General features: G+C 46.1%; 1 protein-coding gene and 3 long non-coding RNA genes across 11 annotated transcripts; 1 reads left to right on the top strand and 3 right to left on the bottom strand.

The window, feature by feature from the left end:
- Positions 1 to 10,200: 10,200 nt before the first annotated feature.
- LOC306637797 lies at positions 10,201 to 20,662 on the bottom strand. Its single transcript, XR_013757267.1, has 3 exons — positions 18,982 to 20,662; positions 16,787 to 17,031; positions 10,201 to 15,522 (listed from the first exon to the last, which is right to left on the bottom strand). It is a non-coding gene; the product is annotated as an uncharacterized lncRNA (long non-coding RNA).
- Positions 20,663 to 24,096: 3,434 nt separating this feature from the next.
- On the bottom strand, positions 24,097 to 33,685 carry LOC306637796. Of its 2 annotated transcripts, none has more exons than XR_013757265.1 (3): positions 33,111 to 33,685; positions 28,713 to 32,736; positions 24,097 to 27,752 (listed from the first exon to the last, which is right to left on the bottom strand). It is a non-coding gene; the product is annotated as an uncharacterized lncRNA (long non-coding RNA). The 2 variants fall into 2 exon arrangements; XR_013757266.1 differs by having other exon boundaries at positions 24,097 to 29,364; positions 32,565 to 32,736.
- A 45,035-nt stretch (positions 33,686 to 78,720) lies between these two features.
- On the bottom strand, positions 78,721 to 143,932 carry LOC306670545. 7 transcript variants are annotated; one of them, XR_013766446.1, is made up of 4 exons: positions 82,048 to 82,327; positions 79,659 to 81,941; positions 79,470 to 79,535; positions 78,721 to 79,029 (listed from the first exon to the last, which is right to left on the bottom strand). It is a non-coding gene; the product is annotated as an uncharacterized lncRNA (long non-coding RNA). The 7 variants fall into 7 exon arrangements; XR_013766442.1 differs by lacking the exon at positions 78,721 to 79,029 and adding exons at positions 83,530 to 83,710; positions 84,789 to 84,926 and having other exon boundaries at positions 79,052 to 81,941; positions 82,048 to 82,167; XR_013766447.1 differs by having other exon boundaries at positions 78,722 to 79,029; positions 79,470 to 81,941.
- Positions 84,388 to 86,979, top strand: HES1 (hes family bHLH transcription factor 1). Its single transcript, XM_079155215.1, has 4 exons — positions 84,388 to 84,772; positions 84,933 to 85,028; positions 85,291 to 85,378; positions 86,065 to 86,979. Exons 1-4 carry the CDS (start codon positions 84,665 to 84,667, stop codon positions 86,616 to 86,618), a joined length of 846 nt encoding a protein of 281 aa, XP_079011341.1. The 5' UTR covers positions 84,388 to 84,664; the 3' UTR covers positions 86,619 to 86,979.
- Positions 143,933 to 144,179: the final 247 nt, after the last annotated feature.

The following is a 144,179-nucleotide window of genomic DNA, read 5'->3' as shown; positions in this document are numbered from 1 at the left end:
AACTCTGGCTGCTTGACTTCATGCAATGCCCCTCCTCCTCCAAGCCCGCATTTTCCCCTTTCAATGCAGGGGAGGGGAGAGCAGTTCTTAGGATCTGCCAGTTCTAAAATCTTCTGGAAAAAAATAATGACATTTTAAACTCTTTAGTGAGTTTCTGCAGGCAGCCTTACTCGATGAAATTGGGTGGGTTTTTTTGGCCTATTCACTTCGGGGACAGTCTCTGTCCCCCTTTCAATTCTTTTTCTCCTTTTTATTTATTCATTTTTTTTCAGAAAACAAATCCCATGGATTAGTGAGTCAAAGATCCAATGAATGATGTTCTCCTTGCATAGGATCATCACTTAAGATATTTCTTCTTTACATTCTTTCTGGCTCGAGGGTTTTGAACATAGGTCAAACCTGTATCAGGCTGCTGCTAGGCCATTTTGAACCCTCCCCTGCTGGCACTTTCCAAGCTGTGGGGAACTTGGCAGAGAAGGGTCAGTGGGTGCCTCTGCTGCTTTCCCAGGAACCTTGCATTCGACCTGACTTTCCATAAGAAATTTGCCAAAACTCACAAAACTAGGTGGCCTTCCCAGAGCGCAGGAATATTGAGAGCAGGCCGGATTGAGTCGTGAGGCTGAGCTCATCTGGGGAGCCAGGGAAAGTGCCTGGGCCTCACTCTGCAGTGGCTCCCAGGACGACCAAACACATTGCCACATATTCCAGGGCCTCAGTCTCTTCATCTGTAAATCAGAAGAAATAATAAATTGATCAACGATCCCTTCCAACCTCGCCATTCTCCAACTAACCCAAACTCTAGGCCTTGCCGATTCTCCCTCCCCTCCAGTCTGCTCCTACTCATACGCCCTGAGCCACGGAGAGTGGAATTCAGTCTGTGCTGTTTCACTGACCTCAAAGACAACAAAATGTCCTTGCAAGGGGTTCTGGTACCTCCAAAGCCAGGTGGAGTCTTGCAGCTGGGTGGTTTTTAAGACTTCTGTTCCTCCTTGGGCCCAGAAAGTTGATTTGGTCAATGTTCAAGCTCAAAAACTGAAAGTTTACCTGAACACCCTGGGAGTCTTAACCTCCAGGAACCACCTCCTCTTAGTCTCCAACAGACATCTCCTGGAGAGGGGGCGGGTACAGGGTGAAAACAGGTCACACCCCAGTCCTGTGACATTCTCAGCATCCCAGCAGCAAAGCCAACCGGTCCTGCCAGTGTCCTGGAGTCAAAACAAAGCTCCTTTTCCATGTGCTTTTTCTCCCTTGGTGGCTTAGACTCTAAGTCATCAGGAAGCATGGTCTAGTGCCCCATGCTCCAGACAGACAGCCTGACCTCTGTCCTGGCACCCCAGTCTGGCCTGAGCCAGACACCACACCCCCAGGACTGTTTTCCCATCTGCAAAATAACTCATGTCTGTCACTGAAGAACACAGTCCCCTCTCTCTTCTGGTGACAGTTGGACTTCTACCTAGCCCATCTGCAGAATGAAGTCCTCACAGAGAGTAAGGAAAGAGTCAGTGGTATTTTAGGGGTGGAATGGGGTGAGTATTTAGGGGACATCTTTTCTACTCTCCTGGCCCCAGAGGTCAAGGGTCTGTGCGCTGAGCTCCCTTTTGTAGGAGAGAAATCAGACCTGCAGATAAACAGAGGCCCATTGTGGATAACCCTTGGGTTTCTTTGGTCCAGTAACACCTTCAGAGTTGCCTCCTTCAGCATCTTCCTTCCCTTCCCCACCCGCAGAGAAGGGGCTGTTCCCTCTGCCCGACCCCTGGCCACTGGCTGCCCTGTTTTGCCTGCTGGGACTGCAAACTCACTTAACTAGTTTCAGAACCTGACTTCCCCATGCATCCATCTGCTGCTTAGGTGTTCTCTTCCTACACCTGCCCTTTATGTTCTTTCTATGAAACCTTGACCCAACCACAATGGGAAAACCTTGCAACAAAGTTTTGAGGATCACAATAGGCAGACTGTGGAACCAACCTAGATGTCCTTCAATTGATGAATGGATAAAGAAACTGTGGTATATATATGCAATGAAATATTACTCAGCTATAAAGAATAATAAAATTATTGCATTTTCAGGCAAATGGATGAAATTGGAGAATATCATGCTAAGTGAGATAAGCTAATCTCAAAAAACCAAAGGACGGATGATCTCGCTGATAAGCGGATGATGACACATAATGGGGGGTGGGAGGGGGGCAAGAATGGAGGAAGGAGGGACTGTATAGAGGGAAAGGAGGGGAGGGAGGGGTTGGGGGAAGGAAAAAATAACCGAATGAATCAAACATCATTACCCTATGTAAATGTATGATTACCCAAATGGTATGCTGTTACTCCATGTACAAACAGAAACAACATGAATCCCATTTGTTTACAATAAAAATAAATAAATAAATAAATAAAGTTTTGAGGAGCTCAGGAGCCGAAGGTGATGCCTTGAGGCTGCAGGAGAATAAGCCCTCCAGTGACCTTCTGTCAAGCCTCTGGGAAGGATTTTCATGGGCTCCTCCAACCTTCTCCTCACACCCTGGCCAAATACACCTCAACAGCCACCTGAAGTCTCTCTGGCTCACACGCTCTCAGATAAGAAAACTTCTCGTGTGCCCATCATCACAGATACCAGGTGTGAGGCCTCATTCTTAGGAGAAGGAAAGAACAGTAGGTGCCAGGTGGGCAGAGAAGTCCAAGTGTTTAAGGAGGCAGACATCCTTGCTCCTACCTACGGACACACCCCTGTGGCTCCGGGATAAGATCTACCCTGCCTGCACCTCAGAAGCCAGGCTGCTCCCAGGCAGATTCAGTGGGAATCTCCAGGAGTGGGATCCAGGCATACAATAATTTCAAGAGTGGAACAATGTGCCATTTTGCAGTTTGGGAAACTGAGGACAAAATGGGAAGTGATTTGTCCAAAGTTAATTTGACATTTGGGACATAGCTCCCAGAAGAACGTGGGTCTCCTAACTTAAGATTCTTTCCTCTTCCCATCATGATTTTCCTCCTGGTCGCTAGCTCTAGAAGAGAGGATCTTCATTTCAGTGCACATTAGAATGATCCGGGGAACTTTCAAAATAAACAATGGCAGTCTTTGGCCTGAAATTCTGCTTTCAATGTTCTAGAGTACAGGTTGGGCTTATGTATTTTTAAAAATTCCTTGAGTGGTTCTGATGTGTAACCATGAGTGAGAGAAGTTCCATTTTATGGAAAACTCCTTCAGAAAAAGAAATAGAGAAGAAAAACAGAGAAAAATAATACTGTGGAGATCAAAGAAAGGACAATTTCTTCTGTAGGAGGAATCTTGGGAGTTGTGGAAATAAGTCATGCTTGAGCTGGATCTTGAAGGAAAAACAGGATTTCAATACTCGAGCACTGCAGACAGGGTTTTCTGGAGAAGGACATGTGAAGAGAGATAGGGGAATTGTTGGGAACTGGAGAAAACAGGTAAATTGGGACTAGAGAGTGGGCAGCCTTACATGCTTCAGTGCCACAGTAGGAGGGTATTGGGAACCACCATGGACTCGCCCACAGGGCTTTTCAAACAGGCTCCGGGGCCTCACTCAGAGTCTCCTTTTCAGTGGATCTAGGGTGGGATTCAGAAATTTGCTTTTCTATTAAGTTCCTGAGTGATAATGTTTCTGGTCTTCAGAAGACACTTTTAAGAACCATGGGGTTAAGTAAAGGTAAATCCCAGAAAGTGGGACCATGGATTACTTGGAGACCATGTTAAACAATGAAAGAGACAGAGCCTCTTGTAAGACAGGAACACTGATTCAGTGTGACAGGAAACAACAGAAGTGGGGACTTGAGGAGCAGCCCGGAAGCTAATGTAAGGGGCTCCCACTAGAAATTTGAACCCATGGACCTGGTCTCACATTCCTGGTAAGGGCCTGACCTCTGAATCAGGCCTAGAGTATTCCAGAATGAATACTTGGCCCTGCTTCCCAAAAGTCACTGTGTGTGACCTAAGACTCCCTCCTGGGGGTGGGGACTGCAGATGGGACAAGGCCCTGCCAGTGTGATCTTTACCCCATGCAGTGCTTTGGGCCTGCCAGTCAGCTGACCGAGCAGGGGGAGGGCAAAGAGCTTGGTTTTCTGATCCACTCAGCGTGGCAAAGGCATCCAGCATCACCACATCAACAGCTTGCGCTGAGCCCTAGGCTTTCGGGGCCTTCACGTTTCTAGAACGTTCCCTGAAGCAGGGGCTCTGGATCCTGGCTGCCCACTGGCATCATCTAGGGAGCTTCAGAGAGCCTCGTCAGGGTGGGGACGTAGCTCAGTGGAAGATCACTTGACCAGCATCAGTGAGACCCTGGGTTCCACCCCAGTACTCTCAATACAATAAAATTTCATAAAAAAATAAAAGAACTTGTCCCAGGCTACATCGTGCCAATTAAAATAGAACCTCTGGGTGGGACCCAGGCATCAAGGTCCCCAAGGGATTCCAAAGTGCAACCCAGGCTGATTTGCTAAGGTTTGTATACCTAGCCCTCAAATAGCATGTTATGAAAATGACATTTCCTCCCCAAGAAAGTAGTTTGAATGTGTTTCACCCCACCCCACCCGTCCTCCCACACAGTGATCGGGTCAAGGGACAGGCCTGGCCTTTCTGACCCCACGGACTGCTGCGCAGTGAGGCGGGGCTGTTTCCCCAGCTGTCGGGTGTGGAGTTGGATGCCAGGGCCTGCAGGGTGGGAGGGGGAGGCTCGCATGCCCCAAAATCCAGGCAGGACTTCATTCCAGAAGGCTGGACCAAAAGGGAGCAGAGGGGGTGGATGGGATGGGGTGGGGCTGGGGGTATGTGGCACAGCTCTGAGCCAAAACCAAGAGGGAAGTTTTAAGAACCCCAGAAACCCTGTGGGAGGAACAAGGGGTAAGGGTGGTGGGAGGTATCTGCATGAATTTTGGCAACATCAGGCAACTCCCCAGAGCGGCTCTCCAGGCATCCAGTAAGGGGAGAAGCCAGGAGAGGACAGAGAGCAACAGGCCTCATTTCCCAGTCCCCCTCCCATACTCAGGAGCCCCAGAGATGAAACAGAAGCTGTGGGAGCTCACCGGTGGGGGGAACTGCTCCAGGGAGATCTTGAGATCTGGGGGCGGGGGGCGGGGAGCTGAGACCTCTACAATTTGGCGAGTCATATTTGGGGAAAAGAATGCAGAATGGCACCCGCGATGTGAGGTGCAGGGCCTGGAAGGAGCTCAGGCAAGCGGGGTGCCCCGACTTGATCCTGCTCTGGCGACCTACTCATGGTTTATGATAAGAGAGCTCCTCCGTGTCTCATTTCTAAATCTTGTCTCATTGTCCACTGTGGAGGCTTGTGTGGTCCAGCAGGTACTGTTTTCTTTGGGACGCCCTGTCGGACCTGGAGAGCCAATCATCCATGTTGCTTCCTGGGAAACGAAAGAGTTAAGGGGCATGTGTCCGAGGTCAGTCACCCAACTTGTCAGCACAGTGCTCAAGCAAGGTCCTCAGTGCCAGCCCTGCACCATTCCCACGCTCACAGTTCGCAGTAAGGCCCACTGTGTGTGTCAGGAGTAGAACAGGCGCAGCAGCCTCTACAGTGACTCAGATGTGGCCTAGCTCTGAAAATAACAAGATCTGTGCCCTCAAGGAGCTCCAACTCCAGCAAGGAGGCCGGCACTTGGGCAGGTAAGAGGCGTGTGTGGCACCTGTGAAGGCAGGACAGAGGGAGGCAGACACCTGCCTGGCCTGTTAGGGCAGGCCTTCCATATGCAGCAGTGACCAAAGGGAGCCCAGGAGACTGCCTACATTCACCAGATGGGAGAGAGGCTCCTGCAGAGGAAACAGCCACAAGGTTTATTAAGTACCTATTCTATGCCAGGCCTTGGTCTAAGCCTTAAATATATGAAGTCACTGAGGCTGCAAAACAGCCCCACCCAATGGATCCTACTATTATTCCCATTTTGCAGATAAGGCAACTGAGACACAGTCAGGTTAAGGAGATGTTCTCAATCGCAGAACTATTTAAGTGGTGAGTCTTGAGTTTTCAACCCAGATAGTGTGGCTCCAGAGCCCACCCGGGTACAAAGGTATGAGAGGACAGCTTGAGGCTTTTTGGAAATTGCAAGAAATTCAGTGTCTCAGCCACAGAAAGCATAAGGTAGGACCCCAAGGAAGGAGGCTGTGGAGGCCAAAGGGGCAGGATGGATCCTAAAGGGCCTAGAAGAACAGGTCAAGGAGTTCAGTTTTTCGTGTGACCCACGAAAAACACGGCTCTTTTTGAATCAAAAGCATGGTGTGATTAGATCCAGAATTTAGAAGGGTGACAGTGGGTAGAAGTGATTATCAGAGGGCAATTGGCAGTCATCAAATGGCATAAGGGGACTTCTAAAGATGCAATTGCAGAGTCCTGGGGCATCCACTAAGGTGAAAGGACCAGCGAGAAGTTCTTCTGGCTCCCAAGACCAGCTTTCCAGCCCGCGGGAGGGTGGAGAGATCAGCCTGATGCCACAGACAGTGCCCTGGACTTGGAGCCGGCAGTCCTGAGCTCAGTGGCCACATCCCCACTGACCACCTCTGTGAACTAAATCCCTTCATCTCTATGTCACAGTGTCTTCATCTGGACTAGAGGCATGATAAATCTTGCTCTACCTGACTCAATTTTTATGAAATTCATGTAATATAATGCACGTGGGAAAGGCCCACAAGGATTATTGATGATACACTGTAACCTTCAAAATATTTACACAGTTAGCTAGTGAGATAGCCTGCAAACCAGGGGCTTTGCTTCCTTGGGCTCAAGTGCCATTGTCTTGGCAAACATATCACAGCGCTGCATGTCCCTTCTTCCCACCTCCACAGGATCCAGCAAAGCTTTCCTCTTCCTCAAAGCACAGTTCAAATGCCATGCAGGCATTCCAGCCCCCCAGTTGGAGAAGGAGAGCTACTTCCGGTCTACTCTCACCTCTTCTAACTTTGCTTTAACCTCAGCTGCAACCCCACCCCCTCTGTGTGTTGCCAAAAGACTGGGGCCTTTCTTCTTCCTCTTTGCATCTTCTGGCATGCTTAGCCTATGCACCAGCACAAAGGACACCCTCAATGCATTTTTACCAAAAGATTAAAAGAGCGAGTGAGTGAACAGACTGTGGTTCCACAGAGATGCCTGGACAGACAGCAGTTCTGCACCAGGGAAGAGGACAGGAAGGGATCTGTGTGCCCGCATGGGATGGTCAGAGGCATGAAAGGCTTCTAGCAACTTTCCAGATCCAATTCTTTCCCAAAGACAAACATAGAAATGATAATAGAAAGAATAACTGTATTCACCAACAGTTACGAAGTCCTTATTTGACAATAATTTGCAAAGTGTTTTACTGAATTGCCTCCATTAAGCCTCACAGCAAATTTTTTAGAAGATAACATTTTCATCCAGCAGGTAGCACAGTGCATAGGATAGAGATAGTCCTTACTAAGTTTTTAAAAAGTAATTTAGAGGAGGAAACTGGGTACAGGAAGGTTAAGTGACTTGTCAAAGGTCACAATGTCAAGAGCTGGTAGAGTTGAGATTCAAATCTCCCTGGAGCTGAATTGCATTGCTTTTCATCAAAGAAAGTTGTCAGTCTGCAGAAGGTGTGAGGGAGTGGCAGGCTCAGTGAAGTGCAGGTTGCACCCTGAAAATCCACAACAGACCCAGGGTCCATGGCTATGCACTGCCAGCCTTCCCTGCCAGAGAGTCCAGGACAAGGCACAGCCCCTCAGAGTAAGGGGCTGGCTACAGTGTCCAAGACTGGTAGAGTCTGGCACAAGCAGTGATGGGGTTTTATTTGCTGGGGGTATTCCAGACATTTCATTAGCAGTTTTTCTTCCAGAAGAATTTGGAAAATCAACTACATTACAGATGCCCAGCTGACCACCTCCTGTTGTTCAGAACCAAAGGGTGGCATGGACATGGAGTGCTTTAGGATGGGTCCTCCTTTGCCCTGACTCAGCTGGTTGATAGAAGGGACACAAGACAGAGAGGGTGTGAACATGCACCTTGGTCTGGGAGGAGAGAGGCTTGTCTGAGCTCAGTCTCTTCCCCATTCTGCTCCACTGCACCTCCTGACATTTGATAAATGCTTCCTGTGGAAACGTTTATCCAGGAGGAGATTCATCATCTCCCCCTTCCTACCAGGAGGGTGGGAAGAGGAGAGGTGCTGGTTCCTGGTATCCCAGGAGGTGTGAGACAGAGGCAGACGCAGAAGAGGTTGTCACAGAATTCAGGTACACAGCCAGAAGGTCACAGTTTCAGTAGCATGCCTATTTGTCACTTTTATCTCCAACTTTTCCCCCATTTCTTTTAAATTAAGTTGCCACTGTCCTTGTTTTATCCAGGAAGTTGTAAAGGAACCCGTGGGAGCTGGCCCCTTTTCATTTTTCCTTCTTTACAGGACAAAGAAATTGGGTACTGATGTGACAGGCATATCCAGCACCTTCACAATGGATCTGAAATCTTGGGATCAGGGTGGCCTCAGGTCAACGGTCAGTGTCTCCTGGTTCCAGCCTCAGTGTGTGCCATCTGCTCTGGAGAGGTGGCCAGATGTGTTGGTGAGAGTGTGCCATCATGCTTCAGAGCTGCCAGTCCCGTCCTGTGTCCACACTGACTCACTCTGTGACCTTGAACAGGACTGCTCTGCACCTGGACGACCTCATGTTGGAACAGAGTCAAAGGCACTGCCTACAACACAGGTTCCAGGAAGGGCCAACTAAGGGACTGTGTGTGCAAATGCTTTCATATAGGGAAATAACACAATTGTTGGCCTTACTTTAGCCCAGAAGCCTGTTCAAATTCCCCATCCATAAAGTTGGGACAACAACCTCTGTGTCTCACTCTCCTGAGTGTCAGGAAGACAGCAGAGGCAATATTTGCAAAGCCATCTGAGATCCTGGGTCAATTTTCCATTTCACCAACATCTAAACATTCAGAAAATGAAACATACCCCAAAACTTGTTTCAGCTCTAAACTGCCTACCTCACCGACAGTAACACCCTGAGGCAAAGCAACAAAGACTAAATTAAATTCTCATTCCCTAAAAGTTATTGATACATATTTCTAACTTGGCATGAAGATCTCTTTAAGTAATTCAATTCTCAATAGTAGTTCCAAGAAGTACAACTCACAAAACACATGCATAGAGAAGAAGCAACCCAGAAGCTTATTTTAAAAATCCAGATTCTTGGGATGTACTGGATTAGAAAAGCTGGGAGATTGGGCCCAGGGAATTGCATTTTAGCAAGTTCTTTAGAGGACTCTTCTGCACACCGCAGTTTGAGAATCACCAATCTGGAAGGCCACAATGTGCTACAGAAGAGTCCCAGAACCTGTTCTCTGTTTGTCCATGGTCAGTCAGTTCTTGGAATGCCCACTGTAATCCTTCCCCCTTCACACACACCAAAAAGAGGAGACTCAAGTTCACAGAAATCTACTGGAGCTCAAATCCTGTGATCCCAGCTTCTAAGGCCCACACCATTGCTCTCATTCTGGAAAAGGCAGATGGGAGAGGCTGGGTCAGCCCTCCAGGCAGCCCCTCTACACTTGAGTCTAGAGCAAGGAAGCACAGCTGGTGCACGATATTAAAGTAAAAAAAACAGGGTGTCTGGGTCCTGAGGGAGGTAAGTGGAGTTCAGGTGATATTGAAGTCCAGGGCTCCAGGCTGCACACAGGAGCAACATTAGAGGGAAACAGAGGGAACCCCTAAGCAGGTCATTACAGATTCTGGGAACAGAAGTCTTCAGCCAATGACTTAGCTATTTCCATTAATCAATATGTAGTTTCCTCTGAGTTTCTGAAGACAATTTTAGAGCCATCTGAGGAGACTGACACTTCTCAGGTGTTGACAGATCCAAGGTCAGTTGACAGGACCCCAGGACTACCGTGTGGTATTATGTTGTGGAGATGTTATTCTTTCCCAGGAGGCTGACCTCCCCTAGTCATCAAGACACCTGAACCTTGCCACCTTCCATAGTGATTGTTCAGCATAGCCCTTAGTCATCCTCCAGGAACATGGTGAGCATCAGTAAAGGAGTAACTTTCTAATTCCATCATGTCGCTTGATGGTGGTTGAAAGACAGGATATGAGTAAGATCCTGACAAATGATCAGCTATCATCTTCCTTTCTCAGGTGACCAAACCAAGGCTCAGAGAGATTGGGAACATTTCCTAAGTCATGCAGATATAAAGTGCATGAGTGGAACCCCAGATCTGCTGGTTCAAAGTTCCTTCCTCTGCAACTTGGGCTTGAGTCTCAACACCTTGGCTTCTGAGATACATCTGAAAGGGGTTTTTCCTAGGCACTTGGAATTCTATAGAGCTTCCTGTTTTCTAGTTAAAAACAGTGTCCTTATTTAATATTTTGAGATAAGCATTATGGTGCCAAGTCATCTGGATTTTCCCAGTTTCTGTACTGAAAGTCCTGACTCCTGGAAACTTCTCAGTCTCAGGCCAGCTGAGACTGTGGTCAGCTAGGCTGTGAGTCTCCAGCTGCAGAGAAATCCAGGCCTCCTGACTCCCCGTCCAGACTCTGACTCACTCACCTTCCTCCTCTTCCTTCTCAGGAATTCAGACACTTCAGAGTCACTGTGACACTGGGAAGTCAGTCCCTACTCAGCTAAGCATACTGGTGCCCTTCTGATCACAATGGACATAGTAGCCACAGAAGAGGAAGTCTACAGAAAGCCAACATTCTAAAAACCAACCTTTTTTTTTTTTCCAATGATGCCATGTAATTTATAATGAAAACAAGTATTAGGAATTGAACTTGGAAGCAGCAAATTCTGGAATTGGAAATAGTCTTTCAGGCCATCTAGTTTAATGTCCCCAAAAAGGAGAGCTTATTTTGCTGTTGTTGTTCTTTTTAGATATATATGACAGTAGAGTGTATTTTGAGATAAAATATATACATGGAATATAATTTCCCATTCTTGTGGTTGTACACGATGTGGAGTTTCACTGGTCGTGTATTCACATATGAACATAGGAAAGTGATGTCCAATTCATTCTACTGTCTTTTCATGAAGAACTTATTCTGACAACATCCCTGACCAGTGTTTGGTTTTCACCTGGTGAGTGACGAGAGCTTCATTGCTTCTCAAGGCAGGCTGTTCCTTATGTTGCACAAAGGCAGTTTCAATCCATTGTTCTAAATTCTAAATGTTGGGAAACAGTAGTGGGTTGGTCATTTTCAGATACTTGTGTGTCCTTAATAAGCATTTGTTCTTTAAACCACAACTTTTTCTTTCAAGTTGTTCTTCATGTAATGATGAGTTCCATTGCCATCTTCATTACCTTCCCCTGAAAACACTACACTTTGTCAATATTCCCCTTAAAATTAGACCGTGCTATAGTTTGGATGTTGACTGTCCCCCAAATGCCCAGGTGTTAAAGGCTGAGTCCCCTGTGTGGTGCTATTGGGAGGGGCTGGAACCTTTAGAGGGTCTAGTGGGAGGTCTTTAGGTCATTGGGGGCATGTCCTCAAAGGGCCCCTGCCCATTCTTCTTTCTCCTTTTTGCTTTCTGATCACAAGGTAACTGTTTTTCCTCTGCCATGTGCTCTCACCATAATGTATTGCCTCACCACAGGCCCAAAAGTGATGGGATCAATCTCTCATGGCCTGCAACTTCCAAAACTATAAGTCGAAATAAGTCTTTTCTCTTCAAAAGTTGATTATCTCAGATTCTTTTAATAGTGAGAACACTAACACAGCATCTAGAATGAAGTACTATCTTACATGTGGTGAACACTGGTTTTATTTTATTTTTTCCATTGAGAATTTTGCCCTCAGAAAGAATTAGATTAGGAAATGCTTATGAACAAAATCTAATACTTATGTTTTCTCTTCCTAAAAACAGCTTTATTGAGAAAAAATTCACATATCAAAAAATCCATACTTTTTAAATGCATAATTTAACTTTTTTGTGTGTTTTCAAGTCCTGTGACATCACCATTTATATTTTAGAATATTATTTCTCATTGCAAAAGGAAGTCTTGTAGCCCTTAGCAGTGAAATTCCATTCCCCAATTACCCTCTGGAAGCTACCAGGTTACTTTCTATCTCTTGGATCAGCCTATGCTAGACATTTCATATGGATTATATAATTAAAGTTCTTTAAGCAATAATAGTAGATTTATCAGTACCTATTTCCAACTGACCATATGCAAATATTTGCTTTATTGAATGCTGGTGCTGAAAAGGAAAAAATCATTTCTGACATGGACACCATACTCTACAGTATATTAAGAAAAATATATGTGTGTGTGCATTCATTATTACAGCAGCAACCTGGATTAAATTCTGGTTCTGCCACTTGATAGCTATATGACCTTGGAAAAGATATCTAATATCTCTGCATCTCTACTTCCTCATCTGTAAAATAGGAATAATAATCAAGTCTACACCTTTGAAGAGTTTCTTCCTTGGGATGAAGCTGTAGCTTCCACCATGCTAACTGGCTTGAAAATGGACTTCTTGCTGGTTACTACTCACTCTGCTCCCTTTTCTTCCTGATAAAGCACCTGCACTTAGCTTTATATCAGGGTCTGCTTCTATCAAGCCCAAACTAAGACATCCTCATTCTGCCTGTGAGGTTGATTGAGGCTGTACCCATTCGACTAATGAGAAATTAAGGCTCAGAATAAATATCTTGTAAGTACATGATAAACTCAGGTCTGAACCCTCATCCCTCTGACTATGAAGCCAGGCCAGTCATATTGACATACTGAGTGAATGACACTCATGTGTCTGGCTCTGAGGACACTACCCACTCCTGTTCTCACCCCCACCCTACTCAGGAACTGGGAACTTTCCCCAAACCAGAGCTAAAATAAAAATAAAGCAGGCCAATGGCTTGGTCTCATGCAATTCTTATTGACTTCTATACATTTTAAAATGACTGAGTCCCAGGTCTCCATGTGAAATAAGAACAGGAATGACAGGAAGGGGGTGGGGCACAGTGGACATGTAGAAATGCTGTACCAAACCAAGATATAGGAAGATGCCCGTTGTGGTATGTGGAGCTACTGAGAAAATGTCATCTGTACACTGTTCATCCAGATCCATGGAAAATAACTTTTGCAGCCATAGTGGCAACTTGTGGCAATTTTTTCAAAATCAAGGCCTAAGGTAGCATGCAGCTGTTGCATTGGGGCGAGTGTGAGTGTATAGCTGGATGTGGAACTCTACTGACAACTAGGCTGCAGCTGGGAAGCCTGAAAGCTTTGCTAAGGCTCAAGGACCTGTCAGTGAACCCAGGTGAAGGTTTGACTCAGTTAAGAGGTAACTTGATCAAAATTTTGAGCAAAATGAGATTATGGACAGGAACAGATGGTTAGGGCAAATCCCACCAAATCAGCTTAAATATATCAAAAGCAGACTGCAAAGTTTCTTCCATTTATGTCTAGTGTTCTAGTTATCTATTGCTGCATAACAAACTACCCCCACATTTTGTGGATTAAAATCACCACCATTGTATTATGGTTTATGATTCTGTGGGTCAGGATTCAGGCTAGGCTTGCTGAGAGATTCTGTTTCACCTGGTACCAACTGAGGTTACTCAGAGGTATTCAGCTGGCATGTGGCTGGTCCAAAGGGTCTGAGATGCCCTTGCTCACATGTCAGGTGCATTGCTTGACATGCCTAGAAGACTAGGCTCAGTGGACACTGAAGTCACTGGAAATCAAAACAAGTCCACACCAGGTCCTGGTGAAGATATCCTTTCCAAGGAGCTCACAGTCACCCCCCCAGCTTTTGCTACACTGCTTGTGACTCTGCTGCCAGTGATACCTGCATGGCACGGTGTGGCTTGCTCACAGCTCTGCACACAACACTGGCAGTCATGATGAAAGCGACTGAATGAAGCGTCTCACCTGTATGGGGACACTGGGGCCTCGGAACTGAGAAAAAGGGAGAAGGCCAGCATGGAAGTGTGGGTCTGGTTGAGTTGAGCAATATGCAAACCCAGCAGGGATCAGGAGGCTGCAAGATGGTGCCTGGTGCCCCTCACACGGCACAGGAGATCTACAGCTGAGGTCATGCTTGAAGGAGCATCTCCCAAGACCAGGCCACTCTGTGGCCTCAGTGCAGATGGTACTGTCCAGTCACAGAGAAGAGGAGGATGGCACCATCCCACAGATGTCCTCAGAGTCAACGGAGTAAACTTATCAACTCAGTCGAGTGTGCCTTTCACGTCCCGCTCCTGCCCTTCCTTTCTGTTTGCTGTTGTTGTTTTGTCATTTACTGTTTTACAGACATACAAACACACTGCGGTGGAAGGGGCTGGGAGTGAAAGGAAGGACAAGAAAGGGACCTCTGGCCTTAAGTATGGCACAGCCTAATGACTAGGAGTGGTCTGACCCTACAAAAAGTCACTCGGATACAATCTCTTTATTCAGAATCAGTTTGATATGGTCCTAAATGAACTAATCATTTTCCTCTAAACTGCATTGAATTTATAAATAGAGAGATGGATGAAATAAATATTTATGGAGAACTTATTAAGTGGCCAACGTGTCCTCAGAACTTTCATATATACTAATCATCAGTCATTATAAAACTCAAGGGATAGGGGTATTCAGCCTTTTTATTTTACCATGGAAGAAACAGAAGGAGCTTGTGAAGGCCCAGGTTTGTCCACCTGCCGGCCCTTGGCCTACTGCTGCTCAGCCTCAGGGAATCTGCATTCACCACTCCAGAGTGATTGTGGGAAACCCAGGGAGCAATGCTGCTCCCTCACCTCCTTGTCAGTCAGCAAACAGGACCCATTCACTCTTCATCCTCAGCATTCTTCCATCACTCAGCCTGCGGCAGGCTCCTCAGCTTCCATCCTTCATCTTTTGTCACCAGAACTATTGTGCCAGCTTCCTGCCCAGTCCTCTGCTTTACCCTCTCCAGTTCAGCCTCCACCCTGTGACAGAGACAACTGAAATGCTCACCACCCACAGCCCACAGAACATACCACCCATCCTCAAGCCTGGTGCCCAAGGCTTCCCATGACCTCCTGATGGACACTTCCCATAGCATGTTCCATCATCCCAATACCATTTTGCAAAGCAGAGTCTGCAAAGCTCTGCACATTGTTTTGGGAAAGGAGAGGCTTTCTATTGAATAATTGTGAAATATCCTGTCTTTGTTTCAGTGGTAATTAAAAGAAAAATGCCTAAATATATAAAACACCCTCTTTCTGTTCAATCCTCCTGTTCAGTCTGTCTTATTTATACTTGCATTTATAATCTCTGATGTTAAATTCACAGTTCAAGTCACAGTTATTAACTTTTAATGCAGAGCTTCTCACACTAGGTGCAAGGAAGGCTGCTCACTTGTGCATCCTCAAGTTCTTCTGGACATTCCAGCTGCACTAGACATCCTAACATGTGGGTCAGATCACAAATTCCATTTTAGCCATACCCCTGCTTCATCGCCTTTACTCATGTTGCTCCTCTGGTTTAGAATGTTCTTCTGAGTCATTGGTGGACTGCAGTTCCAGCTTCTCAGGAAGCTAAGGCAGGAAGATCTTGAGTTCAAGGTCAACTTTAGCAACATATCAAAACTCTGTCTCAAAAATAAATAAATAAATCCTAGAATATCATTCCACATTCTCCACATTCAGCTTCCACCCACCATACCCAGGTTTCTTTGTGCACATCACTAAGATAGCTCTGCCATAGAGATCCAGGTGTAAAGCTTCTCCAAACTGGAACAGGCATTGTAGGTCATCTAGTCAATCATACTTACCTCACAGAAAACATTAGGCACAAAGAAATCAGATCTGGAGCCCAGGACCCTGTCCATTTTATATGGCACTCTCTTCACATCTTGCAACTCAATGAACAATTTCCTTAAAGTTTTATTACCCATTTTGCATTGGGTGCCTGAAATGTCTGCATACAGAGTAAATCCTTAGCTTTCCTATAACTATGTCTGACACTGCCATAAAACCACAGTAATTACCTGACATGTTCATATGTCTCAAGTATTATAAAAATATCCCACAGGACCTGAATGCAGAAAGCATTTTGCATTTCTGCATTGGACAACAGAAGCTGCTCTGATTAATGCTTGTCAGACTCAAAAGAAGCTCAAAATTATATGCTTATTTATGGAACTTATCACACTCTTCAAAAAACAAATTTTAAATGTTTCTGCAAACCACTGTAGTATATATTGTCAATGTATCAGTTAACTCGGTACTCTGAACTTAGTAGATGCTCAATAATTGTAAGCCGAATGAATGGATTTCCGTAGACTAGGAACTGTTCACCTGAGTTTCAGTCTAATTCTTTTACTAATGGGCTAGGAGGGGCTGGGAAAATTCCTTCTCACTAAGCCTCAGTCTGCTTGTCTGTAACATTAGGCATTTGAGCCAACACAACCTTATTTGTTTTTTCCACAAATCCCTTGCAGTTCTAAAATTCTACTATTTCATGAAAACATTAAATCTATTACTATTATTGGTATCAAAGGAAAAGTAAGATAGAATGAGCATTTTTGTTCTAGATTCATCTTTATTTTGATAGATAATACCAATACCTTCAAGAGGAAAAGGCTCAAACTAGCAGTAGCTCTGAATCATAAACCTGGAATACTTATGTCACAATGCAAGCAAAAATAAGATTCATCAAACTTGCATTTCATACAAAGCAATCTTGTTGTTAAGAGTTTTTGAAGAATTGATGGGATTGTGGAGTTTGTTTCACAACCATATGCAAGTGTTGCTCTCTGATGATTATGGAGACCTTATTACTGATTCTTCATTAATACTAAAAATACTAGCATGCAAGCCTTCCAGACAACTTAGTAAGCACAAGCTACTTACTTTCAGTGAATGTTGTCCATCAAGAATATTTTGTACTTCTCTTCACCAATGTGAAACCACCAGTAAATCACATATGACAGTCAATGAAATGATTCCCATGATGATACAAACAGTATAGTGCTCACTCTAGGGTAGCCAGGAAGGGATACCCATCCAGTGTCTTCCATGATTGACACCATCATACCAGATCCACAAGGAATGCTCCCACCGACTCCCAGGTGTTGATCCAGGCAGGGTAAGTGATGCTGATGGTGGTGAAAAGACATTGGGAGATGGTGGTGAATTTGTCCATCTCCCTGCCTCTCTCCCCGCACCCTGCCAGCCCCGGGCAGGACTCCTGTCCCAAGGGCAGCCACGAGCACTGGTGTGCACATGCTACCACCATGCAGCCCCTCCACCTCCATGCACTGCTCTAGAATTAGTATTTATTAACTATTCTTATTGTATGATCCATTTCTTATTTTATGCATCATTGTAGGTGCTTCCGGATTCATTGTGTGCATTTATTTATCATAACTAATTTTAAGGGAAATAGTAGTATATTCTTTTTCTACATTTGGGGTGACTGAATTTTAACCTGATAAAGATTTTAACCCCCAGTCTTAATAGAATTACTACTGTTTTCAGATATTGGGAAATGCGAAGTGCAAAATTGTGATTGGTAAGACAAAGGATCAATGAGATGAACTCCTAAACAACCCTAGCTTTAGGCTTGGAGACAATTTCTAGGCTAAGGGCACAGTTTTGTAGCTTCACGAAGTTAAAGAGACAGAGAACAGAGAATAGAAAAGATGAAGTAACAAAAAGGTGAGGATCACAATTCCAGAATGGAAGAAAATACACAGAAAAAGTATCCATAACTCTGCTGAAATATCCTATCGAGTCTGGGAAGTTGGAGGGCAAGTGAAACTCCACAAGACCAGGCCAAAATAATACCATAATAATGGCAAGAGTTGTGAGCTGAATAATCCAGAGCTCTCACAAGGTGAGGAAATGATTATGCATCAACCAGAAAACATGAAGAGTCCTTGTTGATATCTTGAGCACTCCATGGAGAGCCCAGAGAAGTCACATGTGAATAAAGAAGCTGAACTATTCTTGCTGAACTATTCCTAGGTCCTTTATAGCAAAATTTAAAGATAGAATTCAAAGACATCAAACTGATCCCTGTATGACCTAACTTCCTGCCAAAACAATGCCTAATGTTCTTTAAGAGAAGACAGCACAGTACAAATCTTAGCAATATAATAGCACAATGACTATTATCTAATAAAAAATTACTAGGCATATAAATAAACAGAAAAGTGTTGGCCTATAACAAAAAGAAAAAGCACTCAATAGAAACAGACCCATAAATGACAGAGATGATACGAATATTTAACTGCACAAAATTCGTCAGGAATGAATCCACATTCAAACCCAGGGCTTCTGGCATTTTTCACACAGTCCTCTTCTCATTGTCTGTGCTCATTCATCTCTGCATTTGTGACAATGTGAAGGGTTTTGCCATGGACAATCCTAGTGTAAATCTTCTAGGCTTCTAGACTGCACTTTAGTTGGAATATCTGCAGAGCTATCCACTGATCTGAAAACTATGAAGTTCAGTAATTGATCGGGGATCAGCATTAGCCATTGTCATGAACACAATTCAACACTGCTATCTCTCCTCCTCTCCCACATTGCACTTACCTTACCCATGGCCACTCCAATGTTGTCTCTGACCAGAAAGTCTCTTACCTCAGGGGCTATGGCTTAAGGAGCAGAGGAATAGTGAGAGCATACCCCAGAAAACCAGGTCTCCACTTCGGCCCTGATTCGGCAAAACGTAAGCATGGTGTACGGAGGAATGCAGAAAGCATCAGCAGATCATGTTGGCCTGCAGAAAGGTGCAAGCCCCAGCCCCATTGCTGGGGTATATTCACGTGTGTGCTGCTTGCCAGTGTCTGTGAATGGTTCAGAGAACATAGATACAGGGTCACCTCCCAGGCTGGGGGTGCAGTTTTCCTCCCTGCAATTTACTACACAAGTTGTTACCAAAGCAAATATCAAAGCCCTGCAATTTGCTAATTATAGGCAGGATTCTGGGCTTGTGGGCCCAATTAACCACTTGTTCCTCATTTTCTGTGTGTGACCCGCCGACTGCACCCACAATTACCCACTTGTCTTTTAACTGCCCTGTGAGCTGGCTGACTCACCTCCAATTCACTCCCACTATCACCTCCAGATGGCCTTTGGTGTCTCTTTGCTTTCCAGGTTCCCCCCACTCATCTGTGATCACTTTCTGCATCACAGGCATCTGTTCTTCCTGGGCTGGGGCTCCTGTGAGATTTCTCGGTCTTGCTCTTTGCCTAGTGTGGAGCCTGCAAAGCAGGAAGCAGCTCCTGTTGCTCTGGGCATCTTGCCTAGCTCCCACAAGGATGCCCAGGAGGCTGTGGCCACATTCAGCCTCTGCTCCCAGACAGTCTCCACAGAAGGAATAGGAAAATTACAGCTTCTCTGGGGCAGGCCCACTGCCAGAGCTCCTGCCCACACTCTCTACCAATGCCTCCCAGCTCCCTACTCAGTCCAGCCAGGGCTAGATCCAGGGAGACTCGCCACTCCTCAGAGAGAAGGGCCCAGTAGCTGCCAGGACTAGATCTCCAGGGAGACACAAACTGGAGAAGGATAAAAAGCCCATAACCTTCATTAGGCAGACTCCCTGGCAAGCAGAGGAGGTCAGCAAACTTTGATGGGTTATCATGTCAATGGTTCCTACCCTTTTTTGTGTGATAGTTACCCTGGAAATCCGTGCAAACGCTGGAATCTCTCCAGAAAGAAATTCTCATATGCTTTCATCCATATGTTTATTGAATCAGACAATAAATATTTGTGGAGCACCAGTGTGCCTGGCACTGTCGTACAAGCTAAGGAAATATCAGTTCCCCAAATCAACAGAAATTCCTACTCTGGGGGAGCTTACATTGTAGCAGGCAGAAATAGGCAACAAATAACAAATAAGGAAAATATACAATTTGCTAGAAAATACCTGCTATGGAAAAATAAATATTAGACCAAGGCAAGGAAGAGAGTAGTGGCAATTAGGGTTATATTTATTTTATAAGTACCTTATGCCTGGAATCCACTGGGAGAAGTGAAGTGTGAGAAAAGAATTGAAGAATATGAGAAGTTTCACCCTGTGCATGTCTGGCGAAAGAGGGTGGCAGTCAGGGGAACAGCCTGGGGCCATGTCTGCTATGTGTTCCAGGAAAAGTGAGAAGAGCAGTGTGAGCGAAGGAGGGAGAAGGCCATCTCCTGGGAGATGCGGTCAGAGAGGCGAAGAGTAGGCTAGCATCACGTAGGGTCCTGTTGGTCCTCAGGACTTGAATTTTACTCTGAGTGGAAACAGAAGCCATTTGAGCAAAGGGCCACATGATCTGACCAAGACTTTCAAATGTCCACAGGGAGCAAATGGTCCAGTGTGGCCACAGAGACCACAAGAGGCTGAGTGGAGAGGAGTTCCTGAGAGGATTCGTGTGGGTGAGGAGGAGGCGCACAAACTCAGCAGGCTTCCAGTCCCCTGAGTCCCATCCACAGATGCAGGGAAATGACAGGCAAGTGGGGACCCTGAGGAGGGCAAAGGGAGGGACCGTATTGCAAAGTTTCATTTCTTTCTAAAAATACATAGGAAGACATCCACAGCAAATATGAGAAATGTTAACAACTGGCAATCATAGTGGCGGGAATGTGGGTGTCTATTATAATGTTTTCTGTACCTTTGAAATATAATTCATAATTGGAAAAAAGAACTGCTGTCCTCCAGGTTTATCAGAAAGCCTCCAGCCTGCATCGTCATTGTGGTGAGGGGAGTCAGAGCCCACCAGCCATCCTGCTGGTGATGCTTCCTGTGACATCACTGTGCTGGGGCTTGGGGTGGGAATACTTCCTTTCTCCAACTTACTTTCTACCACCACCACCCCTTCCAGCAGCACAGAGGCAGGGGTGGGAGAGCTGAAGGACAAAAAGCAAAAGACCACACTGTACCAAACAGAGCTGAGAGGGTGTGACTTGGGGAGGTCTCCCAGCCAAGGCCACCTTGAAGCAGTACCTAGAAAACCATAAGATGGGGATTTGCAGGGAGGAGGAAAAGTTACTCCAGTAGAGGCTGCTGCAGAGTAGAGGCACACGGGCTGGCTAGGGCTCAAGTGCCTCCTCTACGCTGGCCCACCTTAAAGAGATTTCTTTGTCCCAGCAACTGAATCAGGCCAGACCAGATCAGAGATCTTTTCCAAGTTCCATGGTGGGACAGCCTGGTTCTGGTAACCTGCACATAAGAGTGACTCTGAGGCCCCAGGGATAAAGGTCACTAGGGCTTATAGAGTCTCTTTGCTGAGCTGGGTGGGGATCTCTTCTGAAGCAGGAGACCAAGGAGGCTCCCCAGCCAGCTCTGTGTCAGCCACCTCGGGGCCTGCGCTCCAGACAGTGAATTCCTCACAATCTCCAGACCTGTCTCTGAGCCCCAGGCAAGGTCTCCTGTTGCCACATTTGGCAGAAACTTGTGCCATGTCACAGTTCTGATTAGGTGCCAAGAGCCCTATTTCCCAGGCCACAGTTTTTAACAAGCCCATGCTTCCTAATTACTAGTTTTCTCCTAATTAAATAAAAAAGGGAAGGGGAGTCACCAGCGATTACTCCACCTTATAATACCACCTCCCATTTACAAGCGTCTCTCTTTAGAGGGGCTCAAAGTGCTGTATGTATTATCACATATTTTCCCCTCATAACATCCTAGAGATTCCTAGAGGTGGTTATTATCATACCAGTTCACAGCTGGGAAAGGGATGTTGGATGAGGTTAAGTGAAGTGTCCAAGTGCCCTCACTGGCTAGGGTCAGTATTTTGAAGCTCTTCTAAGAAGCTGCCTTCTGTTTGGAAATAAAGTCATCCCCTGAGAGATAAACCAGGCTAAAGCAACCCATGAAGCACTGTGATTTACTACAAACTTTACAGTAGTAATTAACACTATTTAGTCCTCACAACAATCCTATAAAACAGATAGTATTGCCTCAATCTTACACATCTGGACAAAGAGATTCAGAGAGGCAGAGTTATTTACCTAGAGGTGCAGCTTCATAATAGCAGTAAAAGCAGAAGCTAGTATTCATCAAGTGCTTACCATGCACCAGACATTTTACACTTATTAACTCATTTTAAACACTTAGGACAACCTTTAAAGTAGTTATTAGTATTATCACCATTTTGCTGATGCCAAGACCAAAACACAGAAAAGCTAAGTAACTTGCTCAAGATTGTAGAGCCAGATAAGAACCCACAAAGGGTCCCATCACATCAGTTTACTGAAGGAATACTCTATTCTGCGGGTTCACCTGGGAGCACCCAGGAAAAGTCAGGCTGACTCAGGTATAGACCCAGGACTGTCCTGTACTCTGATCCCTCTCCCTGAAGGAAAGTAGGATTCCCTTTCTGCACTCTGCTGCATACAATGTGCCAGAGAGGTGGGGAGGGGCTCTTCCTGCATGACTGGAGATAGGTGTGCTGGGTATAAAAGCTGCAATGAACAGTGTCCTGGGAACTGTGAGCAGAGAGGCAACAAAATCCAAGAGTAAGAATTAACCAAGAGAGACATTCAGACAGACGGAGGGAACCTGCCTTGGTGTGTATATAGGAAAGGAGGCACATCTAGCCTGCAAACCACCATGCCTTCCCCCAAATCACCCTCTACCCACTCAGTCCATGTTGCACACCTCCCTACCACAGAGGGAGCACAACTTCTGATCCTGGGCAGGCCAGCCCACTTTGTCCCTCAGTAAGCGGTTTGCCAGGCAGGCTCAGGCTTCAGAGTGTCAGCATGGGGCCATCCAAGCACCCAACATTTTCCCAGGGCCTCAAAAGTTAGACCCAGCCCCTGACTGGACCCTCAGGTGAAGCATGGCTGGGTTGTCAGGTGGCAGCTCCCCCTCATATCCCTCTCCTCTTTTCAGATAAATACCCAGTAGTAACTGGCTAACTAGAGTCTTTATCTCCTGTCACCTGCCTGTCTTATCCATTCCCAATAGGTTAAGTTACTAGATGGCCCTTTCTGAGAACAGCAAGAGGAGAATTAACAAACTGCTGACCTGTCCCAGAGAAAATTTCCAGCTCTTTCTGACTAAAGCAGAGCACCTATCTTGCCATGTCCGACTTCCAAACTTTCCAGGGCTCCTTTCTCAACCTCGTGGAGATAGGAGAGGAAGTCTTCAGGACAACTTTCATCTAATGGGCACAGGGCTCTGGAGCTAGATTGCACAAATCTAGAACCCAGCTCTACCTACCATTTACCAGCTGTGCCGCCCATGTGGTTGTTAAGCCTCTCTGTGCCAGTTTTGGTGCCTATACTCTGAGGAGAATAAAAATTCATAGAATTGTTGTGAGGATTCAATGAGTTAATAAGTGCTGAGAACTGTGCTTAGCACAGAGGAAGCACTCAATAAATGTTATCTAGTAGTATGTGACCTCTGAACTAACCACCTCCTCAAGAATGCATTATTCTAGGTCAAGTTCAGCTTTGCACCCCAGTACTTCAGGTAGGTAAAGGCTGCGCAGTCTGCGAAAACTTTTATCAGTGTTGGGGCCAGTGATTGCGTATTGGGAAGATTTTGTTTTGTAAGGGTCTAAATAAATAATCTCATAACAGCTGCAGGAAAAAGAAAAAAAAGTGGCGAGGCAGGGGGCCGGGGATAAAGAAAAAAGAAATCTAAAAATTAGAGATGCCCAGAGAGCCAAAGATGAGCCAAGCTCACTGCCTCACTTCCCTGGACATCCCTCTGTTCTGGTCCTCGGGCCCAATCCCAATCCCCACCCTGGTACCAATGCGCTTTCACCGTGGATTGACGCTCAGCCCTTCAGGGCTGTCAGACCAGGGCAGAAGCGCTGCTGCGCGTTCCCAGGGCCCCTCTGGCACACGGCCTGTCTCCCCACCGGCAGCCTTTAAATGCCGGAGGACTTGCCAAAGATGGGGGTTTTGCCTGGAGCTCAGGTTTCTCCGCCCGAGGCTGAGTCGGTGGCGCAGCTGCTCCGAGGTCACGCCCGAGACACGTCCGCACAAGCCCGGGATTGGGGGGCGGGGCGGGGGGGGGGCATCTTCCGCAGGGACATGCGGGGTCTCGGTTCCAGGCTTCATTTTACAAACATCCAACCTCCAACCCGGGAGGTGGCCTTCCTCCCGGCTATGACCTGATTTTTTGCGAGACAAAAAAGAGCATAGAAAGAAAAAAGAGAATAGAGAAACCCGAAATTTAAAGAAAAGCTTCTTGAAAAATGCTAATTGAGAGCTTTTGTTATTGTTTTGGAATTCAGTCTGTACTGGATCCAGATTTCTTTTTCAATGGACGAAAACCTAAATTTACCACAGGAAACCTGGAGCTACTTAACCTTGAGAAATTAGTCTTCGTTCTCTATTAAGTAAAATATTTGGGTCTGATTGTGTATACCCCTCTACAAATGATAAAAATAGAGGCACTGAACAGTTTAGCCACCTGTGCATTCCTTGGGTTGCATATTTTCAGTGGTAAACAAGAAAACACAGATTGGAAACACATTCATTCCTGAGTAAGGTGTGCTCCAGTTGGGGTTTATTTGTGTTTCCAATCGGCAGAAACCAAAAACAACTTTTGCAGGATTACCATATTTCATGCCTTTAGGTTCCAAGACATCATTTTATCCCCTCTGCAGCTATTTTTACATAAAGCCCAAGATTTTTTTTTTCTAAATGCAGTTAATAATCATAATTGTCATGTAATATTCTAAGTGTACACCATGGCATGTTGTTCCTATTACCCTCTTACCTGTGATAATATCAGGACGTATTTATTATTAATTCCTATTTTACAGATGGGAAGAGGCTCAGAGAGAATAAGCAGAGGTAATAAGTGGCACCTTGTTTGTTTGTGGCCCTCGGGTCCAAGAGCTGCAGAGCTGGCTCTTCCACCACCAGAAACCATTTCCAGTGTTCTAAATAATTGAACGGCTAGGAGTATAGTGATGCCTCCCTCTCTCTCTCTCTCTCTGCTCAGGACTAAACCCAGGTATTCACATATGCTGTGGTCTTTTCTCTTAATTTTCAAGGTAGCTTTGCAAAGATACAAATTTCGAGAACATGTGCTTCCTTTCTCTTGCTCTATAAGCCCTAAATGAGCTCTGAGCCTCAGTTTCCCTTCTCTGAAAGGAGACATTATAGTTAAGGTCCTATCTAGCTCCGACACCTAGAGATGTATCCTAAATTATAAACTTAGACGCTTCAGCCTGTTATTGCATGGTATGTCACCACTTCCTGCTTCCCTGGTTCTGTTTATCTGACTCTCTGGTTCTCATTACTGGCTCATCACATCAGACTCTCCTGAAAAAAACTTTGAAAAATACAGATTCTCAGGCCTTATCCCCTGAGAGTCTACTTGACTTGGTCTCCAGTGGGACCCAGGCATCAGTCTTCTTCTGAAGTTCCCTAGGTGAATGTGTAGCCAGGGTGTACACACTGATCTAACCCAGTAAAAGACTCCAATGTCATCCAAGCCAGTTGTGCCTTTATACATGTAGTTGCCATAACTGGAATTCTTTTTTATAAAATCCAATAACATTAGTGCTACCAGAGTTCATCTCAAAACAGATGTGAACATAATTTTATTTCATTGCATGTTTTCCTTAAATAACTTAAGGCTTCTCACCAAAGTTTCAACGTGCTGCATGTGAGGAAGCGTGTGTGTGTGTGTGTGTGTGCTGAGATGATGAAAATAATGCTGAAGATGATTCTTCCCTCAGAGGCAGAGACAGATAAGTACTATAATAATCAGAAGGTTCAAGATCAATCTGAACTGATAACTGATTGGTCAGGTGGAAGAAATCACTCAAGATATTGATTTAACTCAAGGAACCCTGTATTTTGGAAGTTGCCTGTGTGAGACCAAACCTAAGAGACTGGCCTAAGCCAGAGGAGGTAGAAAGATGGCTAAAAGGTCAGCCTGAGCTCTTTGAATTCCCAAAGGTCCCAGGCTGTTTTGTGTACTGTTAGTCCCTCATTTTTTGCATCTGTAAAAGGGAGGCAAGCTTTCCAAAGCAGTGCACCTCAGTGACACCCTGGGAAAGTCCAAACACTCCTTCAAATCAAAAAGGTGTACTTTTTCTTTAAGGGAGGAACTGCCAGCTTCTTGATATTTAGAAGAAATCTAGAGTTTGTTCTCAGGTAACTCTTTATAATATTTTTAGATTGTTAATTAAACTTAAGTTTCTCTCTTACTATTATGTGTGACCCTTCAAGACCCATCATCCCACCACCACATTGCACACGCATGCACACACACACACACACCCATATACACATCCCTGAAGTCTTTGATCAAATGTGTTATGGCTTGAATATGGCTTGTGCCCCTGCCCCATCTTGTGCAAGGATTTAACTCCCAAAGTCACGTGTTCATGGTACTAAGAGGGTAGAAACCTAGACTATGGTGTTTAGACTATGGTTCCTTTGGAAAGTAATTAGGTCTAGATAAGGTCACTAGGGTGGAGGTCCATGATTAAATCCTGGAGGTTTTATAAGAGGAAGAGAGACCAGAAACACAGATGTGGACACCTGCCCCCCCACACTCCCATCTCTTACCACGTGGTGCCATCATCACACTGGAGACTGGCAACAAGCAGATCATCACCAGAAGTGAGCTGATGCCAGCACCATGCCCTTACAGCTTCAAAATGGTGAGCTAAATAAGCCTCTTTTTTTTAATAAAGTGAATTTGCCTCAGGTATTTCATTGCAGTAATGAAACACCAATACAATCTGCATATACATTGATAGGTAGAGATAGAAACAAGTATGTAGTTCCACTTAACCTCCGATGACCCAGTTACTGTGGATGAAACACTACTTTATTTTGGTTGCTACTGACATCAGAACAGTGATTTCTCCAAACCTCTTTGGTAGGACTGACATTTAAACAGGGATCTCAAGCATTTCTGTGGACCTTTGGCCTTTACCTGTTACTTGTAAACAGTCTCAATCACTCAAAACACATACAAGATTCTACTTAATGTAAAAATGCTTGCAGTTGCTCTACATGTTAAACTGTTCTTTCCCCTTGGCAATAAAAGGATTAACATTTCTGTTCAGGGAATGGTTTTGATCCTGCCTTCTAGTCACAGTATTTACATTCCACTGTAGTTCATCTGGATTAGTTAATATTCACATGAATGAAAATACAGCCCGAGATCATATTCTTAAATAAATTATCATCCAAAGAATGAGGGAGGGCCTGATCCTAATAAAGTAAAGATGAAAATCCCAGAAAGATGCAGAAATAGTCTCTAATGCAAGTTTCCATGATAAACTCTGGGTCAAAAAAAAAAAAATCTTTTTGGGTGAATGAAATGAACTCGGTGGGAACACACTGATTAAAGCTTGTTTAAATGAAGAAACTGGAGGCAAACATCTTGTCCATCCAAATACATTACCGTGCATAAATCAAAGATGGGTTTGTGCTTTAAAAAATGTAAATTAATCAGTCTAGATAAGAGAAAGAGACTTTGAAGCAACAGGGAAGTTGTCACTTCTTGTGTGACGTACAGAGATCAGAAATGGGAATCAGATTAGAAACACTGACCTTGGGAAACACTGACCTTGGAAAAAGAAGTTAATAGTATAGTTTCCAGAGCAGGAAATTATATTTTTTTCTCTTTTTCTTATCAACAATAATATGTAGTCTGAGTCTGGCCAGAAGTAACCTAATGAAAATGTGTTTCATTTCTGTCTAATCCAATAAGCCTTTATTGAGCACTTACTATGAACCAAGCAGGCACAGGACTAAGTATGAAAGTACAAGCTGTGTAAGACTCAGTCACCTTCCTCAGGAAACCCCCATCAGGTGGCATTGCTTATGGGGGTCCAGTTGAGTTTTCATACAACCAATTTTGCAGCTGACAGATCCAATGGCTCATAGCTGAAGGCTTGAACAGAGGGGCCAGAAAGTTAGGGATAGATAACTTGGACACAACACATCCTTGAACTATATAAAGTTCTTCTGACAGTGTTGGGAATCAACCTGATACGATCATCAGTTCGAATCCACATGAGATCCCTCAGAACCAACCGGGGCAAAGAACTCGAAGAAGGTGCTGTGGTGGTTGTAGAAATCAAGCAAACAGTGTCCCTGGATCTCCAGAGTTTTTAGATAAAAAGAAAAATGAGTGACTTTAAGGGTCCATATTGCATAGGGCAAGTGAAAACTGCTCCTTAATGGGTTTTTCCCAAGAGAAACTACAGAAAGAAGTTTCTGAAATGCTTTGGAAGAATAATGTGCAGTAGCCCAAACACAGAATGACAAATGGCTTTGTCAACCACGTAGTAAGTGGCCTCCCTCACACCTGGGGCTGGTTCAGAAGGAGGTATTAACTGATGATGCTCTCTGTCTTTGGCACAGATATTTAACCCTTTGCAGAGAAGTTTTACACGTTATCACTTTTAACTTAGACTTTTCAGGGAAAGCAAAGCACTTGGTTCATTTGAACTTGATACAGAGATGAAGTGGCACACTGTGGCTCACATTTGTGGTCCCAGCTACTCAGGAGACAGGTAGAAGGACCACCTGAGGCCAGCCTTGATAACATGGTGAGACCCTGTTATGGTTTGAATGTGAGGTGTCCCCCAAAAGCTCACATGTGAGACAATACAGGAAGGTTCAGAGGAGAAGTGACTGGGTTGTGAGAGTCTTAACCCAGTCAGTGATTTAATCCCCTGGTAGGGATTAACTGAGTGGTAACTGAAGTGGTAGGGTGTGACTGGAGAAGGTGGAATTGGGGTATGGCTTTGGGGTATATATTTTGTATCTGGAGAGTGGAGACTCTCTCTGCTTCCTGATCACCGTGACGTGAGCTGCTTCCCTCTCCCGCCATGATGTTCAGCCTCACCTCGAGCCCTGAGGAATGGAGTCGGCCTTCTGTGCACTAAGACCTCTGAGACCGTGAGCCCTAGAATAAACCTTTCCTCCTCTGCAATTGTGCTGGTTGGGTCATTTAATCACAGCAGCTAAAAAGCTGACTAATACAGACATCATCTTAAAAAAAAAAAAAAACAAAACAAAAAACAGAAAGGCTGTTAAAAGTCTCACTAACCACTAGGCAATAGCTGGAGCACTGAGCGTCCCTGAAAGTCATGCTACTTTATTGCTTGCTTCTTCTCATTCCAGGGTCCATGTCCATGCCTTCAGCTATTCTGTCAAGTCTTCCCCAGCCACCGTGATCTGCAGGGCTGTTCCCGTGTCCCACTCACTTCTCACAGTCCCCTGGGCTGTCTCCCTGGATCTCACCTGCCAGCCAGGCAGGTTTGGGGTTCTTCTCTGGCTGGATCATAGTTACAGGCGCGGCCTTCCCAATTAGCCTGGAGACACTGACCCTAGACACCACAGCTCCTCTCCCTCTGAGTCCCCCATTGCTCCTTGCATGGCCTGGCAGCAGAAGCCTTAGACTCAGACAGAAAGACCTGGCAACTATGCTCAACGTGGCTGCTGTCCATCTACTGGCATTGGAAAGTTAACTTCTGTCTGGGCTTTAGTGCTTCCATCTGCAAAGTAAAGAGAATGGGTTACATACTCTGTGAGGCTCAGCCTTAATTCTCTGTGATTATGTTTTCTAGCAAATACCAGATCATTCCTTCCTCTCTATTTCTCTATATATACACACACCAGGAAACATACACATCAAACACAGCCTCAAACACACAATCTTCAAGTTACTGCTGTTAAGCCTCTCCAGGTAAATGCTTCTCAGACTGGCATTTGACCCTAACAATTTCAACGTGAAAGTAATTCTGAATACAAAACTAAGCACCCACATGTCCAATTCTTTACAGTGTATGGAAGTTTTCTATCCAGTCCCCCATAATTCTACCTCAACCTATTATGGCTGGACCCGTTTTACAGCAGCAGGTTCAATGCAGCCACCCAGCTATGAAGTAAATTGTCTCCCTTCACAGAAGCCAGTGGCCCCTCCTTGAGGTGCCTGCCACAAGCCAGCTGCAGAGCTGCAAGTGGGAGGCAGGAGAGAGAGCTTACAATGAGAGAAGAGCTGCGGGAAGAGGCAGGGAGAGGACAAGGGGGAAGCTACGTGCCTGATGCTGGTGGAAAGTCCCCTAGCTCACAGCCCTGACATCTCCTGGGCCCTAGAATTCATGGATAATTCTTCTGACCTTCCACCACTGCCCCACCTTGTCCCCTGCTAAGGCTTCCCTAAAAAGAATGTCCATTGCAATCTCTCTCCAGCTGTTTAATCTTTTTAAATGTCTCTCACTTGTCTGTAGCATGTGCTCCAACCAAAAAATAGACCCTGGGCATTCAGGATGAGAAGGCCTATTAAATGGCAAAGCCTGCCTCATGCCAGGGGTGTGGGCAGCCCCCAGATAGTTACGATGACCAGATGTCCTGGATTTGCTGGGATGGTCCCAATTTAAAACATTCTAGTCTCCTGTCCCCATAAGTGCCTTCACACTTGTCAGACCATGTGTCCCTATTTGAAGTTTGGAAAATATAGTTACCACATGGATAGCCAATACCAAATGTCAAGCTGGACTAGTGTCAGCGCCCTGGGGTGGAAAGAGCACCTATACTGAAGCCCAATGGATCTTGAGTCAACCAGCTCTGCCACTTACTGTCTGTGTGACTTTGGGCAGTTTTTATTCTTTCTGAGCCTTGGTTTCAAGAAAATGACTAGTTTTCCTATAAATTGGTCCCATAGATTTTGACTTATGAGAAAAATTACTCACAGATGCTGAATATCTTCCAGTCATTCTGTGTGTAGTGTTCCCTTGTTTGGGAACATTTCAAACAGATCTGAAGTATCACTATGGAAAGCATTAACTTAAAGGTGTAGTTCAGGTGTCATCTTCAATGGCCTTGAGAACAGCAACCAAAATACTCAAACAGATATAAAATGCCCCTCTTTATTCCTACCCATACATTTTGAATCCTCTCAGTTCCTCAAGACCCAATTCTGACCCACTCCCCACTGCTCCCTGTCAGCTTCATGTGCTCAGCCAGGTCAGGGGTCTCATCTGGATCACTGCTGGAGGCTCCAGGTGACTTTTGCCTCTGCTCTCACTTCTTGCAACTCACTGGTCACAGTCCAGCCCATGGGGCAGTGGAAGGGGTGTTCACTGTTGAGCCAGACAAGTGCCATATCTGACTCTGGTGGCCCACTAACCTATAGTGTTACTTTGCCCAGCTTCAGCTTCAGTATCCTCATCTAGAAACAAGAATCCGGTTTCCTACATCTGGTGCCATGGGAAGCAGTTTCAAAGCCTTATTGTTACCACGCCATTTAAAAACATGTTCTTCTCTATTCCCCAGCCTTCTTTAGCTATTTTCAGACACATCAATCGCAAGCACAGCATTCAGAGTTCTCTGTAATCTGGTGCACCCCAAGCTTCTCAAACTTACTTCCCACGCGGCACATGCTCTTGAGTGAGGAGCCCGTGCCTGGCTCCTTGCTGCTGGCTTGCTCTGCATCTGGGCTGTGCTCATCCTGCTCTCCTCCCAGGCAGACCCACCACATGCCACTGAGCACTTGCTCCTCAAAGCCTTCCTAGACTGAGTCATACTCTTTCCCAACTGCCGTGGACTGAATTATGTCCCCCAAGATCTATAGTCTAACTGCCAAGTTGGCTGTATCTGGAGATGGAGCCTTTGCAGAGATAATTAAGGTTAAATAAGGTCCTAAGGGTGGGACCCTAATCTGATAGGGCTGGTGTCTTTATAAGAGGAGATGTGAGACAGCTTGCTGCCATGTGAGCAGAGAGAAAGCGGCTGCCTAGGAGAAAAAGTCCTCACCAGGCACCAAATTGCCTGGCACCTTGATCTCAGGCTTTCTTACCTCCAGAACTGTGAGATAATGAATATATGTTTAAGCCACCAGTGTATGGTATTTTAGCATGTATATATATCTATATCTATATGGAGAATATATATATCCAAATATATATATATATATACACACATACATATATACACATATACATATATACATATTTGCATGTGTTAATTAATGACATGTATATATCACCAGTTTTGTTGTTGTGAGAACATCAAAATAAGGTAGTTATGACATAACAAAGTGATATAATCTTATGGGACCACTGCCATACATGGTCCATTGTTAACCCAGATACCATCATTTGGCTCATGACTGGATGTATATGTGTATGTACACACACATGTATATACTTATATAGATACACATGTGTATGTACTATGTAGACATATATAGACACACATATAAACAAACATGCAAAATCCTGCTATGTGACAACCATGATACAAATTACTTTAGATCCAATATTTATCTGTTTATCTCAGAAAACCAGGGCTTAGAGATTAAATTACTTGCCCAAGGTCACGCATCTGGTAATGAGATCCCCAGTCAGTGATAAATCACATTGACAGTATTCATTCATTGGTACCTTCAGCCAACAGAGCAGCATATGTAAGCAGAGCCCCCATTTATGGTTGGTGGAAGATACCGAACAGAGGCTAAGAGTCTCTGCCTGTCAGAAATTGCAGAAGGAAGGGAGGACAGGTAGATGGTGAGGTAGGTGAATACCATAAGCGGGAGCAGGAATCAAGTGCTTCAGACTCCAGGAGAGGCTGCAGCTGCATACAGACTGAGCCCGCCTGAGAAGGCTTCCACAGAAGAGGTGACCGCCAGTCCCCAGGAAGAGCAGGAGCAAGGTGTGGAAATGGAAGGGCTGGAGTGCAAGGTGATTTCACTAACCAGGACTCAAAGTTTCTAAGGCCAATGAAACAGGCTTAGGACCTTGGGCAGCATGGGGCTGACTTTAGAGGAAGCTTCTGGAGTTCCAGGACACAGGGTTGGCCCACATCCCCATCCACTCCACCAGGCAGGGGACTCATCTGGGGGCACTAGACTGTAGAGAAGGCACCACCTAGAAGAGGAAAGGAGAGTTGTGCTGTGACAGAGGCACTCTGAGATTGGAGTCCAACAGTGCTCAGTTGCCACCCAGCAGGATGACCTTGAGTACATCTCTGCATGGCTGGGCTTAGAGCACATGTGATTCCCAGCACCCCAGCCACTGGGCTGCAGTAGTGGAGTCGTGACCCCACGCGGATGCGGCTGGTCTCTTGCTTCGTTCCCAAGGAAGCTGTTTCTGGTCTGGGAGCAGATGGCAGAGTGGAGCCTCCCGCCCAGGGCTGCCAGATCTGTGGGCCTGACCGCAGGTGCTGTAATCAGACAGCCCCAACGTGCAGGGCCTTGTCTCCGGCCAGTCCACCCACAGTCCCTTCGCCCAGCTCTTCCTGCCTGGCCCTCTCTTAAGGTCAGCGCTCAGAAGTGCTCAGCACAAGGACCTCTCTGGATCACCATCATCCAATGCAACGAAGGATACGAGGGCAGGAACAGGGCGTGCTGGGCTGCCCCTTCCCGGCCCTGCCTCCGCGGGTGGCGCCTGGCCGCAGCCAGGCCGCGGGTCGCGGGGCCAAGCTGGCCCGGGCGTGTGGGCGGGAGCCGTGCGGCGGGCGGCGGCGAGCGCTCGGAAGTGCCCCCGGGCGGCCTCCGCGGCAGGCGGCTCCTGTTTCCCGGCTCCCGCCCGGGCGGGCGCGAGGCAGCTGCTGGGAGGTGAGCGGAGCAGCGTTTTCCCACAGTCTGGGGCGGTGACACATGGCGCTCACACATTCCACAGCCGGCGGCCGCGCCAGGCCTGGCCGCGAGTCAAGGCAGCGCCGGGAGCGGCCGCCGAGCAGGTTCCGACTTTGGCCCCAGCCGCGGCCGCTTCCCGCCTTCCACGCCCGGCGTGGGCGGAGGCGGGACGCCGAGCGCAGCCTGCTTAACCCTCGCGATCCAGACCCGCTGCGGATCTGGTTTCCAACGCCAGCGTGGCTCGCCTAAGTGCTTAATAAATGAATGAACGAACAAGTGAATGAATAGTAAATAAACGAGGGGAAGAGTGCATGCACGCTAAAGGAAGCCCGGCAAGCACACACTACGTACCTATGCGACAACTGGTCTGAGCAGGTTCTTGCCATTTGCAAAGCTCCTGAGTCCCGTTCTCAGTGCTTTCTTGAAAGAACACCGAACAGTGTGTGTGTGTGGTGGTGGTGGGGGGGGGGGGCAGTTTGCTGGCACTCCCATACACCACTGAAAACTTGACACAGGGAGAAGCTACTTGAGAGAGGTGGCGCCACTCTCGCTTCTAGATTAAGACCGAACTGCCAGAGATGTGGAGTGGTGACTCTCGTCATCGTCCCCTTCCTCACGCCCAACCGAAGCACTCGCTTCTGAGTGTGGCCCATCTCTGCCCCGTCCCCTTTCCACAAACCTCTGTGTGTTGATGGAATGTAGAAATCTTGATGGCAGCCAATCTGGCAACAATTTGACAGATACAAAAGAAGATAACTGGAAAGCTGCACATAAAAATGGTCCCTGTGATTTGGGAGAGGGGATTGTTTCTATGGGATGGCTGAGCACTCCCCTATTCAGCTTCCCTTGGGCTTCTGGGTAAACTAGCACAACTGAGCTGTTACTGCATCTAACTGCATCTAGAGCTGCATAACCACCCAGGGTATAGACCACACTGAACCAAGTTTTCAATCACTTTATATCCCTCAGAGCAAGGGCTCCACCAACAACCTGGCAGAGGAGCTGCCCAGACTCCAGGAGAGGAAAGGTCTTACGCACATTGCCCTCAATTACCACAGCAGTCCAGTGAGGTGGGTAGTATTAGTGCTCCTGGTTTATACCTAAAGGGACTGAGACTTGAAGCAGTGAAATCACTTACCTAAGGTCACAGAGCTATAAACATACTTGACCCCGGGTTCATCTAACCACCAGCCAGTGCTGTGTCAACTCCGTCTCAAAGTTTAGATGCAGTTCAGATTACATTCCATGAACACACCCTCTCCTCTCACCTCCCTGCAGCATGCATGTGCGCACCTACACACAGACCTGCCCAACCTTTACCCTTTCCAAGCAGAGTGGCACTTACACCCTCAGTGGCTCTGACTTTGGTAGGAACTGGTAGAATTTTTCAAACTCACTTTCGGTTGATGAAATAAATGACCTCATTCTCTCAATTATTCCAGGAAAATCGAAAGACCAAGATGTCAACTTTGGAGATTCATGATCAACAGGCTACATTCAAACTAATTCACTCTATCAGTTAACATTTACTGTGAATCTGCTTTAGACCAGACACCTGGCAGTGTCCTGATGAAGATGACAGAGGGGACCAGGAGCAGAAGAAGAGTAAAGCAAATATCCACAGTCCCCAGAAGAACCACAGTCCTCATTTGGGGCTTCCAATCAAGCAGATGGAGGGACCAATAAAGAGACAATTATAGCGTGATAAGAGAGGTATGAGTTAAGTGGGGGCACAGAGCAGAGAATGCTACTAGTCAAAGTCCAGAAAGAGTTCCCTGGATTTTAGTTTGGGCCTTTGTCTTAATGCATTTTATGTTGCCATAACAGAATACCACAGACTGGGTAATTTATAATGAATGTATATGTATTGGTTCATGGTCCTGGAGGCTGGGAAGGTCAAAATCTAGAAGCCAATATCTGGTGAGGGCTATGTCAACCTTCTTGCTATGTCAACCTGTGGTAGAAGTGTAAAGAGAGAGACAGACAGACAGACCGACAATAAGAGAGGACCAAACTCCCTCTTTTATTTCCAACTCACTCCCAAGCTAAAATATTAATCTATTCACTCTGCCCTATGGTCTAATTATCTTCACTAGGCCCACTTCCCAACACTGGTGCATTAGGGAGACACATTTGAACCATAGCAACCTTGAAGAATGAGTTTCTCTCCACAGAGAGGCAATGGGAAGGCCACTCAGTCAGAAGAAACAGGATGTGATACCTTAGATAGGACACAGAAAATATAAACCATAAACAAAAGATTTGCAATTGTTTGTGATCAAAACTAAACATGTCTGATCACAGAAAATAAACAGGCAAACTGCAGACCTGGAGAGAAGATTCACAAAACCTTTATCTGACAAAGGACTTATGTTCAGAGCATATAAAGAACCCTGTCACTCAATAACAAAAAGATAATTCAATTTTTTACATGACCAAAGAAAACACTTTATAAAAGAAGATATACCAATGACTGACCACAATAAGTACATGTGAAGGTATGCAACATCATCAGTTACCAGAGAATTGCAAATTAGAACTGAGAGACACTCATTAGAATGGCTGAAGTTAAAAACTGAGGACACTAGATATTAGAGATGAAGTGGAGCCACTGGAACTCTTGTATATCACTAATAGGAATGTCAAATGGTGCAACCACTTCAAAACACTCAACAGCTACCTACACAGTGGGCAAGTTTTTAAGAATGGGTTGTCTGGGAGAAAACCAAGCCTGATTTGTTGGTTTCCCTGCTGTAAATATTCCCTCCATGGTCAATTACAAGGTGACAACATGACCTCACTAAAAGCAGAGTTGGAAAAAGATGAGCACAATCAGCTCTTGCTATCTGATTCCAGTCTACCTGGGCACACCCTGCATCTACCCCATAGCCTAGCACCCCTCCTCTTAGGTACTTGGCTAAGACATGTGAAAACACATGTCCATGAAAGGCTTTACTCATTATACCACAAACCTGAAATGAACAAATAAGCTGTGCTAGGGCCATACAGTGGAGCACCATGGAATACTACTCTTGATGAAAACGATTGATCTACCGAGCCTTCCAACAGGACTATTTGAGAGTGTGTCAAATCTCAAAAAGATCAAGCTGTGTGAAAGGCAGCAAACCGGGGAAGAGAATCCTGTATTATTGCATTTATATGACGTTCTAGAATAATCAGAACTAACCAATGGTGACAAAAACGAGATCATGACTGCTGTGGGGGCACTTTCTGAAGTGATAGAACTACCTGAGCCTTAATATGCATTGGTCATAATGAAAGTGATACGATATTATTTCATATTTCATTATTTATAAATAGATCATGCCTCTAAAGGAAAAAAGCCGATGCAGCTAGAAAACCTGGTTTCACTTCACTAGAACACTCCAGGTACCTCAGAAGCTGAGCACCACAGACCAGAGTGGAGGTTACACAACAGCTGGCCAGGCACATGAGCCTCAGGGAGTAAACAAGGTTTCTCTTATTTTCTTTTAGCAAAACCAACAAAGCATTATTTGCTTTGCCTCCCACTGAGGTTACTCTGTCCACCAGCCACAAGACAGAGCTCATCCCTTCCTGGCTGGGTCTTGGAAGGTGCTGAGGTCAGCCTGGCCTGCTCTTCCTGCAGCCCAGCTGATCCTTCTTTCAGCCCACTGTTCCCTCCCCTATGTTTGAGGAATCCGTTTATAAAACTTGCAAAGTGATTCTGTTCTCTCCACTCCCTTATATTTTCCTCCAACTGTCCCTTCTCAGCCTGCCATCCCTCTTCTACTTTAAAACCCTTACAGAAATACATGCTAATTAGTCAACAGCTCAAGGCAGTCGGAGATCCCTGCCTCCAAGTGTTCTAATCACCACTGAAACACAAAAATTGTCCAGTAACTTATCAAAGTTACGCAGTGTGTTGAGATCAAGTTACTCGAATTCTCTGAACCTCAATTTTCTCACAAAATAGGAAAAAATCATTCCCAGGTGTCTATTTTAGGAATAAATGATAACCTGTGAAAGCATCTGCAGATGGGAAGATTCAGGGTTTAGGGCTGGTTTCTTTTTTCATATTCATCTTTACGAGTTCTAACTATACATATTTCAATGATACCCATTCTAAAGAGTTTGGGCAACTCTCCCAAGTCACATGGAATTGAGGGGCAAAGACCAGATGCTAGCCAAGGCCTCTGCTCCTCTTCTCAGTGCTTGGTCCACATGGAAGTTCCTGGAGGAAAAGCCATAGCCCAGGCCACAGCAGTGGTCTCCACCCACCATGCTACTGTCTCTGCGATCCTAGAAAAGTAGCCTACAAGGACAAGGTACAGGAAGATGGACAGGCTGCTGTTCCACACAAGAACAATAAACCTCCTTTCACACCCGCTACCTCTAACCCCTTAATTAGTCTCCCATGTATTTAAAGTCTCCTTGACTTTTCAAAGTTTTATAAAGATACTTGTAGAACTCTCGGAGACCAAAGGTAAGGATGTTGAAAAACTTCCCAGAATACACAGGGCTTCCTTTTGCTTTTCCGTGTTTTATTCACTGTGTTTTCCTATAACAAAAAGTGCTAGTCAGGGCCTCGGTACCCCCAGCCCTCCCACCTTGTGGCTTCCTTCATTCTCCTTCACACTCTCTCCTGTCAAGATGGCTAGTCCAAGGTCCTCCAAGACATGGTGGTGATTCTCCTTAATTGCCTTACTCCTAGAGTCACATGTGTCTTCCGTCTTCTCTTTTTATCTGACCTTTTTCTTTTTTGTTGTTGTTTGTTTGTTTTTGATACTGAGGATTGAACCCAGGGACACTTAACCACTGAGCTACATTCCCAGCCCTTTTTTATATTTTATTTTGAGACAGGGTCCGGCTGAGTTGCCTAAGGCCTCACTAAGTTGCTGAGGCTGACTTTGAACTGTGACTTCTCCTGCCTCAGCCTCCCGAGCAACTGGGATCACAGGCATGTGCCACCACACCCAGCTTATCTGACCTTCTTCAAGGACTTCTCAAAGTTCCCCCAGCAAACACAATACTTTCCTATCCCTGTGCTTTGCTCATGCTATCTCCACCACATTCCCTTCCTCTTCACAGAGTACCTATCCTTCGAGACTTAGATCAAAGGCCAGTTCCTCCACGAAACTGCCCCTGATGTCCCCAAATGCAAGTGCTCTCTCTCTTCCTTCCTTTGAGCCCTGTGGTACTTCTCTCAACCTCCTTGTTGTGGCATCCATTCCTCTCTCCCTTCCACAGACTGAGAGCTTCCCGAGTGCATGGATGGATCGGTGGGTAGATGGGTGGATGGATGAATGGATGGACTCATGCATTCAATGTGTACACAGGCATGGGATGTGTAAGAATCATTGAGTAGAGAGATAGATATCAAGCAGGCAACATTTCCTACAGCTAGAAGATATTCTCATACCTGGGTTTCTTCATTATGTTAATACATGTACTTATTCAATATTTATTCAACAGCTTCTACATCTGACTACATCTGCAATCTATTTCTGGTCTAGGGGACAGGCATTTAGTTATATTTTATTCAAGCTGAATCCCAAGTCCTATTTAGTTAGTATTTATGAATAACAAAGTGCCAAATACATTTTCATTTGTCCCCAACCTAAAAGCAAAAGAGTTTTTGCTAGCACTCAAAACTAGACATCAACATATTTCTTGTTTCTGCTCTTTGGACCCCAGCTGAGTGGGAATCAACCACTCTCTTTTCAGATGAAGAAATCTAGGTCTGAAGAGGAAAAGTGTCTTGCTCAAAATCAGAGGTACAGTACAACTATATCTCTGGGTCTCAACTCTCAAAGCCTGGCCCTATCCTTTAAACCTTCAGATTTAAAGCCAAAGGACTGGCTTATCCACTTCTGGTATGTTTCAAACCTTGTTGAAAAACAGGGAGGCTTGGGAAGAAAACCCAAGACTTCCCTGGAAAGAGGTAAGACTTCTGGATTTTAGATCCTTTTTATGCTTAACACCATTAGATTTGAGATCTTAACTTTTCAATGTCTTATTTGCACAATGGAAAGAAAAATGTTATGCCCCTGACTCCTTCCCAGGGGCTCTGGAAGATTCCAAAGTGTGTCTGCCCAGTAAACACATTTGGAAAATGTGATTTGAAAAAAGAATCAGAGAGCTTCATGCTGATGACTCTGAATTTCCTTCTTAGCAGGACTTAGTGCGTCCTCCAGGACTTGATAACACTCTGAAAACTCCCCCAGTACCACATGAAGAACTGACCATTCTCTGCTCCCACAAGGTAACCACTTATTGAATAACAAAATACTCAGGCGAACCTGTGTACAACTGATTTCTCTGACACCCGGCCTCTGGTTTCTCGACCCCAAAGTACAGCTTAACCACACTTGCCAAGAATTCCTAAAACTCTGATCTGAAGTTTCCAGAAACACCTTTGATTCTATTCTGGGATTATATCTTCTTGATGACTATAGTTCAAAACCTAGCTCTCTTCTTTAAAATAACACCACTATCTGCCTCAAAATTGCATAAATAACAAAGGACACAACTTATCTATGCTTCAGAACTACAGCCATGACTATTCAGGGGCATTAATTTTTTTTTTTTTAATTGTAATTTCCCCTGGAAAATCCAACCATAATAGAAAGAAAGGGAGAGAGCATTCAGGAAACAGGGGCATGGCCGGATGGGGGAGCATTCTGTAAGAACTTGACCTCCTCCCCCAGCACCCAAGCAGCAATTATAACTGGTCAGCCAACCCGAAACTTGTCCTGCTTTTATAAATTTCCAATCAATACCCAAAATGGCAGAAGTTTCTATTCAAATTTAAAAAAAAAAAAAAAAAGTGAGAGGAAGAAAGGAAGAAATCCGAACAGCGGACAAAACCCAGGCGGCCACAGCTCCCACTCCAGCTTGTGCAGCAGCGACAATGGTGAGAAATCAATGCCCAAAACCACAAGGCAGCTTTCAGACACCTCTTGACCCTGTCACTTCCTGGGTAATTAAGAGGCACTACAGTTCCGTGTCACTGTCAGGGGCTGAATGTATATCGATAGATAGATATATATGTTCTTAAAAGATTCTTTTTCTACAGCCTTGGTCAGAATCCTGCCAAAGAAAAGGGGGAGAAGAAAGGCATTCTGTCCAGAGTGCAGTGAAAGGAAACATGAAAGGAGAAACCTAAATTTTTCAGCACAGTCTGCTCCTGACATGGGAAAATGGCGCAGACAAGAATAGATGGCTTGTTCGCCTTGCTTTTTTTCTTCCTTCCCTTGACAGATTATCTCTGTGAATGTGTTGTAGGCAGCGGGACACCCCTCCCTCTCTGTGCTCTTCTTCAGATACTCTAAAAGCAAGAATGCAAACCCTGAGGTCTAATGACAGGCTATGTCCCTGCTTCGCTTCATGAGACTCCAGAGGGGGCTGCTTTCCTTCTTTGAGCCTCAGTTTCTCCAGGTGAGAGAAATTGGCCCAATCCCTCTTTAGAGCCTTCTCCAAGTCTGGCATTCACTGAGGCCATGAGAAATGGCTTCTGTCTTCTAGCCTTGCCAAGGAAACAGGAACACAAAATACTGGGAGGGAAGAAGTAGGCATCTCCACTCAGGCCTGTCAAATACCAGTTTCCAAGGTCACTCAAACCAGTAAAGAGTCCTGAGGAAAGGACACTGGGAAAAAGTCATGTGAACCCACTGAAGAAGGGAGAACACTGAAGGCATTTTGTGGACTCTGACTCAAGAGGGTCTTTTGGTGAGTCTATGTCCTTTCCCAGTGGTACTTGTCTGTGGGGCCCCTCTCAGAGAGTGACCAGTCTGCTTTGTGAACTGATGCAAGCTGCCTATCCATTATGGACTGTGAACTTCCTGACTCACGGCCTGTACTGACTATCTGTGCATCCCTCCTAGCACTAAGCACAGGCCAGCACACAAGAGGAGCTCAGAATATTGATCAAAGCAACATCCCAATTTAATGATTCAGCAGGAGGAAGGACATGTGTTCTGATTGGATGCCTCAGCAAATCGCTGCAACATGCAACAGATTTTTATTTCATGAAACCTGGTCACTTCTAGGTAACTAGTTTCATACCTGGAGGATAAGAGCCTGGTTCTATCACTTCTTTAGGACCATGAGCAGTAGCACAGTGTCTGGGTACACAGATCAGTAAAGTATGGGGGAAGGCATGGATGTATGACGTCACCTATTGTGAGCTTCCTCTTGGATCTGCCAACTCTGGCACTTGGGTATGTGTATATAGTGAGCGCCCCTGGAATACCTGTCAGTGTGGCCCACTGATACCCTGAAATGAGGGACATGTTCTTCATGGCATTGTAAGGGTGTCATATACACACAGGCCCTGTAAGTTGCAAGGCCTATCACACCAAAGATGTCCTCCTCCACTTTGGGAACATCAAAGGGATAAGCAGAGTAGTAAATGTGAAAGGGATTGCACTTACCTAGGGGGAAAGCACAACAAAAATTCACAATCATCACAATATGTTTGTAACTCAGCTGAGGCTTCTCCCTATGTTCTTTCCCACTTCTTGGATCCTGGCTGTATTTTATAGCCTCCTGGCTGATCTTAAGAAGCCAGCTCCTTTACACCTGTCTTCCTTCCCATCCTCACTTGAGGGCAAGGCACAAGGTCAGTGTGACCCACCCTGAGTAAGGACAGGCCCTCCCTAGGGACCACAGGCCATTAGTACTTGGGCCTCTAAGAAACTTCTGGTTGGTTTAAAGCCCTTTTGGTTTATTCTCACAGTGACTTGAGGGACAAAAGAGACAAGTATTACCAGTGCTAGGGTAGTTCAGTGGCTAGTGAGCACCTGAAATGTAGCTAGCGTGACTATAAAACTGAATTTTTTATTTTATTGCATTCTAATTCATTTAAGCAAATTTAATTAGCAGCACATGTCTGATAGCGACCATGCTGGGCAGCAGCTCGGCTCTAGATTCTCCCCATAGTCCAAATTTGACAAAATCTGAAGTATTTCAGAACTTTATGAATCCTTGAAAAATCTGAATAAGACAATAAGCAAACTAGCTAAAAGAAGGAACTGACTTCTTAGCTCTCACCTGGTGATCACCGGGTACTATATTTTCAAAATCCACTAAGGCCTGCCCTCAGTTTGTGGCAGAGCCCTCCCTAAAGCATCCAGCAACATGCCCTCCAGCGTGCCTTCTCTCCCTCCAGTGGCACCTGGCGTGTCCTACCTCAGGTAATTCCTATTCCAGCACAGATGGCATACAGCTGTCCATGGGTGTAGCAGCAACTCTGCTGTGCTGTGAGCAAACAGGGACAGGGATTAGACTCACCCATCACTGAATACATCTCCAATTTCCACCCAGTGCCTGTCAGGGGTTGTTCTGAGCAGAATTCCCAATACTGAACCCCAAGGTTGTTATGATTTCAAGGTAAGCCTCTTCTATCACTGTAGTGTTTATGTTCCTCTCTCACGTTGAACCTAATCCTCAGAGTGATGGCATTTGCAGAGGGGGTGGGGGTAGTAATTAGGTTTAGATGCGGTCATCCGGGTGGAGCCTCTGTGATGGCATTCATGCCCTCACAAGAAGAGGATGCAACCAGAGTCCTCTCTCTGCCGTCTCAGGACATAATAAGGAGTCAACTAGGAAGAGTCCTAGCGAGACACCACGCACTGGCTACCACCTTGATCTCGGACTTCCTAGCCTCCAAAACTTTGAGAAATAAATGTTTGATATTTAAGCCAGCCAGTCTGTGATATTTTGTTAAAGCATCCTGAGCTAAGACAGGGTCTTTGGGGGAGCAGTATTTAACATCAGCTTTTTGACATGACTCATTAAAGAAAAAAGCAAACCAAGAAAGACATTTTACCAAGTACCTCCATGGTGACTACAGAGTCAAGAAAGAACCAGACCTTGTTCTGGGGAGGACCCCGGACAGCAGGAATTATGATCCCAGATATGATTTGAGCAATGCAGATGGAGTCCTTGGAAACTACAGGAAAGAGAAATAAGTCACTGCTAAAATTAGGAGGGAGGACAGGAGGATACCTCTTCCTGATATAAGTGGGGCATCTGAGCCAGGTCTAAAGGATCAGATGGATGTGCATGTGCATAAAGGAGCAAAGGGCCAGGCTGAGGAGCAGAAAGTAGCGAGAGGGACAGGAGGCATCTACAGACTAGAGATTAGTCCAGCCTTTTATGCAGCTGTGCTATAGAGTGAGGCTGAAAACCAGTTCAGCTCAGGCTGAAGCACTGATGTTAAAGGTTCCCCAGCCCCCATGGCTCCCTGGAGCTCAAGTTTAAAACTGTAAGGAACTAGAATATTTCCTATTTCTATCTTCTACCCCCCACCCCCACCGCTGTAATGGATCTTCCAGTCTCAAGTCCCACCCCTTTCACAAGAAGTGAGGGTGGACAGCTGGACAACCAGTGTGGCCTCCCAAGAGTCCGTGGGAAGGGGCTGGGCTGTCTGCTCCCCTCTCTCTTCCGCCCACTGTGAAATCCACATCAGCTGGAGATGCCCAAGAGATCTGTTTCCATCTGTTCTGGGCTGGCTGGTGAGAAAGCCTCAGGATCTGAGAGGCCAGCCTGGGGGTGAGGTCAGGAAGGAGCCCACTGCAAAGGCATGTTGAGCCAACCCCGGGAACAGCTGCCCAGGAGGGGCCAGGAGGCTCCCGGCTTCCCAGCAGCTCTCCAATCACCCATGCTGTCGCTGGGTTGCTAATGATGTAATTAAGTTCATCAGAAAAACATCTGTTCTGGATGATAGGACCGCTGGCCATGCTCTGCTGGAGGCTCACCAGAGGCAGGGGACTTAGGTCACTAAACGACCAGGAGACTTGATGTCCCCAAGAGCCTCAAAACTACCCCTTTGGACATTATGGACCATCTCAAACTGGACCAGCAAGTATCCTCTGCACCCTCTGTCAGGATCCAAGGATGGAAGCTCATTCTAGGGTGTGAAGCTCTCTCCAAGCCCCAGGGATCACTGCCACCAGCGGCTCCTCGGGAGTCCCTGTCAGTCCTACAAGGCTGGGCAGAGCTGCACTCCAGAGCAAGTGCTACATGGAAGGCTACTATGTTGAGGCACGGTGTCTCAGCAGCTTCCTCCAAAGGCCAGGCTGGAGACAAGGGTTCACATACAGGTGTGTTTGGGGGATCATCCCAAGGAGCAGGAGTGAGCTGCAGGTGGAGAGTGAAAACCGAAAGAGGGAGAGACAATACGAGGAGGCATTGCTGAGGCAGCTGCCACAGGAGAAGCCAGCACTCAATTCCATGGAAACTTGGACAAAACTGAGAAACACATCCCAGAACTGCCCACCGTGTAGGTCAAAGAGGGAATCATTTTCCCACAGGTTCCTATCCTCTGTTGGTCAAGGGTCACTCCATGGGTGATAGCTCTGGGCAGTTCTAGAATGCATAGTGGCAAGTGTCATTGCAGTATGGACAGAAAGCCCCAGAACAGGAAGTGAGAGATATGTGTGTGGGCTGAGGGCAAGGCGCTGCAGGGCGCCACTCCAGCTCTGCAAGCCTCAGAGGCAGGGCTCGGCTGAGTAGGAAGGAGGCTGAACGGGACTTTTCCAGAAAGCTTCGAGTGTTGTCTTTGCTTCTACCTGTCTCTCCCTGGAGTCCAGGGCACAGGCCCGACCTGCTGGAGTCTGCGCTTGTTTCCTGGAGCAACTGTAACAAATGACCACAAACCTAGGGCCTTAAAACAACACTAATATATTATCTTCCAGTACTGAGATCGGAATCCAAAACAGGCCTCACTGAGCTAAAATCAAGGTGTCAGCCAGGTCGCATCTCATTCTGGAGGCTCCCGGAGAGAATCTATTTTCCTGCTTTTTTCCAGCCTGTAGGAGCCACCTGCATTTCTTGGTGTGTGGCCCCTTTCTCTATCTTCAAAGCCAGGCATGGCAGGGCTAAGTCTTTCTCTCGTGGGTCGCTCTGACTGACTCTCCTTTCTGCCTTTTCTATTACAAGGTCCCTTGTGGTTACACAGGGACAATCCACACTCAATTTCCCTGCTCAAGGCCAGCTGATCAGCAAGCTTAATTCCAGCTGCAACCTTAATTTCCCTTTGCCCATAACATAATACATTCACAGGTCCTAGGAATCACAAGGTGGATGCTTTGAGTGCCATTGTTCTGCCTTCTCCAAAAGCAAGGCCTCAGTATTTATATGATGATTTGATGATTTGAGGCTGACTTTCTACAGTGTCCTTGGAGCTGTGAGGGACAATCTGCCTGTCCCTGAACATTTCTTCCCTGGATCCTACAGCCTCCGGGCATAGCAATCTGCTCTGTGGAGGATAACGAAGGCTAGTAGAGCCCCAAGTCAGCCTGAGCATCACGGAAAGAGCCTGAACTTCACAGATTCGTGCATTAAGCTACAATTCCAGCTCACTAACTAGCTGGTGGAGAGGCCTGGAGCAGGTTACTCAACCTTTCCTAGCCTCCATGTCCCCATCTGGGTAGCAAGGCTGGTGCCTCAGGAGCAGTCAGGATTAGAAATCACTTTTTTGACCTTTAAAAAGTACATGTTGAAGAACTCCCTGTGACTGGCACTTTTCTAAACCCTGGGAATACAACAAGTGATAAGGTCAAGGCCCTACCCTCATCAAGCTTACATTCTATTTGAGTATAATGTGTTATCTTTAGTGCCTGGAACACAGTAGTTGCTCAATAAATTAAATACATCATTAGAGCTTTCAAGCTTGCACTTCTTTAGGAAATAATACTGCTTGTAAAGTATTTATAAAGTGCAACACATATATGTAATTATATATTATCTCATTTGGTCCTCACAATAATAATTTAAACATAGGACAGTTAGCAGTCTTATAACCATAGTGAAACCCTATACCCAATCCAAGCACCCCCAGTCATTCAGAACATGTCACCTCCTGTCCTATTTCTGTCTTGTCATTAGGTAGGACAAAGGGTTAGGGATAGGAAACATAAATAAATTAATTAATTAATTAACTATAAAAATGACTTTTCTCTAGAGCTACAGATGTAGTGAAATATTTTAAGTTGTATTATCATCTGATAGACATGTTTTGTTTTAGAGGGATGAGCGTTTACACTTCTCTTTTTGCATTTATCCCAGGCTGTCTTCCATTAGAGCGCATGTTTTCTTGTCTCTCTCTCCCACAAAGCTTTGAACTCGTCACCTAGCGATAGTAGATCTGACTCAGGAGGCCCACAGAGCCAGACCCCCAAGTGCGGTACTTTGCAATCATCTAGTGGTTCTCAGGAAGCCCTTGCCAACTCTGCCTGCTTCATGCACCCCCACAGTCCCTTGATGGAGGAGAATCCTAAGAGATTGCTCACCTGAAGCCTCAAATGACTATTCCATGCAAGACAATTTCTCTTGAAGTCTCTGTTGTTCCATTCAGGTTAGCAGGGATGAGCTTCCTCCTGCTGGCCCTGGTGCCCAACTGCCCTAGTGCCCTCTGCCTATAGAGCAATCCTGAGGATGCCCGTAAGCTGGCGTCTGGGTATTCCTTGTGACCTCATCTCCATCTCCTACAATGTTTGAGTGCCATGAGGGGCCAGATGAGATGGCTGGTGCTGTGGGCAGTTGTCCTTTTCCATCCCCATCATCTGGCACATGCCTCTGCTGCCCTTTCCCACACTGTGTTTGCTAGGCTACCAGGGCTTCCTCCTCTGGCTCGTCAGGTCTCCTAGGCTCAACAGGCAGGATGCCATAATTCTCAAGAATAAAGCAAACATTTTAGGATTTGACAAGCTCAGCATTTGCATGTCTGTTTTCAGAGAAAGACTCATCTTGGGGGATTAAGCCTTTTTCCCCTTTCCTCCCATCTAGCCCAAAGTATGAAAACATTTTTGACATAGTTGGCTGAATAAAAGCTTTCTAAAGAGAAAAATACCACCCATGCCCTGTAATTTCAGTATCTTGATGTAAATACACACCAAAGGGGAAGGGGAAGGGGTGGAGAACAGAAAAGAAAAATCTCTAGTCAAACAGATTGTTGATCTTCAAGTGGGCGATTCATTAGCTTTCGTCTCTAGTCTCAGGAAATGCACATGTTGGTTCCGTTACTCGGAAAGGCTTATCGCTGCACTAAGGAGCAGGGTTGTGCCCCTCAAGGCCAAGAGGTGGGGGACAGGAAATAGGGGAAGGGACAGAAGCCCAGGAGCCAGAGCTCGGAGGCACTGGCAGGGGAGGGAGAGACAGGGTTTGTTCTTTGGGGCACTTTACATTAAGATCTTGGCTTATCCAGATATTAAAAAATTCTGAATGTGCAGAACAATTTCACCTCAATTTTGGAAAGTCTTGCTTCCCAGAGATCTGCCTCCCTGGGGAGGTCCTCTTTTGCCAGTTCTGAGCACATAAAGTGAATCTATAGGGGATTTCAGAGAAGGTCAAGGAGTGGGGCTTGTCCTAAATTACTAAAGCTTTTCTCTTGAGAGATGATTTCCACAAAGACCAACTCTGTCCTCACTGGCGGTAGAAATGATGAAGTGGCAGGACCCTCTGGATGGGGTGAACTTTGAAGCCATTGTTCCATAGAAGACAGAGCTGTATCCAAGAAAGTGACAGAGGATTGAGGGCCAAGTCCCAGATCAGCAGATGGAGCAAAAGGCAATGCTCATTTTCAAGGCGATGTGGCCTTGCCCAGGGTACAACCATCAGACATCTATGTTGGACCAAGTCCTGCATTACATGGTGATTCCCTTCAACCTCAGGAGACAAGGGAAGCCCACAAAGCCCTGGAAAGGGAATATGATGGGAACAACGGAGCTTTACAGAACCCCCTTTAAGTTAGCTGACTGTGGAAGGGCCCAGAAGGTGGCTCAACCCAGTCATCAGAGACAGAGCCCAGCACATATGGCTAGGAACAAATGTCCTAACACACACAGGATGTTCAGAGATTGCTTGTGGCCTGAGCCCTGAATGACACATCCGTGTTAGTTGGGAGAAAATTTCAAAATGAAGCCAAAGGGTTGAAACCAGTGGGGAAGAGCCCCTTCCCAGAGGAGCGGGGACAGCAGGGAGGATTCAACCTGGGCCTGGCCAAAGTGGAGGGAGACGCATGGCAGGACCCAGTACCCAGACCAAAGGAGCCTAGAAAGGACTGCCGAACCAGGGGCAGGGGAGGCCTAAACATGGGGTTTGTTGCAACTCGTGCCAGTCAATGACAGTCCAGGCATGCGCCAAGGCCATCGCAAAGATCTGTTGCCCAACACAAACTGGAGAGCAGAAGACTGGACCAGGGCAGAAAGAAAGAAAGGCATACCAGAGAAACCAGAGAACTTGCTTTATATATGTGTGTGTGTGTGTGTGTGTGTGTGTGTGTGTGTATTCATTTGTTCTTTTTAGGTATACCTGACAGTAGAGTGTATTTTGACATATTGTACATACATGGAGTTTAACTTATTCTAATTGGGATCCCATTCTTGCAGTGGTACATAATGTAGAGTTTCACTGGTGGTGAATTCATATATGAACAGAGGATGGTCATGTCCAATTCATTTGACTGTGTTTCCTATTCCCATCTCCTTCCCTTCCCTTCATTCTGCTATATCTAATCCAATGAACTTCTGTTCATTCCTCCCACCCCTGCTCCTTATTCTGTGTTACTATTCATGTATCAGAAAGAACATTTGGCCTTTGTTTTTTGGGGATTGGTTTATTTTACTTAGCATAAAAGTCTCCAGTTCCATCCATTTGCCAGCAAATGCCATAATTTCATTCTTCTTTATGGCTGAATAATATTCCTTTGTGTGTGTATACCACATTTTCTTTATTCATTCATCTGTTGAAGGGCACCTAGTTTGGTTTCATAGCTTAGCTCTTGTGAATTGAGCTGCTATCAACATTGATGTGGCTGTGTCACTGTAGTGTGCTTATTTTAAGTCCTTTGAGTAAAAACCAAGGAGTGGGATAACTGGGTCAAATGATGGTTCCATTCCAAGTTTTCTGAGGAACCTCCCCACTGCTTTCCAGAGTGGTTGCACCAATTTGCAGTCCCACCAGCAATGGATGCGTGTAACTTTTTCTCCACATCCTCGCCAAATTTTTACTTGAATTCTTGATAATTGCCATTCTGACTGGAGTGAGATGGACTCTTGGTTTAGTTTTGATTTGTATTAGAGAACTTGATTTAAATGAGACACATTCCTTCCAGCCCCCATTAATCCCAGAATCTACAATGAGTTGTCTGAAATAAGAGAATCAAAGAAACCAGACAAGCGAGTGCTGGAAAATTCTTGAAGAAGTCCTGGATCTATAGTTCTTGTCTTAAACTTCTCCTTTAAATGGTTCTGACTGCCTTTAAGCCTTCTCCCAGGAAAAGGTTAATTTCAAAAACCCCTTGGGTACAAAGCAGAATCTATCATACAAAATTTATGTAGCCCTCTCTCCTTGTATTTCTCCCTGAGCATTTAGCTTTCCCTCTGCATGCCTGAAGTTAAGGTCCGAGAGGAAGTTTGCAATCAGCTGTGAGCGACAATTCCCAGGTAGTCCAGCCCTAGGAGACAGTGCCTATTAGTATCTAAGGGAGGACATCTGGTCTCAGTTTTGACCCCTAAAGAGAGAGCACAAGGACACAAAGTCATTCAAGTGGAGGACAAAAGGGGTGGAAGAGTGCCCCACACCTGGCACTGGTGCCTTGCTTCCACCCCCAACCCTAACTCAACCACCCAGCTCTGCTCTGAGCTGAACTGATTAGTCATTCATAAGGCTGAAGTCATTAATTCAGGAAGGAAGCCACGCTAGCTGCCTCCTCTTCTTGCTGGGAGTTTGCTGCGGTTGCAAAACAGATGAGTAATCAGACATTCCGGGAGCCCTTGTTAAGCTATTGCCAAGAAAGGTATCTTGCAGCTCATTTGCTGGTGGGGAAGCCACGCTACAGGCCCTGAATCACGCTGGATCCAGAGGAGAGCAAGGCCAAACTTGCCAGAGTTCATATTGCATCATGCGACAGAAGAGGCTTGCCGGGTCACCTAGCCTGCCTCCCCACCCACAGCTCAGCCAGGGTGACCCTCTGTGAGGCACTTGGCTGCATCTGGGGATTGGAAAAGTCAAGGGACTGGAGACAGATATTCTGCAAGGAACACGGGATACTAGATATAGCCCAAAGTCCCTGTTTGACAGATGGTAAAACTGAGGCCCAGGAAGAGCAAATCAAACAGCTAATTAATACAGACCTAGGGTAGAACATTCATCTCTCAAAGTTCTATCCCCAGCAGTTTCTGCTGCACTCGCATATGTTAACAGATAAAATTAAGGCTCAGCTTTTAAGGTAACCCATGAATCGACAAAGGATGAAAGCTGCCAATGTTCATTTGTAGGCAGGTACTGCTAAAAATGGTGGTTTAATAAAATGAAGCACTAGTTCACTATTTAAACATTCACCACTTTGTATGTTCTGATATGGAGCTGTCTCCATGATATACTTTTAAGAGCAAGAAACCAAGGTATGAAGACAGTATGTATTGTTTGCTACCCTTGAGAGCAAAGGACATACACACACTTCCACAGTGCATAATATCTAGTGTTTGGAATGGTTTGGAGGGCCATGGTTATTATTAGTGATTAGTGACACTAATTGTTATCAGCGTATACGTTCTCTGACCAGATCCCCTACCTAACCAACTTCTCTTGGAAGAGAATGATTTGATTCATGCTCCTGAGCCTGACCAGTCCTGAACCCCCTCCTCTTCACCTGTGGGGCTGCCTTGGTCACCTCAGTGTCCCAGTCTCCAGGTGCTCAGGAGCCTTCCTGTGGAAAAGCTCAAGGAATGGGGTATCCCAATACACACTTGCCTTAAGTAACAGAGACCATACAGTGAGGAGATGGCTCCATGTCTTCAACAGCTGGCAGTCTCTGTGAGTCGTCTAGTCACACGTAATATCCTGCGAGGGCTCTTGCCTGGAGCTGAAGGCCACCACCTCCTGTTCACTCACCAGCCTCTCCACAGGGAGGCCAGAGAACAGCAATCTCAGGAAAGTCACCCTTGAAGTGACTGCACGGGTCAAATTGCTTTCCAGCTCCCACCCCAGGACTCAGGAGGAGGAGCCATCGGAGCAATAGCTGGGGCACCTAACTAGCCACTGGGTGAGAACAGTACCCAGGGTAGGACACAGGCTGCAGAAATACCTGAAGGAAAGAAGCACCTCTCCAAAAATTCCTTCATGGAGTTCCCTGGACGAGTTACTTCAGGAACTCATACTGTCGACTCTCCACCTCCCTGGGGGCTCACATAGCATTCTACCATCCCACATGAGGAAACTGAGGTGCAGAGACAGGGGACTCATATATGTTCAGGTTTAAAGCCACAGTCTCTCCATCTGTGTCCATGTAAAATCAGCACCCAGTACATAGGAGGGTTTCAGTCAATGTCAGTTGACTAAGTAGAAGAAACACCCACATTGGTGTTAGCAAAGATGGAGACGCTCCTTTGTTTAGAATACAAATACTTGCTGTCTGGTATGGAAGAAAAAAATCAGGGCAGTGCTATGGAGACACTAGGACTTGATCAGGAAACAGACCCACTAGTTTAGGGCAATCAATCACGTACTATTTATGGATGGCTGATTATGCATGAAGATCTGAACTCTTATCTCCGCTCTGATTTTTTGAGGCTTCTCCCCCAACCCCTGGCTCTATCATTACTGCCCAAGTCCCCCCACCACTGCACCTGTTTCTCTATCCACCCCAGGATCTTCTGGGCTTGCCCCTCACAGTAACCATAGAGAGCTGTATGAGGACAATCGTTCCTTTTTGAGGTCCTTCCCTCTTTCATGGATGTGCTCATGAATTCATCAAGCATTCCCTGAACATGCATGTGCCAGACACTTTTCTAGTATCAATTCACATATAATCATTGAAAATGACACAGAATTTGATACAACTTTCAAAAAGAACCAGAGAGAAAAAGTTATTTTAAAAAATCCCAAATTAAGATAATTTCTAAGCAACAAGGATAAGCACCAAGAAGCATGCATTTTTATTAAGCTATTATTATAGCTATTATTATTTATTAATTATTTTCCTGTCTTCAATTTTCCCTCAGTCACCAGAATGGAATCGATAAATGGCAACATTTTCCTGTCTGGCGTTTTCTAAACCACATTACAAAGGCGTGGAGTTTTAATTTCACATGCATTAGCTGGGTTCTCTCTCTCTCTCTCTCTCTCTCTCTCCCTCACTCACTCCCTCTCTCTCTCTTTCTCTCTCCTCAAAGCAGATAAATGAGGTTCTAAACTTAGGATAACAAGGCTTAACAGAGAGGCGCTTTTTAAAAAGTGAACCATTTCTCAGTTCTCCTTTGCTAATCTCTCTTGGTAACATTAATTATGAGTTTGTGCAGCGTGCCCCCAAGGCAAACTCAGCTTTCCCAGGACAATTAAAGTTACTTAATTATTAAAAACTGTGCGCTGCTGCCCCGGAGAGAAAGAGGCAGCCAGGCCCGGCTCCCACAGCCCCCCGCAGAAGCGACCGGACACTGTGGGAACTGGGCTCTTTTCCCTGGCCGTTGTAATTCTTTCACTATAATCTATGAAAATCCCTCCGCGGCTCCCCCACCCCAGCATGAATGATTTAGGAACTGCTGGCTGCTGAGCCCAGCCTCCTGCCGGCTCCTCTCCACCTCCCTGGGGTTGACTCCAGCTTCTCCAGGCCAGGGTGGAGGAGGCCCTGGGCCCTGGAGGCCAAGGGCGATGATGGGGCTCTGTCTGGGCCCTGGTGCGGGAACGAGGGTCCTGGAAAACACTGGGCCTCTGTCTGATGGAGTTCCTGCTGACCCACTCTTCATCAGACCGGATGCCTCAGACCACGTAGAAGTGTCATCACCCACCCTAAAGTGGGTAGAGGGGAAAGGGGCTGCCCTGGCCCGGCTCTGTTTGCAGCAGATATCACCCAGAGCAGATAAGAATTTCTAACAGCCCTTATTCTCAGTGACTGCATCAGCGAAGAAACTGGAGGTGGCCCTGATTCTGCCATGACTCCTATTGGCCCTGGGCCAGTCACTTTATCCTTTATTCTGATTTTTGGTTTCATAGAAGGAGGTATCTTTACAATCTCAAGGGGCCTCCAATCCCAATACTTCACTTAGTCTAACCCTTCTCTCAAAAGAAAAACTCAAATTTCCCCTTTGATTTCCTACATTCATTCATTCACTCAGCAAGCACTCCCAGTCGGGCATTGTTCCGGGGGTGGGCAGAACAGAGGAATCCAGCCCTCCTGGAGGTGACTTTCTCTGATCCTGGACATCTTGCACACAGGAGGAAACAAGGCTAAGGAGGATCCTGGGATCTTCCAGCATGTCACTGTGAGACAAGAGGAGACCCAGAACCCCTGACTCAGCCTAGGCGGCACCTTCCTATTCCTTTGCTTCCCACTCTTGCTCTAGGTACCTCCCACCCTCCCCTCTGCCCCGGGCTCTAAGTCTCTGGGGAAGCATGCTCCAATGGAAATATGCTGGCCGCACATGCAGGCCACATACATAATTTAGAATTTTCTAGTAGCTACATTTTGCAAAAGTAAAAAGAAGCCAGTAGAATTTATTTCCATGATATATTTTATTTAACCAATATAGTCAAAATATCATTGTTTTCATTTATAATAATATAAAAATCAGTAATAAGATGATTTACATCTGTAAATGAACTCTTCAAAATCCAGTTTGCATTTTACCTTTGCATTTCAATTTGAACAGCCATATTTCACATTTCATATTTCATATTCCAGTGAAGAGCACTTGTGCCCCATGGACAGTGTGGCACTAGGATTCCTAGTGTCTCTCTGTGACACTCCTCAATACTCTTCACTGCCCATGGGAACAAATGGTTCCCCACGTATATATCCCATGGCAGAGAGAGGCTGGTCTGGCTCCTTAGAAGTGTAGGGCATTTTCCTTAATACACTGACTCTATGGAATACTATGCAGACAAGAGCAAAACCAGACCGAGGGCATTCTTTACGGACTCATATAGAAAGGAGGTCTATCAGTAGATGAACAAGGCAAGATACAACAGCATATATGGAATTCTGTGCTTGCATGTATGCCTGAACTGTCTATGAAGGGATTCCTTAGAAATTAAGAACATCAGTAGGGGCACCTGGATGGGTGGAGGGTGGGGGTGGAAGGGGAGATTTCATTGTATAGGTGTTTATGCTTTTTCAATTTTGAATATGTGGATACATTAGGTATTCAAAAACTAAAATAAAAACTTCTCAGTTATTGGGCACACTTTGGCCACGAGGCCCGCCCCGCCCTTTGCTGCTGCACCCACTTGCCCCACGCCCATGGCTTTGCATGCACGAGGAGCAAATGCAGGTCAGATCTGTGGTGTTGCTGCTGTTCCACAATAGCAAGAGGGAAGCTTGGCAGAAGCCCAGGGCAGGAAGACATGATACCGAGTGACTCTAAAGGGCTCTTTTGTTTCCAGAAAGGCAGTAGCTTCCACTCAGCATCCCTGCCCCCTCTCAGAGCCTGCTGTCTTTGGGATGCCTGTGCCACCTGCCACAAGAGCATCATTTCTTCCCCGGAAGAGCCTGAGTTCGAGGTTGGGAGAAGAAAGGGGTGGCTGGGAAGGGGCATCCTCCTCGGTTCCCAAAGGGTGACATTCATTCCCAGGATTTCATTTCCAGAGGCTTGACACCACCCACCAGCTGCCTTCCAAATCCTGGCATCTCCAGGCTGGCTGCCACACAGAGCAATAGAACTAAGAAAATGGGACATGAGCTTGTATGCACGTGTATCCACCTATGTGCATCTGTGGCCCACACTGTCATTCATTCACTCATTCGTTACTCTTTCCACAAATGTCCCTTGAACACATACTGTATTCCAGTTGCTGTGCTTTGCCTTTGGGATTCATCCAGGAATAAGACAGATGAGGTCCTGTCTACATGTAACTTACAGTCCAGCAGGAGAAACACATTACATTAAAAACAATTCACTTAGACCTGTCAGAATAAGTGGAAGGATAAATATATGAAATCAGAGCATGTGAACCGGGAAGCCAGGGAAGGCTGCATAGGAACACTGGAATTTAAGGCAACCCTAAAATACATATATGGCCAGGCGCAGTGTCACACGCCTGTAATCCCAGCAACTCAGGGGGCTGAGGCAGGAAGACTCCAAGTTTGAGGTCAGCCTCAGCAACTAGTGAGGCCCTAAGCAACTTAGTGAGACCCTGTCTCAAATAATAATAATAATAAGGGCTGAGAATGTAGCTCAGTGGTAAAGTGCCCTTTGGTTCAATTCCAACAACCAAAAAAATAACAGTGACCAGATCCAGGATCCCCCCATCCCCAAACACACACACCACTGAGGAACTGAACCCAGGGGCACCATGCCACTGAGTTATGCCACCGGCCCTTTTTTAAAAATAAAAATAAAACACATAAATGATAATATGTGACGAATGGTACTTCCATGGACAAGTACCCCACAGACTCAGCTGTTAGCTTGCCTTGTGTCCTTGAATAAACCACACACCCTCTAAACATTTTATTCAGAAATATATTTAAAATATTTGAAATTGCAAACCATTGCAAAAATAAAAATAGCACAAGGAACACCTATGTGCTTTAGCCAAACGAGCCACTATTGATAGCATTTCCCCCCCTTGCCTCATCGGCTGTGCGCACTCTCTCTCTTCCTCTCTCTACATGCTGGTTCAAGGACCCCACAGGTACCCAAATCCTTGTATATGCTGGGGATGTGGTTCCATGGTAGAGCACTAGCCTAGCATGTGGAAAACCCTGGGTTTGATTCCCAGTACCAGAAAATAAAATCATGTCAGGAGATATAAAATGGCATAGTAGCTGCCAAGTGCGGTGGCATGTGCCCGTAGTCTCTGCTGCTGAGAAGGCTGAAATGGGAGGATGGCTTGAGACCAGGAGCTCAAGACCACCCTGGGCAACATAACAATATCCTATTTCAAAAGATAGAAAGAAAGAGGGGGGGGGGGAGAGAGAGAGAAAGGAAGGAAGAGAGAAAAGAAGGAAGAAAGGAAGAAAGAATTGTATAGTATTTGTATATAACTTGTACATACCCTCCATATAGTTTAAACCATCTCTAGGTTACCTAATAAATGTGAATGTTACATAAACAGTTTTTACACTGTCTTCTTTAGGGAGAAATGACAGGAAAAATATCTGTACATGTTCTATACAAATGCATTTCTTGATTTTTTTTTTAATCCACAGTTAAAACCCTGGATGCAGAACACACAAATATGGAGGGCAGACTATGTGTATACACACAGACACGACACATTATACGTATGTGCACACTTGCAGACAATTTTTGTCTGAACAATTTGAGGACACATTCCACGTATCATGGTCTTTTTACCACCAGAAACTCAGAACCACAGGCCTTCTGAGCTCAATGTGCTCTGTGTGTGCAGGAGAAGTTCCACCGTGTGCCCTCTGCCTGCCTGGTAAGTACAACAAACCCATGAGATGTTATAAGAGCTAAGTTCACACCTGGAGCAAAGCTACCACTATCTTTTTATGAAGCTTTTCTTGAAATTCAGAAATGAAAATGAAAGTGTTTTCCTGGAGAGATACCCTGGCTATCTCCAAAAGACAGCCTGGCCTGTGGTTTGTAGTGCGCGCGCGCGTGTGTGTGTGTGTGTGTGTGAAAGAGACAACCCATCCCCCATGGCAACGTGTGCTCTTATGTTGGGGGAGGGGTGGCCTGTGCTTCCCTGCAGCTCTTCCTCTGTCAGGCACAGGAATCTGCAGCCCTGGGAACCATGTTTCCAGCTCATGGGCTACGCGGACCTTGGTCGCCCACCCAGGAAAAGGCTCTTTCCCCTGGATGAAATGGAACAGAGTCAGTGCAGAAACCCACTCCTGGCTGGGTGTGGGGTTTGGGGACACCTGCACCCGGGGAGCTGGCAAGCACTCACAAAGTGCAATAAACCAGGGCTAGTGCTCGCAGCAGGTTTTGAGAGCTGTTCCCTTAATGAGAACGATAAATTCACAGGAGAAAGGGTGGTTGCCAAGCACAAGCCACTGAGGCACTCTGGGGCTTGGCCCCAGGGGATCTGCGGCCAGGTCAGCACTTCTAAGCTCAGAGCCTGGGAATGTGCCTATTTAAAAGCTTCCCAGGTGACCATCCTCAGGTCTAGCAACCACTGGCCTTGGTGCCCCCAATGAGACCACTCCCAGCACCGAGATCCTTTGATGGTAAAGAAGGGAAGGGGGGTATACAGGTAGAACAACACACAGGGTGACGCTCACCTCTGGAGCCCCAGAAGGCACTTACAACAGTTCTCCAAGAAGAAACTTCAGGCCTTTTGCCAGCAGCTTGAGAATTTGGAAGGGCGACATGTACAGGCGGGGCCTCAGCTTGTGTGCGAGGTGGCTCCCTGCTCCTCTGAGTCCTCAGTTTATCCAAACCCTCCCTGAGCTGGCATAGTCTGTCCCCACTAACCTCAAGTTCTCACTGAGTGGGGGAAGAGAAGCAGCGAAGCGCCAACTTCTGCTCAAGCTCCTCTGCCGGAAACTGGCTGCTGGTGGGGCGGCTCACTGGAGCACAGCTGTGGGCCAGGCCAGGTGCAGGCGGCTGGGTGAGCCCAGAGGGGCCAGCTGCCCCAGCCCGCAGGGCCTGGAGCCCACTGAGCAGAGGCCTTGCTAGCCCTGCGCCCCTAGCTCTGCAGCAGGCTTGCCTGCCCTGGCTGCCTGCAGGCGTCCTGCAAGCTCCCTGGGGCTGGCTTATTTTCTTTGACTCCAGTTACCTGCACCCCTCGAGAGGGTCACTCTGCCTCACACTGGAGGTTTCTTCTTGAGTTTCTAGGCAAACACTGGGACCCTGGGGCCCTGCAACTTTATCCCTCCCATGCTTGTGCTGTGAGACCCCCAGGGAGCCCAAGCTGTGCCTCCCTCTTCCCCTTCCCCAGCACTCAGCACCAGGCCCGCCTGAGGGCAGCGGGGTGGGGCAGGAGTGACAAGGAAAGAAAAGGAAAAGGGGAGGAGGAAGGAGGGACCAAGCAGGGAGGAAGGCTACACAAAATCTGCGACCAAATTCAGTTCCTAATTGACCCACTGCATCAGATTTCTCCCCAGAGTCTACTCCAGAACACTCCTCTGATTGCCGGTCCCTTCCCTGAAGAGCTGTACTGAGGGCAACACATCAGTGAGAAATGGCTGCTTGTTGCTTGGAGTCACTGAGACTTGGGGCTGTTTGTTACCAGGGCATTCCCTAGCCTATCCTAACTAAAACGAGACATAACGTATGCAGGGCCCTTAGCATTGCTCTGACACATAGTAAGTCATTGATAAATTTGCCATGATTGAAAAAAGGTGCAAAAGTTTGAACAAATGCCCAGCGAATGAACTCATAAATACTCCCAACTGGAGCTAAGAAAAGTTTGTGACAACTATCCTGACTCCTTTATGGTGAATCAAAATATCTTATGCAGATGCACGGGTGGCAGATTACACCTGATAGAGATGTTTTCTTGCCTCCCTATCCAAGGATGCAATGCCACCTGTGCAAACCCCACGCATCTCCCCAGACACCACCTGGAGCCCTAACTGAGGGTTGATGGTAGTTGGCCCTCTTGGTTCAGATGTGTTTGTCCTAGGAGATCTCATCTAGGGAAAAGTTCCCAGCACAGTGACCTTGCAAATACCTGGAGCCTCCATGCCACCCACAGGGCACAATCTGCCAGGGAGACGGGCCTGAGGAGAGGGAGTCCATGCAACTTGCTCCAACTCTTCTCCAGTCCTGGACACTGAGGTGCCCTTGTAGGAGGCTGCTTAGCACAGCCAGGACTGGCCCAGTGGAAGATAGACAGATCTCAGCCCAAAATGGAGCCAAGTTGACCCCAGCAACCCCTCCATAGTGCACAGGGTTGTAGCTCACCACGTATTCTCATATCCGAGGTCTGCTATGGTCCAGGCAGCAACTTGAAGTCATCCGGTTTGAAATCATTGTGCCCTCACTTTACAGAGAAGGAAACTGAGGCTCAGTGTAGGTTGGTAGAGTTTTCAAGGCATTTTGTAGCATCTAGAGGAGGCAGAGCTAGTCACTGAGATCAGCAGCTGGTCCGCTGCAGAAAACCTGAGAGCACTTTTTGATGGTCACATCATTTTTTTTTTTTTCTTTTTAACTTTGAGACAAGGTCTCACTGAGTTGCTTCAGGCTTCCCTAAGTTGCTGAGGCTGGCTTTGAACCTGTGATCCTCCTGCCTTAGCCTCCCAAGTCACTGGGATTACAGATGTGCACTACCCCAACTGGCTCTACATCATTTTAAGATAGCCTCCCACTGATCCCAACTGCTCAATGAAGCAGACTCACAGGGTGTGCACCCAAAATCTTCAAAGACTGCTCCCCACAGTTATATTAAAAAAAAAAAAAAAAAAAAAAAAACTCAAAAAAGAAAGGTGGGACATGCCAGCCCAGAAACCAACACAGAACCCAGAAATGGGGGAGAAGGAAAACTTTTTTTTTTTTTTTTTTTTACCGTGAACTTCTGCCCCACTAGAAAAGGAGTTACTTGCCCCAGTACTCAGAAGCAATGTACTGGCTGTAACTGGAGTCATTACTGAGGGGACTCCAGGCTGTCACTGGGACTAGCAAGGGCCAAGTCCAAAAAGCAAGGCAAAACAGCAAAGAGAGAAGACGTCAGACCAGGTGGTGGGAGGAGTGGCCAGGACAGGTCCAGGAAACCTGAGGGCTGAAACTCCCTATTCTGTGGCATTCGCATGGGTCTGAGTACGGGCGTGGTGGCCACAGACCCTGCAGGGTGGGGTGCTCCTGGCTGCAGTTTCTTTTTCTGTCTGATGAAGGGGTTGGTGCTCGGTTTCTGTGCTTGCCCCCAGTTCTGATCCTGACATGGTTTTCATGAACTGAAAGTCTTTCAATTCTCCACCTTCAGACCACTGGGGCTATGTCACCTCCAGATTCAGAGCTAACAAGTAGGCATGGGAGCTGGTGCTGACTGTCTCCTTGAATCCTCAGGATGGACAGAAGGGCAGTTCGCTCCTGCAGGACTGATGAGGAAACCAAGGTTCTAAGAGGTGCCACAATGAGTAGGAGGAGGAGCCCAGATTTGAATCCAGTCCTACCTGGCTGCAGATCTCAGCCTGTCTACTGCCTCATGCTGCTCATAGGAAAGATCTACCCACAGCAACAATCCCCTGCAATCATTTTTTTAAGCATCAGCTACCTACATCAACAGAGAACTGAAAAGGACCGGTGATTAGGCGTCATCTCTTTCCTTTGCTCAAAGAGATGAACACAAATACTGAAGGCAGTGGTGCAGAAAGCCATTTGCCCCAAAGTCCTTGCCAGAAACAAGCAGATAACTCTTATTTGCAAGTTGGGTTAAATATTAACGTAGCACCCAAGGGTGCTGTCCAATACAAGCAAGACAAAGTCCTTGTCGTTAGCCTGTGAGCAAAAGGAGCCTGAGTCTGGGGCACTACTGTCCTTGCACACTGAGAAGCCCCCCATGCAGGTGCCTTTCCCTCGCCATTGCCGGGTTGCGGCAGGGCAACCCAAGTGCCCTCACAATCAGAGACGCAGCAGGAGCTCACCCTTCTGGCCAGGTGAAAAGTCCCCTACTCACAGAAGAATTTCGTTCACACCCCATCCCGCCTAGGCACCCATTTCAGGAAGTGACTTTATATCTGCATGTAGCCTCATTGGTGCCACCCCCTCTCGCTCCAGCTCTCACTGGTTGTGACCAAGCAGAGATTCCACATCGCGGTGACTTTTCGAGAGATGGGGCCCCACACTCTTGGCTGGTCCAGGATGGGAGCCTCCTTTCGGGTGCATCAGAGTTTCTGTTCTCCGGCCCTCCATGGTATTGCTTCTATCCTTTGCCCTCTGGCTGAGAGCCACATGCCCTTACTGCTCAATGAATTGGACACACAGGGTGGCAGTAAGGAAGGAGGGCAGTGACAGCTCTCAGGTGGTGCTGGATGAGAGCTTTGGCCATTTGCTAAACACGCTGACCTAGAAATTCTGTTAAGATAGGTGCCCACTTACCTTTCTGGTGAAGTCATACATACAAATGACATCTGGAAACCTATTCTGGTCCTTGCCAAAACACCACTACTCGGTGTTACCTTAAAATCTTAGGAAGTGGGACATTGATGCTGGCAATAAACCTCATCAGTTAGAGTAGGTGAGGAATAAAAAGGAAACATGATGATGTCTTCCCCTTAGGTAATTGGTATTATAAGCACAACAATACTTTTCAGGCTAAACTCAGGATAGGAACCTAAAAGAAACCCAACCTGGGCCCAAAAGAAACTAAGCAGGCTGCCCAACCTCTCTCGTTTGAACTTACCCGTCAAGTCAGGATACCATCTGCAAATACACTATCACCCCATTGGTTCTTGTTCTTGTTTTGGGATTAACAGTCACCCCAAGCCCCAAGCCCCTTTCACAGCTCAGTCTTTGCTTATATTGCCCTCTTCAGAAGGATCTCTGCCTTATTCATTCCCGCAGGAGCTCAATGCCGCCACCGTGGTGAAGCCTCCCCTAACCTACCTGACCCTGAACTTCAATCAGAACTACTTATTCATTCCCTTATCACCCCCTATACCAAGCATAGCTATTTAACAGTATTCACCATGTTTTACTCTACTTAGTTCTTTTTATTTTTTTAATTTTTATTTATTTATTTATTTTTTTTTTTTGCGGTGCTGGGGATCGAACCCAGGGCCTTGTGCTTGCGAGGTGAGCACTCTACCAACTGAGCTATGTCCCCAGCCCTACTTAGTTCTTTTAAATATCTAAGCAGAGAACATAATTTACAAGCCCCAAACCTGCCTTATAGTAACTGCTTAGTGAATTAGTGAATGACTATAATGTGCCTTACAGTTATACACTGCTTCTTCTCAGCAGCCCTCAAATAAAGATTACTGTCCTTTCACAGAAGAGAACAAGGTCACAGTCTCACTCTCATTTGCTCACTTACATTTAATGTTTATAAGATTCTTTTCAGTAAAGTGCTTCTCAGACTTCGATGTGCATGCACATTTCCTGAGGACCTTGGTAAAATGCAAATTCTCCTTTGGTTGATCTGGAATGGGGCCTAAGAGTCTACATTTCTACCAAATTCCTAGATGATACCCATGATGCTGGTGCAAGGGTCACACTTTGAGTCTCAGTTACCTAACGGGGTGGCTGAAAGAAAGACAATACCCCGTCAGTTGGAGTGTGTGGTAGTGCCTGGATCTTTGAAGATAGATGCCCTTGTACAGTTGTGCAAACAGAGTCAGATGAACTGACTTTTCCAAGGAATTCACCCTCTGACACCACTCCGGCACTATCTCAATTGCCACTTTACTGCTTTGCATGCTGGGGGAACTGAGATGAAGGCACCAGGCCCTGTCCTAAGAAAGGCCGTGGGGTGGTACACATGCACCAGGGACCATAAAGCAAAGTTGAGGGCAAATTGAGGCAGAAGTGAAGAGGCACCACACACGTGCCAGCCCCATGTTATGCAAAAACGTGCCACATCTTTGTTTTCTTACCCATGGCCCAATTAGACTGGAGATGGGGGTCTTCTTTCATCAGTCCAGTCCCTTTAAAAGAAGAGGGGGAAACAGTGGCTTTAAGATTTTTCTTTGAAGCCCCAAACCTCTTCAGTGGAAAGTGCTGCCCTTCCGACCTGTTGATGTAATTGCCATAATTGAAGATTCCAGGCCCCCATGTGGGTGGACAGGGCCCCATTCATCCATCAGGTCAGCGAAGTGTAAACCTGCTGAGTCCTTCAGATGCCCTGGCCGAAGCCTCCCCCTCCCAAGCCCCTCCGCCCTGCAGGCTGGACTCCCCGCAAGGCCAGGGCAGCCAGGCCCAGGCTGCTCCCTCTCTAGATGTGGGAACAGTGCCTAATTAAGGGGTCTGTTCTCTTCTCCATGGGGCCGACTTAACGCCTCCTGACAGTAATGAGAGCCACACGTGTGGGGCCGGGGGGCGGGAAGGACAGCCTCCCCGCTGTCTTAGCACCCTATTAAACAGCAAGTTACACACACACACACACACACACACACACACACACACACACAGCAATTCTATAGTAATCACCACTAAACCTTTATAGTGACAGGGAGCTGCTCCAATTCTGAAAGAGGAAGGAACCAAAGAGATGAAATAACTTGTCTAAGGGTACGCAGTGAGTCATTGTCACTGACCCCAGGTGTCCTGTTGCACCTCATAGCACAGACTTCCCTCATGAAGGGTGGGGCTCCCCACTGCAGCCTCAGGGGAACACCATGAGGGTGGGAGGGGAGCAGATAGACCCTGCTAGGGCAGTCCCTGTAGGAACACTATAGGGCAGAAGAGAAAGGCCGATGGGGGCTGAGGGTTTGGGTGGCCTCTGGGTCACCCTCTGATCACATGGCAATGCCAACCTCAGGGTGGAGGAACACTCACTGCTGCAGGTAGACCCAACCTAACCCTCTCCTGCATTCTCTGGGTTCCCGTCTCCTTTATCACCACCCAGAGCCCTCATGTCCAGGCCCCTACTGACCCACGTCCCATGAGTACCTTAACAATATGCCCTATATCCCTTCTTTTCCTGTTTCTCCAACAGAGGAGCTTTGGACAGTGCCAGGCATACAGGGAGCTCTTAATAAATATTCAGTAAATATAATAAAAGTCAAGTTGATGTTTGCTCCAATTCTAAGCCAAGTTAGAGCATAGACTTAGGCACAAATTTTGCTTATAGAAAGAGCAGGGGGGTCTCCTGAGAGGTAGGGCAGAAATGCTGAAAAGAACATGAACTTACTCTCAGAGACACTAGCCCATTAATAAACACAGTGAATGAAAGGAACAGAATCGTTCACTTTGACTTTCAATTCCAGTTGAATGGTGCAGTGATGAGTACCAAGAAAGAAACCAACAATACCCTGGGCACTAACAATAGACACTGGAGACCCAGGCTCCCTCGAGAAGCCCCCACATTAATATCGACACTCCCACCTCCCCTCTTTCCACCGAGCTTTCAGTAGAAAGGATCTCACCACTTAAAAGCTTTTGATCACTCCTATTTCCTTCTACATGAAATTCATATAGTGCCTGGATCCTCACTTTGACTTGGCCTTAGCTGCACACCAAATTTCTCACTACTCTCAGGGCTCATCCTTCCTCCCCATTAGTCAAGTTGATCTCCCCATGCAACTCAAGCAGTGTAGATTAGGGAATTGGGGGCTGAAGATGAAACTTGGAGCCAAAAAGCCCAGGTAGGAGTTGCAGATCCACCATTTGACAGTATGAGGATTAAGATGTGTAATAAATGTGAAGCTACCGTACAAACTATAAAGCTAAAGGAATGACAGCTACTCATGTCTACCCGTGACCAGTCCCACCTCCAGTGCTCCCTTTGGCCTCCTGGCTCACTTTACCTTGCTTTTGGCCCTGTCCTACCAAACTCAGCTCCAAACCCATGGGAACGCCTGTCCCCAAATGTCTGGCTTTTAAAGCCTCTCCCATAAAGCATGTGCTTGATCTCTGTGCCTGTGCATCTTAGCCTTAGAACTCCAAGCCCACACTCATTTATTTGTAGATAATGTGGCACAAAATTTTAGCTTATAATTTAAGAAGAAATTGTGCCACGGAGCTGGGGACGTGACCCAGTGGTAGAGCACTTGCCTAGCACACACACACACACACACACACACACACACACACACACACACACACACTCACACCTGTCTGGGTCTCTTCTCATCAAGGAACCTATCCAGCCTGAGAGCTCCATCCACAAGCATCATCCAACACTGATCACTTCCAAAGACTCCTCCAAATCCCTCATGCTGGGAGCTCAGCCTTCAAATGTACATTTGAGAGGCCTGAGGACACAGTTCAGTCCTCGGTAGGGAGAAAAGGGAGACGTTAAGGGTCCAGGTTAAGCTGGCTGTTGCAGTTCAGTGCCCTTAGAGGACAGTTCTTATCTTCTCTCCTCATACTTCTGCAGAGGGGACACTTGCACTCCCAAGCCCACGTGGGCATAGGATTAGAGAGAACCTTTCCCATTTCCTCCACTGGGGGAGAAGAGCAGGTAAGGTGTTCATGTGGGCCACATATGTGGGAGACATTGTGACAGAGTCACTACCTTTTGCTCCCTCAGTCTCCTCAGAAGAGAGCTGTTTCCTGCCTTCTGGCCCCTCCTGGATTTCTATGATGGGCCACATGCTCAGAAACTACACTCATCGATACCTACTCCCCATCCCCACAACCAGGATGGTGTCTGTTCTCCTGAGGTCTCCTCTTCCCTGGTTTCTAAAAGCAGGCACATAATCTCTTGTTTGCAGTAGATTGAATAAGTGGATTCACAGCCTGCTTGGTGGATTCTGAAGGCCCCAAAGTCCAGCTCAGAAAGGGAGTCAACGGAAGCTCACCTCATCATTCATCATCCTGTATGTGAAATGCACTTGGACCATGGTCTTGAACTATTGTCAATCGCCCCAAGGAGGAAAAGTAACTGAAGAGCTCTTTACTGCCAGCAAGCACAGGTGAGCTTCCTGATGGCAAGGTATCATTACGAAAATGTGGCTAAAGTGAAGGAGAAATATGTCCTAACACAGGCACATTGAGTAACATAATTGTTGGGGTCTTCAGTGATGGCTTAGCAGAATATGAGTGCATTTTACATGACCAATTTCTGTAATAACTTGTAATAAAAACCAAGGGCAAAGTATTATTATTTAGGGCCAGAATATGGCTCAGGGGTAAAGCGTTTACCTAGTATATGTGAGGCCCTGGGTTCCATTTCCATTACTGGGGAAGGAAGGAAGGAGAGGAGGAGGGAAGGGAGGGAGGGAGGGAGGGAGGGAAGGGAGAAACGAAGAAGGTTGTTATTTAATGAAAGGAAGCTTTCAGTCTCCCCCCAATTCTTCCACCTCTAACTTGAGAAACTATGGCTTACTATTCAAGATTGTTCCATTCTTTTTGTTTTTGGTTGAATCTTACATAATCTTTGCCTGGGAACCCAGCCCAGCAGTGAAAAGTAGTTCCAAATGAAGACTGGGGGGGGGGGTGGGGGGGCAGGGGTCTTTAGTCACCCACTAAAGCCCAGAGAAGATCATTTTCCAATCAAAGACATCTGTAAGTGTGGCTGCTCTGCTGAAGGAAGGTGCCAGAACCTGCCTTTCCCTGCCAGAAAGCCCTGGTCCCCAGGTGAGTTCTGGGGGAGGAAAGGGCAGATGACTTTCTCTTCTCCACCTGCTGCCCAGGGAAGACTGGAACTGGAAGCCCAGGTTGGGAGGTTTGTGGTGAATTTCCACACGGTAACCCCTTCACTGCTCCCATTCACATCCTCCATTTTTAAGGTTGAAAAAAGGGACCCATCCCCCCTCATGCAAGATTGCCCCAGGCTTAATCAGAGCCTTAAGCGGCTGTCATTGGCAGTGTTGTAAGTGTGGTGACAGGAGCAAGTTAGGTGCTTAGAACAGTATGATGTAAGCCTTGTGGTGAAAGAGTCACTGACAGACAGTGCAAGGCGACACCATGAGAACAGCCCAGGCTATGAGGTCATTTGGTCCAACAGGTAGGTCCTTCTGTTTTCTCAGCCCTGACATTCGATGCCCTGCCAGTTATTCAATAACCAGAAATGAGGCGGGTCCCATGAATTCCTGCATCTCCAGGGGGATGGAGGGGGAGGGCCACATTTGCCATCCGCCAGACTGTGGGTTTGCTCAAGGGCACCCAAGAGGAGGCCTGAGCTGGAAACCTCCCCAGAAGTTGGGTCCGAGGAGCAACACACAAGAAAGATATTCAGAGGCAAGCGGCATCCTGTCTGCGGAAAGCTGAAAATGATTCTGCAGTCCATTTAATCCAGACAATCATACCTGGCTCCTAGAGGGGAAGGCCCAACTCCCTCCAGCTTCAACACGCATTCCACTTTCAGGTCAAAGAAAGCAGCCTGTTCTCAGCAAACTTACTTTTAAAGAGATTGTGGGAGGGCTGGGGGACAGCTGGATGACAAAGTTTCTAGAGTGGGGAAGCCCAGGATAAAAACAAAACAAAACAAAAACCAAAAAACTGGGGGAGAGGAATCTGTGAAAAAAATGTTGTTTTTTTTTTTTTTTTTTTTCTGTTTGGAAGAGGGATGTTGTTTATTGCTTCTTTTATTTTATTTCACTGCTTAATATGAGTCACACATGTGACCTAACAAGCAAAAACATATAGCTTTAAACTACATGAAATATTTGATGATACTGTACTTAATGCTTCAAAAAAAGTAAATATTTGAAAGGACACTATAACTTATGTTTCCAAAAAGGTAGTTCCAGTCAAACACATTTTCTTCCAAACATTTTATAAAAGTTAAAGGAAAAATGATTATAGATTTTCTCTTCAAGTACAGTATTGAGGTGGGAGTGTAATGGTTTTCTAGGATCCCTCTAAGAAAGTAACAAACAGGTGGCTTAAAAGAACAGAAATGTATTGTCTCAGGGTTCTGGAGGTCAGAATTCCAAAATCAAGGTGTCAGCAGGGCCCATAACATGCGATAGCCTCCAACAGCCGTAAGCAGATAAAAGGGAACATAGGACTCACAGCTCCACTTTGCTCCTGCCAACACTGGGAAGGTTCTTTTGCATCAGCAAAGGTATCAGTACATCAGTGATTCTTCCTAAAAAGGGAGCAAGCTATTCCTTCATCAATATTTACTTAGCACCATTTACTAAGTACTCCAGCTATGCTGGCTGTGGATGTGAGAGACAAGTCGAGGTCCCTATAACTGATGAAGATATTAGAAATTCTTTGTTCCCCTGTGTCAGGTGACGTTGAGCAATCTGAGGGCCAGGCACTCTTTCCCAGGCATCCTTTGCAAGGGGTTCCATAGACTCATGTGGTATCATGTTGCAAGGATCCCCTGGGAAGAGAAAAACAAACACAGTGACTAAAGAGCAACATGTTACAGTAGAGGAGACAAAGTCCAAAAGCCATAAGGAAAACTGCAAGATACTCAAACTGGAGAAATTTTGAAAACATTTTAGTTCATGTTTTCTTTCTAACTCAACAGAAAAATCAATGGGGTACTTTCTTTGACCAAAATCTTATGAGGCTATGCAATGCATGAATAGGCAAAGCCAAATGGTTCTAGAAGAAGAATTGGAGGGCTTGAGAAAGCTTCACCTGCACCACCTGTTGGCCTTAGTGCCAAGGTCCCTAGAGGAAGTCCCACGAGGCATAGCTTAAAACCATTAGACCACTAATGGGGAAGCTGGCCCCAGAGAAATGGCAGAGATAATCTTGTCAGGGGCACACACAATGAGTCTACTCTATGGCAGAGACAGAACTGGAACCTGGGTTCTTCTCTGATTTCCAGCCCAAAGCTTTCTGCACAGTCTCATGTTCTTAGGGTAAAGTGGACAAGATGGGGTTCCAAGCCCTCAGTCTCCCTTTTCAACCATACAGACTCTCCTTTCCTTCAACCTCCTCTTGGTACCTATATTGCATTTCCTGACCATAGGCATCATTCAGATTCAGCCCTGGGCCTTGGGCATGGGCTGTTATCTTTGCCTCTGGGTGGCCATGAAGGGACTCCATGTTTTTCTGGGTCTTTTCCAGCCTAGTTACATGGAAGGGGCCACCAGACTTCCAAATCCTGATACCATTTTGCAAACTCCTTGCTCTGTAATCCAGGCAGAGCTGTCTAAGCTAACTGGGATTTACTCTACTACCACAACCACCCTTCCATCCCTCTGGAGGAGAAAAATCAAGGTCCACGGGACCAAGTGGAGTCATTCCTTCACAAGTTTGCTCTGAATCCAGCTTTTTCTGATCCACATAATTGACAGCTACAGAGGAGTTGGTTGAGTTGGTTTTGGGGAGGATGCATAGAATTCCAAAAGGCAATGATCCCCAAAGGCATTTCATACTGGCCTGGGCACAGTTTAAAAGTCCACATCCCCAAAGTAACACCCAATGCCCAGGTTTCTTAGTCAACCAACTCAACCTGGGAGAAGCTTCAAAGGGGGCAGCATCTCTTTATGAAATGTCCTGCCCGTGTCTGATCTCAGTCTAACCTCCACCCACAAAAATTACTCTCCAAAGACTCCCACAGCCTCTGGAGTCCCTTTCCTGCTGGTCACTGGGAAGGCAGTAGGTTGGAAACATCTCCAGAGGGCAGTGCCTCTAGGAATTATGGAGTGTGCTTTCATGACGTCAGAGTTCAAGGCTGGGCTGTGCCACTGATTTGCAGACTTGGGATCAATTGCTTGACTACTCTTAATCCCATCTTACAGCTGTAAATTGGGGGTTTGCTCAACATTCACTTGATGTTCCACACCTTACCCCCTGAGCACCTATGCTGGTTCCACACGGGACCAAATCGCACGTTCCCCTCCCTGCTCAGCAGGATGTTGTGAGCATGACTATTAGGGGTCTGAAACGGCTCCTCAAGGGTCCTGGTATGTAAATATTGTTTCCACTCTGAGACTCCCGTGGAGTGGGAGGCATTCATTTCCTCGGCATGTCCCTTAGTCCTCAGATGCTCATTCTCTGATGTTATACCAAAACACTGGGATCAGTTCTCAGGTTTTTCATAATTTTTTATCACTTGACTCATTTTGGAGGCTAAACTGACATCTGGAAAACCATAATCCATGCAAATAAGTATTCTTCAATTTTCCTTTACAATTGGTGAATGATATGAACTGTCTTTTCACCTTGCAGAGTCAAGCAATAAATACGCTCAATAAATGAGTAGACAGAGGGAAGGAGGGAGGGGGAAGGAGGGAAAGAGGGAGGAGGAAAGGGAAATCTTGCCTCCAAGGAGGCGAATTGGTAAAATAGAATCAAAAGGAAGGAAAACTTTCCTGAGCTTATTTTGCCCATGTCTCAGATGAGCATCCTCTGGAACACTCGGGAGATAGCTGCGAGTGACTTAAGGCTGTGAGCTCCCTCTTTGCCTGTGGCATGAGGACTCTTGGATCTAGTGGATGTCACATGCAGTTGGGTTGCCAGGCCGGATATCCAGTGCTCAGCACCCTCACATCTTCATATCACAGTAGAGACACAAAGAGAGTGGGCAATGTGGAGGTCCTCTACCACCCTCACCCTGACCGCCAGGGCCAAGGAGAATATTTTCATCTACCCTACCTCCCTCTTTCTTTTCTTCTTTTAAGCTTCTTCGAGTGATAAAAGCTGGAGCAAATTGAAATTGGCAGCTCTGTGGTCTTTAAGCAATAGGAAAAGTACGAGAGATCATGTGAACCACACTTTTGAAAACTTAAAGAAAAAAAAAATCTAATCTTGCCTCAATAAAAACGACATCATGTCACTGTAATCGGCAGGGGGAAGGCTTGAGAGTCGCTGGCAGTGGCCCAGCAGAGTTCAGGGGTTATGTAGGCTGCGCTGAATTCCCACGGGAAAGGTAGACTGGGAGCACCGCCTTTCAGGTGAGCCTCTGAGGTCTGTCAGGTACAGGAGGGGCAGGGAGAATGAGAAGGCTCCCCCTCAAATGGCTGTCATCTCCCACCGTGCTGTAACACAGGCAAGGGCCTCCACCCCTTCTCCCCCACCTGCCTTTCTTCCTGATGTGGCTTTTGGCTCCATTCCTGTCTTTGAGTGGCTGACTTTGAGGGAGAGAGAAGACAACAGCCACCCGGGACATCTCAATGACAACAAATCCCCTTCTGAGGGCACAGATCCAGAGTCAGGGAGGGTGGCACCAAATGCCCCACTTCCACTCAAGAGCGGAGTCTGCAAACTTACTCTAGTGGTCTGTGCCAAAGACAACAAAAAAAGTGACAGGGGGGCCATGCAGCAGCCAGCCATTCTGCCCAGGAGCTGCTTTAGCCCTGGAAGGGCATTGTAAGGAACTGGGCTTCACTGGGCCTCAGTTTACCTTCAGTCGCTAGTTACTATCTACTCCCAGCCATTGACAATTCATTAGTGGTCCCTGGTTGGGTACATATGGTACAGGTAAGGGTGACTGCCCCTTGGCAGGGCTTGGGGGACAGGGGTTGCAGACAGAAGAACCACTTTTCAGGATCTACCTTTTTGGACAGCTTGACATTTATGAACATGCCCATTTAAGTTAAATTGTCTGACTTCTCAAAGTAGGGTACACAGGTTCTCACTTAAGGGGACACTGGCCCAACAAAAGAAAAGCTGAAATTTCAATTTTACTTAAAAAGTTGGGCAGAGAGGGGCAAAATATGACTTTTACATGAAAAGAAATAGGAATATATGGGGAATGCAAAATGTACTTGAAGAGTAAGAGGAAATACAAAATTTTCCTTCTCGTGATACGCCATATACCAACATTAGCCACCCACAGGCTGAAGGCACACTTGGCGTTCATTCTTGTGTTTAAGGGACTCGGGTCTCAGGGCTGTTTGAGGCTGTATCTACCTCCAGGTGTGACGCATGTGAAGAAGAGTAGAACCAATGCCCCAACTTATAGGGCAGCTGTTTGGAGGGATGGAGTGGGGAGGGAGCTGAGTCTTGGAGGGAAGGACTATCTTGAGAGACTGAGGGCACTGAGGGGTGGGAGACACTGAGTGACTGACTGTTGGTGGTGGGTTGCTCTGAGTGGAAGGTTGGCCCTGGAACACAGAGGGCATGTCTGATGCAGAGGAAGGCAGGGGGGCCCAGATTACAAAAGGCTCCAGTAAGTGGTCCCAGAGCTTAGACCCAACATGGTGGCAAGTGTAGCTCCAACTTGTCCCCGTAGCCCACTTCACAAATATAGATATGTTAAGACAAATCCAAAAATCACCATTAAGAGCTGGGGGTGGAGTTCAGTGGTAGAGAACTTGCCTACCACGCAAGAGGCCCTCAGTTCCGTCCTCAGCAAAAACAAGCACACACACACACACACACAAAAAAAAAACCCACCAAGAGACCACCCAGTAATAATTACCATAGGCACGATCCTTCAATGGATTCCAACTTTAGTGGCCAGAAGTATGAGCCCCAGGTGTCCCACTTTAAGAGAGGCCTGCATCTCCTTTTATGGATTCCTACTGGAGCCTCCCCTTGAACGAGGGGAAATAGAAGAGGGCAGTGAGCAAAACTCTAGGGCAGGGTGCGCCATGAAGACACATCAAGAAATTCCCCTGCAAAAGACTGGCATGGGGTCACCTGTGGAGACAGGTGGGGGTGGGGAACATGGAAACCAGGGTGAAAACTTGTCTGGGACCTATCAACAAGTGAAAGGAAAAATCTATAATACTCGAAAGCCCCTGTCTGGGTCACTCTGCACAATCTTATTCTGAGAGAAAGTAGCAGGCCCACGCAGGGTATCAAAGATTGAGATTCATGTTATCGCCCAGTTTTACTCAAAGAGCTCTGCATATTTGGGTGTTATTTTTATCTCCCCCTTTCATTTATTGTCTCAAGGTAAACACTTGTGATTCCTAAATGCCTGAAGAGTGAATCAGTATTCTCCTGTTCAAACCAGTAGAGGCCACATCAAACAATAGCCCACTAGGGATTATTAATCATTAAATAGGGGCATATACAAACACTTAGTCAAGGAAACCATTTTTCTTTCCTTTGTTGTCTATTTTTTTTAAATAAAATTAACAAAGCATAAACCTTGACTTTGACCTGTTCAGAAAATGAGTGTATTTTTTAACCACAAAGACTTGTCAAATTCAAGGCTAACAGGGCAAATATTTCAGGTGGGAAAGTGTTCCTTCCCTTGAGGTCTCCCGCAGCCATGAACAATGGCCTAACTTTCAAACTGTAGCGCCTGCCTTTTCCATATTCACACACACAAGGAAAATGGATGTTCTCAGTCATGGTTGGTAAATGTAAGCATCCCTGGTATGATTGCTAGACTGCAGCCACACCTGGATACAAACTGACAGGTAGGGCACACCTGCTCTGTTAGAGAAGAAACCCAAGTCACCTCAAATACGTTGTAAGTGCAACCCCGATGGAGCTTCTCTCTTCTCCCTTGTCCTATATACATTGCATAATGTCCTCCAGGTTCAAAACTGGGGCTCCTCCCTCTATGGACCCTAGATCTATATCACCTCCTACAGATGTGGAGGCCCTAGAACATTATGGACTTTTCAATAATATGTTACCTAGCTTTCTGTCAAGAAGCATCTAGATAGTTGAGTGAACAAATGAAAAACTGAGTACATGCAGTCACAGGCCCACAGAACTAGGAAGGCCATGTGTCCCAGTTTACACCATTTCTCCTGACATAATTCTTAATTGTCTCTGGTCCTGAAAATGTTCCAGTCCGGGCCATAAATTATATTGTCACCTACACAAAAGGAGAGCAGGAAGGGTCTGAGACAAACATATATGAAAAATAAAAGTAGCTAAGAATTTATATTGAAATTGCAATTTTCCAGGCACTGTTCTAAGCACAGAACATGTATTAGTCCTCAGAGTATTTCTATGAGATAGGTACTAGGAATATCTTTCCATTGAACAGCTAAGAAAATTAAGGTCCAGAATTGTTATGACACACGGTTAGAAAGTAAACAAGTGGCACTATGAATCCAGAAACTCTGGCTCCAGAGTCAACTTTTTATCTACTCTGCTACCCTATTTTTTTCTGATGTACATATATATGGATATTCATTCAATATTCCTATTAGACAAGGACATGGTGGTGCACACCTGTAATAGTGGCTTAGGAGGCTGAGGCAGGAGGATCACGAGTTCAAAGCCAGCCTCAGCAAAAGTGAGGTGCTAAGCAAATCAGTGAGACTCTGTCTCTAAATAAAATACAAAATAGGGCTGGGGATGTGGCTCAACAGTCAAGTGCCCCTGAATTCAACTTCAGATACCGCCTCCAATATATATATATGTACATTCCTAGTAGAAATAACTACCACATCAGTCAAATCTTAGCTGCGAAACTTGAAGCTCATAGAGACTCTGTTTAAATACAAGAGGACATTGCACCTCAAATTTATAGCCCCCTATATCGCTATCACTCAGTGTTGTAAAGCAACAGGTGTGTTGGGGCACTCTGTGGAAACAGGTGTTTTTATGTGTTCCATTCACACTTATTTAACCCAATATTTCTGAGCATGATTACTATTTTCTTATTTATTTCTTGGCTACGCAGAACCTTCCATGAGGCGCTGGCATGAAAAGGAAACTTGAGGGCAAGAAGCAGGGGCTCCATCTCTGACCATTCACTGGGCTCGTGCACTGCTAAAATGCCACCAGACTCACCTGTCCCAGGAGGCCTCCTCGTTGTCTTTCCCAGTCTCCAGAAGGAACCATGATCTGCCCACTGGCCTTTCTTCCCTCTCCATCTGCTGCCAGTGTGGAACCTGCCTGCTGAAATCTTACTTATTAACCATCCACAGATATGGCAGGCTGCAATGACAGCAGGGTTGTTTGGGAGCTCAGTATCTCACTTCTTCCCACGTACCTTACCCTGGGAATTGCTTTGTACTTGCATATTGCCATGCAGTGGTGTGTCTTTAATAACCATCAATAAAGATAGGCCTGGGAAAACACGATGGCCACAGACACCTCTAAATTCACCTGGTTGCAACAGAGAGGAGCTGTCTGCAGGGGTAATCTGGCTACGCAGAATTGGTCCCCAGGAAGGGTCAAAAGTAAACACACCCTTTGATTAAGCAAAGAAATTTTAGAGAAATATGCTGACCCTCTGAGGGTACCTTGAATCACCAAATGCACATTCTTAAGTCTGCGTTCATTCATTTGTTAATTTTCCAAATATTTGGGGGTTCCTCCTTCATGAAAGGTATTCTACCTACCAAACACCAAGAGGAGATTTGTAGTTTCCTTACTGGAGAAGCAACAGAGATAAACAATGTGGGAGATAAAGGGGAAATTTTTAGAATATAAACCTAGGATGCCACCACTCTGCATAAATGAATAGCAGGTAGGATGAAAAGTATCTGTCAACGCCACTGGCACAATTCTAGCTTGCAGGAGAGGCCCTCACAAATACTCGCTGAACAGACAATTGGAATTGGACAGTTCTAACCCTATGTTGTCTGACCACTATCAACACGGATTCCCCTTGATATAAAACAAACAAGCTGGGACTCTATCCCTCTATCCAGGTGATAGGCAGTCCCAAACATCGACTCTAGGTCTGTCCCAGGTGCAGGACTTTGTGGGCAGGTGAGGAGGATGTAGAGGGTTGAACAGTCACCCAGGATAAGAAGATCAAATACTTGAACTTGAGTGCTTGGGTTCTTCCGTGACTGTGGGAGCCTACTGAGATTAAGGACATGTATATGATACACACAGTTTGGCAACGTCCTCCAAGAGCCAGCAATGTGCTAGAACTTCATCAAGAGACTTCCCGGCAGGTCAGACAAGCCTGACACACATCAGCAGGTTTCCGAGAGCTTGCCCTCCCCAGCCTCTCAGATTTCTTCCAAGGTGGCCTGTCAGTCCAATCCTGCAAAAGGAGGAACTCCTTTCCCTACTTCACATAATGTCCACACACTGAGTGGAGCTAAGGGGATTCAAAATGAGCTCCATCATGTGGGCAGCTGCCCACAGTGGTGGAAGACAATGGAAATTAACTCTTGGTTCTGCCTTCCCCTTTGTTCTGAAACACCCCTCCACTCCCCTCTGGAACCACCTCTCAGACTGAATATAGAACAGGATGTAGTCTTCCCATTGCCCCTGTTCTCTGGCATGTCTCCAAACAATCCCACAGCCTCTTCCAGTCAATGGTACTTTATGTTTTGCCTGCAGCAACACAGACACACAACACACAAAACAAGCAACTAACTAGTGAGAAAGGAGGCAAGTTTGAGAATTCTCCAAGGCCCATCAGTGGCAAAGCTGGTGTTCCCTTCTGAGATCTTCCTAGGAAACCTTTCAGAAGGCACTGGGTGCTGGACTAAGCAGCTCTGACCTCAGCTCAGGGAGGCCTAGATCATCAACTGTGTCATTTCCAGAACATGCTCAGTCATCTTGCTAAGTGGGATTCCTTCTCCCACGTTTCCCTTCTGGTTTTCCTTCAGAAAAAAAGCACATTCCTTCCTTGCCCCTTCCCCAGAAAAATGTCCTTCAAATTACTGGAGTCATAAATCAAATAGGCAGACAACTCTGAAAATCCTACTCTTGCCCATGGCTAACCCTGACCAAAAAAAAAAAAAAAAAAAAAAAAAAAAATCAGTTCTCTTGGCCCCTGAGCTCCCTCCTCTGCCTTGTCCCTGTAGAAGCATTATTTTCCAGAAAGTTTGTCTACCACATACCCTGTGCCCCCATTAGCCCATAGTCCAACCAAATGTCACCTGTTACCAAATCCTCTCCCTCCTCCCCTGGGCTGCCTACCCATCCCCTTCCAGTTTAGACAGGCTAGGTGATAAAGCTGTGTATGAGGACATGAAAGTGCCTCATCAACTGTCAGGTACTAAGAGGTAGGGGCACAGGTGCCTCCAACCTGTGGAAGAGACCAGAACGTCTCTACCATGCTAGAACCTGTCTAGGGCTGCAACTGTGGCAGCTGCCTGAGTCATCATCCCTCATTCTCTGAGCCCAATATCTAATAGTAAAAATAATAGTGCATGTGCAAGCATCGTCCCAACCACTTGGGAAGTCCATTATTTGCTCACCCATCTCTCTCCTAAATGTGCCATTGGCCAGCAGCTCCACGACTTGTGTTCTAATGCTTTCAGTGTACTCCTAGTATCACATTCTCTGGTCCTGAGATCTACGCTTAGCATAGAGGAGCATAGATTCAGGAGCTGGAATATTCTATCCCCCAGTCTTCCTCTTAGAGCATAAATAAGGGTTGGCAATAACAACAAAGAAAAAAAGAACATGTGACTTGGCATAGCTTGACATATTCAGTTGGGAGGTAGGCTGCCCATTATTTGTGGCCCCTTGCAAAAAGGTTTCCCATCTTCTAGAACTAAGAAATCAAGATTCCTTCCTTGTCAGAGCATACAGGGCAATGAGCCAATCCAAGAAAGAATCACAGTACAGCAAACCTGGAATTGAACCATGTACTGGGGGCTCAGGATATAGTTCAGTGGCAAGAGCTCTGGCCTAGTGTGCACAAGGCCCTGGGTTTGATGCCCAGCAAATACATGAACTGTGCTCTAGAACGACATTAAAATAATTCATCGACAGATAGCTAGCTCCTCAGTTGTCAAATTCGTCTTTGGGTAATGTTAGTAACTTGCCATAGATGCCATTAAAAATGTTTTTTTTTCCTAAAGAGATACAGTGGGGAAAGTTCTAGATTGGCAGGTGGAAAATGTGAGTCTAATTCAGGCTTTGCTCTTCTCCCATGAGGAAGGCTGTTTGACCTTGTGCAAGTCACTTTTTTCTAGGCTCAGTTTCCCCATCCATTAAGTGAGTGGGATGATTCTGTGACCTCTAGGGTCTCTTCCAACTCTTCCCCAGCCCCCACCTTGCTATAATTTGTGAGAGGAGGAAGATGAGAATTATAATTAAAAATATATTGTATATATTCCTCCCACATCACTTTTAAGTCCTAAGTTTTACTCAAATGTTTTTTCTGGCTAGCTACTTTTTTTTTTTTTTTTTTAATAAATTTGGTCTGATGTCACAATTTGAACAGCTTATTAGCAAGCCAAGTAATTGTATGCTCTGGGATTTTCGGGGCCAGGCTTCACCCCCACCTTCCTGAGCCTTCACGGGGCCCCTGTGCCTGCCCTCACATGCCCTGGCTCCTAGCACAGCTTGGAGCCTTTCATGCACCGGGGTGTAAGGTAGCATCCCTGTGGTCCCTGGGCCTGCCCTGCTTCCCCCTGGCCCTGCAGGCTTGCCCCCAGAGCCCTGTTCTGAGGTTAGGAGGTTAACTTAGAGCACATTTAGAGCCTTCTCACCAACGCTGCTGCAGCCCGGCCAAATGTGGGAGTTCAGCCGTTCCAGGGCGCCCTGCCCCCATTCTGCTGGGAAGGGCTTTCTGGCAGCCATCCTCTTTCAGATCCCATTAGAAGAGTGCACAATCCCTTGGTCTCACCGGCTCCAGTGGAGGGTTGGGGGCGGGGAAGCATTACAGGCTGCCATTAGCCAATGCTGACAGCTTCTGTTTTCCGCCCCCACCCCCAGTCTGCCTAGTGAGGTCCTGGCTTGGCCAGGAATCAACCACGCATTTTTTTTCAGAAGTGGCAACTTATTTTTATCAAAGATGGAATGCAGAGTTGCCCTTGTTTCTACTGCCTCTGCATGGCAACCAGGCACTTGCTCCAAGCATTCCTGAGCCCTCTTTCCCTAACAGACATTTTTCTTTCTTGTCTTTCCCTTTCTCCATCCAACGTTGGATAGAGCTGTGTGCCTCAGAATTAGTAAAATCAAAGTTGCAGGAATTCAAAATATCTTTATTAATGTCTCTACTTTAAATGCAGGCTTTGGTTGGCTATCGCTGCTCTGTAAACCCTACCCTAAAATTACCCGAAGACCACAGCATTGCGGAGCAGTGGGTGGAGCTGGCTTTGCCCACCCTACCCCACCGGGATTTACATTGCTGTGGGCCCTTGAGCCATTCCCTTCCACTCTCTGGGGTTCAGATACCCACTGCTAAGCACAGGTTGCCAGGATCAGTTTTCCTTAACCGGTTCTAGCCACAAAATACTTTGCAACTCTGCTGAAAGCTATGGACACTCTTCAAAAAAAATTTTAAAAAAAGTACATTTGTTCATGCATTTGAGAAGTATTTATTAAACTCTTGCTAAAGATGCATATATAGACACGATTTAGAATTCCATTTCAGGGAGTTTACAGATTCCCTGGAGGTTCATAGTTAAAAAAAAAAAAGTCTGGTTATAAATTCTGTGATGAACATAGACAGACTCTTGTCTAGCAAAGACTACGATAATGATTCCCATAATCATAAACCCACCAGCCATCCAGATGCCAGAGGACAGAGCAGTGAGGCAGTCATTATGAAGGTGATCTCCAGCTTCCCTCCCCGTCCTTGTGTCACCACCCTGTAGGTAGGTACACAGGCTGACATGCGTGCACTGCACCCTGCAATGTGCAGTGTCTGGGCACTTGGACTGCAAGGAGCTGGCTGCAGCCCTGACAAACACATCTCTTCTATCCTTGGTTTTATTTTTCTCACGGTCTCTGAAAGAGCTGCGATCAGGTGACATGTGTGGGACTGCCCCCTGTACAGGTGCGGGGCAGGTACTGAGTGGAGGAGAAAATCCTCCCTGTGGGTACTTACTTGAAGCTCTTTCAATAGCCCTCCCAGGATAGCTCTTGGCAAGGCAGCTAGCACGTCCCTGGCAGGCTATGGGGAAACCGAGTGTGAGAAAGTCAGTCAAGCGAAGGAAAAGGAAAAAAAAAAAAAAGAGAGAGAGAAGAGAGAGTGAGCGAGAGATCCACGCAAGCTTTAAGACCTCAGGCAAAATACCTTTTCTCTTCTCTTGCTCTTTCCTTTATGTAGCTTTAAACCAAATTCAGAAACCATTCCCATACCTAGGGAACAAAGAGGGGTCTCACTAGAGAGGTAGGTATTTGTCTTATGGTTTAAAAGCAAACATGTTACGGTACAAGACTGAGAAACGCCTATTTGTGAGTGGGGGGCATGCTGGGAAGAGTAAACCTGGGAGCAATGATTGCATTTGTTGGGCATGATACAGTGGGAGATTCAGTTTTGCTGATGTCACAGTGGGATTAAAGAAGTGACTTCCATGGATGCCCTCTGTTAAGAGATTTTTCTCTCTGCTTTAGGAGTAGGAGGAAAAGGATAACTAAAAAAATAAAGGTGGTTTTCTATTGCGTTTAGGAGTTTACTACCCCATTAGAGAAGGGGTAGAGAATGTCAACTTGACCCTATTTTCATTGACCAGAATAAGGAGATTGTTAAATAATCTTTGAGCACATTTGCAAAACTTACTTCATTAATAATTACAGTGGAGAAAGCCAGGAACTTCGTGGATTTTTTTTTTTTTCAGACATAACGACTAATAGCTAATGACTAATTTTTGGTGACTTGAGCCCTCTGTCCCTCCATCTAAGTGTGTATGTAGTTCCTTTCTCGCTCTATCAAAAACTTCTAAAAGTGGCAATAAATGAGTTGCTGAATAACTATTTGACCTAGGAGGCGGCTTGTGGTACGGCAATGAGACCCTAACTTGACTATATTCCATTCTCTATGTATCATCAGGGGACACAAAATCAGATGAAAAATTCTCAGCCTAGAAGGGACAGGAGTGGCAACCTGGTTACTTCATTAGGGCCCACCAGCAGCAGACAGTGGTCAAAGTCATAACAGAGCTTAGAGGCACAGGCTCTAAAGGACTGGGGAAATTCTGGAAAGGGTTAACATGCTTCCCTGGGAAAGGTTTAGTTCCTTGGAGGAATTTGGGCCAATGTATTTGTGTTTTTTTTTTTTTGTTTTTTTTTTTTAAAGTCAGATGCTGAGTAGAAGCATTTTAAGAAGCTTGTGAAGTTTGGGGGATCACAGGGAAAAGGAGGGCAACTTCATAAACTCACCACCTTTCACCAAGAGGTTTCCAAATATATGGGAACCCCCACTTTTCTGAAATCAATAGACAATTTTCTGTCAGCGCCACTTTTCCTTTCTGTTTAAAGTAAGAAAGAAAAGTTCTACCCCATTGGCCCAGGTGGCGGGTCAACAAAGGAGGCTTTGTTCATCCTTTCTTCAGAATGAGATAGGGCACAGCCCACTCTGCTGCATGTTCACACACACACACACACACACACACACACACACACATATCCCAGAGAGTAGCCCAAGGGGCAAGAGTGAGTAAAGCAAGCCTGCGATGAGGTAAAGTTTTGGCGGCAGTCTCCAGGGTTGTCCTGGAAGGTGGGGAATGAGGCTTAGAAGGTAAAGATGGTCAGAAACACAAGGATGCCTTCGCCAGACTCCAGGTGGTGGGGGGAACATTGGGTTGAAGGATTGAACTCAGGTGCCTGGATAGCAAGCAGTCAATGCCCAGGCAAGTTGGCTCTAAGCAGGAGCTTCTGGATGTCAGTCTATACCTGTTACTTAGGTGGCATTACTGGCTTGACCCTCTTAACTGGCCTGTCTCCAAATCCTGCATCAACTCCATACTTTGCCAGTCATGTTTCTAAAAAAGAGAAATCCAATAGCCATTCTCTGCTATCAACATTTCATGGCTCTCCATTAGACACAGTTCAAAGTCCTCTGTAAAGGTCTTGTGTTATGGCCTCAAACTTCTCCTCAACCCTGAGCACCACACCATGTTCCCAGAATAAAGATCTCAAGTTCCTAGTATCTTTAATGCCATGGGTACTCCCATCCTTCCCAGCCTCATGACCTGGCACACTTCCTATGCCCCAATCCTATCTCTTTTTCAAGGTACAATGCACAGGCAACCTCCTCCAGAAAGTTTTTCATATTATCTCAAGTTAAAAGTAATTTAATTCTCCAGAACCTCCATAGCATTCTACCTCTATCCAAACACCTGTTTCTCTTGAACCTAGGAACTCCCAGAGGAATCCTTTAGGAAATCCATGTATCAGTTGTACCCATGAGTACATGTATCTCTAGTCTGTGGGCTTCCTGAGGGCAAGAACTGTCATGCTCGTTCCTGCATTTCCCCTGCCACACCATATCCCCGTAAGCCCGGCAATACTGTTGTCCAGAGGTGTGGTCTCCTGTTTTGCTTAGGTCCTCCTGATCTGACAGATCATCATCTAAACCCTAAAAGAAAGAAAAAATAAGGAATGCCCGGTCATCAGTCAGAAAATCAGAATCTGCCTCCGCAGTTGACAGCAGACTCTTTGCAAGCTGCCACCATATCTCTCACCGTAATCCCAGGGTTGAACAGTGCCTGGCACTGCGCGTGCGTTCCATCATAAAAGCAAGAGAGGGGCTTGCCCAAGGTCACGTAGAGTCAGGAACCATTGAATCTCATCGGCGACGAGATCTGGTGAAATCATTTACAACATTATCTCAGTGGGGAGCCCAGAGGAAGGAAGGAATGAAGTGTCTGAGAAATGTGTGCCAGGGCCTCCGGGACGTGCTGGGGGTGGGGGCCACATCAAACAAGATGCTGGGATCCCCGGCTGCCCGTAGCCCACCGAGCAACTAACATAACTACCCAGCGGCAGGAAGACTGGAGGCAGATGGGGGCACTGGGGGCGGGAGAGAGGGGGCCGGAGACCCAGGCAGGGCGGGAGGCAGCGGTGGCGGCCAGCCGGCCGGGACAGCGCGCGCCGCCCGCCCCGCGCGGCAAATCCCCCAGGGAGGCCGCCGCCAGAGCCCTGGCGCTCCCGGCCCGGCGCCCGCCACGTGGCACCCGGCGGCGGCGGCGGCGGCTCCTCCCGGCGCGCGGCCCGGCCAGCCGGCAGCACGCAGCCGCCCGCGCCGCCCGCCTCTTCCCGGCCGCCCGCCGGCGGCCTCCCGGGCGCAGCGAGGGGGAGCTGCCCGGCTGCCCTGGACCCGGGGAAGGGGAGGGCGGCGCGAAGCCGCTTTAACCGCAGCCGCCGAGCGGAGGCAGGAGGCTGACCCGGCCGCTTCCTAAGTGCGGTCAGGCATCTCGTGACCGCGGCGGGCGCCGGGGGCCCTGCGGGGGGAAGCGGGGCGGGCGGGCAGGGGCAAGGAGCAACCAGGAGGCCCCCACCCCTCCCCGGGGCTATTGCAAGGGAGTCTCTCCGCGGAGTAAAACCCCAAGCCCGAAATTACGGTGGGGGTGGGGGTGGACTAATTCTCCACCCTCCACCCCGGGGCGTGCGCTCCCCGCCCGGAAGGGCTGACCTTGGCCGGGGAGGGGGGAAGGATAAGCGCCGCGACTCGGCTCCCAGCCCGCCGCCCCCTCGGATTCCTGGCCCGCCGGGGCCGAAGGAGGGGGCCCCGGACACACACACACACACCCCACACGCAGCGCGCGCCAATGAGCCCGGGCCAGGCGCAGGGGGCGGGGTTTTCCCAGGCTCAAGCACAGCAGCTGCTATTTACCTTCTTGGCTTCTCCCGGGGACTAGGAACCAGCCCCCGTTCTCTGCCGCCCGCCGCCGTCCCCCGCCTCCCTGCCCCCGGGGCGCGCGCACACACACTCACACACGCACGCACACACACATCCTCTCGGCCCGGCCGCAGCCGCGGCGGCAATAAAACATCCTGGCACGTGCTCGGGCTCCAGGCGCGCCCTCGCCGGCCGGCTGATGTCAAACTGCAGCTCGACTGGTGTAGCTCTTAAAGGGCCCGCGTGTGCTGGGCGCCCGGGCCGCGTTGGCCGCCCGCGGGGTGAGGAGGGAGAGGCTGCCTCTCTGCCTGCCACCTCAACATACCGAAGAACTGAGCGCCTGCGTGTGGAAGGGAAAGGGTGGCGAAGGAGCACGCGCGTTTGCGAGGGCATTGCCATCAAAACCCCCCTTGTTCATTTTTCATTTGAAATTCCATTTCCTTTCTCCTCAGTTGGAAATTATTCCGATTGTTTCCTGGGGAAGCATGAGGTCCACAGCCCCAACTCTAGAAGAGAAATAAGGGACAGGGGCGGGGAGGAACGCATTTTAAAAAAACACTGCTCTAAAATCCCTGCAAATGTAAAGTGGAAAGCATTTCTTATTCTGCAAAAAATAATTTTAAAGATTTTTATTTTCCACATGATCTATTTCACCCCCCTGAATATACAGAATCTGGGCGGCAAATCACTTAAGATATTTTGGTAATATACCTTCGCATGAGTTCCCCCATACTCTTTTAACCACTGCAAATATGATTCCCCCCCCCCCCCTTGGCCTTCTATACCTTAAAAAAAAAAAAAAAAAACTCATCTCAAATTAACTGATTAAGAAGTAGCTCTAGTACACATAGCGAAAAGAATATAGAGCAAAGACCCTGGCCCCGAAAGAAATAGACCAGATCAAAACCAAAGCGGAAAAAACCTCTCTAAAGGAAAGCCCAGAGGGACGAGTAGCAAAGGGTTAAAATCCTTTTGATTGACGTTGTAGCCTCCGGTGCCCCGGGCTCAGGCGCGCGCCATTGGCCGCCAGACCTTGTGCCTGACGGCCAATGGGGGGGCGCGGTCCACGAGCGGTGCCGCGTGTCTCCTCCTCCCATTGGCTGAAAGTTACTGTGGGAAAGAAAGTTTGGGAAGTTTCACACGAGCCGTTCGCGTGCAGTCCCAGATATATATAGAGGCCGCCAGGGCCTGGGGATCACACAGGATCCGGAGCTGGTGCTGATAACAGCGGAATCCCCCGTCTACCTCTCTCCTTGGTCCTGGAATAGCGCTACCGATCACCAAGTAGCCATAAAATAATAAATGCTCAGCACTTGCTCAATAGTTTTGTGAATGTCTCAAGTAAAAGAGACATAGGCAAAAAAAAAAAAAAAAAAAAAATTTTTTTTTTTTTTTTTTGCGTGGACTCCAAAAATAAAATTCTCTAGGGATTAAAAAAAAAAAAAAAAAAAAGAAAGAAAATGCCAGCCGATATAATGGAGAAAAATTCCTCGTCCCCGGTGGCTGCTACCCCAGCCAGTGTCAACACGACACCGGATAAACCAAAGACAGCATCTGAGCACAGAAAGGTAAGGGCAATAATACCTGTATATCTGCAGCCCCACGAAATATATTCGGGATTTGCTGTGTATGGGCGGGGGGTGCTCCTCTCGCTCTTAAAACCCCGGCGTGACATGGCAGATCCCAGGAGAACTCAAGCCTTTTTTTTTTTTTTAACCCCCTTTACAGTCATCCAAACCTATCATGGAGAAAAGACGAAGAGCAAGAATAAATGAAAGCCTGAGCCAGCTGAAAACGCTCATTTTGGATGCTCTTAAGAAAGATGTAAGTGGGGAATGCTGCCTTTTTTTTTTTTTTTTTAATTAAAAAACCTGAAGTCCTATTTTCCCAGCCACTAAGAATGAAACCTCGCTTGCTGTGCGGAAAATCTTACCCCGCCTAGCACTGCCTTTTTCTAATCCGGAGGGCTGGGCACTCTCGCCAGGGGGTCTCGGGATACGGGAGCTGCGGCCGGCCGGAGTAAGGGAGCACTCCGAAGCAGCTGACAGAGATCTGACTTTTCCCTTTTGCTTCCTCTTATGTGCAGAGCTCCCGGCATTCCAAGCTGGAGAAGGCGGACATTCTGGAAATGACAGTGAAGCACCTCCGGAACCTGCAGCGGGCGCAAATGACTGGTAAGGGCAGCTCGCCGCGTCCCCTCTGCGGGCGTCCCTCTCGCCCCGCGGTGATTTCTTCCAGACTTCCGCCCGTGGTTGAGAGGCATTCAGCTACATTTTACTGCCTTGGCTCCCTCTCGCGTTCCCACGGTCTGGGTCTTATTTATAGCCACAACTCCAAGTTGTTACTGTTCCGGAAAGGGAGGGAGAGAGGTTGTAGCCCTGAGGTTGTCGGGCAGCTAGGCTGTGGAGGAAGCGGGTTAGGGCGAAAGGACCGTGGGGAGTTTGAGCTGAGTGGAGCCTGGGGTCATCCGGTCTAGCACTCACCCACCCCACCATACCCCCAGTGCAGAAGAGAAAATGGGACTTGGGTGGCGAATTGGGTGGCATTTCAAGGTCACACCGCGCGAGGGGATAAGTTGGGGGTGGCAGACCTAGGGATGAAATCTGTTTAAATGGGGCGACAGGGAGTGAGGAGGGAGTGTCTCGTCTAAGCTCGCTTGGCTGGTGTGAAGAGGTGACTGGTTTTTTTAAATGTACCCCACCCTCCCAGCCCGAGGTAGTTCTGCGGGTGCGTGGTCACGGAGGCGCGCCGCAGGGACCTCCCAGGGCGGGAAGCAGTGGCCCCGGGGTGGAGGCAGGGACCTCCCCAGGCGGGAAGCAGTGGCTGTTCGGTGACGAGCTTGTCTCCTTCTGGCCTTCAGCTGCGCTGAGCACAGACCCGAGCGTGCTGGGGAAGTACCGCGCCGGCTTCAGCGAGTGCATGAACGAGGTGACCCGCTTCCTGTCCACGTGCGAGGGCGTTAACACCGAGGTACGCACTCGGCTGCTCGGCCACCTGGCCAACTGCATGACCCAGATCAACGCCATGACCTACCCTGGGCAGCCGCATCCCGCCTTGCAGGCGCCGCCGCCGCCCCCGCCAGGACCCGGCGGCCCTCAGCACGCGCCGTTCGCGCCGCCGCCGCCACCGCTTGTGCCCATCCCCGGAGGTGCGGCGCCCCCTCCCGGCGGCGCACCCTGCAAGTTGGGCAGCCAGGCTGGAGAGGCGGCCAAGGTGTTTGGCGGCTTCCAGGTGGTGCCGGCTCCTGATGGCCAATTTGCCTTCCTCATCCCGAATGGGGCCTTCGCGCACAGCGGCCCAGTCATCCCAGTCTACACCAGCAACAGTGGGACCTCTGTGGGTCCCAACGCAGTATCTCCTTCCAGCGGCTCCTCGCTCACGGCGGACTCCATGTGGAGGCCGTGGCGGAACTGAGGGGCTCAGGCCACCCTTCCCTTAAGTTCCCCAGCCCACCTCTCTCCCCTCCGGACACTAAACAGGAACTTGGATGTTAGGAGAGAAGACTTTTGTGATTAAGTGGTTACTCCGTTTTGTTTTTAATTTCTAAAAAGTTACTTTTTTGTAGAGAGCTGTATTAAGTGACTGACCATGCACTATATTTGTACATATTTTATATGTTCATATTGGATTGCGCCTTTGTATTATAAAAGTTGAGATGACATTTCGTTTTTTACACGAGATTTCTTTTTTATGTGATGCCAAAGATGTTTGAAAATGCTCTTAAAGTATCTTCCTTTGGGGAAGTTTGAGAAAATAAAAGAAGTGAAGGCTTTTATGTCTTAGAACTGATTATTTCAGAATATGTAAAAATAAGCTTATGAATTGCATCTGGGAATCCAGAACTTGGCTCTTTTTTTTTTTTTTTTTTTTTTTTTTTTTGTTTTTTTAATTAAATCTACGAACTAAAAAAGACTAAGTTCCATCTAACTTAAAAGAGCCCATCTGATATGGCTTCCCTGATAAACTTATGGTCATTCTCTTAAAGGGTTTCAAAAAGTTGTTTAAACTCCTTCAGCCTTGTTCCATTAGTTCTTCTGAAAAGAACTGAATTCATGAAGTTCAGTGGATCCAGTCTTATTGCCCATTGCACATTAAGGGCGTTGCCTGCACACTACTCCCCCAGGTTAGCTACCAACATCCAAAGTCAACATTCTTAGCAGCTGCAGGCTCCTACCTTCAAGTGCTAGGGTCTTCATTAGTCTCTCCATAGGTGTAGCTAGACATTCCCTAGCACCAGCTTCCAAAAGTTTGAAATGCCTCTCTGCACCCTCTTCAAGCAAGCTGAAGAGGTCAACAGATTCCTTCTGCCAAGGGACAGCTAGTTAGACTCCCAAGTGGAGTCCAAACCCAGATGATTAACACCAGACATGTGTTTTTGATAAGTTTCTGTGCTTGGCTCTAATAGAGAAAGCATGTGGGGGCTGCTCTGGCAGGCACACAGGCCATCTTCCCCTTTTAATACAAACAGCAAGCGACCCCTTCTCTTGGTCATGCCCCATTTCCAGGCAAGATGTGGGCTCCAGATAGAAGCAAAAGGGTTGTCTCGGGTTTCAGCTCACATAACCCTCCTTAACAAGTCCTAACTCAAAGCGGACAGCTTTAAACTGTGCCAGGATCTGCAGGGAATTTCTTCCAAATCCCATCACAAAGGCTTGTCAGATTTTGTCAGATTTGGCCAGGTGTTTGACTGCATCCAGGTGTTGGGGAAATGAAAACCACGAGCCCTGCGAGACCAGACACATCAGCCGCGTTGTGGGTCTGGCGGGCGCGCTCTCCTCCCCCACCGCCCCCACCGCTGGCCAGTCCTCCTCCCGCCAACCTCTCACCCCCCTTCTCTAAGAGCCGCTTCTGGGAGGAGAAGGATGAGGCGGGAGAGATCAATCTTTGAAGCTTTCCTAACAAAGATAAAGCCAACGATTTTCTGTCTTGTTTCAAAAGCTTTACCTCTCCCCCGCCTGGCTCAGGCCTTTCCCACAGGCCAGTGTGGAGAGCGGCTCTATCACAGGAATGATCTAGCAGACAGCAGTCGGTTTTCTCTCCAATACCTTCGCCCCAGCTTCAGCCCCACAGGGAAAGCTTTAAAAGACTTTTTTTTTTAATTTGGATCTTACTTTCCTTATTTTGTGTACATGAAAGATGTCTTAACACACCCTCCACCAAAGAAACACACACGCCCTTCTTTATCATATCATTTTTCCACGATTTCCCTCCTGTTTAAACACAAACATAGTAACAATTGCTCCATTAAGACACCCATCCCAAACTCAATGCTTCGTTTGGTAAGCCTGTCTTCTGGCCCCACTAGGGTTTCTTAGCTGTTCTGGTAAAATTTATCCAGACATCAGGGTCTTAATTTTTATAAAAGTAATTGCTTTACGTTGATGGTCTTTGAAAGTTATGGGATGGGGGGCACAATGTCCACATCAACTGAAAATTAAATTTCTATGTTTTTCCCTATACCCAAAATAAGCACTAATATCATCAAAAGTACACAGACACAGTATCTTCCTGTGGAGGAGAAACAAATGGAAGGAAAATAAGTCATCTGTTCTTTTAATTGGTTGTTTGAAAAGAACACTTTTTCCCTGAAATGTGGGTTTAGACTATTAGATGAGCTATTTGCTTCTGTACAATATAGGGAAGATGGTCCCTAGGACCAAATGGGATGGGCAGTTCTGGTTCTTGACCCAGCTATGCCACTAAACTCATTTATGTCGCCTTGGAAAGGTAATTTTTCTTCTCTGTGGCATTCCCAAGTCCATAAATCGAGTGAATTTCTTACTTTCTTTCTTTGGTACGGGGATTGAACTCAGGGGCACTCGACCATGGAGTCACATCCCCAGCCCCATTTTGTATTTTATTTAGAGAAAGGGTCTCACTGAGTTGCTTAGTGCCTCGCTTTTGCTGAGGCTGGCTTTGAGCTCAGGATCCTCCTGCCTCAGCCTCCTGAGCCTCTGGGATTACAGGCGTGCGCCACCACGCCCTCCTAGGTCCTGCCTGTTTCTGGAATAAGTAGCCAGAGGAGAGACAAAGTTTCAAAGAACTTTTGCTTCCCTGGAGGTCCCTTGGGTCAGACCTAATTATACAGCCTTGGGGCACACCCAGCAGCCCCTCTCACTAGCCTCCAGCAGTGCTGATCCCTCGGAGAGATAAGGCACAGCTCCTAGGTTGGTGAGGGATGCGGACACCTAGGCCTCTCTTTGGAGACCATCGCTGCCACGGCCCTCCTTGGTCTCCAGCCGCCTCTAGTGTAAGAAAGGCGCCCAAGTGGGAAGGGCTGTGGATCTCCTAGGTCAAGACTAGAGCTTTCTCCAAGAGGTGCCGAAGCACCACTCCGAGGCTCGCCCCTCCTCGCGCCCCATCCCGCCCCACGTGTTTCTGCACTGGGGACCCAGGGGCTTAAGCGGACCCCCTCATAGACTCCGCCGTCCTGGGGAACCTGTCATTAAAGTCAATTAACTTTTCCCACACCCCTTGGCCGGTAACAACCCTGTGCTAGCTTCCTCCCGGCTCCTAAGTGCAACCAGATGGGCGGACCAGCAGCCCCCGCCGCGCGCCCGCCGGGGCAGCTCGCGGGTTCCTGGGAGGCCTCGGGGTCTGTGGCCCGGGCGGGAGCAGGCCAGGGCGGCCACGCCGGGCCGGCCCCGGCGGCCCTGCGGCCAAGGTGGCTTGCTTAGCAGGCCCGGCTGCTTTCTGGCAGGAAATGAATAGCTCCCAGATGAGCTCAGGCAACCTGAGAGGTCGTGAGAACGGCGCGAACCCCCGCCTGTGCAGCCGGCAGCCTGCCAGGCCGCGGGGGGAGCGGGCGGCGGCGGCGGCGGGAGGCCCGGAGGCCCGGCAGGCGGGCGGGCGGGCGGCGCGGGGGCAGGAGGGAGGAGGGAGGCGCTGACACACGAGCCCGCGCCCGCTCCCGCTGACAGGCAGGCAGCCGCCCGCGCCCGCCGCCTCCCCCGCCTCCCCCGCCCCGGGCCCCAGCGCCTCCCAAGCAGCAGGCCCAAGCCGCAGAGCCGCGGCCGCCCGGCCCGCTGGGGCCCGGGGGTGGGGCCGCCTGCCAGTGTTTTTCCAGTTCCCCCGGTAGCTCCGGGCCGCATTTAGAAGCCGGGGAACTGGGCCGAGGCCAGTGTCAGGGCACCAGAGGCCTTCGCGGCCGCAGAGCCCTGCCAGGCGGTAGGCCAAGCCGGGCAGGAGTGGGCAGGCTGGGACGGGGCGAGACCATCTCAGCCCGAGTTGCCCCAGAAAAAGCCCTTGCCTTCTGGATGCCTTCAGAAAAGGAGCCTCGTTTCTGAAAACCCCGCGCACCTACTAAGTGCCCAGCAGCCGGCGGTGGGTGCGAGGACGATAACGCGGAGGGCCACACGGTCCCTGCCCTCACAGAGCTCTCTGTTTAACCAGGGAGACAGACAAACACACCAGTGACTCATCCCACGCTTGATGTGCTAAGTGCCAGAACTGAAGTTTAAATAAAGGGCACCCAGGACAGAAAGATTCATTCTGATTTGAGGGGAAACCAGGGAAGTTTTTCGTGAAATTTGGCACTTGAAGTCCAGAGATGAAAGAAAATCAGAAAAGGCAGGACTCGGAAGGTGTGGAAAAACAAGGGGACAGAAAAAATACAGGTCTAGTTTGGGGAAATTTCAGGGAGTGCACATACGGTCATTGTATGTGAATTTTCAAATCCCGTACAGATGAGTATGGAAGTCAAAAAAGAGGACTGTTACCTGCCTGGTTATTTTGGTTCACTGCAGGGGTTGGAAGCACGATGATCTGGCTTCTGGACACTTAAGATTTTAAGCCCAAGGCAAAGTTTCTCACTTTTCTGGTGTTTGTTTGTTTAATCCTTGCCTTGCAATATTGTTCAGGGTGGCCTGGAACTTCTGGGCTCAAGTGATCCTCCTGCCTCAGCCTCCACCTCTGGAGTAGCTGGTACTACAGACATTGGCTACCTTTCCTTGCTTTAATGCCTCGTTTTCTATGTAGAAATCTCATCTGTACTTTAGGACTCATAAGGGTAGAACCTTATTAGGGTTGTGAGGAGAAATGAGTAAATATGCTTGAAGCATTTAGAATGGCACTTGGACATAAGCCATCCGTGTATGTCAGCTGTTATGATTCCTAAACAACCAGGGAGGATGTTCACCAGACCAAGAAAGCCAGCCGGGGCCTTTGCCCAAGGATATCAGGGTCTGCTTGTAACTACCCCAGGCCCCATGGGAAAGGACCACTGTCTCTTCCTCAGCTTCTGAATTTCATGCATTCATTTGGTAATTACTGATCCAGGCACTAGAGGAATAAAGAGGGAAGAAAGGCAGGATGTCTGCCACTATAAAGCTCACAGAATGGTAGTTGAGATAATTGGTTGTTTTTGTTTGTTTGTTTGTTTGTTTTTGGTACCAGGAATCGAACTCAGGGGCACTCAACCACTGAGCCACATCCCAGTCCTATTTAATGTTTTATTTAGAGGCAGGGTCTCACTGAGTTGCTTAGGGCTTTGCTTTTGCTGAGGCTGGCTTTGAACTCGTGATCCTCCTGCCTCAGTCTCCTGAGCCTCTGGGATTATAGACATGTGCCACCGCAAATTAAACTCTGTTAAGTGCAGTAAATGAGGATTATTTAGTAGGGATACAAAAGATTATACATCATAACAGGTAACTTTTGGTCTTCCAAATTATGATCAATTTTTGTGACCATAGAAATTGGTAGCACAATCAATAACTAGTCAGATTCCACCTAGGAAATTGTATTGTCAAATGTTGAATTTCAAGATTCATTATTTTAGGGACTATGGATACAACTCAGTGGTAGATGCTTGTCTAGTGCATGAGGCTTGGGATTTGATCACCAGAACCAAAATAGTAATAATAATAACAAACTAGTATCTTTTGAATGAACATAGACACTTTGACATGGTCAAGGAATGGGACGAGGAATCAGGAAATCTCATTTCTCATTCCAGAGATACTGAGCAAGTATCTCTTTGGGTTCCAGTTTTCTCACAAGTAAGGTGAGAAGGTTAAAAAAGGAAGCCTCTAAAGTTCTTCAGTTCTACAAAGTCTGAGCTGCATCAGACATATTTCAGAACTTTTGACCAAGTTTCTAGGATGATTTTATAACCCATTATTTTAATCTGCAACTAAAAATGTAGAAACTGAGACTTGCAGGACATTTAGTTCACTGTTATAATAGGCCACACATAAGATTCTTGGAGACCTGCCTGGCTAGTGAGACTCAGGTCCATTGTGTTGCACATCAGAGGAAGACTGCATTTGATAGGATCTGCTCAGGTACCTGCTACTCAGACCCCATCTTTTGCTGTGATATGAGAGTAGAAAGAGTTAAAAATATCACCATTTTCCCCTCTTCATCCTAAAACGGATCTCCCCAAACTCTGCATCTGCCCACTTCTTTTCTGAGAAGAGAACGTGATCTGCTGGTTACCAGGACTCTCACCATTTAGGAAAAGTATTTCTCTAACTGGTTGGGGTTTTCCCCCAGTGCATTTACTGAATTGAGTAAACTTGCTGAACTAGTCTGGCTAAACATGTACGTCAATCTAAATTAGTGGCAAAGCTGAATTTTAAATATCTACAAAAAGTAGTAAATTTACAAGTACTTTAAGCAAGTCTGAATTCACAGTTTACAAAATCACTTGCTTTGATAAAATTAATGCATTAAAATCATTCAAAGAATATATTCTTTTGAGCAATAAAACATAGCTCTGGAAATAATATTTATTTTGTAAATCCTTATAATAAAAAATAAGGAGAATCATGACTGCAACTGAAGTAAATAATTAGAATCTAAATTAGTAATAAGGCTTTATTGTACATATTCTATTTCTGGAAGTGTTTCTGTTTCCAAATTATATTTAGTCAAGCATGGAATCTATGCATTTTTCCCTCACAATTGCAAGTTTGACTTAGGGGAAGCCATGTTACTGAAGGAACACTGCTTGTTTATGTTTCTCACAAGTATGTTCTCTTCTCATGTTCAGCTAACATTTTTGCTAATTTTAGTCATCCATCTGAGACATGAAACTTATAGTTTACAGAAAACTCTAGGAAAAAACCTACTATGATTAACAAGCTCTGTCCCCAAACTTCATGTTTTCTGCCACATCCATTTCTCTTCAGTTTTTCTCCCTAGCTATAGGTTATAAAATTTGTCCCTGAGATATCAAAACGTAAAGCAAGGAATATTATTCCTTAACAGAGATGGGAGAGAACAAATGTAATATGTCTAATCAGTTTCAGAAGAAATTGCCATGTATGACGTTTAAGATGCATTAACAGCCCCAGAATTGTTTCCTGGGATGAGATAAGGAAACATCTGGTATAAGCTTTAGGCTTATTTCTTTCCCCCCTTTCACAGATAAGTATAAAACTGCTTACAGTGTTTCTTCATTTTAGAGAATACTCACTGGAGATCTGGGGCGGGTGAGATAGAAGCTTGAGGGAGGGTTCCCCCAGCCCAGATTGGAGAAGAACAAATGCCCCTGAGGACACCGTATCCATTCCTGCATTCTGCTTTATTATGACTCCTATGATACTTTCCTATAAATAGAATCTTTCAGGATCAAATAGGTATTTCTGCTAAAACGCTCCATCATTACTATTACTTTATAAAGTGATCATGGAATTGGTCATTGATATCTGGCAGAGGAGGATAAGCCTCTAAAAAACTTTGAAACCAAGGACTCATTTGGGTTATTTTTGTTTTTCTTTTCTTATTTTAGGGTTGGGGGAGGGGCAGAAGGAGGAGGCCTAGACTGGAACATACTATATAGGATTGTCTAAAGGACAACAAAACTTAGTATGATTTCTTCAATGTTTCATTTTGAAATTTCACTGAATTTCATTTTGAGTTCAAAACAGGGAGTATCCCTGCAAAGAAGAAACATTGTGAGAGAGTTTAATTCTGGGAGCAGTTAAAAAAACCATACATTTCAATTTTTTTGCTTCCAATATTTGCACAATCCCTGTATCAGAGGCCTGAGCTATGTATCTACAAACACGCACTATGCTGTGATTCAAATATGATTTGTTCCCCATGTGGAAATTCGACTGCTGTTGTGGCAATGTTGGGAGGTGAGGACGAGTGGGAGGTGTTTGAGTCACAGGAGTGGAACTTCATGGGTGGAGTCATGCCTTTCTTGCAGGAATGAGATAAATATTGGTAATTTAGCCCTCCTTTCTCTCTTTCCCCCTGGCCACTTGCTTCTCTGTTTTTCCATCATGCATATACAGCAGGTGGACCTCACCAGAAACTAAGCCAATGAGGCTGCTAAATCTTGGACTTCTAGCCTCCAGAACCATAAACTTAAAAACACTCCTTCCTTTAAAGTTACCCAGTCTTAGGCAGTCTGTTATAGCCACAGAAAACAGAATAAGACATACTGGTTTAAAAATATAAATTTGATTTCAGTCAGTTGACATTCTTAAGATATAGTGATCAGTTTCTCACTAACTGCAGAACTGAATTCAACTTCATATTTTAAAAAGCCAAGTTTTTATGCCTAGTGTATGACATCAGAACTTCCCCTCATCTGATGGGTGCCTCCTCAGCCTTTCCACTGTACTATCAGGGAACTTATTCTCTTTGAAATAAACACCTTCTACCTACAGCTTCTGTGTGGACCCCCTCAGTGCCTGACTCCGCCTTAGTTTCGATGCTGCAGGCTCATCAATGACAGAGCATGGGTACAATGCCAGGGAGTGTGGGTACCTTAGCCTCAGGAATGTGACTTGGTTCTCGAGAGAGGGGACCCCCTCTATGCCTTCTTGCAGCCTTGTCAAACCTTTGCTCCTTCTCCCTCACATAAGAACCCTTCCCTGGTGCCATTCACTCTCCCACCATGTTGTCTTCTGCTCCTTGTCATCGTCTGAATTCTCCCTTCACCTAGCTCCATCCTTTCATCCTTTCTTAAGGACTGTACCCTGGATCTGGTCCTCTTTCCCTCATCAGGGATGTGACCCCCGAAGCGTCTGCATTTATTCTGAATTTTCAGCCTCCCTCACCATTTTTAAGCGTCCTCTTCCCCAAAAGGTAAGCACATCTATTTCTCCACAGTCTTCAAGAGACCCCCTGTGGCCTGGCCTCCCTTCTCACTGAGAATGCCTGGGTCTCGCTCCAGGTAGGCACTGCCTCTTTCCTCTCTCACACTCATCCTTGCGGCCAGGCTCCCTCTGGCCCTGCTCTCCACCAACCAGCTCTGGCAAGGGCAACTCAGTGAACAAACCAGATGGTTATTTTCTGTCCTTTCCTCTGTCAACATTTGTGAGGGCTTGACCATGTTCAGACTCCATCCTTGAAATTCCCTCCTCCTTACCCGCTGTGGCATCTCTTTCTTCTGAGTTCTTCTAACCCTTCTAGGGATTTCTCAGTATTCACCGTGGATTCTTTTCTTCCACCTTCTATCTATATCTCTTTTCCTTGTCACTCAATCACTCAGGGCATTTACATGAAGAAGACCAGCCAGTCTAACATCTTCAAGTCAGAATTCTCTCTTGAGCTCCCAAGCCATGGACTCAGTTGTCCTCAGGTGGCAGTCAGTATGTCTCAAACCCAGTCTATGCCCTGGCCCCACCCTCACCAGGCGCCCTGCTCCTGCTTCACTAGCTTCAATGTGTTTTCTCAAATCCACCACCTATCTCACCATCCCTGGGCCAGAAGTTCTCTCCTGTTCTGTTCCTTTCCCAGAGACCTCCCTGGTGACATGTCCTTGGCTCAGTGTACCTGCTTCAGGAAACCCATCCGATGCCTACCACACCCCCTGTTCTGACCCATCCTTCCCTCCTGCTCTCTTCCTGAGGGATCTAATGTAACCCTGTTCATCCTGGACTATAGTGTTAGTTTATTTGTCTCCATACCCCAGACTATGTACCCCAGCACCTGGCACAGTAGCAGGCATGAAAATTGAATAGTGTTAGAATAGGAAGAAGAATGATAGTAACAAAAATAACAACTGACCTTTGAAAAATAGTTTCAGGTTCACAAAGTGCCTTCACAAACACCATCTCACTTGAGCCCCAAACGAATCCAGGCACGTAAATAAGACCGTTACCTTCATGTCCAATGTGGATATTTAAATGCAAAAAGGGTAGTCAACTTGGCTAAGATGACAGCTAGGAAGTGACAGAAGTAGAGGGGTCTCTAGAATCCACATCTCGTTGTGAGCACCATACTAAAGCTGGTCTCTGGATGACACAAACACCTGCCTTGCTGCCCATCCAAGGGAAATAACATAGTTTTAATCTCTGTGATCAGTGTACTTTTGTTGCATATGTAACCAGAATCATTTTCTGGAAATCTGTTCTCACCCCTGCCTTGCTGCCATAACACATGTGTAATGAAAATCAGCCAATAGCAACTGCAGGGACCTCCCTCCTATCTCTCAAATGACATCAAGCACAATCTTTTGGAAGCATAAAGATTCATGATCCTCAGCACAAATGAATTACCAGGATTATTTCAGAATCAAAATGTACATAGAGAGACAGAAGGTAAGTCCTTTAGGAAGGAAGAAAAGTATCTGATTTTGAAGATCTCATTGGTGAAGCTGGTTTGAAAAAGTTGTCTGTTAAGAGATGAGTGAGTCACACTCCACGATCCAGAGAAACCAGCAGGCAAAGCACGTCAGGGTGTCACAAGTGATTCTGAAGCCCAGCTGTGGGTGAGGCCACACCAGAAAAGCCCCAAATACAACATGTCTGTTTGTGACAAAATCAATACAGTCTCTGTAAGCAAAATGTTCCCTAGCTGCGTGCGAAGCAGTTGCTGGCTTTCCTGATAGGATTGTTGGAATTTTCTTCCCGTCTATTACTACTATTTTGAATTCCAGATCAAAATGAGCATGTAGGGATGAAGGGTCAGCTCAGTGATAGAGGCTTAGCATGTGCAAGGACTGTGTTCAAATGCCAGTACACACACACACAAAGACACACGCGCACACACACACGCGCACATGCACACACACACCCCAAAGATCATTTACCCAAGTGTGGTGGCAATTGTTTGTAGCCCCAGCAACTTAGGAGGGGAATTCTTTGAGCCTTGGAGTTGGACGCCAGCCTGGGCAACATAGCCAGTCTCCACCAAAAAGAAAAGAATCAAAAAGAAAAGAGCATTTATTAACTGAACCCTTAGAAGAGACGTTATATTTTCTTCAAGCCTGTAGTTCAGGCACCTGAAGCAAGGTGAAAGGCATCCTGGACCTGTGTGGGACACTGGCCCAAAAAGGGTTCCCAGTGGGTGCTGTCTAGTTATTCATTCAGCAGGGACTAGCACTGGGCCAGGCACCAGAGTGTCTGCAACAAACAAGACAGGCTGAGGCTCACATTCCACCAGGAGAAGAAAATAAATAAATGAAAGAAAACATGTGACCTTGCAATAAATGTAAAGTGGCTAAAATAGGATGCTGTGCTAGAGGGGGCTGATGGGGCTGGGTCTAATTTAGAATAGTGGTCAGGAAAAGCCTCCCAGAGGAGGTGATGTTCAAAGTCATAAAGGATAACAGAATAAAGGTGGTTAAACAAAAAGTCCAGTCTGATTTTGCAGGGCCAGTGGGTGAAGGTAGAAAATGTTACTTCTGACCAACCTGGGTGATGTTTATAAATGGGCCCAGGGCCATCCTTAGGATCAGTGTTATTTGCTGCCGTTTTTCTGGTCATACAACTACCCCAAACTACTCAATGGCTTGCAAAGCACTCTAAATGTTTGAGGTAGAAACTGATTTAAAGACCTCTTTGCTTCCCCATGTGGAGAAATGACCCATGGCACTGACTGGCTTCGCATCCACTCCTTCCTTCCAGAGACACCCTCTGAGCTCTGCTTTGTGCTGGGAGCCATGGAGGATGCAGAGATGAACAAATGCCAAAGGTCTTCAGGAAGATCACAGTCAAATGAGAACACCGAATGTAAGTCACCTAGGAGGAAAAGCACTAATCTAGCAAGGGATGAGACAGAACTAGAATCCTCCACTGTAGACTTCCAGTCTGTGGATCGTTTTTCTCCAGCTTTCCCCTCCCCACAGATCTCTCAACTTTGTATTTGCCGATACTTTCACCTACAGAATCCCTCCTGTCTTGAGCCCATCCCTGCCAGTCCATTTGGCTAATACTCAGCCTTCAAGTCTTAGATTAAACTCCATTGCCTCAGAAGCCTCCCCTGAGTCTCCTCCCCTTATTTTTCATTTTGGTGAGTGCTTACTGCATGCTGCTGCCATCAGTATTTCCCCTATAAGGCCACCTATCACATGGACCTGTGAGCTGCCCATCATAGCCACATAACTATATCTTCAGGACTTTTTACAAAGCCCGACCGGCAGTCAGGGCTTAATGAAGTTTGCCTAAACAAGCAAGTGAATAGGCAGATGTGCTGGGCAAGATGGTGTTCCCCTGCACCCCAGGGCAACCTTGGTCTTTGTTTTTTCTTCCTGCCTCTTCACCTCCCTTCCTCCCTTCCCACCTCCACGCTGCTTCTCAGACGCTGGGGCACCTTCTTGCTTCATCAGGTCCCACCAAGATCTGCCTTCTAAGAATTGCCCAGGAGACCATTTATACTGTGCTTATCCACCACCCAGTGTGGGGTGTTCTTGTTGATGAGATCAAGGAAATGACCAGGCCTCTTTCTCCCCAGCTGGATCCCTATATACAGGACTGGGAAGTCCCCCCACTCATTACCCTACAAACACAGATGAGCCCCACAAAGCCACCCATTCTTCAGCAGTTTCCCAAGTACCCTCAAAGATCCCACTTACAGAATAAGACTGGGAGAGGACATCCAGCAATGATGGGAAAATAGAGTATGTGTGATACATATTTTTTCTTTTCTCCATTTTCCATTGTAGATATGCAACTTTATAATCAAAATATTTACATTTTTTAAAATGAGCTTGGAGAAAATCTTTCCCTCTTCTGAATGCCAGTTATGCTGATAGGTGGCAGTTCAGCTCGGCACATCATTTGATCACCCTCTTCCTCTTCCTGGGTGTCTTGATTGGGTCTTTTGCTGCTAGGCTGGCACACAGAGACAATTTCCTGCTTTTTTCTGCACCTCTATACTGAGATCAACACAGAGCCTGCCTGGCAGGTTGTGGTTTCCCTGAAAATATTGACTGGCTCCTGGGCTCATGTGACAGGTTTAGAGACAGCCCTGAGGACTGAGGGGAAGGCTCTCCTCCTTGTTGGCCTGCCTGACCTCTGGGTCCTCTGTCCCCTGATCATAATAGCTGATAAGCATCCAATTCTCGGAACTCAGGTCTCTGGTGGGTTGAAGGAAAGGCAAATTCGTTGTCACTTTCCCAATCAAGTGGTGGAGTTTTTTTTCTTCCCCTGGATTTTAGGCTGGACCTGCAACTGCCTCAAAGAATAGAAGGTAGCAACAATGACACTGTTCAAGGTCCAGGCCTAAACCTTAGGAAGGTCTGAGAGCTTCTGCTTCTGCATGTTGGAGAGCTGTGCTCTAAGAAGCCAGCTGCACTGAAGGAGAGACCACACAGAGTGAGAAGCCTCAAATCCACATGGAGAGGTCTAATGGTGTAGTTCAGTGGTAGGGTACTTGCCAAATCACCATGATCCCCCCCCAAAAAAGTTAACAATTAAAACAATTGAGATGTTCCCTGAATCTTTGGTTTTTCAGTGTTTCTATATTTCTCAATTTATTTATTTATCAAATATATTAGGTATCAGGCACTATGCTAGGCACTGGGAGTATAACGAAGAAAAAGAGACTAGGCTCTTGCCTTCTTGGAACTTAAATTATTGTCAGGGGGTGCTAGGGATGTAGTTAAATGATAGAGTGCTTGTCTAGGATGTAAGAAGCCCCGGATTCCAGCTCCAGCACCACACACACACACACACACACACACACACACACACACAGAAAAGGAAAGAAAGAAAGAAAGAAAGAAAGAAAGAAAGAAAGAAAGAAAGAAAGAAAGAAAGAAAGAAAGAAAGAAAGAAAGAAAGAGAGAAAAAGAAATTGTTGGCATGAGAATATAGATAACGAATCATGAAACAAAAAAAAAAATGAACAAGGGAATTTCTACAATAACAAAGTGTTCTGAGAAAACCAAAATGGGAAGAAGGGATACACTACAGCTGGGTGTGGGGCACTGTTTTAGAAACAGTGGTCAAGATGGCCTCCTGAGAAGGCAGCACCTGAACTACGTGGCAGCTGAGTGGTGGAAGGACCCAACCGAGTAAAGATGAGGTTAGAAACATTCCAGGAAAAGGGCCCCACAAGGGCAAAGTCCGTGGGTAAGAAAGGAGCTTGCTGTGCAGAGAGGAATGACCACAGGGACTGTGTCCAAGTTGACACTAGAAAGGCTGACAGAGGTCAGATCACATAGGGCCTTGCAGGTCACTGTGAGGAATTTGGACTTGAGTCCTAAGTACAGCAAGAACCCCATGGAGTAGCACTGTCCAGGAGAAATCAAACATGAGCCACGTTTGCAATTTAAAATGGTCTTATAGTCTAGGAGCCACATTTAAAAATTTTTTAGTATTATTTTTATTTAACCTAACATATCTAAAATAGTATTATTTGACATGTAACTCATATGCCAAAGTCTTGCTGGTACATTATGCATTTTTCAAAGTACTAAGTCCTTGAAATAGGTTTGCAATAGTATAATTACTATTCAAAAATTCAGAAATGTGGACTAGCCACATTTCAGGTGCTCAATAGATACTTGTGAGTTAGTGGCTGCCACACTGGCCAGTCCAGCACTGAAGGGTTTAATGATCATTATCCTCCTGGGTATCCCCGAGCTGTCTTTCATTTCAAATCCTTTTGTCTCATACCTACCTGTCATCATCATTCATCAAGAGCTTAGATAATTTCATCTAAATACCTCCACATCTATCATGGCATCTTGACCCCAGCTCAAGTGTCCTCAGTATTTTGCACATCAGTTATTGCTACGTCCTCTGAACTGGGCTTTTGCTTTTGGTCTGCCTCCTTCAGTCTCTCTCCACCAGGCTCCTGGTGTAATCTGCTGAAACAGAACTCCATCTTCTGCTCTATCCCCTTCAAAACCATCCTTGGCTCCCACAGCCCACTGAAGTTCAAACACTGAATCCCCAAGATTCCCTCGGAAAAGCATCCCCCCATTGTGTTAGCCTCCTTTCCCACTTCTCCCTTTGTGTGACAAGTTAAAACCCAGGTAGGTACCAGTTTGGTTCACCTCATCATTACCCAGAGACTTAGGAAAGTAACATTATTTAACATTATTTCCACTCCAAGAAAGCCATCAATAAAAATTTTTTAAAAAATTCACATGATATTGACATGCCAATGCATGTTACAAGTTTTTGACTATTTCTGGGTGTGGGATTTTCACTCCTGAATTAGACTGGAAGTGAATCGAGTCATAAATTATTTAAGGAAGTTTGCACTTGTATCTCTGAAAATTAATGTTAAAAGGCAAGGGGCTCACATTCCTGCCTTTTAACAAAAGGCAAGAAAAGGAGTCCCCTTTCTTATTGACCAACTCAGTTTGGCTTGATTTTAATTTGACCAGGAAGCCTACTACAGTCCTTCACACTTTTGAGAATAAATGAAGAGCACACACTTTTTGCTTAGCTAATAGGCACAGAAAGGCAGGGCTTCTCCTTGCCAGAGCACTCAGAGCAGGGCTTTGCTAAGAAAACCCACAAAGCTCTTAAAGGCAGGCTCCCCAGTACATTCTCACTAAGCACCTGCTGTGTGCTCTGACTGTGTAGACACAAAATGAATGAGACACTGGGCTCTCAGTCTCTGGGAATTTAGATGTAGATAAAGAATTAAAAGAAAATTAGGGGCTTCCTAAGGTGATTAAAGCAAAAGAAATGCTTCTTTCTAAAAAGGCTGGGGATTCCAGGTGGCTGATAGGCAAGAGAACATTGGAGAAATAGAGGATGGTTCAAAGCAGCTCCAGGGCTGGGAGCGACTGACAGATGAAGGTAGAGCCAGGCCAGGTCTAACTGGTTTCATGTGCTCCTGAGTCACAGCCGTAGACCTATCTTTATCCAGGAAAAGCTGTCTCTTCAAATCCCCTCGAGGGGGCCAGGTGCAGCCAGAAGAACCTGACCTGGAGATGAGCCCTGCCCCAAATCTCTATGACCTTGGCCATGTCACTGCCCTCATTTAAAAATGGGATCCTTGGCTCATCTGGTTCCTCCACGCCGCTACCAGAATCCTCTGAACTGCCATCGCACAGGCCTGCCCGGGATGGGGCCCAGCCGTGCAATGTGAACTGCGAAGTTCTTTATGCCAGAGGCTGCTGTTAGAAGTCAATGGTTGTGGTCCCTGAGTCAAAAGTATACATTTTCTGTACCGAGACCCAGAATCCCTTTAAACCTTGATCCTGAGTCTTCCCTGATCCCTAGTCTCTGCCCAGTCTTGATTTCCACCTTTTTCCCCCTGATTGCTTCACATTTTAATCATTCATTCATCAAATGAATGTGTTCAGCACTTCTTATATACCACTCTACTGGGCACCAAGTAGAGCTCTGGGATAAAGTTTCCAAGTGGAAAGGAAAAAGAGAAGGCAGGCAGGGTCCTGGACACTGGGCCACACTACACATCAGGCTGGTCCAGGAATCAGATGTTCAGCCCCACCATAGATCTCTTCCTCTCCAGTGCAAAACTGGGGCTGGGGCTATCCCCTTGTGTGTGGGCTCCACTGCAGCAGCCCTCTGCTTTCTGGATTTTTTCCAGGTTTCCTGGAATTATAGAACAAGAGTGTCCCATCACACCTCTGACTAAGCATTTCCAAATTAAACTGTGACTCCTGTCCCCTCTCATCCCTCCCATCCCCTGGGGCACAGGGATACCCTTCCCTCTCTCTCTCTCCAGTTAAAGCTTGTTCCGGGGGAGGGAGAAGGCACAGGGTGTGTTGAAGTGAGGCCCCTGGCAAACTCAGACGGAGGTTGAGTAATCTTCTGGGTTCAGGTTACCTGACAGCAGCTGGCATTTCTCTGTACCTCTAAGTCACCTTCTGTCCTCTCCCTGTGGCTCAGTAGTTATTGTGATCAGCAATTAAACTGTGATTAAATCTAATCAATGCTCAGAGCTAGGGGAAGCCCACCCCAAAGGAGATAGGGCAAGCTCCCCAAAGCCATGGATAGAGCAGGGCAGGCCACAACCCAGAATGACCTGGGGAGACGTTTCACTCCAGGTCAATCACCTTTTTTTTCATCCTTGCAGGGAACACATCTTACCCACATTCTTCTTCCACCTGAAGAGTGTCCATTTATGTAATTAAGGAGGTGGTGAAGGCAGAAGAGGTGAACAGGAGACCCAGAGTAACCCAAAGTTGTTGCAATCACTTGAATGAAAGAATTAAAAATAAGTCACTGAGCTGGCATGGGGAGGGGCATTTAAAGACTGCAATTAATTATGTGAGAGAGTGGGGCAGTGGGTATTTTGAGGGCATCAAGTTTGACTCCTTCCTTCCTCCTTCTCCAAACCTGAATCTCAGGGCCCAGCCTGATAATGATTTTCAGTCTCTCTCTCTCTCTCTCTCTCTCTCTCTCTCTCTCTCTCTCTCTCTCTCTCTCTCTCTCTCTCTCTCTCTCTCTCTCTCTCTCCATCCCTCACTTTTTTCCCTCTCTTCTCTTCCTTCAGAGGTTCCCATTATCATTTGCCAAGCTTCTCAGAACCTAGTATTTACTTGGGTCTGGCTGTAAGTTTTCCTCCACACTCCAGGAATTTCAAGAATAATTCACTAAGAAAAGAGCTCTCCTCACAACAAACAGCACATGGCTCCTGCTTGACCTCTGTGGCCTTGGACCAGCCTCTGGGAAGAGCCCTTGCCTGGTTACAGGCACAAACACAGCCCTGCATTCCACAAACACTGCCAAGAAGTCCCAGCCAGGTGGAGGGCTGCAGCCCAGAGGGGGCCAACAAGGCCTGCCCAGGCACAGGGCACTCCTCAATGCCGAGCAGGGTCCAGGGTACAAGACATCCCTCCCAGGGGACCAAGCACTCAATTCAGCAACCTTGAGAAAGTTATTTTAGCCTCTTAGACTTCCCTTTCCCTATTTCAAAATAGATCAGAGATTTACACTGCTTAATTCACAAAGAATCTGCACAGAAAGAAGACTGATTTTTTTTGAAGGTTTTTATTTGTTTGTTTGTTTGTTTTATTTTGTTTTTTTGCTTCCTGAGAGGAACATAAGGTTCTAGGAAATGAACAGGCACAGGTACAAATGTACACATTTGTGTGATGCATGCATCTGTCCCACACTCTCAGTGTGTCCCATTGTGCCTGAGTGGCAACTCCCTGGACACAGGGATCTTGTGTGCACTGCTGTGTCCCCTGCAATGTCAGGCTTAGACCAAAATTAATGCTCAAGCAAGTATTTATGGAATGAATGTACTTGGCATTGTTTGCCTGAATCCTCTTCTTGCCAGGCATGGTGCTGAGAGCTTAGTCCTGCCCCTCAAGTCCGGTCCCCATCCTGGAGGGGGAATGTGCATATAATACATGCAGATGGGGGAGAGTGTTAATAGGAGCCAGGGAGAAATGTGCGGAGGGAAGAAGGAGGCTGAAAAGGGGGCATGCCAGTCTCAAGAAGAAATATCTGGGATCCTTGAGGGAAAAGTGAGGGGGGCAGTGTCTCCAGCAGAGGGAAAGCATGTTAAATAGAGCCCTGAGGCCACATGGCAGAGTCAGGGAACCATGAATTGTTCCTCATGACTGGACCCTCAGGAAGGAGGCAGAGCATTAAGGGCAGAGTAGGGAAGCTGGAGACTGGATAAGGAGGGCTGAGGTCTTAGGTCCTTATTTTCAAGTGATTCCGGTCCTTGATCTTCAACATTCTTTCTAGACCCTTAAAACATATTAGTTTCCTTTCTGTCTACTGATTGAGAAATGATATATGCATGAATGAACTTAGGTATGTAACTCTGACACATCCCCACCCAGGCTTGTCTCCACACTGGGGCCCATAGGTAGGAAAATATTACTTAAGTTGACCGTATAATTTATAATCTAACTTTCATTCATTTGGTGGGCGTGGAAGGGGTTATTATCAATAAGTTGCATCTGGGTAACAAGGAAGGACTAGGACCACTTTGAGCAAAACAGCACACGCCATCACTGGGTTGCCTGGAAAGGTTTTACAGAGATAAAAGGAGTGGTCAGATTCACCTTATTGGAACTGAGTTACCCTTTCTCACTCTAATTTCTTCACAGAAAGTGAGACTAAGAGGATAAGGATGGTTTAGATGGTCTGAGGCCCTTCCCAGCTTTGGTGTTCTGTAAATCTATCTTAGGTAGGTTTTTGAATGGTGAGAAGGGTTGGATAAAATACAACCTCAGGATGCTTTGGGGGTGGACTGCAGTGCAACCCAAACCCTGAGGATCCATACCAATATCCTGTGCTTTTAGTGGAAACCTAATAAACGTGCCCAAGAAAAACACTCCCAAGGTATCTCCACTCATCCACCCATCCAGGAAGGGAAAGGTGATGCCCAGGAAAACATTCCAGTGAAATTAAAGCCCTGCTGCCAATCAACCTCTCTCACAAGGCCTAGCCCTCCCTTCTCTCCTCCCTTCCTCCTCCTGCCGACTCCAACAGCAAGGAGGCAAATAGGATGGAATCTGTAAAAGGACGTGAGCTTGAAACAGCTGAGTTAGTGCTATGGGTTTGACTCCCATACCTGTCCTGTCCAGTTTGGACCCGTGAAGGAAATAGAATACACTTTTGAAAAAGAACAAAGTTGGAGGACTTAGGCAATCTGATTTCAAGGTTTATTTTAAAACTGCAGTAATCAAGCCAGGCACAGTGGCACACACCACCTGTAATCCCAGCAGCTTGGGAGGCTGAGACAGGAGAATCTCAAGTTCAAAGTCAGCTTCAGTAAAAGTGAGGCCCTAAGTAACTCTGTGAGACCCTGTCTCTAAATAAAACGCAAAATAGGATAGGGGATGTGGCTCAGTGGTGGAGTGCCCCTGAGTTCAATCCCCAGTACTCTCCCCCCAAAAAAACAATAATCAAGACAGTATGGTGATTGTGAAATAAAGGCAAATAGATTAAAGTAACAATTTAGGGTACAGAAATCCATTCCAAACATATAGTCAATTAATTTTCAACAAAGACAATTGAGTGGAGAAAGGATAACTTATTCAACAGACTGTACTGAAAAAATTGGAAAAATAATGAGAGAAAAACAACTTATGTCTACAATTCACATTACATTCAAGAAATAACCCAAATTAGATCTTAGAACTAAATATAAAACTCCTAGAAGAAACATAAAAGAAAATCATTATAACCTAGGATTAGGCAAAGATTTCTTAGACACATCAAAACAGCACTATACATTAAAGAATGAATAATTATATTTCATAGGACAGTGCTTTCAGAATGAAAAAAACTTTGGAGAAAAAAGAGTTGGGAGAAAACATGCAAATCACAGATCTTATATGGGAATTGTATCAGATCATATAAAATGAACTATGTTTTGTGTTTATATAAAACACCTGACAACGGGTAATGTGTAAAGAAAAGAGGTTTGTTTGGTTCGTGATTTTGATGATTGAAAAGTCCAAAAAGCATGGTGCTATCCTCTGACTGCATCACAACATGGTAGAGAAATGGAAAGGGAATTCACCTCCCTCTGTCCACAATAGGGGCATATGTTTGAGCAAGGAAAAAAGAGAACCAAGAAGGGCCAGCCTTACTCTTTTATAACAACTCATTCTCAGCTAGGCATGGTGACCCACTCCTGTAATCCCAGAGACTCAGGAGGCTGAGGCAGGAGGATTGCAAGTTCAAGGCCAGCCTCAGCAACTTAGACCCTGAGCAACTTATTGAGACCCTATCTCAAAATTTAAAAAATAAGTAAATAAATAAAAAGGGCTTGGAATGTAGCCCAGTGGTAGAGCACCCCTGGGTTCAATCCCCAGTACTAAAAATAAAAAGAAATAATAACCCATTCTCTCAGTGACTAACCTAGTCCTTTGAGAACTACATTAATCTTTTCAAAGGATGCTATCGCCATAAACCAAGGGGGCACCATGTGTTAAAAGGTTCTACCACCTCAACACTGCCATGCTGGGGTCGAGTTTCCAGTACATGAATCACTGGGGGACAAACCATAGCCAAATCGGTTACAAAATGGACAAAAGATTTAAATAGACACTTCATCCAAGAAGAACATGGATTACAAATGATGCCTATCAGTGGTTATTAAGTAAGTTCAAAGCATAATCACAATGAGATACAAACCCACTACACACCTACTAGAATATCTAAAAAGCAAAAAAACAAACCATGGCAAGTGTTGGCAAGAACGTGAAGTAACCGGAACACTCACACACTTCTGGTGGGAATACATAATGGTCCAAACTATTTTGAGAAACAATTTCTTGGAAAGTTAAACATTCGCCTAACATGTGATTCAGGCATTTCACTCATAGACTTTTACTCAGGAGAAATGAAAGCATACAAAGGCCTGGTACATGAAATATGCAAGGCAGCTTTGTTTGTAGTATCCTAAAATTGGAAATGATGTCGATGTTCATCAATGAGTGCATGGATAAATCAAGAATGGTATATCCATACAGTGGATTGCTATTCAGCAATAAAATAGAATAAACTATTACTGCTGTATTGTTTCACTTAATGATGGGGACACATTTTGAGAAATGCATCAGTAGGCAAATATCAGAGGAAACTTAACACAAGCTACTACAACGTCACTAGTGTGATCTAATCTTATGGGACCGCCATTGTATATGCAATCTGTCATTGACCAAAATGTCTTTATGTGGCACCTGACTGTACATGCAGCAGCATGAATGAATCTCAAAATAGTTATGCCAAGTAAAAGAAGCCAAAAAAGAAAAGTATATCCTCCATGTTTCCACTTACATAAAATTCTATAAAATGCAAACTAATCGGCAGGGGTATAAGGCAAATCTGGGGTTGCCTTGTGACTGGGAAATGGAGGGAGATGGGATGTAGGAGAAGGTCAGGAAGGATCAGAAAAGGACGTGAAGAAACCTTGGACAGGGATGGATATATTCACTATCTCCATTGTGGTTGTAGTTTCATGAGTGCATATATATGTCACAATTCATCAAATTGTACACTTTATTTTGCATTTATTTTGTGTCAATTATATTCCACTAAAGCTTAGTTTTAAAAATGAGATGCAGTCTGTCTTCTAGGAGTTGAGTCATGGTAAGGACACCACTCCAAGAAGAGTTTTTGTTTGTTTTGTTTTACCACCATCTATAGTCAGTATATTCCACAACCACTCAGCTCCTGCCCTAACTCACAATGCACTGCTGTCCCCAAGAAGCATCCACACCTGCTGTTCCACCATCTGCCTGAGACATGGTGCCAACATCTTGAGACTTGGACAAATTGTTTCTGAACCACTAGTTCTGGCCCTCTGAAACAGGACTGAGAACATAGGACCTTAGAACTAGAAAGAAGGGGACTTACGGGCCTTCTAGTTCACCTCCAGCCAGTTTGGGAATTCCCTCTACTTTGGCGTTACCATCATCTAACTTCTGACAATGTCTCCTGGGAAACTCCCACTGTGTGCCAACAACAGAGACACAAGCAGCACTCCAGTGAGAAGAAACCAAGGTAGGGCAAGAGGAAGTGAGAGCGCCCCCTGAGACCACCCACCCCCCGCCCCGGGGCCCTATTTTTCCTTCCAATATGGTTCCTTAGGAACTTTTCAAATATTTATCTATCTATCTATTTATTTATTTATTTGTCTGGTGCTAGGAATTGAAGGGGGCTCCACCACTGAGCTGTGCCCCACCCTTTTTTATTTTGTTTTGAGACCAGGTCTTCCTAAATTACCCAGGCTAGCCTCAAACTTGTGATCCTCCTGCCTCAGCTTCCTGGGTAGTGGGGATTACTGGCCTGTGTCACCCCACCTGATTTTATTTATTTACTCTCTTTCAATAGACAAATATATTTCCTTAGACCCATGATGGAGAAATGCCGGGAAGAAGGTGAAATAATGGATCTGATAAATGCGATGTTGTCCAAAGGTCAACGGTGGGCAGAACAGAGGGCAATAATTTTTTTTTAAGAAAATATTTCATTTCTGACCTGATGGGCTCTTTCAGTTTGATTGGAGTGGTTTGTATGCCAGTGACTCTGACTTGTTTTGAGCACACCTTTTAAAGTTGCATTGCTTTTGATTTCCCAATCTTATTCATTTAGGACCAAGAACTTGTGCTCTTTTCTCCTGATTAGCAACAGGGCTTATTATAACTGTGGGAAAGAAAGAAAGAAAAAAAAAAAAAAAAAAAGCAGACCAGGAAGGGATCCTTCTGCTCCTTGACACCTTTTCAAGCTTGGTGATCTCAGCTGCTTCTCCGAAGGGAATAATTCTTTAAACTCTCCATCCAATCTGTTCTCAGACAGGAGTTCAACTCTTCCCCCATTCGAAGTTTATCAGAGAGATCTGCAGACTCTTCCAGGAGGATGTTTACAAAGGTCTTCTAGTGTTGTCAAGAAAAGAGAGACCAGGAAAGGGCCTATTGCTGAAGGGTTTCAGAGACAGTGAGATTTAAACATAAAAGGACCTCTCTTTACCGTCTAAGAGATTGTCCAAAGGCCAGTGGTGGGCAGAACAGATGACAACAGAGGTGCATAACTGCCCTTAATCCCTGGAGCCAGAGGAGATGCCTGTTTGGAAAGTCTTGCTCTCACTTATTAAAGAACTGAAGTTGTTCTGGAGATTAAAGCCTGTTGTTCTTTTCCCTCCCATTCTTCCTCTTCCTTTGGAATCACTCTGAAAAAGAGGGGGTCACTTCTCAAAAGGCCACGTCTAGCTTAGTAACTGTGTCATAGCTACATGATGTGTAACAGTAACCATGGGAGAATAAATTTATCTTTTGTGGGAGGGGAATTCTAGAACATGGTAACTACCATATCTAATCCATCATGTGACTCAGGCACAGGGCATTTTCACTAAGAGAAGAATCTTGAAATCGTGCTCCTGTTAAGTCCTTTGCAGCCATGAGGGTCCCAACTGTAGAACTCTGAATGCATTTGTTTGGGGGTTTTATCAATTTGTTTTGAGACTGGGTCTTGCTGCATTGCCCAGGCTGGTCTGCAATTCCCAGGCTCAAGAGATCCTCCCTGCTCTGCCTATACCACTATACCTGGCACATATCTGGTTTATTAAGTTTGGCTTCATCTTGTCAGACATTTTTCCACACATTCAAACATATACTAATACATAGTTAGCTCTGAAGAACAACTTAATGAATTCTTTGAGTAGCTTTTTCTTCTCTTTTCCCTCCCTCCCTCCCTCCTTCCCTCCCTCCCTCCCTCCCTCCCTCCCTCCCTTCCTTCCTTCCTTCCTTCCTTCCTTCCTTCCTTCCTTCCTTCCTTCCTTCCTTCCTTTCTCCCTTCCTTCCTTCCTTCCTTCCTTCCTTCCTTCCTTCCTTCCTTCCTTCCTTCCTTCCTTCCTTCCTTCAATTCTGAAGAAACATTTCTTCTGCAGCCAACCTTTGGAAACAATTTTTCTCTGTGATAAAGATGACTTCATTTTATCCCAGTAAAAGATAAGTTTTTCATCATCATAATTAAGCAAGAGAGAAATGATCCCAGGGAGCTGTATGACAAGTTGTGTAATTGTAGTTAATTTTAATTAACAAGCTCCATTTTCGAATTGTTAATCTCCATTCCTTTAATTTTTGTCAAGGCTAACACTAAATGGATTTCAACAATGAGTTTCCCCCTCCCTGCAGTGAACTATTACCTTTCAAGTGTCTCATAAAGAAGAAAATGAATTTATCCCATTTTTTTAAAGCTGAAGTCTTCAACTATGGAAAGAAAGACCTTGTTACTCATGGCAGCCTAAAAGAGACCTTCTACAGAATATCCATTGCAACTGAGTGGACAGTGGATGGTGGGTTGGGAGGGAGGGCTGGAGGAGGGCTGGGATTCCAACGGACATTTCCACAGGGACTCAATAAATAGGGAAACCATATTAGGCACAGAGCTCTAGCCTTGGAATCATGGAATGTATTATTATGAAAAAAAATTGGGAACCATATTTTATGTTTCATGGCCCTGTTTTCAGCACAACACACACACATAATATTTTAATAGACTTTTTTAGAGCCATTTTAGGTACTTGATATTTTTTGAAGAAAAAGAAAAACCACATGTTTCAACATATTGCCAAGAAAGAGCCTCAGAAACAAAGTGTAGCAATAAGATTATAGAGTTTTAGCAAAATCCTAGAACAGCCTTCACTGACCCAAGTTACTTGTACCCACCAGTGGTCAGTGGTGTGATTGAAACCTTCATTCCCAGGTGAACTGTCCTCAGATCTCCCTCATTTTACCCACATGGCTGATGTCACTGGCTGGAGCGTGTGTGTGTGAATGAATCAACAGAACGCTGTCCTGACCGAATGTGATCTGCAGCCATCATGACAGAGGGTATTGTTCTGCCCTTTTCAATCAACAGTTTTCAATCTAGAGGACACAGAGGTGGCTCAGAAGGAGGTCACCATGGGACATGTGGCCTGCACTATGGCTTGAGTTTTATGACACCAGTGGATATTCATAATCAGCCTAAGGAAACGAAATGAAAGTTTCCCAATTAAAATTTAATCATGCATTTATGTCCTCTCTGCAGCAACAGTGAAAATGAAAAATCTTGGGGTCAGCTGGCATAAAGGGTCCTGGCTTTTCATCACTTACACTCTTCAGAGCAACAAATTTTGATAGGCTTTTGTCTACCCACGTGCTGCTTTTATTAGGTAGTAATTCCATTTCTCATTTTTCATTAAGCAAAACCATTAACAATAGCAGCTATCTGTTATTGAGGGCTTCTAGGGCCAATCCCCATGACCTCTGAGAAAGATGTTAATCTCCCGATTTTACAGATGAGGGCACTGAGGATCACAAGGACCAAGTAGCTCCATCAAAGTCCTTTGGCTTGAGCACCAGCCTGACTCCAGTGCTGTCTGCTATCAAAACCCTGGTGCTTTTCTCACAATTTAAGGCTCCGAGTCTGAGTAAGTCACCACACAGGCAAATGAAGGAGTCCCATTAGCCTGCTGAAATAGAGACAATTCCTCAAGGACCTCCTCTCATCTGCCATGCCATCAACACCTCTAACAATCTCCAGACACCTGTGGGTTCAGAAACGGAGAACTGCTTGCTAAGTCTCAAGACAAAGACGAAGGGACCCCAGTCCATCCATTGGTGGAGACCCTGGGAAAAGAAATAGTAGATGGGCTCAGGACAGTATCGCTGCTTCCTCCTCCTCACTCTCCTCCTTTGCAATATTACTTCCCCAGGATTCCAGTCCTCAGTGCTTCAACCTTGACTGACAAATATTAGAGAATTCTGTTTCTATCTCTTTTTAATTCCTTCATTGTATGATGTGACTAGCATCCAAGATTTCAGAGACACCACATGCTGACTGCTCCTTGCCACTTTGAAACAATCTGGGATCTAAATCTACTGGCCAAGGAATACAAACAGAGAACAGGGCCATCAATCACCGGCAGACACAGGGGAGTGTGCTTTCCCACTCAACTTGGGGTGACCTTGGGGTTGAAGAATGTGAACATTTAAATAGATCTTCCTGGGATTGAGAAAATGAATTAGTACTCAAAGATCTCTGAGACAAGTCAATACTGAAAATAATCTTCAAGGATGCTGGGAATCCAGCTTCTCTCTCAGGTGAAAGGGCCTAGGAGCTCCCATCTCAGCCCTCAGTCTATTTGTCCCTGTGACCCACAGTGGCTGGTATAAAACTTGGTACACTGGCATATCAGGAAATATTGGTTTTATTGCTAAAAATAAAACCCAGATTCTCCAGAATTGGCACTAGAAGGAGACTGGCTAGGTGGGGACTGGGGCCTTCGAAAGGCAGCTGGAAGGCCTTGGAGCCTTCTGAAGACCACCACTCCCACCTCCACGGTGGTCTCAGACTAGGGCCTGGTTTCCTCTAACATGTTGGCTCCAAGGACCTTTCCAGGTGTGGTCTGGAGCCTGCTGAAGGGAGGCAAGAGTCTTACCATTGTTTTGTTTTGTTTTAATCCCACTGAGGGAAAAGGATACCACAAAAGGGAAGAAACTGAAGGATCTCATGGGGCTTGAGAACCACGAGGCTGCATGTCGTCTGCTCGTGGTTCGCCCTGGGCCTTTCTCCCCGCCTCAGTGTGGCACAGCACATAGGTCCCTTCTATGCACAGCAGGGCTGCCTCAGACCCTTCAAATTCTCCAGGTCCAGAGTCCAAAGACATTCCTCACAAGTGACTCACATCACAGTTAAGCCTATATTTTTTTAATAATAGTTAGAACTATTTCTTTTAAACTTAAACAAGAAATAATATGCACACTCAATTGAATTAGACTATATTATTAACACATCAGAAACCAATAATAGAAATCTGTAACTCATTTTGGGGTTGACCTTAGAATGAAAAGTTTACACTATGTATTCTGAGGGGTGTCTCCTGACATGCCACCCCTTTGCAGCCTGGAATGCTACAGCACAACAAAATGCAGGTTATCAGATGCAGGGGCTGATAAGACAGCAACTGTCACCAGAGTCTATAACTTCTAATTTTTGTTAGTCAAAACAAACATTCTCCAGTTGAACTTGTAATAAATGTTGTAAATTAGCACAAAATAATGGTATGCCAGCTAAATGCCACTTTTATTTGTTGTATATGCTGGGACACATATGAAGTCAATATGGTAGACTTCTTTTTTAGAAAAGACTTTTGTATTCAAAAAGTTGTAAAGCTTCTCCCTAAACCACTAGCAAGAATTTGAAAACCAGAAGTGGTGGTATACACCTGGTGGTTCCAGCTAACCAAGTGGGGGAGGAAAGAGGATTGCTTAAGCCCAGGAGTCAGAGACCAGCCTGGGCAGTATACCCAGACTATGTCTCAAAATAAATTAAAAAATAATTAAATAAGAAAAAGAGAGGTGGAACCTTTCACCTATTCCCTCAGGACCCTGAAACCAACTTCACCATAACCATATGGTGCATAACCCCATTTGTGCATGATTATATAGGAAATTATAGATTTTCCACTCTGAAGCTAAAGGACACAATGACTCGGGTCTAGTGTACACCTGCTTGCTTAAACTGAGGGAGGAAGGCAGTCATCAGAAATACTTGAAGGGATAATTTTCCTATACCCAGCATCCCAGTGTCTGATGAGATTACTGGACATCAGAGCCTGCCTTTATCCATTCAGGCTGCCATAACACATTACCACATCCTGGTGGCTCATGAACAGCAGAAATTTCTCACTGTTCTAGAGACTGAGAAGTCCAAGACCAAGGCACTGGCAGATTCAGTGTCTGGTGAAGGCACGCTTTCTGCTGTATCTGGTTTCCTTTCTATCTATCCTTAGGTAGCAGGAGAGAAATGTGGTCTTCCCAGTCCCATGTGAGGGCACTAGTCCTATTAAAGAGGTCTTTGCCATCATGACCTAGTGCTATGGTTTGAATGTTTACGTCCTCTCCAAAATGCTTGTGGAAACTTAATCCCCAGGGGCAATAGTATTAAAAGGTGGGGCCTTGAGGAGGTAACTAGGCCTTGAAGAGCTGGTCCCCACAAATGAGACTAATGTCTTATGAAAAGGTTAGAGGGAACTAGCTAAGCCTTTTGTCCTTCCAAATCCTGCAATGTGCCATGCTGTACCAAGGTGCCATCTTGGAACCAAAGAGCAGCCACCAGACACCAAAACTGCCAGTGGCTTGATCTTGGACTTTGCAGCTCCAGACCTGTGTGGAAGAAAAGTCTATTCTTATAAATTACTCAGTCTTAGGTATTTTGTTACAGCAGCAGGAAGAGTCTAAGACAACTAGTTACCTGACAAAGACCTCACCTCCTAATACCACCACCACATTAGGGATAAGGTCTCAATTTATGAATTTTGAGGAACACAAGCATTCAATCCATAGCAAAGCCAAAGAACCCTTCCAACTGACCTGGACCATTTACACGTGAGGAACCCGAGACCCAGAGAGGGAAAGTGACTTACCCAAGGTCACACCACCTACGATTCCTTGACTCTGTATCCCTGATGCTTTCCACAATGTCCCCCACCCCTCCTCGCTTATGATGATGATCAGCTCTCAGGAGAGGGGTTAACCTCTTTTCTGAAGGATGTTAGTAGTGATTTATATTTCCAATGTGGCTAATGGTAGAAATAAAATGATAATTAGAAAGCAACACATGCTTTCAAAGTGACTGCTCACCAGAGTGAACATTAAGTCTGATTTGCTCAGGCCCATTAGAGATTTCAGCTGAGCATTACAGGGATGTTTCCTGGGAGTTTGTCTGATGGATGTGGCAGGGTCAGCTGCTAAGGATAAAGAACCATCACTGAAATGTCCAACTAGATGAAATGTTATCAATTACCGGTATGCGAGAATTTGAAAAGCTACACGTAAATCAAATTATTTCTAAAATGAAGCAGCAATTTTTAAAAAATTATTTTTATACTATAAGCAGTTTTACCTTTATTGGTCTACCTTATTAGTTAAAAGGTTTTTGGAGGGAATGGGTTTTATTTATTAATTGCTCAGGTGTTGGGTTCTATTAATGTGAACAACACTTATAGGAAGAAATTTAAGTCTCAGTGACCACCTGATCCAATCCCTTTATTTTCTAAATGAGGTGGCTGTGATCCAGAGAGGGGAAGTGACTGTCCAGAGGCCACACAGCAAAAACATCAGAGCTGGGACTATGAAATCTGCTCCAGACCCAGGTCAAGGCTTTATTTGATCAACAGCCAGAAGTGCTCCTTATACTGACTGTAAGAATATGACCATGGTAGTGAAGACACAAAGGCGCATAATCCACTTCCTGCATGAATCCTTTAAAAAATACTTTTTTGTTTTTTGCTTTTAGAAAGTATTACTTACCCAATTTCAAAAAGATTTTTAAATGCCAATAAGATGTTTGAAATCAAATCTGAAAGAAAGAGAAAGAGAAAGAAGGAAAGACAGAGACAGAAAGGGAGAAAGAGGAAGGGAGGGAAGGAAAGATGGAAGGGTGTGTGTGTGTGTGTGTGTGTGACGCAGGTGTGTGAGTGTGTGTGTGTGAGACGCAGGCATGTGAGTGTGTGTGAGATGCAGGTGTGTGTGTGTGTATGTGTGATGCAGGCGTGTGTGTGCGCACACACAGCCTGTGCATATGAGGTGGGTGGCCCACGAATACATAATTTGGGTGAAATCACAACCTCTAATGAGAATGGTCACTGAAATTGACTGAGTTTCCTGGTAATAGAATTTTCACTTGCCTATTTCCCCCAAAATGCCTCTGTTGCAGCGTGACTACAGAGTCCCCTTTCCCTCCCTCAATCCCATCGCGTCTTCCTACACCAGCCTGAGAACCACAGAGCAGCACTGGAGCTCCCTTGGCCACCACTGGGCCAGCTTTCCTGTTGACAGAGGGACAACTGGTACCCCAGAGGGACACGATTGGTCACAGTAATGGCAGAATTTTTAAAAAGGCAGTGGGGACGGGGATGCTGCAGAGACTGCGGGTTATGTTGGGTCTGTTTCAGGAATGTTAATGATTAAAACAAATTTTTGTTGTTGTTTTGACAAATATCCCCGGTTGCTTGGCAACAGGCAGTGCCCCATTGACCACCTTCCTAAAACATTGAGCCTGGCAATCAGGAAATGTTTTACCTCCCTGGTGCCTCTGGGCACCAAGTTCTTTCACACCTGTCACGTCCTGTGGAAATGGTGGCAAGAGGGCAGAGAAGGAAAATGGGCATCAGCGAGCCAGAGACTTGGCCGAGGTCACAGCCTGCCAGGCCTCCTCAGCCAGGTCCCCTCTTCCTTCTCAGTGCCATGGCCTCCCTTGGAGGAACAGTGGGAGATGACAGACCGTCCAATGCACTTCCTTGCCTACTGGTGAAAGCCCTGAGAGGAGAATCGGGACAGCTTGTTTGGAGGTGGGTGCTTGGTGGAAAACCCATCTCTTATAAGCACCAAACATCTAGCCTAAGGGGACTGAAGTGAAGGGCTGTTTTGGTGGAGGACTGTTTTAATGGAGTGAAAAGATTCAAGGGCTCAGTGTTTGAAGTTCTGTGGAGCACTGACAGGTACCTGCAAGCTCCTCAGCACCCAGGGCTTCCGGCATCAGGTCAACCCTGCCCATGATTCAAAGAAGTTAAGAGAAACTTCAAAGAGAGATCATGGGTCTGCATAAGGTGAGAACCGGGGGAGGCCTATGGAAATTCCAAGCGATGGTCAAGCGTGGTAGGGAGATCCGCTCCACAGTCTGCATCTCCCCTCAAGGTCTAAGGCTTCAAGTTTAAACTAATAATAGGAATAACCTGGCATCTTGATCCATTTAAGTATGAAAAACCAGAGTATACGGGCACTCTTCCTGCTGGGACATCATGGAGATGTTGTCAGAAACCAGGATAACTAGAAGCAGAAAGAACCCAGCTGGGGCGTTGGGCCCCCAGTTTGAGTTTGCAATGCCGGCGGTTAGAAAAAGTGTCTCCAACTTGTAAACACAGCAAATTTGATCTGGAAGTCATTGAGAAAACATAAACATGGAGCCTCACGCAGTCATGTTTACATGTTCCAGCTCCGGTGAAAGACGAGCCTGCTAGGAAGGGTTGGTTGTTTTCCAAAGGCACTTTTCTTTTTAAAATAAAATTTCAAGAAATATGTATTACCATAGAGACCAAAATCCGACAGAGACCACAAGTGCATGATGAACAAGTGTTGCTGAAGCAGGTAACAGTCGGAATGACACATTTATTCAGGTTGTCTTCTGCAATTGCAGGAACCCTGAGTTGAAATTGAAAAAAGTCAATTGTTTTGAAGTGGAAATTAACGGTACTGGAACCGTGCCTAAAGCAACATCCTCAGTCAAGAATCTGGTTTCATGACTATTTCATGTCCCCCAAATCCATTCTGAATTTGTAGTCACATGGACCAGGAACTTGGTCCCAGTCCCTTCATTGAACTAATAAATAAATGAGAGGCACAGATGGGGGAAGTGACTGACTTAAGGTCACAGAGCTTGTTGGTTTCAGAGGTAAAAACAGAGTAGAGATTTCCTGATTTCTGCCAGTTCTTTCAGGACATATTTCTTCCAAGCGTTGTTCTTTATCTTACACTTTGGCCCAAGGGTATTTTTTTCAATATCATGTTCTGGAGAAGGTGGCATAGGCTTTATTTCACAAACCTGGCAAGAAAGAAATGCCACATGATTTTTCTAAAAATAAATGAATTCAGGCCAGGGACCCCAGTTCACTAGGTTGGTGGAGAAAGTCACCAGTTCAGTGTCTAGTGAATGCACTCATGCTGGAAGCAGCAATGCCCACCTTGGGGCCATGGGAGAGACCAGGCAGTGGAAATGGGCAGTTATGCAGCTAGGGAGTCCTCTCCTTGGTTTTCAGGCCTCACAGCCAACGTCCCTGCAGGTCAGCAGCAATTCTGCTCTTGCTCCTGCCCTATGGCCTCTGCAAGGACTGGCTTCCTAGGCCGACAGCCTCTCCCTCCTGAGGCTCTGCCTCCACCCTAGGCCTCTGGTGGGGCGAGTGTGAGGGTCTGGAAACCCTTCTCTCCTAGGTCTCGGAGACTCTATCAGTCCCCTTTTCCCTCCCCTCATCCAAATCTGCTGCTTCCCAGCCTCCCTGCAGCCTCATTCCTCAGACTTCTCTAAAGTGAGGCCAGAAAAAGAGACAGAATGGTCTGGAGGAAGTCCTGCTTTCAGTCTTATGGCATAGAGTCCTGAGAAGAAGAGTGAGAGAGGAAAAAACACAAAGAAAATAATTCTAAAATTGCTATCGCAAGAAATGAGCCTGCCGTTCTATCTTTACCATGCGGAATTCCCATCCCTGCCGAATGAAAACCTCAGGCCTTTTCTCAACAGAGGACAGTTGTCAGGGGTCTCTTAGCACCTCTCTCTTCCTCAGCTGCTGCAGAGTTCTTTGTCACCCCTTTTCAAGGGACCAAGAGTTAGTGAAAGTGATATCTGAGGTTATTTTTCCTGATCCTGAGAAAGGTACACAAGCCAAGTGTGTCAAAGACCTCTGAACTTGGCCGCACTCTCAATCCACCAACGCTGGTGAGTCCCCTCTGTGACGTCTTTCCTCTTTCCCTTCTATACCCCGGATGAAATTGGGTGAAACAACTGTGACAGGGTTGAGCCCCATTGTTTTTGTTCGTTCAGCTGTAAATTTCCAAAAAAAAAAAAAAAAAAAAAAACAACAACAACCCATAAACAATCTCCCTCAACATGTGAAAGTTTGGGAAAGAAATTCAGTGAATGGTAGAATTATTTAAATTCTCCAGGGCTATTTGCTTAGGGTCTTTGTGCTCTGGTGCCAAGATTCCTGGACTGCGTCCTTAATCTCCATTTGCCTCCCCTCTTGAGTTCCAGCTTGACTCGTACCCTAAAGGCGTCTGTGGCATTCACTGATGTCACCTTCCTCATCCCCTTGGAGAAACAAGCAAGTCCTCCATCACTCAGCAATTTATCGAGCAGCTACAATGTGCTTGGCACTTTTCTAGCCATGTGGCAAAGTCACAAAGTCCCTGCTCTAATGGAACTCCCATTCTGAGACATAGGAATAAAAATAATAAATAATATTTCAAGGGATGAAATGTGGTATGAAGAAGACATAGCAGGACAAGGGGACATTCTTCTTCAGAATAGTGTCTCCAGAAGTGCTGGGACACTGACAAAGGGCTCAGACACCTAATGCCCTCTCATCTCCCTTTACTAGTAATGGGAGCAGACAGGAAATATGAACTCATCCTCACAAGCATGCCCTGACCCCCGTCAAGGGCTGAATCAAAGCACCACAACAGACACCACCAGGCCTGGGGCAGCCCCGGGCTGACAATCATCGCCCTGTGTCTCCTTATCTGCCACCCACTCTCATTGTGGCCTCCCCCACATCTTCACCTGTCTGGAGCCAAGTGTCTGGAGTTCGTAAGATGGGACACAGCAACTTCTCTTCTCTTTTCTCCCATCATGTTTTCCTTGCATTGTCTTCTCTGACTTTTATTCTGAATAGTTGCTCTCCTCTTGGTTTTAACTAGTTACATGAGAAAAAGAACCCACAGAATGGCCAGCAGACCTGGTCAAAGATCTACCTCAGAAAGTGATAGTACATTCCTTCTCTAGCAGAAGATGAAATTAGCCCATCTAGAAATCTGTTGTACAAACTAGCTGGGAGAGAAAAATACAACCAAGAGTATTTTGAAAAAGAACAATAAAGAGAAACTCACGAAACATCACCACTTACTATAAAGCTACACAAAGTTGCATAGCTTTCAAAACAATATTCTTGTATTGGTGCAGGAAGAGGCAAACAGATCAATGTGCTTTAGTACTTCCATGACAGCCCATAAACAGCTACTAACCTGAACCCTCTCTGTGTGCTCTGTTGACCCAGCCACCCTAGTCTCTCCCTTGGGAACACTGACTCCTCACCCTTCAACTACTGAAGGGTAACACCTGACCCAGCAGAGGACCTCCCAGGACCCGGCTTTAGCACCTCAGGTTGATGGCTAACATCTGCATTGATTGGCAGGTGTTGTTCAATATGTTTAATATCTCACTCCTGAGTACTCTCAAATTTTCTGAGTGGCGGTTTGTCCTCCTCAGAATATAACCTGGCAGTTTCTATCAGAATAAAATTGTATGCATGAGTCTTGTTAAGGAAGTTAGTTCTCTAGCCAACATGGTGAAGATTTGGGCCTACTTTTTCTTCTACTAGGTCCTAGGTCTCTGTTCTAGTGCCTAAGTCTTTGATCCACTTTGAGTTGAGTTTCATGCAGGGTGAGAGGAATTTAATTTCATTTTGTAACATGTGGATTTCCAATTTTCCCAGCTCCATTCATTTAAGAGGCTATCTTTTCTCCAGTGAATGTTTTTGGCACATTTATCTAGTATGAGTTACCTGTACTTATGTGGGTTTGTCTTTGTGTCCCTTCTATTCTGTACCATTGGTCTACATGTCTGTTTTGGTGCTAATATCATGCCAGTTTTGTTACTATGGCTCTGTAGTACAGTTTAAGGTCTAGTATGCCTTCTGCTTCACTCTTCTTGCTTTGGTTATTCTGGGTCTCTTATTTTTCCCAATGAATTTCATGATTGCAAATTAGGGCAACCATTATGGAAAGTGGTATGGAGATTTCTCAGAAAACTTGGAATGGAATCACCATTGGACCCAATGAGGAATGGAACCACCTTTGGACCCAGCTATCCCACTCCTCAGTTCATACCCAGAGAACTTAAAATCAGCATACTACAGTGATACAGCCACATCAATGTTTATAGCAGCTCAACTCATAATAGCTAAGCTATGGAACCAACCTAGATTTCCTTCAACAGATGAATGGATAAAGAAAGTGTGGTTTATATACACAATGGAATATTACTTAGTCTTAAAGAAGAATGAAATTATGGCATTTGTGAGTAAATAGATGGAGCTGGAGAATATCATGCTAAGTGAAATAAGTCAATCCCCAAAAAACAAAGACTGAATATTTTCTCTGATATGTGGATGCTAATTCAATATAAGGGGGGTGACTAGGGAAGAATAGAGTTATTTTGGATTAGGTAGAGAGGAGTAAAGGGGGGAGGGGCGTAGGGGTAGGAACGATAATAGAATGAATTACCCTGTGTACATATATGACTACATAACCAGTGTGAGTCTACATCATGCACAACCAGAAAAATGAGTAGTTATACTCCATCTATGTATGATGTGTCAAAGTGCATTCTACGTCATGTATAACTAAAAAAAATAAGAAAATCATATAAAAATTTTAAAAATGTATGCATATGAAACCCTTCAACTCAGGAATTCCAATTTCAGTTATTTTTCTATACATTGTTTTATAGATATGCAAAAAGCAACATAGAGATACTTATTGCAGAATTATTTACAATAACAAACAACAGAAATAATCTTAAAGCCTGATGATAGAGTCCTGATGAAATAATAGCCTGTCTTAGTCCATTTCCTATTGCTGTAACAAAATTCCTGAGCCTGGGTAATTTATAAAGAAGATTATTCAGCTCACAGCTCTGGAAATGGAAGTTCAAGAACACAGCGATGGTGTCCAGTGGGCACCACAACAGGTGGGAGGTAAAAGGGCAAGTGGGCGCTTATGGAGGAGACCAAACACAAGGGACAGACTTGCAGTACAACAACCCACTTGGGGCACTAATCCAATTCCATCAGAGCAAGAACTCACAAGGGAAAGGCACTCATCCTAGCGACCTCATCATCTCTCCAAGGCCCCATCTCCCAAAGCCACCACAAGAGCAATCAGAGGGGACAAACCACACCCAAACCAGAGCTCTGCCTATCCATGGACCACTGTGCATCTACCTCAGTGAGGACCCAGCAACTGTACGGCAGGTCATTGGCTTGTTTGGTGGAAATGCCCAGAAGTAGAAGGTTTCAGATCTCATTAGATCATCTCTTGACTCTCCTCTCCTCTGTGGGTCGCCTTTATCCCTGACAACTCTATGGTGCCTCTGACCTGACAGCTGCTCACAGCACAGCTCAGAGGGAGGGAGAGAGGGGCTTTCCCTCCTGCAGTCATCCAGAAACATCCTGGGCCCCACTGACAGGAGCCATCATGAGCTAGTAGCTGAGTTTTACCCATCCAGGACCCAGCTTGGAGCTGGGAATGAAGTCAGCCCCACCCAAGGGAGGAGAGTGTGGATGGAGGACAAGTGAGTGTGGCAGCCATACTCACTGGATGTCACCCTGGAGTCACTGGGGGAGAAGGACTGATAGGAAGCAAGGGTAGATGGAGGCAGGAAGCCAGGTTAAGAGGCTGTTGTTAATGTCCTGAGTGACGAAAGGAACCATCAGTGAGTTTCAAGGTGAAATCCCCAGGACTTGATCACTAGCCAAACTGAACAAGGAGAGTCAGGAGGGATTGAGAAATCCAAGCCTAAAATGAAAAATGGAAGAGAGTCAAATAACTCAGTAATCAAGATAAATAATATTTTAATGTATTTTTAAAATAAAAGTTAATGTCAACATTCAGGATGCATGAAATATTAAGGTTGTAAATAAAGATAGAATGTATGACTAATTTTTTTCTTTTGTCTCAGTCTCCAATAGAGCTCAGCGCAGCACTGAATGCAGGATGACCCCCGGGTTACGAAATTGAGAAAAAGGAAAAATTTAATGGGAGAAGGAATTAGTTTGAGGTAGAGTTGATGGGGTTTATTTCAACTGTGACAGGGATGTTCAGGTCCCTCAAAATGCACTGAGGTCCACCCAACATGAGAATCAAGAAACAATCTCTGGGATTCTATGATGGCGTGGGGGAGAAGAGAATTTTAACCCAGGAGTAAGATCAACAAATGCAGTCTCTCCTCACAATAAATGGTAGCCTTTACTTCGATGTCCCACATAAAATGAAATGTGACAGGGGGATTTCAGGAAAGAGCCCGCTGCACACGGTGCAAACTGTGGATTATACCAGGTCCCCGAACTGGGCTAAAGTCATCAAATCATCACACTCCAGGGCTCCTTGAGCTCCTTCTGGCCAATTTCTCCTCCTCCTGGGTGTCGAGCTCTAGGGTAGGAAATGGCAAAGGAGGAGGGGAGGAGGGGGAGGAGGAGACAGTGAAGGCAATGATGGAGAGGAGGAAGTAAAGGAGGGGATGAGGGGAAGCGACAAAGGCTGGGGGAAGAAAGGAGAGAAAAGAGAGAACAAAAGTGGGAAAAGGAGAAGTGAGAGACTAGCGCTAGGGTCATTGGTTTTCTAAATTATAAACAAATTATTTCATTATAGAATTAAATTCTATTTAGAATATTCTATTCTAGAATTGAAAACCGCTCCCCCTCCTCTATGGCAGGCTGCAGTGGCAGGACTGAAGAGTGACTCTAAACCTTTGCTTGTTCATTTGTTTGTTCCAGTCAGGGAAGAAGCAGCTGGGGGAGACAGGAGTGTCGCCTTCAGAGCACATAGAGTCACACTGCTTAGTTCTCCTGGCTCAGGAAGCTCCAGTCAATAAAAATAGTCTAAGGATTCAAGGCTAACAGAAATAAGAGCTTCCTTTTGAGAGAAGGAGAGGAGGGAGAGAGGGAAGAAAGCAGGAAGGGGGAATGGGAAAAAAAAGGGAAGAGAAAAGAGAGTCCACCAGCCATGATGTTGGTCCACCAGCCATGATGCTCTTGCTTCTGTGAATCTCAAGTTCAGCAAGATTCAGAGCCAGGCGAAGCGAGCTGGGCAAGGACCATTTCTTCTAAGGAAGGTTTCCGTGGCAGGAATGTGGTCACTAGAAGAGGCAGCTTCCCTGTAAATGCAAAGGGTGTTACCATCACCATTGCTGTTGCCCTAGAGTCAGAATCCTCTTGGTGACGTGGCTTCTGCTTTCACCTGAGGGTGCAGCACACCCACTGCTGGGGAGTAGTCGTGGTCCCTTCCGTACCAAGGAGAACTTTTCAGGGAATTAACAGGCCATGGACACAGTCCAGGACTGAGAGTCAGGAAGCCCTGTCACTGACTTATTGGATGACCTTGGACAGATCACCAACCTCTTTCTGGAACTCATTTCTCAAGTCTATAAATTGGGGATTAGAGGGGTGGGAAGCAGGCTTAGATCACTTGTTCTCCACAGACATGGCTCCTCCAGCAGGCCATGTCAGGTTCCCCGAGTGGGGGTCAACCCCAGATTCTGACCACAGTGCAGGAACCTCCAGGCAGGTTCTGATAAGCAGCCCTGACCTGATCCCTACACGTAAATGACCTTTGAATTCCTCTCTGGCCCAGTGACAGCCAGAGATTGTCACTTTAAAAACATCACTGCAAATTACATCAAAGTCTTTTGGGAATGGAACTTTTTTTTTAAATGACATGGAAAAGGAGGGTAGGACAACACATAGATCTAAAAGCTGCTTCAACAAAATAACCCTCATGATGGGAAATGCAATACACATAAATAAACTGACTTGAAAAGGCATTTTTTCCCTTTAATTTCCCCTTAACTTCAACTCCCTAAATATCTTCAGGAAGGGTAAGAGCAGCAGGGAGTGAGGAAAGTCTATCTCCCTAGGGACACAAAAGTGATTCATCATGGAGGTCACAACGGCCCCTGTTTGGGCCTGTTACAGTTCACTAAGCTCCACTAAGCTTAGGTATTAGGGGATCCTTCATTGAAACATTTGTGTTGAAGGAAAAAGGAGGAGGAAGGGAGGCAAAGGAGGAAGGCTCTCTTTCCCCCTTCCCCTTCTGGACTTTCTTTCTTTCTTTTTTCTTTCTTTCTTTCTTTTTTCTTTCTTTCCTTCCTTCTTTCTTTCTTTCTTTTTTCTTTCTTTCTTTCCTTCTTTCTTCCTTCTCTCCCTCTGGAGTTGTCTAGGGCCTAGTCTAAATCCTGGGGCTCAGTTCTGTTTGTCTTCCGTCTCTATTCAAGTTGCGGATGCTGCAGGTCTTCTCTGCCCCATTGCTCAGTGTTTGTTTATGGCAACGAAGTAGAAAATCGCAGTGTCTGTAGTTGTTATTGGTTTGCTGATTGTGTGACCACCTGGTTTGCTGGATTCTGGACAAAGGCAGCAAATCCCCCCTTGAAGGCTAAAGCTGTATACTTTAGGAGGAGGAAGAGGAGAAGGGGAAGTTTGGATGTCTTTTGTTTGTGTCTGTGTGTTGTTTTGTAAAGAATCATTTTAAGTTGAAATTATTTTAATTGGAACAATAAAGCCCTTTGAGTACACTTTTCATAGCACAAGTTTGCACTAGAAGAAGGTCTTCTTTTTGCCATGAAATGCCCTGAAACTGAGGAATTCCTCAATAAACAACTTCATACTTGATTTGCTGTGTATGAAGTTGGATGTGCAGTTTCCAGATGTTTTCCAAAAGGCCCTGTACTCTGAGGTACATGGACTGCTTCGAGACATCCCTCTCTGGTCTGCAGAGACCCCACAGCTGTTTTAGCAGAAAATTATTTTCTTTTAATTTTATAAAATGCCACATTCAACATGTACCTTTCATCCAGAGAGACCCTAAGATGTTCAAAGGATTCGGAATTACCAATCCACCCCCTACCCTCTGGAGTCATACACAGAAAATATTTAACATCTGTACTGCTGTACCACCCAAAAGTTCTAAATTAAAGGAAGATGTGTTTCTTGCACTAAATTATCAAAGGAATTTGCAGAGGAGAGCTCAGTTACCTAGGTTGGGCTGGACATCACTGCAGGAAAACCCTTCTATTTTTCAAAGTGCTAGGGGATGATGGGCCATCACCGGCCAGCCCCTCTCCCTGCAGCCTGCTCTAGAGATGGTGTCACGGGCAATGACTATTTTCAGCAATCATCTGGCTCTGGTATGGTTAGTACTAATACCAATATCTGGCTTCACTAACAGCTTCCTCTACACCAGTCCTTGAGTTATTGGTTAATGTCTATGATTTCATCTAATCCTCACAGTAACTTTATTAAATCGGTATTGTTACTCTCTTCATTTTATAGAAACAAATACATGTAGAAAGCTCAGAGAATATAGGTGCAAAGTCACAGATCACAGAGCTGATCTGTTAGAATTTGAGTTTGGCTTCAGTACACATGCCAACTGTCACTATGTCCCACTTGTTCTGATGCTGCATGGCACTGATCCCTGTCACTCAGCTACAGCACATCTGACCAAGACCTGTTATGTGCAGAGCTGAGGGCCGGGATCAGAGGTGGGGAAGAGAGATGAATAATGAAACCTGCCTGTGCTGAACCCACTGACAGGGTGACCAAGAGTGCCAGTCTGCCTGGACCATCACAGATTGATCACCAAGAGTCTGTATCCAGGTGTGGGAAAAAGGATTCTAGGATGAATCCCAAAATTCTCAGCCTTTGCTGTACACACACCTCCAGCTATTCAACCACACCTCAAATCTAGGTGTTGGACTGGGTAGATGGCTTAGTCAGTAGTTTGATACCCAGAACTGCAAAATAAATAAATAAATAAATAAATAAATAAATAAATAAAATGACCTAGGTGTTATTGGAAAGGTATTTTGCAGATGTAATTAAATTGATAGGGAAGTTAGCTGGGTGGGCCTGGCTTTATTAGAGGAGCCCTTTAAATCTGTATCTACAAATCACAAGCAGAAAAGTCAAGTGTGGTCTGAAGCAGGATTCTAGAGGCTTTGAAAATGGAGTCACATGGCAAGAAATGTGGCCTGTAAGAGCTAAGAGAGGTCTTCAGCTGGGAGCTGACAAGGAAATGGGACCTCTGCCCTCCCTTGCCATTGCATTGGCAAGCTGAACGAGCTTGGAGATGAATTTCCTCAGCTTGGTGGACACTTGTTACAACCTTTGAGATCCTGAGCAGAAAGCTCAGACATGCCATGCCCAGAGAACTGGAAGCAAATGTGGGTGTTGTCCTGAGCTGCTCACTTCGTGGTCACTTGTTAAGCAACAACAGAAATGTAACTCACAAGGAAATCCTCAGTCCCAGGCAAACTGGGACAGTTGGTCGCCTTAGCTGGGTGTAGACCCCTGTGATAGATGTTGCTGAGAAACCCAGCTTTTCTGGAGGAAATGTCCTGCCTTGTAGAGTAGGGTAGGATTTAGATAAGAGGGAAAGGGCTGAAAAGCACTTGAATAGGAGAACTCAGAACTAGAAATTCAGAGCGGCAGGAATGTACAGGGGATGATCGGAAGGTGCCACCAGGCACCGATTGAGATCCAATGCTTAGGGACTGAGGCTCTGTAACTTTGACATTGGAAAAGGTTCTGTGTGAGGATCATAAAGATGGCCACAGGATTGGTAACAGATGGTTTTGGTTTTTGTATGTCATTTTGACATGGATACAGCTTCCCCTCTTCCCAGATGCGATCGCCCTGAAGACAGGGATGCAGCATACTCAGCTGTGCAGACCTGGCACCCAGAATCCAGCACACCACTGCATGCTCAGTAAGTGCTTAAGAAAGGCATGGGTGGCATTTTAATGTGAACAACGTAACCCCCTTCAGGACAAACATGCAGCCCTGTGCTCCAGTGGCTGCCAAGAAGTTGGCAAGGCTGACCCTCCATGCTGTCCCCCTACCTCCTTCAGGATATGGCCTTCAGCTGTGTCCAGGACCCTCCCATGTCCTCCTCAGGGTCTGGGGCTCCCATGTCTGACAACCACTCTCTGTGACTGCTGGATCGCCTTGGGCAAGGAACTTACCTTATGTGCCTTGGTTCACTCCTCAGAAGGGCCCTCTAGGGCAGTTATTGTAAGGTTTAAATGACTCAGTACAACACATCAAGCCCTGCAGAGCGGAGTTCAGTAAGTTTAGTTGTTATTATTATAATCTTTATTTCAAATAGTTGTGAAGATCTCTCTTGCCAACAATTTCAGTTAGGCCCCTCAGAGTCCTCTGCTTGACAAGGCCCTATGCCCAGCTTCCCTCACTATCCTTGTAGAATCCAGTTTGAGCAAGAACCCTGCTAAGCAAGTTCAGTAAAAATTCTCCCACTTTGGGGATCTTATCACCCTGGTCTGCTTTCAGCAATAATCCTACCACATTAGTTTATCCAGAAAACCTCTGATCCTCCATGCAATTTTCTATTTGCTGCCCCTGTTGTGCCTTAGTTATAAATCCCTATTTGTTCCTGTTGGAGTTGGGTTGAATACAGTCTCTTTCACATACTGCACGAGGTCCCATGGCCCACAGGAATAAAGTCTGCCTTATCATTTTTTTCTTTTCTTTTTTCTTTCTTTCCTTTTTTTGGGGGAAGGGGGCGAGTAGCAGGTATTGAACCCAGGGACATTAAGTTACTGAGCCATATCCCCCGTCCTTTTTTATTTTTTTTTTTTTATTTTTTGTTTTGAGACAGAGTCTTGCTAAATTGCTGAGGCTGACTTTGAACTTGGTAATCCTCCTGCCTCAGCCTCCCAAGCCACTGGGATTATAGGTGTGTACCACCACACCCGGTTCTACCTTATCATCTTTAATAAGAGTTTGCATAAATTTTTTCTTTAACAATAGTAAAGTAATATTTGCTGACCAAATTCAGTGGAGAACCTTCCTGTACCCTATCCAAACCTAAGGACATTTTCATTTTACCAGAGATTCTTAAAGCCAAAAAAAGATATCGGGAAACCCAGTAGGAAGACTGCCAAATGGAGATGGGTCAGGCAGAAGGCCTCTCAGGCAGTACCTCCCCAGGATGAATGAGCTAGGCCCCCTGCTCGAGGGGCACTCCTCAAAATGCAGTCAATGGGCCAGGCTTGACCACACCTGGTGGTTCATGGATCCTCCCAGACCTCAGTCCTCTTCCAGACTGCCTGAGTCAGTATCTGCAAGGTCATAAGGTCCCCTGGGAAAGGCACTGATTTAGGTGGGCTCATATCAGCCCTGCCTCTGGGCAACACAACATCTCCCTGACCTTTGCTTACAATTTACTTTAAAAGTTCAGTGATCAAGCCCGTAGAGGAGCCAGACCACAAAACTCTCAGCTGGCAAGAGATAATCTCATTTCTAGGGACAGCTGGCTCTTTACATGTTTGAACAAACTGGCATTATCCAAGAGCTCTAATGGTCTGAAGTCAGGCTTAAAACTCAGCAAAAATAAACTTTCCAGGAAATTTCTGGCACACCCAGTTTCCAAATCCATCATCTCAGGAATGTTACCCAAGCAGCAGTCTTTTTCCCCATGCTGAACTCCATTTCCCGTTCCGGGCAGTTCTTATTCTAGCCTTGAACTGACCATACGCTCACACACACACACACACACAAACATGTACACACACACTGAGAGAGAAAACAGGGAAGCCACACTTAGTGTGGAGGTTTTGATAAGTCTTTGGGAAAGTCCATTATCTCATTCTAACACAACTAGTGTCCAGCTTCTTAATGCAAATATTAGTTTAAAAGAGTATCTTCAATCAGAAAGATATCTGATCTTCATCACCAGGGCTCAAAGAAACACACTTGTAAATGGAAGTTGAACCGCAGTCTATCCTTCATGGGGTGAGCACTGCAATGATCTCCATTTTCTTATTTCTCACATGAGCAGAATGCCGGAATCTTCCTTGGAGACCAAAACTCACATCAGCACATCTTTCAGGCCATTCACAAATATGCATGAATGGACTACTGTGTGACGGCCACTCTGGGGAATACAATAAGGCACAATCCCTTCATCACAGGAAGCTTGCCACCCAGAATGGACATCTTCTGTTTGCCCCTGCAGATGCACATCTGCAGATGTTTCTGTAACATATCAGTCAGTCACAGCTGTCTTTTGTCGTATAGTAAATCATTCCACTTAGAGCCACATATGACAGTGATTATCTGAGTATCTATCATGGTATCTGTGAGACAGGAATTCAGGAAGGGCTCCACTGGGCAATTCTGGCCCTGGTCTCTCTTGTAGTAGCAGTCAGGGGGGTGCTGAAGTCACTGAGAGTTGGTCATAAATCCGTCTCTTCAGGTAGCCACAGGGCTTCTCCACGTGGTCGCACTCAGGGTCTGGCTTCAGCTTCCTCGTAGCACAGCAGTCACCAGGAAGTCAGGCTGTTTACATGACAGCCCCAGGCTCCAAAGGCAAGTGTTCCCAAAGAATGAGGCAGAAGCACTATCATCTTTTATGACTAGTCAGAAGTCACAGGGTCATTTCTTCTTGAGGGTGAACTGTCAAAGTCACATTGTAAGAAGATACGGACCGGGAGATACTATCGGAACCACTTTTGGAAAATGTAATCTGCAGTAGAATTCCTTTAGAAAACAGATGTCCCATCTGAACTAGGATAATTCAAGGAAGACTTAACAAAGGCCCTGGCTATGCAGACACAGGCAGGGTGTAGGAAACAAGTGATCAGTGTGGTATCATGAGGCTGCTGGTAAAGAACTGTCACCGCCCTGTTCAGAAGGAACAAGATAAGGCTGAGGTTACAGGCCCTCCAAAGGAGACAGGAGGTCAGGGAGGACCCCACTGAGAGCAGCTACTGACAGGAATTCATGCCCTGACTGCTCTCTCCCCCTCCCAACCAGGGCTCCCTGATGTCTGAACCAACAGGAAATCCAAAGGCCTGAGTTCTGGTTGACCAGTCTCTGGAGAAGAAAGCAGAGTGGGGAACAATGGAGAGGCCCCAAAAGATACTCAACCCAATAAGTATCCACAGTATGAGAAAGATTGTAATCTAAAACGAGTAGAGAAGTCAGAGACAGAGTATATTGTGAGATTCTGAGCTATCCCAAAAATGCAGATGTGGAGTGGGGAAGGAATTACATCACCATGGGTCCACTGGATGTCTGGGATCCGCTCTATCTTAGGATGTATGAGTAGCATTCACAGACTGGGGGAATGGGAGTTTTCCATGTGGACAACCCAGAGAGAGACGAGACAACGTCTTCAGGAGCTGGCAGGAGGTACTGATGCTCCCACAGCAAGGGCAGCTAATGTGGCTCCTTGACACCAACAATGTGGTGATGGAAGAAAGACTTGCTGAGATGGAGATGGAGTAGCTGCCAGTGCCAATCAGTGCCCACCAGAGCAGGACCTGTAAGATTCCCAGAGACGGGTCCCTCCAGTTATTCTCTTTTTATTCAATCTGGAGAATCTGCATCTAATCTGGGAGTAAGGACGTCTGGTTTCACATCTGTTTCCAAATAATCTATTATTTATTACCTCAAACGTAAACTCAAAAGTCCAAGTTCTTATAACTTCATATCCTTGACTTTTAAAACTCAAAAGCCAAGATCTATCTTAATAATCATTCTCTGTGTTCCGTATTTCCTTATGTCCCTTACTTGAGGCATGTGGCGTGGAACTTGGCCCTACTGGTTTGGGCGGGGGTGGGCAAGGAAGATCACAACCATGTGGCCATGGTGGATGGAGGACTGTTGAGTGGAGAAGATTCATCTTATCGCGATTCAAATCAAGAGGCATAAGAACCCATAAGATTGCTGTGGAGGGTGACCAAGAAAGATTTCATCTGATTCTTTGAGGACAGGATAGGCTTTCAAGAGGAAAAATTTAAAGAATCATTCTGTGCAGACAGAAAAGAACGAGTATATTCAAGAAAAGATACAGTTTAATTTGTAAGGAGCATAGGGGTGTTTGTATGGAGCTAAAAATGATTCTAGAAGAGCAGAGTGAGGCCAGGCATGAAAGACCTTGGGAAAAGTCTCACTAAGCGTTAAAATCCCACTGAAGGTTATACAATACCAGTAATGCATTCAGTCTGAGCTGAGTGCCTCAGAAGGATCAATGGGGTGACAGCATATAGGACAGAGACTGATTAGGGTAGTGGACATGCATCTAGGCATAAACCCACCAGAGTGCCCTATACCTGCTTCATCACCATCTGGCTAGCCAGTCCACCTGCTGAGCTGTCATGCCTTCCTGATCCAGACCTGTGTTTCAACTCCCTGGCCCATGTCCACCTGCATGTCCCAAGAGCTCCTTAATTCAGGATGCCCCAAGAGGAATGCACCATTCCTTCTCCTCCAGCTTGAATCCTGCCATGTCTCTGCCTCCATGCTCACCTGGATGTCTTCTAGCTGCCCGGACAGAAATCTCATGTTCCTGGACTTCCCCTGCCCAGTTCCTCCTCCCCAACAAAATAATGGTCCCCTCCACCTTCTCCATGCTCATCACAGCCAGATCCTTTAGAATCTCCCTTTTATATGTACTGAATCCCCCCTCTTCTTGTCACCACTCTGGAGCTACCCAAGGTCAAACTATCAGAACCTCTCCTGCAGAGACTCCCCGAGCCTGGCAAGGGGTCTCCCTGCTGCCAGCTCACTGCTGCTCCCGATTGTTCACAGCTCCACCAAACATTAAACAGATCATGTCTAAACACTAAATCTGATCATGATGTTTCTCCTCTAGAGATTTCTCTGGCCATCTGTGGCCTAGAGAATCAAGAGAAAACTCTTTCATTTGGCATTTAAGACCCTCAAAAGCCTACCGTTGTGACTCTTCCAGCCTTGTGCCCCTGCAACACTGCACAGGAGTAAATCCTTTGGCTCCCTGTACTCGGATGCAACACCCTTCCTGGAAGCGGGAATGTGATGGGAATAGGTCCCCAGGCCCGTTGTTTGGACTAGAGAGGAAAGGCCTGGGGTGAAAGGACATCCTGGATGTGTGCCTGTTGGGGGAAGGACAGCAGGGAAGGACGAATGAGAAGGTATCAGTTAGTTTTTCACGATATTGTCTGCCACCCAATCAAATAAAGAAGCATATGCTACAAAGAAATGTTTGAATTGCTGCATATTTAAAGGTTGAAAAATAAAATAAAAATAAAAAGCCTCAAAGAAACTACAGATTTGGGGAAGATCTTGTTCTCTGAGGAAAGCCAGATGAGCCTCCAAGTGGGGCTTTTTCTGGGTTCCTCCTGTGATCCAGAACAAAAGATTCACTTTTTTTCTCCCTTTTTCTCTTTGCTGAAGCTTCCAGAAGAATTGGGAGGCCAGTGGCATCAACAAGCCTTCTTAACCACTCTTCAGGGACAGAGTGCTTACAGGGAGGTGGCCTCGAGGCCCAGTGCAGTCTGCAAACCATACTAATCAAATTTCTTTTTTTATCTGACCCTCTGGCTGTAGTAAACATACATGATCTTAGTGGACCTCATAGTGTCCTGTTAGCAGCACCAGAGTCAGGAGACCTGGTTCCCAGCCCAGGTGTGTCTCTAACTGTGTCCCTTGCTGTGTGACCTTGGGACATCTTGGTCCTTTTCCAAGACTCAACTTCCTGCGATATAAACAAAAGACTAGGCCCACCTGCACAGGTCCCTTTATACTCAGGTCTCCCTTTCTTAATTTCAGATCTGTAACAATATTATCCCTCTTGTATTTATCTACCTCTGAATTTTACTTTTTGAATTTAGTCAACATCTTCCCTTTGTTTATTTTTTCTCTGCATTCTATCTACTCAGCCAAGCAAGGCATGACACTTGTCCAGTCTTTTTCCAGACTCTTGACTTGGGTTTACAGAGTGTGTTCTGCCCACTGAATCTGTTCAGGACTTGAACCTCTTTGGCTAGGACTCAGCAAACCTTGGAAACCACATTGTCTAGGACCCTTTCCAGGCCTGAAGGAGAAGATACTTTGGGACTCATGCATGAAATATCATGCTAAATGCAACCAAAAAAAAAAAAAAAATGTAGCATCCTTCAACAGTGGTTCCCATTTATGTGATCCTATTTATGGAATTTTTTTTCAAAAGGAAAATGAACTCAAAGGTGGTGTAAGGCTACCTCCCATCAAAAAAAAAAATAAAAAACTGATCAAACTAAGACCGTGACACTCCTTCTGATAGGAAGGAAATCCCTCTGTCTCAGTGGTCTTGGCACAGTCTTGACATTTTGGTCCCTTTTCAGAATATTTTTGGACCCTTTAAAGTCAATAGACTTCACAATAAGAACCTTGATGTATAATCTTACCAAAGATGAAGATATTTATTCCTCAAAGACAAAACATTGGGATGGATGACTGAGCTTTCCACTGAAGAAATGTCTTGACATCGCTGTGGCTCAGATGGAGTGAGAGCCACTGGACTCCAACATCCCTGGCACTTCTGAACACATAGCCAGGTGGACACAGACAGCTCCTCCCCATTAATCTGCAAAGCTACTTCTTTTATTATGATGTTGTCAAAGATCAAGGTAACCAGGAAGACACCAGCTGAATCTAAAAGAAATCAGAGAGCTAACACAAACTGAAAACACCCAGCACAGTGGTGACCTGCTATCCTTTGAGGTTTACACCAACTTCAGATGACAAGGAAAAGGACCCCAGAATAAAGTGTTCAGACAGGTTTAAAATCTTTTTCTCCCATAAAGTCTCTTCCAAGAATAGGAGAATTCAATTTCATTCTTTGAAGTCACCTCTTAATCATCTGCCTTTCACATCTTTACTCGACAGGTGACATTTGCTGAGCATCTGTTATGTGCCAGTCGCTGGTAGGATAGCAACCCTGACCTTGAAGGTCTCATGGTCTAATCAGAGAAAACTATACTTGAAGAATGGCTAGTAATGAGATGAGTGACCAAAAACAAACACACACACTCACACACACACACATACACACAGGGAAAGTGAATTCACTCCTATGAGAAATCAGGAAAGAGAATGGTTTGGTGTTCTCCATCAACCACAGCCTGTCGATGCCAACAGGAACTATACAGATGACCAGTTCTAACCCCCACATCTCACACATGGGAGGCAGAAGGGAAGAGGTCACACAGTTTTAAAGGTTGGGCTAATATATAATAAATTATTTCTCTTTTCCTGATTGATGACTTCTTGTATGTCTCTCAAATCACTTCTGAAAGTAGATAGAATAGAAATCACACAACCAAAATATCTTTTCTAACTAGAAATCTACTACATATAGCTCATCGATACTTTTTAAGAAAGATGATTTTTTTTTAAGAAAGAAATAGATTTATTTTCATGTACAAAGTGGTCAGCCCACAGGACCACATACAACAGGTGCACAGAGTCCTGGAAAAATGCATCTCTCTACAGCTCCAAGATGATTATTCTTTTAAGATTATTATAACCAATTCACTTCCATTTGTCTTGTCCAAATACCTGAGTTGCTCCTGAGTCCAGCATTCCTACCACTATTGCTATCTATTATGATCCTTCATAAAAAAGTCATTATTCTTGATGTTTTGCCTCCAATTGCACATCACGTTGGAGTTTGTGTTTACTTAAGTAGTTTGATAGTAAGTAGGAGGAGGTCTGAACAGACCTGAGCACATGAAGACAATGCCAGGGAACAAGACCTACAGAGCCAGGCAGAAGGAGCTGGGGAGCCTGGGACTGCTCTTGTGGAACAAGATATCCAGGGGAGGCTAGGGAAAGGATTTCGAGTACATGGAGTCTAGTGGACAGGAAGGGAGTAGCTCAGTAAACACATATTGAATAACTCCTGTGTGCAGGGAACCATGCCAAGCAATCCAAAAATGAAAAAATCAAGGTACCCCCTTCATGTCTGGATTTCCATACAAACCCCTCTTGCCCCAGGGAATGGAAGGTGTGAGTGAGCAGAAACTACAGGGCACAGTGAGTGAACCAAACTCCTGTTGTGTGACCTCGGCTTCTCCAGGGGGTCTGGAATTGCACTGCTTGCAACAGGGAGGAAGGAAGGAGGCAAAGTTGCTCACACATTGCTGGGCCACCTCTCCACCTTCCAGAAGGTGACCTGGGAGCATTCAGGCAGAGGTGTGAGTCATCTGGGATGGGAATGTGTTTTAGTCAGCTTCTTTGCTGCTGTGACTAAATGATCTGACCAGCACAATTATAGAGGAGGAAAAGTTTATTTGATGTCTCACGGCTTCAGAGGTCTTAGTCCATAGAAGGCCGGCTCCATTCCTCGAGGCTCCAGTTGAGGCAGAACATCGTGGTAGAAGAGTGTGGCAGAGGGAAGCAGTTGACATCATCAGGAAGCAGAGAAAGAGTCTCCACTCTCCGGATACAAAATATGTACCCCAAAGTCATGTCCCAATTCCAATCTCCTCCAACCACACCCTACCACTTCAGTTACCACTCAATTAATCCTATCAGGCGGATTAAATCCCTGACTGGGTTAAGACTCTCACAACCCAATCATGTCTCCTCTGAACCTTCCTGCGTTGTCTCACACATGAGCTCTTGGGGGACACCTTACATCCAAACTATAACAGGATGGTAGAACTGAGCCCATTCCCTTGAATACCTCACAGGCTGAACTCTTGGGCACTACTTCATTTAAAAGCCCTTACATGGATTCTCATGAGTGAATTTCTATTCACTTTATAGACAATGGAATTTTAATGTTTACCTTGGCTGAGAGAGGCCGAAAGGACCATTTGAGTGATATTGAAAAGTTGGGGCTGAGTGTTACTGGAAGTACAGAGGAGTAGGCAGGGAGAGTTCTGAGAAGGGTCACAAGGCTGGGACAGGGAGCGAAGGGAACCAGGTGGGGCCAGCTGCAGAGGTGGCAGAGAAAGGAGCTAATCCCTTCACATACAAGAAGGGTAAGAGGAAATTCCTACAGAATTCTCAAATCAAAATTAAAGGGTAACCGGAAGAACAGGGAATGTAAGTGCTGGAGGAGCAGAAATTTCACAAAGCAACAACATTAGAGAGCAACTTGGGAAAGGAGGGAGATGCAGGCAGCTAGTTGAATTGGCATTAGCCCAGCATTGGAGCAGAAGTTGGAGCTTCAGGCACACTGCTGGTGTTCCATGCATCTGGACAGCAGGTTCTCTGGCTAACTTAAAATAGCCCCGGCCCTCTTGCCCAACTAACCACAAACTCTTGGCACTCAGCCTCTGACCTCCATGTGCTGGCCCTTCCCACCCTTCCAGACGCTTCGCTCACTGCTCCCACCTGGCCCCGAAGCTCCATCGGGATCCTTTCCTGCAGATCTGTTCCTGTCCCTTCAGGCGCATCTCAGGTGCCATCCCCTCCAGGAGGCCTTTCCTGACCCTCTCTACAGGGTCCTGCTTTCTCCTAGAACCCCCATGGCACATTATGACACTTTGATTTCCTTCTACATTCCAACAATTAGTGCACTGGTCTGAGCTCCTGTCCCGCCCCTCATTCTCATATCTCATATCCTCAGGGACATGGGGCACAGTGGTGCACACCTGTAATCCCAGTGGCTTGGGAGGCTGAGGCAGGAGGATCTCAAGTTCAAAGCCAGCCTCAGCAACTTAACAAGGTTCTAAGCAACCCAGTGAGACTCTGTCTCTAAATAAAATACAAAAAAGGGCTAGGGATATGGCTCAGTGGTAAGCGCCCCTGGGTTCAATCCATTAAAAAAAAAAAAAAAAAAAGAACTTCAGGGATAGAAACCCAGTCTCTTTCTTCTGTGTATCACAGCACCACAGCAAGAAGCAGTGTGCAATGGGACACAGTTTTTGTTTCCTTTAGAGATCATGAGCTGGGCTCTGGGGTGAGACACCTCAGACTCTAGCACCTGCCTTGCCACTAGCCAGGTGACCTGGGGTAATTTAGCTCATGTCTGCATCTTGATTTTCTCATCTGTAAGATGTTGCAACAGCACCTACTTGAGAGGGACTTTGTGATATCTATACCAAGCCTCAGCGTGCTGTTTGGACCCATCGTTAATGCTCAGCATCAGCTACAATGAGGAATATGGCATGTTAGTGGCATAATCTTTTGATTTCCAAGAGTGCTCTGATTCATAAGTGCCACGTTTCTACCTGGAAATTCTAATTTTCTTTTAAGCATGCATTTGTACCTAGTAGCTCCATAGCATTTCAATGCTATCAGATATCCAGCTGCATCTAGCCAGGAATGGCTAGGAGGGGAGCTAGCAAGCTCTTTGTTAACAAGAAATCAAATTAACCAACCAAAGAGATGCTCCTCCAAGTGATTTACAATCCACCCACCAACGATGGGAGCCCATAGAAGCTGAGTCGTGAAGAGCCCATGAAGATGAGCCAGACAAAATCCCTGCTCTCGCGTTCATCACAGCCTCCTGGGGGAATGCAGTGAACGCAGGTATGGCTTCCAGGAGGGGCTTCCAGAGTCCAGAGAGGGAAGTGGCTGCTCTGTGCATGGTGAGGAAAGGGTGGGGAGCAGGAACTACACCAGCTTCACAGAGTGGGGGACAGTCCAGCTGGACCCTGACAGGCAGCAGGAAGAAGTATGTCAGAAAGAGGAAATAGAAGCTACTCCAGGAACAAGGAGCAGCAGGTGCAAAGGGACAGTCCTGATAGGCCACATTCGGCAAAGGTCAGTGAGTCCAAAAGTCACTATGAATCAACCCACATTCTTCTATGGTTGAAATGGACTTTAAAAATAGAAACATGTTCACAAATTAGTGATGAATTCCAGAAGAGATCATCTTACTGGTAAACTAAATGTCTATTTTTCTGAACTGTATTTCTGATTCTGAAAACCAGCACCTTCAAGTCCGGAGTGGTGGCACATCCTTAGAATCCCAGTGACTCGGGAAGCTGAGGCAGGAGGATCACAAATTGGAGGTTAGCCTCAGCAACTTAGCAAGACCCTGCCTCAAAATAAAAATAAAATGATCTGAGGATGTAGCTCAGTGGTAAAGCGCCCCTGGTTCAGTCTTCAGTACTAAAAAAGAGAGTGAAAGAAAGGGAAGGAAGGGAAAGGGAAGGGGTGCCTTCATAAAGTGCACATGGGCCCCAGAAATAAAACACAAGGCATCCAGGATCAGAAACCCATGCTAGCCCATACAAGAGGCAACCTCATCATATTCTCTGAACTACCCCAACAAGTGGAGTGATTCCACTCCTTAAAGTCAGTGGAGAGGTAATTGAGGGCTTCTAAGATAACGTGGACAGGCCCAGAGCCCATTATATCCTTTCGTTTGTTCTATCAGATATTCTCAGAGGATGGCGGAATGCAAATGCAGCCAGATGTCTCTTCATAAGAGTGTAAGGGGAGGAGGAACTATTGATCATAACCGTGCTGGGAGACTGTTCAGCAAAATGCAGGGACCTGAGGCCAGAAAATTCATCTCCAGTGCAAACAGGCAGAGAAGAGGTATAATGGATTGAGTGAGACAAAGGTCTGGGTCCAGAAAACCCACACACACACACACACACACACACACACGCATGCACACGTTAAATTAGATTTAAGTCCATCCTATGAGGTAGGAACTATCATCTTACTGAGATTACTGAGATGAAGTCAAGGTGGTATTACACAATACGGTATCCATGAAGCGTGATCACTTGGGATCAATTACTGAGGAGACTTTTGCATGTCCAGAATTCATGATCTGAGCAGAAGCTTCTCTTAAGAGGCAACATGCTGTGTTGTTATCAGGACTGTTTGTTTTCCTTTTGAAATCAGAGCCTGGGTGGGGCTGGGGACTCAGAGTTACAGGTTGCTATGGAGAGATGGGACAGGAGTGAGTCCTAAGTCCAGCGGTCCTGTTGACCATCCAGTCCTTTGGGTTAGTTACTCAACCCAATACCCTCTCTGCAATAGCTTTAAATAAATGTGTTAAAAAGAAAGAGAAGCAGGCTGTGTCATTGTGAACTTGAATGAATCACTTCTCCTTTCTAGAACTCAGGGAAAGGGGATTAGGATGGGTGGGAATCAGGGATTAAGCAAACCCTGAGATTCTTAAAATTTCCTGATTTCACTGATTCCCAAACTTCCTCCCATTTTGGTTTGGGGATGACTGTGGGGCGGGGGAGTAGTGGCTCCTTGAATTCTGTAGAGAGGACCATAACGATTTGGAGGTAGGGGTGGCAGTTAACCCAGGCAGGAATCAAGGACTGCTGTGTGAACACTGCTTCCTGATTTTCAAAGCCAGAGCGGTCATACATTTTAAATTTCTATTATAGACAATCTGCTGAAGTTTGGATCTTAAGCGTCCTCCAAAGTTCCTTGTGGTAAAGCTTGGGTCCCAGCCTGGAGCGATTGCGAGGTGGGGCCTGGTTGAAGGTCTTCAAGTCAAGGAGGGCATACCCTTGAAGGGACTGTGAGACCCCAGCCCCTTCCTCTTTTTCTCTTTTGCTCCCTGGCCATGAGGTGAATAGTTTTGCTCTGCTACACTCTTTTCACCATAAGGTGCGGCCTTGCCACAGGTCCAAAAGTAACAGGGCAAATTGATCATGGACCCCAAACTCCCAAACTATGATTTACTAGCACCTTTTCTCCTTGTAAGTTGATTTTCTCAGGTATTTGTTACAGTGATAGAAGATTAACAGTATTCTAGAGCAGAAAAAGCACAAGACAAAATGAAAGTCCTAGATTTGAGTCTAGTCACTAAAATTACTCCCTGAGACTGTGACCAGGACACATTCCCATTTCAGGGCATCAGTTCACTTGGGGTATAATGAATATGATGGACAAATTCCGAGGAAGTCCCTATGTCCATGCCTCTGGGTATCGATGCCCTTGTGGGATTCCCCTCCCCTCAAGTATGGGCAAGTTCTGTGACTTGTTTCTAACTGACAGAATATGGCAAATGCAATAAGATGTCACCCTCATGATCATTTTACATGAGGCTGTGACAATCTTACTGGCAAACTCTCTCTGTTGACTGTTCCCTTGCTGGCTTTGCTAGAGTCAGTTGCCATTCGAGAAGTCCACAGGAAAAGGAATGACCGTGGCCTCTGGCTGAGGCAGAATGGAATCCTGTCAACAACCACATGAACTTGGAAGTGGATCCTTCCCCATTCAAGTTTCAGATGAACCTCCAGCCTGGGCCCACACCTGGATTATAGCCACATTAATTGTAGGGTAAGAGACCACAAAACAGGGGACCCAGTTAAACTGTGCCTGAACTCCTAACCTACAAAACTGTAAGGATGCATTACTTTAAGCCACCAAGTTTGTGGTCATTGTTATGCAGCAATAGCTAATTAAGACAATACAGCAGCTAGAACCTTCCATACCTGACATCCTGCGAGCATGACAATGACATCCTCATGCTACCACAGAATTAAGACAGACAAAAACTTATAAGTTGCTGTCACTGTGCTGAGTTGAGACTCATGTATCTTTCTAGAACTCCTAGGGTACTGGTTCTACATGTAGATTTAATTAGACCTCTTTTTCAGGTTCCATGCTGCTGACTGCAAACACCATATTTACGTAATACTGGTCCTGTATTACGCTGAACTTAGACATCAACCTGAAATGAAATGCCTCCAACAGGAAACAGTGTTTCTCTGAGATATTCTGAGGATGTGAAGCAAAAGGCTTTGGTATGATTATTTGATATTCTTGGTTCTGAGAGAAAGGTTAATGTAGAAAACTTTGTGAAAATGAATTCAGCCTGAGAAAGAATTAGTCCAGCAAGAGGTCCCTATTTCTGCACTACAAAACATGTCCTGTTATAACCAGGATATTAATAGCAGATAGGGATACTGGGCTTCTAGCTGGGCCTGGTAGCCACTTGCCTGTAATCCCAGTGACTCAGGAGCCTGAAGCAGGAAGATTGCAAGTTCAAGGCCGGCCTGACAATTTAGAGGGATACTGTCTCAAAATAAAAAGGGTTGGGGATATAGCTCAATGGTAGAGTGTCCCTGGGTTCAATCCCAAGTACTACCCCATACCCCACCCCCTGCAACGCACATACACAAGAAATTCTTTTTTTTTACTTAGAGATTTGCTTCCACAGAGCATAAAAGCCTTAGCAAGCTGCATGTTAACACATCTTGTTTTATGCAAGTCTGGACACCTGACTTCCCCTACAAATAAAACCAACATTGTGGACTGCCTCACTTTGAACAGGAAAGGAAGGGGACCCAAGTTTGGACTGCTTCTGGAGTGGTGGCTGCTGGAACATCCCAGAGGGGTGCTGAGAAAATTCCACACCACACCTGCATGCATCTCCGTAAGTGAGGGGGCTGAGGCCTGGGGCTGAGAAAGTGAATGCTTCTCCCTGCCTGGGTTTCCAGACCGGCGAGGGAGCTGGAGGATCTGGAGCACTGGAGAGGTGCTGAGGCCACAGCAGACTTGGGAGCAAAAAGTAACAGGAGGAGATCCGAATAGTCAAAAGTCAGTGCAGGGCTGGAGGGAAAGGGGATGCTCAGTGTTTGCGTGCATGATTGAATGAATGAATGAATGAATGAATGAATGAATGAATGAATGAGGTCCTAATTCCTGCCAGAGAATCTAGCAGCATCATTTCCTAGGGTTTCTCCCTAGCACTTCTGGTTTGTCCCCGAAGGAGGAACAAGATCCGACACCTCCCTGAAAGCAATTTACAAACACACAAGTAGGGAAGGCTTTTGAAACGACAAAATATAATCCCATAAGTAAAGGAAGGGGGCTTCCTCGGTTCGGTGAGCCTGGGGGAATTTGAGGCTCTTCACAGGGAAGGGAATTCCCTGATGACCCCTGAAAAACCCCAGCAAAAGGCTGAATTAGGCAAGGGGTTAATTGACATTTCTTGAATTGATTTAAGCTATAAAAGTCTCCTGCCGCTCGTGGCCCCAGCGGAGGACCCTGGCGTCCCAGGTCGAAGAGGGAGCGCGGCGTCCCTGATCCTCCTCCTCTGGCCTTGGCCGGGCGGCCGCGCGGGAGCGTGGCGGAGCGGGGCAGCCCGCCGGCTGGGGGCGGGCGATTCCCGCCCCGCGCCGCCCCCGGCCCCGGCGGAGCCCGGCCCGGCCTTTGTGGCGCGGCGGGCGCGGTCGCCTTTGTGCCTCCGGGGCCCGCACGCCCCGCCGCGCGGCCGCCTTCTGCAGGGATCACCCCCGCCGCGGCGCCATACCTGGCCCTTTGTCACCAGCTGCCAAAGAATTCAGAAAATCAAATTTATTTCCCGATTACTGCCGGAGCGCCCCTTTGTGCCGAGAGGTCTCTTTAACTGTTGAAATTCCAGCAGACATTGTGAAGGCCTTTATGGCGCAAAATAAAAGCCGCCCGGCTTCTCGCCCCGGGTCCCGCCGCCCCCGCAGCCCCTCTGACTCCCGGTCCCTGTGGGAACCCGGCAGGAGCCAGCCGGCCCCAGCCCGTGGGGCTCAAGCGCCTTCCTGCTGCCTGCTGAAGGGGTGAACCCACAGGCATCTTGGGTCCAGGAGGATCTCTTTCCCTTTTGAACCCCTGGGAATGAACGCATGAATGACAACTCCGCGTCTTACCAGCCCAGCACTGTCCCCGACTCGCCCGGGCAAGTCCAATTTCTTTCTGAGTGTGCAGCGCTGCCAGCTCCTCTCTCGCCCGAGTGCCAGGCTGATCTGAAAACGCCTCTCCCGTTGTGGATTCCCAGGTTATAGACGCGTCTTCAGCACCTGCGGATGGAAAGACGTTGCCATTACTTTTCTCCATTGCGTTGACATTTCCTGAAATGAATACAAAACGTCCCCTTGCAGAGTTTGCACTCCCCTTTGCTTTCGCTCCCCTCTTCCTTTCTTTCCTTGTCTCTTTTCTTTTTCTGTAATTATACAGAAACATAAATGTTCTTTTAAATTTTTAAAGAAAACCTACAACAGGCAAGCTGGAGAGGGCAAGCGCTCCCAGCACATACCACTCTACTTCTATCTGCTTGCCAAGACAGGGAGGTGTCCACATCGGTCTAGCAAAACTCTGGTGTGAAAAGTTACAAAGAGGATCATC

The sequence above is a fragment of the Sciurus vulgaris genome (genome assembly GCF_902686455.1).
Source record: "Sciurus vulgaris genome assembly, chromosome: 10".
In the NCBI taxonomy this organism is placed as follows: Eukaryota; Metazoa; Chordata; class Mammalia; order Rodentia; family Sciuridae; genus Sciurus; species Sciurus vulgaris.
Note: the sequence above shows the minus strand (reverse complement) of the source record. Positions and strands in the feature narration are given on the sequence as shown.

What these genes read in the sequence shown, in the direction of transcription:
- HES1 (XM_079155215.1), top strand. Translation starts at nt 84,665, where the DNA reads ATGCCAGCCGATATAATGGAGAAAAATTCCTCGTCCCCGGTGGCTGCT. An exon ending in CAGCATCTGAGCACAGAAAG is followed by an intron (nt 84,773 to 84,932) that starts GTAAGGGCAATA and finishes CCCCCTTTACAG; the next exon opens with TCATCCAAACCTATCATGGA. An exon ending in TGGATGCTCTTAAGAAAGAT is followed by an intron (nt 85,029 to 85,290) that starts GTAAGTGGGGAA and finishes TCTTATGTGCAG; the next exon opens with AGCTCCCGGCATTCCAAGCT.